At 49.0% G+C, this 142,857-nt stretch overlaps 2 protein-coding genes across 4 annotated transcripts; both read right to left on the bottom strand.

The window, feature by feature from the left end:
- Positions 1-28,228: 28,228 nt before the first annotated feature.
- Positions 28,229-38,885, bottom strand: MRPS23 (mitochondrial ribosomal protein S23). The gene is made up of 5 exons (XM_050764778.1): positions 38,715-38,885; positions 38,008-38,178; positions 29,627-29,704; positions 29,368-29,494; positions 28,229-28,676 (listed from the first exon to the last, which is right to left on the bottom strand). Exons 1-5 carry the CDS (start codon positions 38,756-38,758, stop codon positions 28,524-28,526), a joined length of 573 nt encoding a protein of 190 aa, XP_050620735.1. The 5' UTR covers positions 38,759-38,885; the 3' UTR covers positions 28,229-28,523.
- An 11,701-nt stretch (positions 38,886-50,586) lies between these two features.
- Positions 50,587-74,808, bottom strand: CUEDC1 (CUE domain containing 1). Of its 3 annotated transcripts, none has more exons than XM_050764710.1 (10): positions 74,151-74,808; positions 68,892-69,019; positions 62,845-62,971; positions 61,919-62,111; positions 60,532-60,615; positions 58,364-58,435; positions 57,392-57,485; positions 56,583-56,660; positions 55,716-55,786; positions 50,587-52,310 (listed from the first exon to the last, which is right to left on the bottom strand). In XM_050764710.1, exons 1-10 carry the CDS (start codon positions 74,490-74,492, stop codon positions 52,060-52,062), a joined length of 1,440 nt encoding a protein of 479 aa, XP_050620667.1. In that variant the 5' UTR covers positions 74,493-74,808; the 3' UTR covers positions 50,587-52,059. The 3 variants fall into 3 exon arrangements, with proteins under 3 accessions (XP_050620667.1, XP_050620668.1, XP_050620669.1); XM_050764711.1 differs by having other exon boundaries at positions 50,587-52,237; positions 74,151-74,806; XM_050764712.1 differs by having other exon boundaries at positions 52,212-52,310; positions 56,602-56,660; positions 74,151-74,805.
- Positions 74,809-142,857: the final 68,049 nt, after the last annotated feature.

Here is a 142,857-nt window from a genome sequence, read left to right as displayed (position 1 = left end):
CACACGTGATGATAAAGAGGAGCTTAGGGGCTACTTGGTGCTAGGCATGTACAGGAAGTAGTAGAAGAAGTGAGAAGTCCGCTCAGTCTGCAGATGCCCCGCCTTCCCTGGCCCCTGGTCACAGCTGATTGGGACAGGGGTGAACAGCTGACCCAAAGTGGGCCAATCAAATTCTTCCTCTGGAAACTTTGCGGGTGAGCCACTGAGCTATTTCTACAAAACGGTCATACACGTACAGATTGATGTATAAGCACTTCCCAATATTATAATATACATACAGGACATGCACATATAAAGGCTGCAACTCAACTGTCAAAAACTTGACCTAAACGGGATATTCTAGGTATTGATTGTGTATTCAAGTTTTAATATATTTACTGATGAATTCCCAAACCATTCCATAAAAGATTTGAGGTGGCTTTTGAAAAACTCAAGTAAGAATAATTCTGTTTGCTGTTTTTAAAGTTTAAAAGGGGTTTCTATATAGATAAGAAGGATAGTTGTTGAGGTCTCTCTTTTTTTTTCTTTTTTTCTTTTTTTGACAGACTCTTGCTGTCACCTGGGCTGCAGTGCAGTGGCGTGCAATCGTAGCTCACTACAGCCTCGAATTCCTGGACTCAAGTGATCCTCCCACCTCAGGCTCCCAAGTAGCTGGGACTATGGATGCGCACCACCACACCTGGTTAACTTTTGTATTTTTTTGTAGAGACAGGGTTTCACCATGTTGCCCAGGCTGGTCTCGAATTCCTAGGTTCAAACAATGCACCTGTCTTGGCCTCCCAAAGTGCTGGGATTGCAGGTGTGAGTCACCTCACCCAGCCTCTCACTTTCGTGCGTACAAATCTCAATTTTTAAAAAACAAAGAAATGCAAAAATAGATTATATATTTAGTAATCTAAAGTGTTTAAAATAAAAACTCATACTCCTCAATCCTACTCCCCAATGATGATCACTAACATCAAGTTGGTGTGTATCCTCTGAGCCTTTCTTCTCTGCCTGAGCCATCCTTTAAATGTGAAAATGGCCCCAAGGTTATTTACAGGTACAATGTTAGGGTATATGGGATTTGCTTCACATTAATCCATGGGTAAAGGAGGCAATGAATGGGATGGAAAAATAATAGCCAAGAGCTTAAAATTGTTGCAACCAGCCAGGCGCGGTGGCTCACGCCTGTAATCCCTGCACTTTAGGAGGCCTAAGGTGTGGATCATTTGAGGTCAGCAGTTCAAGACCAGCCTGGCCAACATGGTGAAACTCTGTCTCTACTAAAAATAGTACAAAAATTAGCTGAGCGTGGTGGTATACGCCTGTAATACCAGCTACTCGGGAGGTTGAGGCAGGAGAATTGCTTGAACCTGGGAGGCAGAGGTTGCAGTGAGCCAAGATCGCACCACTACACTCCAGCCTGGGCGACAGAGTGAGGCTCCGTCTCAAAAAAAAAAAAAAAAAAAATATATATATATATATATACATACACACACAAACATGTATATATATTTGCAACCAGGTGATGAGATACGGAGTTTCATATACTATACTCTTTACTTTTAATGTGTTTTTAAAATGCTGCAGGCGGTGGCTCACGTCTATAATCCTTGCACTTTGGGAGGCCGAGGAGGGCAGATTGCTTGAGGTCAGGAGTTCAAGACCAGCCTGAGCAACATGGCAAAACCCCATCTCTACAAAAAATACAAACATTAGCCGGCCGTGTTGGCTCATGCCCGTAGTCCCAGCTACTGGGGTGGCAGAGGCAGAAGAATTGCTTGAACCTGGGAGTGGAAGCTGCAGTGAGCCGGGATCTCACCACTGCATTTCAGCCTGGGTGACAAAATGAGACCTTCTCAAAAAAAAAAAAAAAAAAAAACTACAATACACCAAGTACAGTGGCTCATGCCTATTATCCCAACACTTGGAGGTCAAGGCAGGAGGATCCCTTGAGGTCAGGAATTCAAAACTGACCTGGTCAACATAGTAAGATCCCCGTCTCTACAAAAGAAAAAAAAGAAATTTGAGTTAGCCCGGCATGGTGGTGAGCACCTGTAGTCCCAGCTGCTGAGGAGGCTGAGGTAGGAGGACTGCTTGAGCCCAGGAGTTCAGGGCTGCAGTGAGCCCTGACTACATCACTGAATTCCAGCCTAGCTGACAGAGAGAGACTCTGTCTCAACAAACAAACAAACAAAAACTACAATCGTAGCTTACATTTTTAACTACTGTTTTACCTTTTTTAACTTTTAAAAAATGGAATTTTGCTTTATGTGCCATTCATCAGTTTACTCTTCAAAAAAAACTAACAACTTGTGCACATAGCTCCATGTCTGCACAGCTGTTCTTTCTAATAGTTTTCCATTGTACGGATTTTCTACAACTTATCCAACCTCTGTTACCCTGAAGAATTATTTGCAGTGTTTTTCTATAACAAAGAATGCTAAGTAAACATACTTTAAGCATACATCTCTTTTCTCTTGAAGAAGGTTTCCCTATGATACATTCCTAAAAGCATAATTTCTGGCTCAGTGGGAAAATGTATTTTAAATTTGACTGCAACTGCCAGACTCTTCATCAAAAATGTTATGGCAAGTTTTAGTTTTGTCAGCTATGGATGCCTTTTTATCTGTATCCTTCCAAACACTGAGTACTAGCAATCTGTTTAATTTTGGCTAATTTTGGTAGGGAAACTACATCTTCTTTTGATTTTAGTTGTGTTGTTTTGTATTTTGTTGCTAATTTAGAGTATCATTTCATGCTTTCTATGCCACATGTGTTTCTTCTTCGGTGAATTGCCCGGATGTCACCTGTGTTCATTTATCTATGGTATTTCTTTTTCTCACTGATTTGTAGGACATTTTTGTATATTATGGATGTTACACTTTTATCAGTTACGTATGTTTAAAATATTTTCTTCCACTCTTTAACCTGTCTATGGCATTTTTCACCATACAGAAGTTGTTACTGTTGTTTGTTTGTTTATATAGTTAGGACTGTTGTTCTTTTCCTGCTGTCTTCTGGTTTTAGTGTCATGCTCAAAAAGGACCTATATTTTTTTCTAGCACTTTTATCGTTTTAATTTTTATTTTTAGACCTTTAATCCATTTCGGATTTATTTCAGGTATGGAACCAGAAAATGGGCACAGGAACCAAATTTAAATTTTATCTGAAATTCACAACCTATCCCTAATACTGTTTCTGTAATAAACCATCCTTTTCTCACTGATGTGAAATGCTATTTTTGTCATATATTTAATTATCATATACACACATATTTTTTTCTAGACTCCCTGTTGTACATATTCCCCTGGTCTAATTGCCTATTCCTATACATGTACCATGCTGTTTTCATGGTTGTTGCTTTATAACACATTTGATAGCTAGTATTATATACATAATATTGTATGCTTATATTTCAAAGTTTTATTTTGGCTAATTTTATCCTTCCAGTTAAACTTTATTATCAAATTGTTAAGTTAAAAGTAAAAACTGCAATGAGAAAACTGATTAGAAATGTTTAAGTTGTATATATTAAGTTGGGAAAAGTGGTCCAAGATCCTGAAAGACAAAACTATCCATGGATGCCCACACATACACTGGATGCCATGACCAGAATTCAGTGTGCTCAGGGCCAGTCTAGGAATGATCTAGCCCCACACTCATGTCTTACTTCACTCAGCCTGCTCTGTATTCAACTCCTGTTCTCTCTTCCCATGGGGTTCTGTCTTTGTACATTTGGGCTGCTACAGCAAAATACCTTAGACTGAGTAAATTGTAAACAACAGAAATTTATTGCTCACAGTGCTGGAGGCTGGGAAGTTCACGATTAAGGCACCAGCAGATGCAGTGCCTGGTGGAGGCCCATTCTTCATAGATGGCACCTCTTGCTACATCCTTACACAGCAGAAGGGGCAAACAGGCTCCACCTCTTCTATTTATTTCGATTTTATTTTATTTTATTTTTGAGGCACAGTTTCACTCTTGTCACTCTGGCTGGAGTGCAATGGCATGATCTCAGCTCACTGCAACCTATGCCTCACAGGTTCAAGTGATTCTCCTGCCTCAGCCTTCCGAGTAGCTGGGATTACAGGCACCCGCCACCATGTCTGGCTAATTTTTGTATTTTTTAGTAGAAACAGGGTTTCGCCATGTTGGCCAGACTGGTCTCGAACTCCTGACCACCCACCTCAGCCTTCCAAAGTGCTGGGATGACAGACATGAACCACCACACCCAGCCACTCCACCTCGTTTATAAGGGACTAACGCCATTCATGCTGCCCTCATGACCTAATCACCTCCCAAAGGCCCTATCTCTTAATACCATCACCTCAGGGGTTAGGTTTCAACCTATAAATTTTGGTGAGACACAAACATTCAGAGCATAACAAGCTCTAATTCTAATTCCTACTTGCCTATGAGTTATGTGCCTAGTCTTCAAATCATCTCCTCCTCTCCCAGAATGGCATGGCTGGTCTTCTCTTTTTTGGCCATTGTGTAATCCACCCCCTCACACCGGTGAGACCTGATGCTTCCAGGCTGGTTCTACCCACAGAAGCTGGCCAGTAGGATCAGGATTAGACAATATCTTCAATGCCATAATAACAGAAGGAAATTTCAAAATTTTCTAGCTTAAACTCCTTCCTTTGACTTCATTCCACAACACAAAGATGACCATGGGGCTCAGAAAAATAAAGTCATAGAATAACTGATAGGAAAGGTGTTTTGAATTTTTTGGCAGTAGTGACAGCTGACACCTTTCTCTAGTGTCCACCTTCCCGGTCCCCTGCAGAGAAGTGGAAAGGAAATAGTCTAGGACAGTGCTGTCCAACACATCATTCCACCCGTTCCAGAAAGAGTCTGTCTTCATGGAGACATGAAGTTTCTCCTAGCCAAACTGAACTTCCTATGATTTCCTGCTATTAGTGTCCCACGGGTGTTTGACAGGCCCAGGACTAGGGTGAGGCAAGAGCTGAATCTGCACTCACATAACCCGAGTCTGAGGGACTCGCTACACTTGTTCCTATGTGTCTCACTTGCCTCACCCTAGTCCTACCCCTGGAGTTGGGTTGGGTGTCATGAAAGCTGTGCTCCCCTCCTCAGATCCCCTCTTCACCTGTTCCAGCTCTGGGGACTAAGCTCACAGCTACATCCCTCATTAAGAATTACTCTGGCCACAAGGAACTGCCCTGTCCAATATTATGCCCCTTCCAGGACAGATTATGATCAAGGACTGGCTGAGGCAGGGATGCAAACACCTACTTTTTTGTTTTGTTTTGTTTTGTATCACTTTAGAAGAACTCTAAATAGCCATTCCCCCTCCAGAGCTCCAGAGCCTCAGCTCCCACAATGAATCAAGAAGTATGATGCTTGGTGGGTTTCATCAGGTTCTGGAGGTGCCATAGTCCACACTACGGAATACTACCCTAACCCTGCAGGTAACAAAGAAGGCTGCCAGCATTGAAAGCGACCCAGAGCCGGAAAGGACTCTGCAGCAGGTTCAGGCTGTGATCAGAAAGCCCTGCCTCCTGCACTGTGTTACTCGGCAGACTCTGTGGTACTAAAGGTTCTGTGTTTTTTGTGGAGGAAGAAACACCACATGGAGTTTCTGGTGAGCCCCAATAAGAAATAATATTATAGATGCCTAGAGTTCTGAAGCAGGGCATGCCCTCTGCAAGAAAAACTACACACCCATTGAAAAGTAGCTCCCAGGCCAGGCGCGGTGGCTCATGACTGTAATCCCAGCACTTTGGGAGGCCGAGTCTGGCAGATCACCTGAGGTCAGGAGTTCAAGACCAGCCTGGCCAACATGGTGAAACCCCGTCTCTACTAAGAATACAAAAATTAGCTTGCCGTGGTGGCAGATGCCTGTAATCCCAGCTACTTGGGAGACTGAGGCAGGAGAATCATCTGAGCCCAGGAGGCAGAGCTTGCAGCAAGATCTTGCCACTGCACTCAACCCTGGACAACAGAGTAAGGAGAAAGAAAGAGAGAGAGAAAGAAAAAGAAAGAAAGAAAGAAAGAAAGAAAGAAAGAAAGAAAGAAAGAAAGAAAGAAAGAAAGAAAGAAAGAAAGAAAGAAAGAAAAGAAAGAAAGAAAGAAAGAAAGAAAGAAAGAAAGAAAGAAAGAAAGAAAGAAAGAAAGAAAGAAAGAAAGAAAGAAAGAAGGAAGGAAGGAAGGAAGGAAGGAAGGAAGGAAGGAAGGAAGGAAGGAAGGAAGGAAGGGAAAGAAAAGAGAAAGAAAAAAGAAAGAAAGAAAAGAAAAGAAAGAAAAGAAAGAAAGGAAAGAAAGAAAGAAAGGAAAGAAAGAAAGAAAGAAAGAAAGAAAGAAAGAAAGAAAGAAAGAAAGAAAGAAAGAAAGAAAGAAAGAAAGAAAGAAAGAAAGAAAGAAAGAAAGAAAGAAAGAAAGAAAGAAAGAAGAAGAAAGAAGGAAGGAAGGAAGGAAGGAAGGAAGGAAAGGAAAGAAAGAAAGAAAAAAAAGAAAGAAAGAAAAGAAAAAGAAAGAAAAGAAAAAGAAAGAAAGAAAGAAAGAAAGAAAGAAAGAAAGGAAAGAAAGAAAGAGAAAGAAAGAAAGAAAGAAAGAAAGAAAGAAAGAAAGAAAGAAAGAAAGAAAGAAAGAAAGAAAGAAAGAAAGAGAGAAAGAAAGACAGGAAGGAAGGAAGGAAGGAAGAAAAGAGCCACTCGTCGAAGGGTCGTCTGTCAGAGACACTGCCCACCCAGATCCCTTTTCAGGGCCCACACACCCATCCCCTAGCTACTGAGAATAGGGGCTGCTAATGGCTCAGAGGTTCATCCCTCATTGGGAAATGCGTGACCCAAGGCACATCCCCTCCTGGGGGAGAGCCTTAGTCAATGACTGGCTGATGGGGGATGCAAAGGCCCAGCTCTCCCACAGTAGGACAACTCTGGAGGGCCATCCCAGCTCCAGAGCTCCCTGTAGAATTAACTGAGGTCTCCATGGCCAGCACATTGTGGGGCAGTTTCTCCCTCTGCCCCGTCCTGCCTCCCTTGCCCCCTTACATGTACATCTCCCAAGAACACTCCTAATTAATGTTCTGCATGCAGCTCTCTATCTCAGAGTCTGTTTCCAGGGAACCCAACCTCAGGCATCTCCCAAACTCAGGCTGAGATACTGGGAAACACAAATGATACTGACTCAGTCCCCTGACTCAAGGGACCCAAACCGTTACACAGTGATCTGCCAATCAACAGTTGAGCCTTTGACTGGTCTTCAGATTGGTTGTTTCCAACCTGTACCCTCTCACTGAGATTCAAGGAAATTACCCAAAAGAAAAAGAATCCCGCCTATACCACACTTCAATGGTCATGTCCATTCATGTGCCCTCCTTCCCCACTTGAAACCAAATAACTGAAAAAACTTTAAATAGTAATAGCGAAGCCTTCAGCAAGGCAAGGACAAACCCAGGGACCTCTGCTAGGAAACATGACTAAGCTTGTCCTTCTGAATGAAAGAGGAAGGGCTATTAGCATTGATGAGGTCCACAGGGAATTCAGTGTTATACAGGAATAGTTTTTGTAAATGACAGAGAAAAATGTAGAAAACAGGCTGATAGACTGACAGACAACCCAATTTTTAATCTGGACATCTTCAATAAATTCTGTAATACAGGATTATCAATCTTATCTCACCTGGATTTCTACCCTTCACAAGGAGATGGCCTTGATTTTAGAGGCCAGAATAAGTGCCTTCTTTTTCAAAAGGCTCACTGTCAATGTCCAAGTTGAGCAGCCCTGAGTCAGTCCTCAGGAACCAAATTTCATCAACTTTTTATGGTAAGAGAGTTTTTGTGACTAGTTACACATAGGCAATCACTCTCTTTACATAAAACTTTCCTGGATTTGAAGTGCAAGCAAAATGCAAATGCCACTTTCATCTGGATGCAGTAATGCTTCTCCAAGAAACTAAAGTCACAGTGGCAAGTTTCACGTTGGCAGAATGCCGAATTCTTAACATCCAGAATCTCTTTTGACTCCTTACAACTCCGAGAAGCAGGGGCAATGCTCTTATTATCTCCATATTGCAGATAACCAAACTGAAGCTCTCAGAAGTTAAATAACTTGCCCAAGATTCAAAAATGTGTCAGAGCTGGACCCCAACCTGGTGTGTCTGATGTGGAGCCTGTGTTCTTAAACTATGACGTTATACTCCAATATCCTAAGTATTTTTGGCCATGTCATCTATACATCATAACATCACATCCACTTACGTTTCATACTTCAACACTTATATATCAAATTGAATATTTTCTACAATGATTTAAAATTTTCAGGTTGTATTTCCTCCCTGCTTTTTGGGGAATGGGAGTATAGTATATTGTCCATTGTATTTTCTCAAGACTTTTTAGTCAATTTATTGAAAGGTATTTCTTACTTCCATATTAATAATAAAATGCGAATTCTAATTTTTTTTTTATTTTTTTGAGATGGAGTCTAACTTTGTCGCCCAGGCTGGAGTGCAGTGATCTGGGCTCACTGCAACCTCCACCTCCCAGGTTCAAGTGATTCTCCTGCCTCAGCTTCCCAAGTAGCTGGGAACGGGTTTTCACCATGTTGCCCAGACTGGTCTCAAACCCCTGACCTCAACTGATCCGCCCCCCTTGGCCTCCCAAAGTGCTGGGATTACAGGCATGAGACACCACACCCAGCTTCAAATTCTAATTTTTTAGAGTCACAAGTAAAAGCCAAAAGGAAGTTCTATGTTTGACCTTCTTTGTTAAAAATAAATATACTGAGGACAGGACAATGTCTTCTGTAGTTTGCCTAATACTGAGCCAAGTGAGATTTTCATATTAAATTTTGCTGTTCAGTCTGGGCACGGAGGCTCACGCCTGTAATCTCAGCACTTTGGGAGGCCGAGGTGGGTAGATCACTTGAGGTCAGGAGTTCGAGACAAGCCTGGCCAACATGGTAAAACCCAGTCTCTATTAAAAATACAAAAATCAGCTGGGCGTGGTAGTGGGTGCCTGTAATTCCAGCTACGCAGGAGGCTGAGGTAGGAGAATCGTTTGAACCCAGGAGGCAGAGGTTGCAGTGAGCCAAGATCATGCCACAGCACTCCAGTCTGAGCGACAGAGTAAGATTCCGTCTCAAAAATAAAAATAAATAAATAAATAAATAAATAAATAAATAAATAAATAAATTTTCTTTCCAGAATTTTATTCTGCCTTGGGGAGGTAGAGTGGGAGGTAAGAACAAGATTGTTAGTGACATATTTGTCCCATAACAAATTAAAAAAATTTGTTTGTTCTCTGGAGATATATACAAGTTTATCTTTTATTTATTTAACCATAATAAGCAAGAAAAGTCACCTATTGTCTGTAGTTCGATAATCTCAATAGCTTACATCTTTATAGATCTGCTTCTATTCTATCTGGTTTCCTTGCGTACCTGGTTATCTTTGACAATATTCTAGTATTTTAAACATTATGTATAGGAATAACATGAGGCCTCTGGGTGTAGATATACCCAGAGATGATCTGCTTCTTTAACGTGTTGGGGTCATATCAGTTTGGGACCACCTTAAGCCAAATCCAAGGCCTGAGATTTCCTGGACCTGGACAATCTGAGTAATTGGAACCTGAGTTATGATTCTTCAAGAGGGCTGCTCCACTTCTAGCCACCCTCCCCGTTGGTAAGTCCCAGTGTACTGTAGGAGGGCCGCCTCTCCTTGGCTGGCTCCTGGCTTCCATTTCCAGCCAGGTTGCAGCCCATCCTGGGAAGTTCCCCACAAAGGACCAGCAAATACCTGCCGGGCAAAAACAGCTTTGGTGCTCCTTCACCTCTCTGGTTCCTATTCTCTCTCTTCCCTCTCTTCCCTGTTGCCCTAGTCATTTCTTTCCTTTTTTTTTTTTTTTTTTTTTTTTTTTTTTGAGACGGAGTCACGGAGTCTCCCTCTGTCGCCCAGGCTGGAGTGCAGTGGCGCGATCTCGGCTCACTGCAAGCTCCGCCTCCCAGGTTCACGCCATTCTCCTGCCTCAGCCTCCCGAGTAGCTGGGACTACAGGCGCCCGCCATCACGCCCGGCTAATTTTTTTATTTTTATTATTTTTTTTATTTTTAGTAGAGATGGGGTTTCACCGTGTTAGCCAGGATGGTCTCGATCCCCTGACCTCATGATCTGTCTGCCTCGGCCTCCCAAAGTGCTGGGATTACAGGCGTGAGCCACCGCGCCCCGCCTGACCTAGTCATTTCTATCTTGTCAGCAATTTCATACTACTGAAGATTTCTAAATAATAGTTTATGTAGCTTTGTTATTTGTCTTCAGTGGGAGAGTTGGTCCACATAGTTTAGCCTACCATTGCTAGGAAGTCTCACCCTATAGGCTTCTCAAGAAATAACCAACTTAGGCCAAACTGGGGACCCTACTAATAGGTGTTAAGAAAGACCTAAAGTTGATGTATGTATTTTAAAACAAAATAATTGAGTTTTCACAAACACATCTTTCTGCTTACTGAGGCCTGTAGTTCCAGAAGCACTGGTTTAGGGTCTTCAAAGGAACGGGGGCATTGGGGGTGGGAAGGGAAGTGCACACGAATCACCCACAGCCTCAGGTGCACCGGCTCTGTTACTGAGCAGTTGTACAACCTTGGCCAATAAGGCCAGCTCTTGGCTGGTTTTCTCATCTGGAAAATGGGAATAATAAAAATCATAGGCCAGGCACGGTGGCTCACAACCTGTAATCCCAGGACTTTAGAGGCCAAGGTGGGCAGATCACCTGAGGTCAGGAGTTCGAGACCAGCCTGGCCAACATGGTGAAACTCTGTCTCTACTAAAAATACAAAATACAAAAATTAGCCGGGTGTGGTGGCAGGTGCCTGTAATCCCAGCTACTCTGGAGGCTAAGGCAGGAAAATCGCTTGAACCTGGGAGGCAGAGGTTGCGGTGAGCCGAAATTGCACCACCACACTCCAGTCTGGGCAACAGAGAGAGACTGTTTCAAAAAAAAAAAAAGAAAAAAATCATGATGCCTGTCTCACAATGTTGTCATGTGGATTGAATGAAATTAAATGATACATGCAAAGCCTTTAGCTCAACGTTTAGCACAACAACACCTGTTAAGTGTTGGAAAAACATGTATTATTATTATCCCTAAGGTGCTGATGGCCTGAGACACACACTCACCAGACCATCCCCTCTCCCCCGCAGATGCTCGCAGTCTTAGTTCAGTAGTTGGAAACCACTGCCTTAGTTAATGATGATTTGAATAAATCACTGGATTCCAATGGTCCAGTTGCTAAAGACATTATTCTGAAGGCCTGAAAGGCAGGTCTCCTGAGTTTTATCTCCCTTAACTCATTCTGTGACCTACAAATTGAAAGGAGGACAATAATTCAGATGGGGAAAGGGCCTGGAGATCCCCCCGGATAAAAGGTCCCCCTGCAGCCACGTGGCAAGTTGTGCTGTTATGATAAAGCGGAAGGCTGTTTGAAAATAATCAAAAATTCCCTCAGGAAGCCCAATTATATTTTTACATCAAGAATCAAAATGCTGGTGCCGCAGACTTCAGCCTATCATTCACAAACCTTTTATCCTGTAATTAAGCCAGATCTGCTGCTGGGCTAATTCTTCCCTGAATGACACCACCCTTTGAGCCAGCCCGTATGTCGGTAGAAGACTTCACTCTGATGATCTATTACACCAATACATCACCGCGGTGAGCTGCCTCCTTAATGATTTATCCATAACACATCATCAGAGTGAGGCACACTCATAATATATTGCTCAATAAGTCTGCAGTGGCCAAGGGAGAAAGCCACGACCAGTGGCCGAGTCTGTGCCCTTACACGGCTGGTGTCAGAGCACAGGATCCACGCTGGGCTCTCCCCTCCTAAACAAATGTTTGTATAGGTGGGAGGGCTCTCATGCCAATAGGCTTTTAAAACATGAAGAACCATGACCTTCAGAAAGCACCATAAATCCAGAGCAGAAAGGCCCCTCAGTGTGTAGTGGGGCTTACTCTTCTAAGCCTGTCATTTCTAAGCATTTTAAGCTCCTACTCAGTAGAAGGCCAGGACCACTGCGACGCACACCCCCAGAGGGTGCCATTCACATTGTAGTCTGCACAAATGGTGCCCCCTGGAATTGTGCAATGTGCGGCCTGAGTCACCCCACATGGCAGCCCTGTAGGAAGACCTATGGTTAAAAGCATAGACTCTGGCATCATTCTGCCTTGTTTGAATCAAAATTCCTGGAATAACAGTCCTATTTCATGGAGTTGCTGTGAGATTAAATAAGGTAATGTTTGTAGAGCACTTATCATGTAATAAACACGCAGCAAATGTTAGCCTCTTCTAATAGCTACCTTCACAATGCTGAGTGCCAGGAAGCCTTTAGGTCCAGGCCTAGGGTAGCAGGCTGCCCCTAGAGATTGTGTTCTTCATTCTGGGGGATGCTGTCTAATTTTTATGTATTTATATGCTGCTTCATTCAAAAGAAAAAAGGGGGAGAGTAGATAAAAAGGTGCTTATGGGGCCAGGTGCGATGGCTCACGCCTGTAATCCCAGCACTTTGGGAGGCTGAGGCAGCCGAATCACGAGGTCAGGAGATCGAGACCATCCTGGCCAACATGGTAAAACCCTGTCTCTTCTAAAAATACAAAAATTAGCTGGGCATGCTTGCATATGCCTGTAATCCCAGCTACTTGGGAGGCTGAGGCAGGAGAATCGCTTGAACCCAGGAGTCAGAGGTTGCAGTGAGCCGATATCCCGCTGCTGTACTCCAGCCTGGCAACAGAGCGAGACTCGGTCTCAAAAAAAAAAAAAAAAAAAAAAAAAAAAAAAAAAAAAAAAAAAAAAAGGTGCTTATGGAAATACATAATAGGATGAATATAAAGAATGGGGACATCTGGGAAAAGGGGGAGAAAGATCAAATGAAGTTTAAGCGAAAGTAATGTACAAAAACAATGCCAAGAATCAGTAAGAGTAGGGTGACGGGCACACCCATTCCCTCCAGTGGGAGCAAGTCGGTGCAGCCACTCTGGAGCGCAACTTGGCATCACCCAGAAAGGGAAAGATGAGCTCTACCGCCCAGCAATTTCACTCCCAATGGCATACCCTGGCTCACAGGGACTCTTCCCTGCACACATGTACAAAGAAACAGGGATAATCATGTTCCCTGCAACATCCTAGGGACAGCAAAAATAAAAATAAAAATAAACAACTTGGCCGGGCGCGGTGGCTCACGCCTGTAATCCCAGCACTTTGGGAGGCTGAGGTGAGTGCATCACGAGGTCAGGAGATCGAGACCATCCTGGCCAACACGGTGAAACCCCGTCTCTACTAAAAAAAAAAAACACAAAAAATTAGCCGGGCGTGGTGGCGGGCGCCTGTAGTCCCAGCTACTCGGGAGGTTGAGGCAGGAGAATGGCATAACCCGGAAGGCGGAGCTTGCAGTGAGCCGAGATCGCACCACTGCACTCCAGCCTGGGCGACGAAGCAAGACTCCGTCTAAAAAAAAAAAAAAATTAAAATAAATAAATAAATAAACAACTTAAACCTCCACCAAGACGAAAATAAATATATAACAATAATAACCAACTCTCTTTTTAAAAAATCAGGTTTTTTTTTTTGAGACAGGGTCTCAGCTCTGTCGCCCAGTCTGGAGTGCGGTGACACAGTCATAACTCACTGCAGTTCAAGGGATGTTCCCAAGTAGCTGGGACTACAGGTGTCCACCACCAAGCCAGGCTAATCGTTTTGTTGTTGTTGTTTTTATTTATTTATTTATATTTTTATTTATTTATTTTTTTAAGACAGAGTTTGGCTCTTGTTGCCCAGGCTGGAGTGCAGTGGCGCAATCTCGGCTCACCAAAACCTCCACCTCCTGGGTTCAAGTGATTCTCCTGCCTCAGCCTCCCGTGTAGCTAGGATTACAGGCATGCGCCACTATACCAGCCTAATTTTTGTATTTTTAGTAGAGACGAGGTTTCGCCATGTTAGCCAGGCTGGTCTCAAACTCCTGACCTCAGGTGATCCTCCCGCCTTGGCCTCCCAAAGTGCTGGGATTACAGGTGTGAGACACCATGCTCAGCCAAAAATTACTTCTAATGTTTATTTTTTAATTATGAACTCTTTTTAATTTATTTACATAGTGTTTTCATTCTACTACATACATAAAAATAGAAGCTACAGGTGAATTAAGTTTATTAATGTGGTCTTAAAACATCTTCCTGTTCAGTCTGACATGTATGAATCCCTTTCGGACTCCATGTCATTGATGTCTGCGCTTTTCTACATACCTTCCTGTTCTGTTCTATGAAGGACATTAGTGATATGGCATTTCTTAAAAGAATGTTCCATTAGTGCTTATGAGACCAAGTCTTACACTACATACTGGGAATATTTTAAATGCTTTTCACCTATTGAATCATTTATTTTCACCTCTGTTAGACAGGTGGTATCATCAGCCCCATTTTACAGATGAAGAAACAGACACAAGAAGAGGAGGTTAAGTCATGTGCCCAAGTCACAGAACTAGTAAGTGGCAGGGCTGGGGTTTGAACCAAGGCAGCCTGGCCCCAGAGCCGTACTCTTAAACCCTACGTATTCATACACTAGTCTTAGAATAGACTACTATACAGCAGTGAAAATGAATTAACTAGAGTTACATGTGGCAAAACAGGTGAGTTTCTAAAGAAAACTCTTGAGTAAAAAGATCAAACTACAGAGGGATACAGGCAGTATAAAGCCACTTTTATAATATTTTAAAATGTGTAAAACAATATTGTATGTTTGTTATAGATGCATATGTTTGTAGAAAAAAAATATTATTTTTTAAGTGGGAAAAGTCCAGGAAAACATCCACCACAAGAGTAGGGATAAGAAGAAAGAGATCAGGAATGGATACAAGAGGCTCATGTCTTAACCTGGGTGATGGGTACATGGATATTTGTTGTATAGTCTCTGTAATTTTTGAATGCCTGAAGTATTTCATAATAATCAAAAACAGTGCCATCTCCTATTCCAGAGCTGCATGTAACTGTAAATTAAGCTCTGAATTTCCCCACAGCCAAAGCTAAGAGGGAAACTAAGACACCAAATTTGCCACGACCACAGAAGCAAACCACCCCAGTTGTTCAAAAGCAGCACAGTTTTTGTTTTTCTTAAGCTAAAACGTGAAAGATATTTCTCCCATGGGCCTTCATAGAGGAAAAAATGGGCAATAACATTCCTACAGAAAAAAACAAAAGTCTGCCTCATACAACCATTTCCTAGCATCCCTCGATGCATTGTAATGGCTTAATGCCAAAGCAGCGTTCGGAAGAAGCGGCTCAGCCGGGCGAGGTGGCTCAGACCTGTAATCCCAGCACTTTGGGAGGTCAAGGCAGGAGGATCGCTTGAGCCTAGGAGTTCAAGACCAGGCTGGGCAACAAAGAAAGACCCTGTCTACAGACACACACACAAAAAAAAAAATTGAAAAATGAGACAGGGTCTCATACACCTGTAGTCCCAGCTATTCAGGAGGCTAAGGCAGGAGGATAGCTTGAGCCTGGGAAGTTGAGGCTACAGTGAGCTTTGATCACGCCCCTGCACTCAAGCCTGGGTGACACAGCGAGACCCTGTTTCCAAAATAAAAAATAAAAATAATTAAATTTTAAAAAAGAAGAAGCTGCTCTATAAGGGGAACTGTCTTTATTGCCAGCTTCTGGGATATTTCCAGAGAGAACAGACCTTCGTGAGAAAGAGGGAAGCAGGCCGACTTGGCCACGGTAGCCTGTGGACTGACACAGCCTTAACTCTGGGAAGGACCCTCCTTCAGACTCCTGCTCAGGGGCCTGGGACCCGTAGCTGCAGACAAGTCATCAGGATATCCTACAGTCCTGGGATCTGAAAGCATTCACCCTTTGTTTAGTTCTTCTCGTGATCACTCAGAAATCTTGGACCCTGAGTCCATCCAGCGGTCTGTTGAAACCGTTGGCTCTTACCTTCATCTTACAAAGGAGGGAGCCAGCTAGGCGCCGTGGTTCACACCTGTAATCCCAGCACTTTGGGAGGCCAAGGCAGGCAGATCAGCTGAGGTTGGGAGTTCGAGACCAGCCTGACCAACCCATCTCTACTAAATATACAAAATTAGCCAGGCTTGGTGGCACATGCCTATTATCCCAGCTATGTGGGAGGCTGAGGCAGGAGAATCGCTTGAACCCAGGAGGCGGAGGTTCCAGTGAGCTGGGATCGTGCCATTGCACTCCAGACTGGGCAACAAAAGTGAAACTCTGTCTCAAACAAAAAAAAAAAAGCTGATTATTTAGAGATGTAAAGGTACCCACCAGACGCACTAAAAACAGAAATGGTTAAAACTAGTTGGCCCCAAGAACAGGCCTGGGGTCGGAGGGGTGGATAGCCTGTTCAGAAAATTGTGGAGAAATCTGAAAATGGACTGAGTATGAGGAAATCTTCAAAAACTGGCTGTTCAATACCATGTTGTTGGGTTTGATAATGGTATGGTATTGATACAAGAAAGGGTCTTATTTTCCAGAGAAGTAGGCTGAAGCCTTGGGTGAGAGAGGTTTTGCGGGAACTTGCTTTAAAATACCTTAGAAAAGCTGGAAGCTATCGCTCATGCTTGTAATCCCAGCACTTTGGGAAGCCAAACTGGAGGGATTGCTTGAGTCCGGGAGTTCGAGACCAGCCTGAACAACCTGGTGAGATCCTGTCTCTACAAAAAATCAAAAAATGAGGCGGGCAGATCCCTTGAGCCCAGGAGGTTGAGGCTGCAATGAGCCATGATTGCACCACTTGTACTCTCGCCTGAGTGATACAGCAAAACCCTGACTCAAAAAAACAAACAAAAAATAACAAAAAACACTTCAGAAAAAATATAGATGAGCAAAAATAGCAAAATATTAATAATGGCTTAGTCTACATGATAAACATATGGAGGATCTTTATATGATTCTTTTTTTTTTTTTTTGAGATGGAGTCTTGCTCTGTCACCCAGGCTGGAGTGCAGAGGTGCAATCTCAGCTCACTGCAACCTCCACCTCCCAGGTTCAAGCAATTCTCTTGTCTCAGCCTCCCGAGTAGGTGGGATTACAGGTGTACGCTGCCATGCCTGGCTAACTTTTTGTATTTTAGTAGAGACGGGGTTTCACCATATTGCCCAGGCTGGTCTCGAACTCCTGAGCTCAGGCAGTCCACCTGCCTCGGCCTCCCAAAGTGCTGGGATTACAGGTGTGAGCCACCACACCCAGCCAATTCTCTCTACTTTTATGAATGCTTCCATAATCAAATTTTTAAAATGTGCTTGTTTTGTTTTGGTTTGGTTTGGTTTGAGACAGGGTCTTGCTCTGTCCCTTAGCCTGGGGTGCAGTGGCATGATCACAGATCGAGGTTTCACTGAAACCTCAAACTCCTGGGCTCAGGGGATCCTCCCACTTCAGCCTCTGGAGTATCTGGAACTACAGGCACACACTACCACACATGCCTGGCTAATTTTTAAAAAATTTTTTTGTAGAAATGGGGTCTCACTATGATACCCAGGCTAGTCCTGAACGCCTGGCCTCAAGTGATCTGCCTACCTTGGTATCCCAAAGTGTTGGGATTACATGTGTGAGTCACCGTGCCCAGTCTGAAAAGATTTTAAATAAGTATTCAATAAATCTTGGAAGGTGCTGATTCTATTCATCTTGGAGCTCCGCTTGGACCTATGGACCCAAAGAACAGGACTTCAGGGATCCTGTAGCTCAACCCCCTCATCTTACCAATGGCTAAAAAGGTTTGAAAGACTTACCAAAGTCATACAGCCAACAAGTGGATGAGCTGGGGCCAGGCTGGGGTCTCCAGGAGCCTTACCCAGTGTCCTGTCTACAGTCTCACGTCTGCCTCATTTTTGGACAAAAGGAGCTATTTTTAAATGTCAATAAGCAACCGGAGTACGCTCAGATCTTTTTTTCTTAAGGCAGACATTGCCCATGGGTCACTGGGATCTCATACGTAAAAAACAAACCCTGACTATACCCTGAAAGTTTTATTCTCTTCAACATAACAGTGAGGTATATTCAAGTTCTTTAGATCTTAGAGGCACTCCTTTGGGGGTTGGCAAAGCATGTGTCAGTCGAGCAATAAACATCTGTCATCTAGAGCTCATTAATATTAATTACAAGTGGCCAGTGGCTCAGGGGACCTCAGTCCTGCAGATGAGATTTTCCTAAATTTGACCTTCTTAGACTTCACAGGTGTTTAAAGTGGTTCTTTTAAGAAGCCAGTCTATGGCTGGGCACAGTGGCTTACACCTGTAATCCCAGAAGTTTGGGAGGCCAAGGAGGGTGGATCACTTGAGGTCAGGAGTTCGAGACCAGCCTGGCCAACACGGTGAAACCCCCATCTCTACTAAAAATACAAAAATTAGTTGGGTGTGATGGCACATGCCTGTAGTCCCAGCTACTTGGAAGGCTGAGGCAGGAGAATCATGTGAGCCCAGGAGGCGGAGGTTGCAGTGAGCCAAGATCACGCCACTGCAGTCCAGCCTGGGCTGCTACAGAGCAAGGCTCCATCTCAAAAAAAAAAAAAAAAAAAAAAAAAAAAAAAAGCCCGGGGGCAGTGGCTTACGCCTGTAACCCCAGCACTTTAGGAGACCGAGGCTGGCGGATCAACTGAGGTCGGGAGTTCGAGACCAGCCTGACCAACATGGTGAAACCCTGTCTCTACTAAAAATACAAAAATTAGCTGGTGTGGTGGTGGATGCCTGTAATCCCAGCTACTGGGGAGGCTGAGGCTGGAGAATCACTTGAACCCAGGAGGCGGAGGTTGGAGTGACTGGAGATCGCACCACTGCACTCCATCCTGGGTGACAAGATTGAAACTCCGTCTAAAAAAATTAAAATTTAAATCTAAATTAAAAAAAAAAAAAAAAGCCAGTCTAGGCCCATTTCAATAATCAAAAGGGAAGAAATAAACAGTCCCAAGTATCAGAGGTTAGGTTGCCCAATAAGCCAGAAGGGGCCTGGTCAGAATGCTACAGGACTGTGGGACACTCTGGTGCCTTCTGTCTGCCTGGAGCTTGGGTTGCCAGACCCTCCTCCTTATCTGGCCCATCTCCCACGGCGCTTTTGTCTTCTCTCACATACAAAAGTAGGAAAGTTGGGGATGGGGCAAAGTTGCCAAAGACAGGCTTTACCTCTTATATTTAAATTGGAATTTTTCTGGGATTAAGCCCACTACCTCTTGTTCTAACCTTGGGGGCCCTAGAAGAGTGGATAGGCAGAGAAACCAGATGTGGCTCAGGCACACTCACCGAGGTGACCTGGATCCCGGGCACTGAGCCTTCCCTTTTCCCATCTGAAAATGGAGCCCCTGCCCATGCTATGGGAGTCAGCCTGTGGCTGCTGGCAGTAGTGGCAAAGCCAGCCTATTGTCCCTGACGTCACACTCAAGGGGGCTGGAAGCCTTGAGGAGCCAGTCAAGTGACATCTGTACCAGCCTGGTTCTCAGAGGGAAGCCAGACCCGAGAAGGCAATGGGCTCCGGGAGGGCAGAGGAGGTCACCTGAGCTGCAGAGAAGGGGCAGGGCCATTTCACCCCACTGGGCGGGAGCCAGTGGGGGCTGATGATAAAGCTCAGGACCTCCTTGTATGCACTGAATGTTCCAGAGATAACCCTGAGCACACCTAGGGTTTCCACCGAGCAACTGGGAGAGGAGAGGCTTTGCAGAACAATCCTGCATTTCCTGCAGAATTTTCTAGGAGGCAGAGACTAGAAAGCTGAACTTTTCCACTAGTTGTCCCTCATCCTGCCACACTCCCTCTCCAGAGGCCCTCATCTTGGAATCCACACTGCTTCTGGGTTGAAGGCCAGTAGCATCACCACCCGCCCCACAGCCATGTTCTTCTTTTCTGAATTGTTATTTTGTGTAACAGTAGAAGGCCATAGAGTTTACAAAGTTCTGCACGGCCAGCATCTTGTTTGGGTTTTGCACCCCAAAACATACTTGATGCTAATATTATTTTCCCCGTGTCAAAAACAGGGAAATCATTCATTTGTTCACTTGACAAATGTACTTCCAAAAATCTATTAGGTTCCAGATTCTCTCCTGGGGCTGGATGTGGCTCAAAATGGTCAAGTGATTTCTCCAAAGCCATGGCCACAAAGCACTGGTTTGAACCCAGTCCTTTTGACTGAGAGAGGAAAAAGGTCAGAGCCCTTCCCCTGTAACCCACCTGGGTGGCACCCTTAGCTCTGTGCTCCTCTGGCCTCACAACCCAGGTAATCCAAGGCAGAGGGGCTCACCATACACCTGCAGACCACCAGAGCAAAATAGAGTGGGAGGGTATGAGACAGTAGGAAGGGCAAGAAGGTCATGGATAGATCTTTCTGGTCCTCCAGGCCTCACCCCCACCCTGCCCATCATTTCTGCCCTGGCACCCACTGCCTCCCCCTGTCCTTCATAGGGAGAAGCTCCAGAAAGAGTTTCAGAAACTCCTCCCTAATTGCTGACTAGCCCCACATCCCCAAAACAACATCTCTGACGTTGGACCCATTTTCCCTGGCCAGGCCTCTAGGTAGTGACCCTCTGGCTTTCCTCCATAATCTGGGGCAAAGAGGGTGGAGGAAGAAAGCAGAAAAGTGTGCATGAAAGGAAGGCAGTCGGGGGGAGTGCAGCGGGGCAGCAAGGAGGCAGAAAAGGGCCGGGCATGGTGGCTCAGGCCTGTAATCCCAGCATTTTGGGAGGCCAAGGTGGGAGAGTCACTTGAGGCCAGGAATTTGAGACCAGCCTGAGCGACATAGGATAGAGACCCTATCTCTACAAAAAAAATTAAAAATTAAAAATTAGCTTGGCATAGTGGCATGAATCTGTAGCCCTAGCTACTTGGGAGGCTGAGGCAGGAGGACCGCTTGAGCCCAGGAGGTTCAGGCTGAAGTGAGCTATGATTGCACCACTGCACCCCAGGCTGAGTGACAGAGCGAGACTTTGTCCCTATTTTTTAAAAAAGGAAGCAGGAAAGAAGAAACAGAACGAGTGTCATTGAGTGTCATTTAAAATGCTAGTTTCCACACACACGCTTGCCCACGCGCATACACAATCCAAGAAGTTACTAAATAAATGCACATTTTCCAGTGAAACCTACCAGCATGGGATAAGTTCCAAAAGTGGATAGTTCCCAAGATGTTCTCTAGTTTCTTCCTTTGTTGTTGGTGGTGGTGTTTTTTTAATTTGATTCATTTACTTGGTGCTAGAAGTTTGGAAGGAGATAACTACTGGGGGTGAGGGACACAGAAAGCTGTGTTTAGACGAGTGGCTGGTGAAAGGGGACACAATACCCCTTCTTGTTTCTTCTCCGTGTTAACCTAGCACATGTTAATCCCTCCCCGCCCAAGACAGTGGCTGAAAGCCTTCTAGGCATTGACAGCAAAGACAGTACTCTGCAAGAACTTTGTTCACGTTCTCATTCAGTCCTCACAGCAACTCAGTGAGGTAGACGTTATTACCCTTGTTTTACAGATAAGGAAATTGAGGTTCAGACTGTTTACTAACTCCCCTAATGTCACCAGACAAAGCAACAGATCAGGGTTTCAAATCCAGGTCTGTTCTCCAAGGCCTGGGTTTTTTCCGCTGCTCCGCCTCCCTGCCTGCACTGTTCTCTCTCCCGCTGTCCTCCACAGCCAATTCGCAGATGTGTCATTGACTGGAGAAGGTTAGGAAACATTGCTCTGGGCAGAGTCTCCAGGGGCTCAGCGCAGTAAGCTCCTTCTTCTCCAGCTCCTATTATGGTACAAACAGTGCCGCTGTCCCCGGCAGGCCTTTGTCATTTGTCCCGTGGCCTGTCCCCTCCATCTCTACCCCATCCCAATAGCACCCCAGGACCTCAGCTTCCTAAATTTCAGCCAGAACATTATTTTACAAGGACACTCGTCAACCTTGAAAGGCAAGGTACCCCGAGGCAAGGAAATGACATGACTGTAGTTGAACAGCATGAGAGTGCAGCGCCATCTAGTGGTGCTGAAACCAACAGGTCCCAGGCGGTGACATTTTCAAACAATCAATATCTCATTATTAACCATAATCACAACCTGATGTTTACTTTTAGAGAAATGTTCAGCAGCAAGGGCACGTGCACTTTTCTGCATGTTTCAGAGGCCTGCGATCCTAAATGCCACAATGACTATTCAACAGTGTCCTGCCCATGAGCAAACAGGAGAGATTGATTGTATATCTTTTTCATCCAAGCTGCTCACCAAAAACAAAGCTCAGTTGAAGCCACTGACCTTTCACTAACTGCTGGAAGGAAAATGCTTGATAAATAATAAATAGACCACTATTGGATCTTGCTTAGAACTATCTTTTAATTAAAAGAACTGAGCAGCTAGAAGGTCAGGTGACTGACATTTATTTCAGTTGCAGTCCAGGAAAAGCGTTTGTTGAGGGTAAAATGATACTTGAAATGCATTTTCGTTGTCAGCCAGTATTCCCCAGAAACCCCATCTGTAATCTGCATGGATGGAGGGTGGTGGTGGTGGTGGTGGTGGCTGGCAGTGGCAACATTTTGTAGGGAACGTAACACTTAACTTCCTGCCTCCTCTGCCTTCCCCTAGCAACCTTTTCTTTTTTGTGCTGCAGCAATAACCACTTGTCTGGTTCAGCATCACCACAGAAACTGCTTCAGGGCTGGGCTCATCCAATCAGGGACCCGCCTGCCACATTGAGCGCTACCCTAGGAGTGACATGAAAGCCATTTCCTGTCTTTTCCACAGGAGGGCAGGTGCCCTTCCTCTGCCAGCCAAGGTGACCTCGACCAAGTTGCTCACTGAACCTGCTCAGCCATCCCTCATCTTACCCAGCATGGTCAAAGGCTCAGAACGCATGACTAACTTAGCCCGAGTCAGGCTCCCACCTTTCGGCTGTTCTGGAATTGAGCTCAGGAACATAGAGACCAGGAAGAAAACAGCCTCGGCCTTCCCCATCCCCTCCTCCACTCGCCTTTGCTTGCCCCTAGCTCCAGTCTTCCGGCTGAGGCTGTGCCAGTTTGCGTTGACTATCAGCACCACATCGTGTTCTCTGCCCTAACTCCCATGTACTCAGGAAAACTGCCAGCCCATTCTGAGTCAGGCTTGGTCGCAGATGAAAACTGAGGATGGATGAGGCCCAACTCCGGTGTGCCACGTCTGGATTCCCCGGAGCAGAGGCAGGCACCAGTGCCAGCCTCAGAGAAAATCTTACTGTCCCACTTGAGTGGCTTTGCTTAAAAAAAGAAATCTGCTGAAGGTTTTTAAGTGGCACACCATCATTTATTTACAGAGAAAGGTATCACTTTAACAAAATCAGGAATCCTTCGGGGGGCAGATTATTCTGTAATACCACTTTCATTATCAGAGAACTCTCGATACAAAGTGTTCTACAAAACTACAAGAAGAATCGGGCTAGCCTTTTAAGGACACCATCAAAAATCAGGCCTACCCAATAAAAGCAAAGACAGAGCTCTATAAAATTTGGTGAATCCGGGACCACTTCAATAAGTCTGGACATGTAAGTGATGGAAGATGTGGGATGTGAATTTCTCTTGCTAGCTTTCTCATCCCTCTTATTCTATCACTTAAAGCATTTACCTGCCAGCCCCCCACATCCTGGGTCTCTCTCCACTACCCTTGGAAAGCTCGTTTATTCTCCTGGCTCCAAATCTTACCCCTGTAGACACCTATCCCTTATCTCTGTCTGCCACTTACATGGTACCATCACCTTCAACTTAGTTGGTTGAGAATTGAAGCTCTCTCCCCGGAGAGCACCAGTTCCATGTCACCAACTGGGTGTTAGTGATGCTGCTAAGTTTTCTAATTACTCAGGTTTGTGACCTTGGACTTGCTGCCTCCTTTTTGGTCCCTCTGACATGTCTCCTCTTTCCTCCTTCGGCTGCCCACTCCTCCATCCCATTCTTTATATCACTCCTAGGCAAACCTTTCTTTGACCTGACACTGCTTTCACTACATTCTTTCCCTGCTCAAACCTCCCCATACCCAACTGGCTCCTCCAGGTAGTTGTCAAGGCCACCGTGCTCTTATCTCATCCTCTCTGTTCAAATGGGCTTTTCCACCACTGCTCAAAATAGCAATAAAACCACCTGCCACACATTACAAATGAGCTTTGCACTCAATATCTCAATTAATCCTCACAGCACTAACTGGAAGCCAAAAAGGCAAACAGTGTCCATATTTTACAGGCTGAAATACTGTGACAGGCACAGGGTCACACAGTAAAAACTGCCTAGAGTATCTAGATCTAGAACCCAAATCTTCTTGTCTGGTGCAAACTTCGCTGTAACCTGGATATATGCCTTCCTCGCGCCTTGGATTCAGCAAACCCGTAGGAGGGTCTGCTCCTGAAAGGCTGTTTAACGTTTCAATGGGTTAAAAGAATAAGAATTTCTGCCCTCCTGACTGGGCGCGCTGGCTCACACCTGTAATCCCAGCACTTTGGGAGGCCGAGGCGAGCTGATCATGAGGTCAGGAGATTGAGACCATCTGGCTAACACGGTGAAACCCCGTCTCTACTAAAAATACAAAAAATTGGCCGGGCGTGGTAGTGGGCGCCTGTAGTCCCAGCTACTCGGGAGGCCAAGGCAGGAGAATGGCGTGAACTCAGGAGGCAGAGCTTGCAGTGAGGTGAGATCGCACCACTGCCCTCCAACCTGGGTGACAAAGCGAGACTCCATCTCAAAAAAAAAAAAAAAAAAAAAAAAAAAGGAATGTCTGCCCTCTTTTATACTACTTTTTTTTTTTTTTTTTTTTTTTTTATTTTTCGAGAAGGCGTCTCCTCTGTTGCCCAGGCTGGGGTGCTGTAGCATGATCTCAGCTCACTGTAATCTCCGCCTCCTGGGTTCAAGCGATTCTCCTGCCTCAGCCTGCCAAGTAGCTGGGATTACAGGTGCCTGCCACCACACCTGGCTAATTTTTGTATTTTTAGTAGAGACAGGGTTTCATCATGTTGCCCAGGCTGGTCTCAAACTCCTGACCTCAGGTGATCTGCCCATTTTGGCTTCCCAAAGTGCTAGGATTACAGGCATGAGCCACCACACCCACCCTATACTCTTAATAGGTAGAGAATCATTACTACTTGAATGAAGGCCACAGTAAATGAGGCAGGAGTACAAACAGTAGACCAGGTAGACCAACAGCAGTGAAGCACCTTATGAATACAATCTGTAGGGGGTTCAGTAAGGGACTTGATATTATGTAGTTTCTGAGCACAGACACCATTTGAAAAGGGCACGGAAGGTTCAATTCCTACAGACCATGGTGGAAGGGACAGTGTTCCTGGCCAAAGAAACTGCATGTACATGTCCATCCCACTGCCTTTCCAGGGTCTCATGCAGTATTCCTAGACAAATCCAGAACTGATTCCTTGCCCCTGAACCTCTACTGTACTTTTATATCAGAGTTTAAAAGGATTCCTGTTCATCTTGCTGTTTCACAAGTCACTCCTGTGGTCCCAACTCGATTTTAAGCTTTTGTTGTTGTTGTTGTTGTTGTTTTTGAGACAGGGTCTTGCTCTGTCGCCCAAGCTGGAGTGCAGTGGCACGATTTCAGCTCAACTGCAGTTTCTGCCTCCTGGGTTCCAGCAATTCTCCTACCTCAGCCTCCTAGGTAGCTGGTATTATAGGCACACGCCACCACGCCCAGCTAATTTTTTTGTATTTTTAGGAAAGATGGGGTTTCACTATGTTGGCCAGGCTGGTCTCAAACTCCTGACCTCAGGTGATCCGCCCGCCTTGGCCTCCCAAAGTGCTGGGATTACAGGCATGAGCCACGGAGCCCGGCCTGATTTTAAGCTCTTTAAAGCCAAGAATGCAGTCATGCTTCCATTCTCTCCAAAACGTGATGGGGATCTGATGATGGCTTTTGCCCAAACTGTGGGAATAGTTCTGAGTTTCCAGAGTAAGCTTCACACCTTTCACTATGTTTTGATCACTGAGACTCAACCTAAAGAAGTCAATGAGTGACAGCAGCTTTTTTCCCCATCCAGAAATTTGCTATACAGGGATGGTCTTTCCCTTCTGGTCCAGAGTCCCAGTCTGGTTTAACAAGATCAGAATGTGTAGGGAAATGCATTCTCATACATTGCTATGAGAGTCTAGTTAAGCACAATTTCTATGGACGAAGATTTGCAAACTCAAAATGATCTACTCCTTGATCCAGCATCCCGTAACTCTAGCAGCCCATTTGCAACACAGTAAAACAAAGAACACTTTCTTCAGTCAGGCACTGATTAAATCACAGTGGATCTCTGAGACATATTAACTAGAAAAGCAAGGTACAGAACAGTATGCATAGTGTCCCATCCATGCCCAAAATATTTCTGGAAGAACACACAAGGAAATGGTGACAGTGGTGGCCTCAGGGAAGGGAAAAAGGGTGGCTGGTGAACAGGGGTGGTAGACTAGCTTTTTACTGTTAAGTTTTGAACCATGTGCATGTATAATTTTTTTAAAGAATTATGCAACAAATAACTTCTTTAAAAGTCTTCAGCCCCAGTACAGTGGCTCAGGCCTGTAATCCCAGCACTTCGGGAGGCTGAGGCAGGAGGATCGCTTGAGGCCAGGAGTTTGAGATCAGGCCAGCCTGGGCAACATAGCAAGATTCCATCTCTACAAAAAAAAAAAAAAAAAAAGGTTAAAGAGCCAGGCATGGTGGCACATGCCTGTAGTCCTAGCTATTCGGGAGGTGAGCCAGGATGGCTTCGGCCCAGGAGTTTAAGACTGCAGCGGCATATGCGCCACTGCACCCAGCCTGGGTGACCCAGTGAGACCCCCATCTCCTAAAATTTTAAAAAAATGTAAGGCCAGGCATGGTGGCTCACGCCTGTAATCCCAGCATTTTGGGAGGTTGAGACGGGTGGATCACTTGAGGCCAGCAGTTTGAGATCAGCCTGGGCAACATGGTAAAACCTGTCTCTACTAAACATACAAAAATTAGCCAGGCTTCATGGCATACACCTGTAATCCCAGCTACTCGGGAGGCTGAGGCAGGAGAACTGCTCGAACCCAGGAGGCAGAGGTTGCAGTGAGCCAAGATGGCTCCACTGTACTCCAGCCTGGGAAACAGAGTGATACTCCATCGCTTAAAAAAAAAAAAAAAAAAAAATTAAAAATCTACAAGAGGAGGAAAACAAACAAAAATGGGACATCAACCCAGACATGAAGGAAAAAAATTTTTTTAAGTCTTCATCATTGTGGCAAAAAAAACCCTGCCCTTAAAAACCCAGAAACCTAAGGTTTAAAGAGATGAGTGACCCCTCAATTCTTTGTTCCTCTGAGAACAGACTGTGTCTTTCATCTGCTTTTTAAGTCCTCTTCCCAAGGTCTGGCCCGATGTTTGGTCTCAATGGTTGTGTAATGTCTTTGAATGGATGAAATTTACTTCCCTACCAAAAAGCAAAGCATTCTCCAAATGCAAGCAATTGTGAAACAGTGATAAAGGTCGAGGGGGAAGCAGCACGGCTGAGAGCTGCTTTTGCCTCATGTATTCATTCACCTGCATAACTGAGCACCCACGTGCATGGATGTGTACCATGTCCAGACTGTGAGATGTGGACCTGCCTCACAGCGTACCAGGAGAGACGGGACCACACACAAAGAACCACTGGATAGAAAAGCTACATGAGTTTTAAAATAGGGAATTTCTGAAGCAGCTTACTACTGACAGCTGAAAACCACTGGCTTGACCACATATACAAAGGCTGCAATCTCAGAGGGATATTTCATGTATTTAGTAAAACCTAGGGAAATGAGGAAGGCAGGGCAGTTGATAAAGACTTGTAGGTACACCTTGGCCCCAGGGAGGCAGGTGGATGCTGGTGGAGAGCATCACCTAAATTAGCTGCCTCCTTTCTTGGCAATCCTGTTATCTACACCATATGAATCCAGTCTTTAGCTGGATATAACCATTCATTCACTTATTCATTCAGCAAGTATTTACTGAACAGCCTAGTCTGTGCAGACCTATGTTAACTGTCTCCAGCACACTCAATCCATGACATTAAAGTTACAGTTTTGGCCTTTGTGCATTAGCAATGACAGGTCCCCACTCTTACCACAAAGTGCAAGTCAGCTTGGCCTCTCAAGTGGAAAGATAATCATTCTATAGCAAGAAGTACAAAGATTCTCTGCAGACAAAACCAGTTAGCCAAGGGATCACACCATGTGTACATGTAGAAGTTTGATGGATCAGAAGAAATATGTACCAGGGAATCAAATGTAGCCAGCCCACATACTAACAAACATCAAAGCAAGCCTAGTCAGGCTGAGTCCCATTTGAACAATCTTTATAAAGGTTTCTTCATGTTATTTACAATTCAAAGTAAATTTACTTTATAAGCAGCTAGGGAATTCTTTATTTAGTAATGTCCTAACATAAAAGTTCGCATAACTGCTTCTGTCAAACTATGATACCGAGCTTTATGACAACCCAGAAATAACTAAGAGAAGGCAAACATAACACCTTAGAGATCAGGAAACATTTACACAGTTCAACTGTTTAAAAATAGCTCAACATTCAGCCAGTGAGTAGCGTGAATGCCAGCATACACAGTATACAGGTCCTTCAGGGAGGCGAGAGACCTTTCAACTGGTCTGCAGGTGCCTCCAAATGCTGGTCCTGTGGAACTTCTTTCTGAGTCTCGTTCTCTTCCACCGCAGTCTGTGGTCTGACACTCAAGTGTTCGGATTTCCAGGAATCGTGACTACCTTCATGTTGCTTAAAAGACCAGATGTAAGTATCACACAGGTGTTATATTTTCACTCAATTAATTGACTAAAGATATATAACTAGGCATATTCTATCACTGAGTGAAAAATTTAGCACTAATATCTCAGATCCAATTCTACTATAACAAATAGTAAACATGATTTTAAAAGGTCTATAGAACCACAATTTCAAAAGCCCTAATGACGACTCACTTGTTTCAAGTAGCACTCATTACCACAAAATTCTAGTATATTCAGTGTAACAGTATTTGACCTGGAGTTTAAGAACATAAGCCAAGGTTAGGGAAAGAAAACCAAGTCTCTCTTTAACTTCCATCAGATTGGCAACTCTGGTCAACCCTCTGCATCTGCAGGTTCTACATATGCAGATTCAACAAACCACAGATCAAAAATATTTTAGCAGTAAATAAATAAAAAAAAAAACAATAAAAAAATATAAATTTTTAAAAATAGAGTATAACTACTTACATAGCATTTACATTGTGTTATGTAAGTGATTTAGATATGATTAAAGTATATGGGAGGATATGTGTAGGTTATATGCAAAACCTACAGCACTTTATAAAAGGGATTTGAGCATCCGTGAATTTTGGTATCCGCAGGGGCCCTAGTACCAAACCCCTGTGCATACTGAGGGACAACTATAAACCCAGTAACAATTTTAACAATGAACTACTCACAGTCCTTGCTTCGCCAACTCGTCTTAAAATGACACCTTCTGCCAATAAAGCCTTCCCTGTTTCCACAAATAACTTCTCTTCATCTGTTTCTCCAAGTTTCTGCAGCTCAGTGTACTTCTCCACAAACCTGTAATTCCAAGCAGTCACATTTTAGGTCTGTTTGTAAGCGTTGTTAAGACACGCTGTTACACAGTATCAAATGGATAATGAAATCCTTAAAAAATAATATGAATAGCCTAGGACTTATAAAATGGCTTACCGTTGACAGGTAGACTTGTAGTTTGGATTGAACAGATCAAAAGCTCTTTGACCAGACCCATACACTGAATAAAACTTCCTAGAAAATGCAAACAACATAATATAAATCTCTGATTATAGACTGTGAATGAGAATGGAATAAAAGAAATAAATAAGTGCTAGTTCCTGAAGAGTTAAGTACAGTACAACCCACAAAGCCTAAGCTGAACAGTTTTGTTTTTTTAGATAAGTAATGCACACATGCACATGGTAAATACATCAAATAGCACAAAAGGGTAGCCAGTGAAAAGTAACACTCCCTCCCATTTCTGCACCCCAGCCCCCCAGTTCCCTTCCCAGGAAGCAATACTAACCAATTTCTTGTATATCCATCCAGAAATATTCCACTAATATACTAGCACATATGCACTATCATTCCCTGTCCCCAGCCACATTTTTAACCCAAAGAATAGTAAACCTTGCTCTACATCTTGCCTTTTTAAAAACTGAGGTATGGCTATGCACAGTGGCTCATGCCTATAATCCCAGCAGTTTGGGAGGCTGAGGCAGGCAGATTACTTGAGACCAGGAGTTCAACATGGTGAAACTCCATCTCTACTAAAAATACAAAGAAATTAGCAGGCATGGTGGCATATGCCTGTAGTCACAGCTACTTGGGAGGGTTAGGTGGGAGAATCGCTTGAATCCAGGAGGCGGAGGTTGCAGTAAGTGGAGATCGCACCACTGCACTCCAGCCTGGGCGACAGAACAAGACTCTGTCGCAAAAAATAATAACAAAATAAAAATAAATAATAAAAACTGAGATAAAATTCACACATCATAAAATTAACTTCCCCCCCTCCACCCAAAGAGACAGGGTCTCACTGTGTCACCCAGGCAGGTAGCAGTGCTGTGATCATAGCTCACTGCAGCCTCAAACTCCTGGGCTCAAGCAATCCTCCTGCCTCAGCCTCCTGAGTAGCTGGAACTACAGGTTCGCAGCACCACCATGCCTGGCTAAGTTTTAAATTTTTTTGTAGAGATACAGTCTCACTATGTTGCCCAGGCTGGTCTTGAACTGCTAGCCTCAAGAGATCCTCTCACCTTGGCTTCCAAAAATCCTGGGCTTACAGGTATGAGCCACTGTCCCTAGCCCAAATTTAACATTTTTCAGTGTGCAATTAAGTGACATGTAGAAAACTCACAAAGCTGTGCAACTAACACCTCTATCTAGTTCCAAAACACTGTCATCTCCCCCAAAGGAGGCACTGTATCTGAGCAGTCACTCCCCATTTCTCCTCCCTACATCTTGCCTTATCAGTGCATGGAGATTGTTTCCAGTCCTTTGCTACTCTAAACCGTGCTGCAATCATTATCTCTATTTATAATTTTAGCGCACCACGTAAATAAGTCTGTGGCATAAATTCACAAATGTGGTATTACTGGATCAAGGTACATGCCTTTGTAATTAAGCCTTCCAAATTGCCAAAATGCTTTCCAAAGTGGCCGCACCAATTTACATTCACATCGGTAATACATGAGTGTCTATCTCCGCACACCCTGACCAAATGACATTCTCCAGCTGAGCATAGAGGCTCATACATATAATCCCACCTGCTTGGGAAGCTGAGGCAGGAGGATCTTTTGAGGCCAGAAGCTCACCACCAGCTTGGGCAATATGGTGAGACCTGAGACCCTGTCTCAAAAAGAAAAAGAAACAAAACAAAACAAAACAAAAAAATATATACACACACACACATAAGCCAGGTGCAGTGGCTCACACCTGTAATCCCAGTGAAAAAATATATATATATTTAGACCAGGTGTGGTGACTGATGCCTGTAATTCCAGCACTTTGGGAAGCCAAGGCAGGAGGATCACTTGAGGCCAGGAGTTCAAGACCAGCCTGAGCAATATAGTGGGACCCCATCTCTACAAAAAAATTAAAAATTAGCCAGGAATGGTGGCATACACCTGTAGTCCCAGCTACTCAGGAGGCTGAGGTGGGAGGATCACTTGAGACCAGGAGGTCAAGGCTGCAGTGAGCCATGATAGGCGCCACTGCATCCCACCCTGGGTGAGATCCTGTCTCAAAAACAAACAAAAAAAAAATACACAAACACACACACACACACATACACACATACACACGCACACACGTTCTCCAACTTTTTGATCTTAGCCAACCTGACAGGTAAGAAACCAGAACTCTTTATAGTTTTAATTTGCTTTTCTTTTGAAAGAGACTGGACATCTTTTCGAGTTTAAGAGCAAACTGAATTTCCTTTACTGTGAACTGTCCAAGTTCTTTGTCCACTTTTTGATTTGATGGCTGCTATGGACTAAATGTGTCCCACCAAAATTAGTATGTTGAAATCCTAATCCCCAATGTGATGATATTTAGAGAGGGAGACTTTTGGAGATAATCAGGTCATGGTAATCAGCCCTCATGATGCGATGAGTGCCCCGATAAGAGATAGGAGAGCTTGGTTCCACTCTCTGCTCCTCTCAATGTGAGGAATCAGGAAGACAGTCCTACCCAGAACCTGACCCTACTGGCACCCTGATCTCAGATTTCCCAGCATCTGGAACTATGAGAAAGAAATTTCGTTTGTTTATAAGCCACCTGGTCTAGGGTAATTTGTTATAGCAGCCCAAACTATGACAGTGGTCTCTTTCTTAATGATTTCTAAGCAAACTTTGTAGCCACATACATAGAAAATTAGTCCTTTGTCATATTGCAAAAGTCTATTGCAAAGATCTTTCCCAGTTTGTTGGCTGTCTTTTGATTTTGCTTATGGTACTTTTTTATACAGAAAATTTTAATATTTTCTTTTTTTTTTTTTTTTTGAGAGGGAGTCTCGCTCTGTCGCCCAGGCTGGAGTGCAGTGGCTGGATCTCAGCTCACTGCAAGCTCCGCCTCCCAGGTTTACACCATTCTCCTGCCTCAGCCTCCCGAGTAGCTGGGACTACAGGCGCCCGCCACCTCGCCCAGCTAGTTTTTTGTATTTTTTAGTAGAGACAGGATTTCACCGTGTTAGCCAGGATGGTCTCGATCTCCTGACCTTGTGATCCGCTCGTGTCGGCCTCCCAAAGTGCTGGGATTACAGGCTTGAGCCACTGCGCCTGGCCAATATTTTCTTTTATGGCTTCGGAGTTTTATATCATGCTTAAAAAGACCTTTATCACTCAGATGATTTTTTAATTCTCCTATGTTTTCTTCCAGTACTGTTATGATCTCACTTTTTACACTTAGGTTTTAATACATCTTTTTGTTTTATTTATTTTGTTGTAAGTGCCTTCTTTTTTTTTTTTTTTTTTTTTTTAGAGATGGGGTCTTGCCATGTTGCCAGGCTGTTCTGAGTGCAGTGGCTATTCACAGGTACAATCATAGTGTACTACAACCTTGAACTCCTAGACTCCAATGGTCCTCCTTCCTCAGCCTCCCAAGTAGCTGGAACTACTGGCATGTACAACCACTCTATAAGCTTTTTTAAATATCAAAAACACCAAAAAAAAAAAAAAAAGAGGGCCACAAAGAGCTTCAATAAATTATATAAATACAAGATAATATTTTGGCATTAATAGAAATAATTTTTATATGTTCTGACAATAGTAAAAAATTTAAGAATAAAAAAAGAATTTAAAGAAATAATATTTAACAGGCTGGGCATGGTGGCTCATGCCTGTAATCCCAGCACTTTGGGAGGCCGAGGTGGGTGGATCACTAGAGGTCAAGAGTTTAAGACCAGCCTGGCCAACATGGTGAAACCCCGTCTCCCTAAAAATACAAAAAAAAAAAAAAAAAAATTAGCCAGGCGTGGTGACACATGCTTTTAATTCCAGCTACTCGGGAGGCCGAGGAGGAGAATCGCTTGAACCTGGGAGGTGAAGGTTGCAGTGAGCTGAGATTGAGCCACTGCACTCCAGTCTGGGAGAGAGAGAGAGCGCAACACTCTGTTGCAAAAAAAAAAAAAAAAAAAAAAAAAAAAAAAAAAAAAGGTAGTATTTAACAAGAGGGACCAGTAAACTATTCCACATTCTCCAATCATTTATCACCCAGTTCCAATGTTATCTACAGCAGAAGCACAAATGATTTTTTTTTAATTTTTTTTTTATTTCTTTATTTTTGAGACGGAGTCTCACTCTGTCGCCCAGGCTGGAGTGCAGTGGTGCAAACTCGGCTCACTGCAACCTCCGCCTCCTGGGTTAAAGCGATCCTCCCACTTCAGCCTCCAGATTAGCTGGGACTACACGTGCACGCCACCACGCCTGGCTGATTTTTGCATTTTTAGTAGAGATGGGGTTTCACCATGTTGCCCAGGCTGCTTTCGAACTCCTGACCTGAAGTGATCCACCCGCCTCAGCCTCCTAAAGTGCCGGGATTATACCTGAGAGCAAAGCACAAATGATTTTAATGTATCAATGAACCACAAAGTGCATGCAATGGGTCTGAGAAGAAAGGTGCTGAAAAAGCATTTAATCTCCTTAAAGATCTCATGTCCTATGCCGAAAATTTCCAAGTAGAGCAAGAACATACTTGTTCTACTACCTTAAAAGAGTGCTGGGGTTAGGGGTCCCAGGGGGAAGCCTGGGCTCCAATTCAGAACATAATGACCTTATAAATTCCATTTTCTAGCATCCTGAAATAACAGTAAGAATAATGGATGTGTATTATCAAAGTCAATTAGGCACATTCATTGGTCTAAATATTTAAGAGAAAAAGGAACTAGACAAATTCTAGGTACTAAAAGCTAACTAACATCAGTATTCAAGGGGAGGGGCTTTGTCACTAAACTCCTAGTGAGAGATTTACCACTTATTTAGATCTCAGATAAATGTATAGGGATGCTAAATGTGGCCATAGAAGTGGTTTCTAGCCTACTGTTGCTGAAATTGTTTCAGAAAACTAATAAAACTCTGATGGCCATTCTCCAAACAGTCCCAATTCTGGCCCTCCACCATTCCTCTCCAAGGAATTTTCTTGCATTTCTCTCTACCAGCCTCATAGTTCATCTGTTCATTAATCCATTAGCTTCTTCATTCAAGAGACAATTAATAAGCAACTTACATGCCACACATTGGGCTAGGCACTGAAGTTACAGGAATGAATGTGACAATGCCTGGCCCATGACAGTGCTTAATGAATGTTTGTTACTGAATAAAGACAGGGCATTTGTAATGTAGAGCTATTAAAGACAAGCTAAGGCCACAACAGGGGCAGTATGAACAAAGCTCTCAGGGCATACAAAAGGGGAAACATGAAAACTGACTGGCAGCAGAAAAGTAGTCCCAAAAAAGTTGTGACATCTATTTTCTTTTTTTTTTTAGTACGAAAAAAATAGAGAACTTTAAAGATATTTTTAAGAATGTTGCTAGGAGGCCGGGCAGGGTGGCTCATACCTGTAATCCCAACACTTTAGGAAGCCGACGCGGGCGGATCACAAGGTCAGGAGTTCGAGACCAGCCTGACCAACATGGTAAAACCCCATCTCTACTAAAAATACAAAAATTAACCAGGCGTGGTGGCGTGCACTTGTAATTCCAGCTACTTAGGAGGCTGAGGCAGGAGAACTGCTTGGACCCGGGAGGTGGAGGTTGAGCCAAAATTACACCACTGCACTCCAGCCTGGGTGATAGAGCGAGACTCCATCTCAAAAACAACAACAACAACAACAACAACAACAACAAAGAATGTTGCTAGGAAACCATTAGAAGCACATTTTCTGTGACTAAGTTTTGGGAAAAGGAGAGTGAAGGAGGAAAGAAGATTAAAGAATGAATATTTCTACTAGTTTCAACCCCTCATTTGCACTTTGAAAGATAACTCAGAAAAAGAGAGTTGAGTTTACTGAAAAAGACTTTCCCAAACCCGCTAAGCCTAAAGGCAATGAAGCCAGCAAAAAGAAAAAGTGGGTAGATTTGAATACATAAAATACTTCAGTGCCTAGCACAATGTTTAGCACAATGCTTAACACATAGAAGGCACCAAAAAAATTAGTGGAATGAAATAACCAGCTTCTATAAATTAAACAAGCATTATTAATAACAAATAACATATAAATAAATGTCTGGAGTGTATGTCAAAGACTTAGTATCTTCAATTCAATAAAGAATTCTTACTGATCAAGAATAACAATTATTAAAATAGGTAAAGAAGACAGATATTTCAAAAATAAATTCAAATGGCCAATAATCATCAAAGTAGAGAAACTTGTCAAAGAAACAGAAATTAAAATCTCTAGACACAATTACTGGTTTTCTTTTCCCAAGACAGAGTCTTGCTCTGTCGCCCAGGCTGGAGTGCAGTGGCATCATCTCAGCTCACTGCAACCTCCGCCACCCAGGTTCAAGCTATTCTCCTGCCTCAGCCTCCCAAGCAGCTGGGATTACATGCCCGGGCCACCACACCCAGCTAATTTTTTAATTTTTAGTAGAGACGGGGTTTCATCATGTTGGCCAGGTTGGTTTCGAACTCCTGATCTCGTGATCCGCCTGCCTGGGCTTCCCAAAGTGCTGGGGTTATTATTTTAAAACCACCTAGATCAGCCAGGTGCAGTGGCTCATGCCTATAATCCCAGCACTTTGGGAGGCCAAGGCAGGCGGATCATGAGGTCAGGAGATCGAGACCATCCTGGCTAACACGGTGAAACACCGTCTCTACTAAAAATACACAAATTAGCCAGGCGTGGTGGCAGTCGCCTATAGTCCCAGCTACTCGGGAGGCTGAGGCAGGAGAATGGCGTGAACCCGGAAGGCAGAGCTTACAGTGAGCCAAGATCGTGCCACTGCACGCCAGCCTGGGAGACAGAGTGAGACTCCGATTCAAAAAAAAAAAAAAAAAAAAAACTACCTAGATCAGGATCCTGTCTCTTTTGGAGACAGGGTCTCCCTCTGTTGCCCAGGCTGGAGTGCAGTGGTGCAATCTCAGCTCACTGCAACCTCCACCTTCTAGGTTCAAGCAATTCTCCCACCTCAGCCTCCAGAGTAGCTGGGACTACAGGCACCCACCACCATGCCCGGCTAATTTTTGGTATTTTAGTCAAGACAGGGTTTCACCATGTTGCCCAAAGTGGTCTCGAACTCCTGAACTCAGGCAATCTGCCCGCCTCAGCCTCCCAAAGTGCTAGGATTACAGGCATGGGCCTACCATACCTGGCTCAGAAAAAAAAAAATCTTAAATAATCATTACCAATACTGACAAGGATAAAGTAAGAACTCTCAGAAACTGCTAATCAGAGTGTAAACTAAGACAACTCCTTTTTTTTTTTTTTCGGTAGAGACAAGTCCTGCTATGTTGCTCAGGCTGGTCTCAAACTCCTGGGCACAAGCTATCCTCGCCTACGCCTCCCAGAGCACTGGGATTACAGGCACAAGCTACCACATTCAGCCTGTGATTTCTTCTTTATGCTTTCCTCGTGTATCTAAATTTTCTACAAGTAGCATGTGTTGCTTTTAGAACAAAAGAGGAAATACTCTTGCCACTGAGCTTAAGAAAAAAAGAGAAAACGGATGCTAAAAAAAATAAACAAAGAACACATGATTTTCCTTTAAATTCCTAGTGATTTGTCTCACTCTGTCGCCGAGGCTGGAGTGCAGTGGTGCAATCTCGGCTCACTGCAACCTCCACCTCCCAGGTTCAAGCAATTCTCCTGTCTCAGCCTCCCGAGTAGCTGGGACTACAGGCACCCACCACCATGCCCGGCTAATTTTTGTATTTTTAGTAGAGACGGGGTTTCACCATATTGGTCTGATTCGTCTCGAACTCCTGACCTCAGGTGATCCGCCCGCCTTGGCCTCCCAAAGTGTTGGGATTACAGGTGTGAAACACCACGCCCGGCCTCTCTTAGACTTTTAAGCATCCTTTCATCTGAGTGGCTTCAAAGATCCGGACTACTAGATCCATAGACCACGTTCCTCCTATCTCTACTCCTGGAGAAGGCAGGCATAATGATCACCATAAGCTTGGAGTCAGAGATGTGATTCTCAGATCTGCCACCCTCCTATGTATTTAGTAATTAATAGAAGTTAGCTAATTTCCCGGAGCTTCGCAGTCTCCTTGAATAAAACGGAAACAATACTTCCTTGTAAGTTAGAGTAAGGCCTTTACAGAATGAGATAATGCTTGCAAAGAGCTTAGTACAGTTCCTGGCCCAAAGCAGATGCCCAGAAACAGGCAGCTATAATTGCAATGATCTTTCAGTTGCTGGGCTCCAGATTCCAGTTTTCAGAACTTCAGTTTCACTATGGGGAAGGGGTGCTGACTCCCTAATTTGGCTAGATAAGTCTTCTCCACAGGGCAAGCCCCTGACTCAATTTCATATTTGAATTCCCAGACTGCTACCGAAACCTCCCCTTCTTAAGTTCTGTTGTCTCCTGTCCACTACAGGGCTGAGCACTCACGCTCTAATCTGATCCTCGTGGTACCAGATGTCCTGGATGGAAGCTTTGGCTTTGCCATATCGCAATCGGGGTCTTTGGAAGACGGGCTCCCTCAGCGGGGGAAAGGCGTTATATATGTCCAACCACAGAGGTTTCTCCTTCAGCACCCCGGCCCGAATCAGGTTCCGAGTCCTTAGAGAGGGAACAGAACGAAACTGGGTCATTTGCAGTAGCCTGCCAAAGCCCCTTAATCAGTCTAGCACAGCTTGGGACATTAAAGGTATTACGCGGTTTGCAACACAGATAGGGGGAGGACTGCTCCCCACCTACAGGGAAGGTCTGTCCACATCCCAAACCAAACTAACAACGCTCAGGGGTTAAATCCCTCTATCTTCTTTTGTGCGTCCCACCCACGTTCCGTCACGGAAAAATTCAAGAGCGGTCTAGTCAGGCCCATCGGGCTCTTCCTCCCTTCCTCTTCCCAGAGACCTCCACTCGGGGAGAGGCGGCTGCAATAATCTTTAACATGACACATAAACGCAAGGAGAGGCATCCTCAGGCACAACTATTCGAAGCCAGAAGAAAACATGGGAGTCTCACCCAGCTCAGCCCCCGCACCCTGCAGAACGCCTCGCCCTGCTCAGGTCCGCCCCAAGGAAGAGCGTGACCAGCTGAGAACCCCAGCCTGGGGGAAGCACCCTCAGCCCACCGCGGCTCGGAGCACACACCGCGAGAAGACGCTCCCTACGGTTTCCAGCCGGCTGCCTGCCATGATCTGCGCCTGGGATCAAGCGTGACTAGCTGCTACCGGAACCGGAAGCGGCTGCTCCAGATAAAGGGGGCATAAGTTGCTGGCCGAGCCGAGGATCACTGTGCTTTCACCACAGCCCCTGCGGGAGAGCGGCGCAGGCAGAAGCAAGTGATAGGCCGAACGGGCGCGCTCCGAGGTTACTTGCCAGTTTCAGGCAGGAGCACTCGATAGCAGAGCCAAAAGGGAGGGAGCGAGCCAAAGCCGGACAGAAATAATAAATGACCGAGCTGGGGGAGGGATTCATTATGGTGGTTGCTTTACTCTCTGTCGCCTTGTTGAGCCAACTCCTCTGAAAAGGTGGAGCCACGCGGAGGAGAAGTAGTGGGGCAGAGTGGGGGTGAGGCGCAGCCTACGGTCCTGGGGAAGCCAACAAAGGCCGAGATTTGAGGTCACCAGCTCTAGGCCCACGCTGAGCCTAATGTTGTTCAGAGTCACAGACTACGCAGAAGAAAACGAAGGCCGGAGAGGGGCCGTCACTTGCCCAGCGTCGTGCTAGATTTCGGGCCTCCGCCTCTGGCTGTGTAGTGCTCCCACTAAGCCCCTCGTCCCCGGAGTGCCACCTGCATCCACGCTAACTGGGATGCTGGCTGCAACTCGTGTTTCCCGCGGCCGGCGTCGCGGGCTACCTCCTCCTTGGAACTCGAAAAGTGAAAGTGTCCGGAACAAACAAACGCCGAGAAGGAAACGAAAAAATCTGCAGAAAGTCATCTCTCAGTGTTAAACTGTAAAAAAATATAAACTGTGTGTAGCGTATACCCTTTGACCCAGTAATCATATTTCGGGGAAAGAATCTCGTAGAAATTAAAACATCAATTCATGAGGATGTTTGCTTAAGGATCATCGTTGCAGCATTGTTTGTAGTGGGAAAAAAAATCTATCAGATGAGAAATGGCTGGAAAATTATTGTTCATACTTTCTTTGAAACCCTATGCAGCTATTAAAATGAATGAGCTAGATCCATATGTATTTACCTAGGTTAACGTACATGACATGTTTAAATGAAAGACGAAGTGGCAAAGAAACATGTTTAATGGAATCTCAACGTGTTAGGAAAAATAAAAGAAAAAGAAACACCTCTATATATGTTTGTGTTTGAGGATAGAAATTCTGCAGAAGGACACCCAAGGCTGTGAACATGGGGTATCTTGGAGTGAAATTGCAGGCAGGGAAGGGAGAATTTTTTCTTCCTTTATACGTGCTTCAGAGTGTGACTTGTAAAGAGATGGTATTCATATTTGAACTTTTAATCCAATGAATGTTTTGAATCACACACAATGTCTCCTGGGAACCTAGTCAAGTCATGCTAGAGTCCTCCCACTCAGAGGCTGGTGAGGGGGAAGAAGGGACTGTTTGATGAGTACTTACTACTTGTGTGTGTTATCTTACTGAATCCACATACCTTCCCATAAGGTAGCTATTAACATCCTCATTATAGATGAGAAAGCAAGGCCTCAGGAAGTTAAACTTGTCTGATAAGCAACTGATAGAGCCAGCCTGTGGGGGCGGGGCAGACAGGGCCCTTTCCAGGACCTCACACTGCTGCCTAAGCTATGCCTAAAGCTGGAGGCTGGTAGGCTCAAGAGCCCAGCAGAAGGCCGCTCCCCCGCCCCCCTCCCCACAACACACACACACACACACACACAGAGCAGGAATCCAGTGATTTGAGGCCCAGGGCTAACCTGTAGTGGATTTCACTGCTGCCTCCAGATCCTCTGTAACAGAGAAGAGACAGCACAGCTCTGGCCCCAGGCCAAGTGTAAAGGCTGTAGTCTCCCAGCCCTCAGGAGGTCTAAAAGGCCATGCTCTGGGGAGAGTAAACATGCTCCCAGCTAAATATAGTCTTCCCAGGCCTCCTAACAACTTTCTAATTCTGTCCCAGCCAGCACTATCTGCCAGCCCAGATTACAGGCACACTTCTCTTCTCCCACCAGGAACTGCTACTGTAGGTTAGTGCAGTCACTGCAGCTAAAGAGTTAAAGGGTTTATTCTAAGAACAAGGAGGGGGAACAAAGACACAAACCCTCAATAGGGGAAGAACTGCAAGGCAGAAATGTTCTCTCTAATCTTGGGGTGGTCCCTTCCTCTTCCAATCCTTTGAAGTTTGCCTTTCCAGCCTGCTTCTATGACTGAGAGCAGAATATTGGTGGGCAGACTGTAGGTACTTTTGGGATAACAGCCTTCTGAGGCTGCACAAGAAGTACACACCCAAGAAGCATTCATTCATAATACAGGAGGGAGTTGTTGGGCAGCAGGGAGCAGGCAGAATGGACATCTGAGACTGTCTTCTAGAGTAGGGACCACAGCCACCCAAGGCTGTGAGGGGCTGGGGCACTTACACCATGCACTACCATGCTGCAGGAGGTACCAAGGAACCTCAAGTGTCTCATTCAGTCGTTCAACCACCTGCTGCCATACGTAATGTCCTGATAATTTTACAGATAAGGAAGTGGTGCTTGTAAACTCTCACAAAGGCCACGTTCCTTCCACTACAACACCACTCAGCCTCATATTAATCCCACTGTTTCATTGTAGATGTGCCCACTAATTGCATCACTCTGGGCAAGCTACGTAACTTTTCAATCCTCTGTTTCTCCAACAGTTAAAATGTGGAGCTGGGCTCAGTGGCTCGTGCTTGTAATCCCAACATTTTGGGAGGCCAATGTGGGAGGATTGCTTAAACCAGGAGTTCAAAACCAGCCTGGGCAAAATTAGCCAGGTGTGGTGGTGCATGCCTGTAGTCCCAGCTACTCAGGGGACTGAGGTGGGAGGATGGCTTGAGCCCAGGAGTTCAAGGTTGCAGTGAGCCATGATCACACCACTGCACTCCAGCCTGGTCAACAGAACTGAGACCCTGTCTCAAAAATAGTAATAATAATAATATGGATGGCAGTGTCAACTATCTTCGTGGCTTGTGGCAAAAGTAAAAGAGATCATTCATGTAAAGCACTATTCACAGCACCTGGGACATAGTGAGTGCCTGTGAGCAGCGACACGCCTGGTGACTGTAATGGCATCGCTATTGCTGTTGTGCTGTGTCATCCACCCATTGCCACCTGGACTGCAGCATTTTGATAATATTTCATAGATTGCCTTACTATTTTACTTTCTTGTTAGATGATCCATTCATTCCAGAAGCATGTAAACACCTCCTTGACTATTCTGAGTCTTAGAGAATCCAACTGTCCAGTAGGGAAAACAGAGGCAAATACATACATATTAAGTTATGTGCTGAATAGCTTGTTGATTGTATGAAGTTTGCTAGGCCTGCCCTAACACCACTTGCACACAGAGTGGGTGGCTTACACACAAATTTTCTCCCTGTTCTGGAGACCAGAAGTCCAAGATCAAGGTGTCTGCAAGTTTAGTTTATTGTGCACATGGCTAGTTTCTCCTTGCCTTGGAGACAGCTTTCTTCTCCCGCGTCTTCACATGGTCTTTCTTCTTTGTGGGAAGGTTTTGTCCTAATCTCTTCTTATGAGGACACCAGTCTTATTGGATTAGGGCCCACCCTACTGACTTCATTTTTAACTTAATTACCTCTTCAAAGACTACCTCCTATTATAGTCACATTCTGAGGTACTGAGAGTTAGGACCTCAACGTACGATTTTCAGGGAGACACAACTCAGCCCCTAACATTGATCGGTAAGTGCTGAATAGTTCCCATTTGCCCAAGCGGTTCCACACCCACTCTCTGCTGTCCTTCGCCCTGCTCTGCGCCTCAGGAGGCTGGCTTCTGTGGCCTGCATCCACCAGCTCCTTGCCCTCTGCTTCTGGTTGGATTCCAGTTGGTACTGCCAACTGGCTCCCTCCTGGAACATAAAGTTCTAGAACACAAAATCACAGCTCTCTCACCAGGTTCCAGCCACTGTCCCTCTCCTGCCCCTTCAAGCCTAGACATAGTTGGCAAGCTATGCCCCTCTGTTATTAACCATGGGGTCTAGGCCATCCCTTGTGGCTTCCCATCACTCTGCCTGCATCTTTGTGACAATGCCCTTATTTAAATAGTGCGTGGAGGTCAGGCGTGGTGGCTCATGCCTGTAATCCCAGTACTTTGGGAGGCCGAGGCGGGTGGATCACTTGAGGTCAGGAGTTTGAGACCAGCGTGGCCAACATGGCGAAACCCCGTCTCTACTAAAAATAAAAAATAATAATAAATAAATAAATAAATAAAATTAGGCGGGTGTCATGGCACACGCCTGTAATCCCAGCTACTTGGGAGGCTGAGGCAGGAGAATCACTTGAACCCAGGAAGCGGAGGTTGCAGTGAGCTAAGATTGCACCACTGCACTCCACCCTGGGTAACACAGCAAGACTCCATCTCAAAAATAAATAAATAAATAGTGTGGGAATTTGTCAGACAAAATGAGGAAGAGCATCATCCCCAATAGTGGAACAGCTTTGTGAAACTCCCAGCATATTGATGAAATCATGAATGCTGCTACTCATCTATGGCAGACAGCTAAAATCAGGGAGCAATTAGCTTTAAAGGGAGAAAAGCAATACAGTATATTCAATACGCGGTTTAAGAATTATATCAGGCCAGCTGTGGAGGATCATGTCTGTAATCCCAGCACTTTAGGAGGCCGAGGTGGGAGGATCACTTGAGGCCAGGAGTTTGAGACCAGCCTGGCCAACATAGCGAGACCTTGTCTCTACAAAAAAAAAAAAAAAAGGAAAAGAAAAGAAAAGAAAGAAAAAAATTAGCCAGTGCAGTGGCACAAGCTGGTAGTGCTAGCTACTCATGAGGCTGAGAGAGGAGAATTGCTTGAGCCTAGGCGTTCGAGGCTGCAGTGAACTATGATTGTGCCACTGCACCCCAGCCTAGGTGACAAAGTGAGAACTTTAAGAGAGAGAGAGAGAGAGAGGATTATATCAGGATCAGTTACAAATAAATAGATCAATAAATAATTATAGGCTTCATGAGTCTGAGGACCAGGAGGATGAAGGGCAGGGAGGGCTATTAAAGGAGGAGGCAGCCAGACGCGGTGGCTCAAGCCTGTAATCCCAGCACTTTGGAAGGCTGGGGTGGGTGGATCACTTGAGGTCAGGAGTTCGAGACCAGCCTGGCCAACATCATGTAAACCCCGTCTCTACTACAAATACAAAAAGTTAGCCAGGCATGGTGGTGGGCGCCTACAATCCTAGCTACTTGGGAGGCTGAGCCAAGAGAATTGCTTGAACCTGGGAGGTGGAGGTTACAGTGAACTGAGATCGCGCCCCTGCATTCCAGTCGGGGTGATAGAGCAAGACTCCATCTCAAAAAAAAAAAAAAAAAAAAAGGAGGCAGAGTGCCTTCTCTTTGCTTCCGGCTGCGGGGCTTGTGCCCCTATTCTGAGAGTTCCCCTTCAGACCCCATTCCTAGGCTTCAAGGAACTGTCAAGTTCAGGTGGGAAAGCTTTTGGCCCCCAGCACACAGTCAGTAAGATCACGTGAGTGCCCAGACCTGCTCCCTCCCTCCCTATGCTTATCTCTTTGAGGGCTCTGTATGTGTTGGAAGTCTGTTTACCTGTCTGAGTCTGGCTACAGGGGCCTTTTTGAGGGCAGGAACTAGGACTTTTAGCTCTGCCTCCCCACACCAGGCCTGGTGCTTGGCCCACAGCTCTTACTTAGAGTTTTCTAGTGAACCTCATGGATAAATAAAGCCAAATTAGGACAAATGAGGATGCTGTCATCTCCGCCTTCCTTTCACTGCCTGTCCACACCCAGCCCTCCCTCCCTCCCTCCCAAGCCCAGCTTTCCTTTGAGGCCTTCCCCAGATACACAGATAGGGAGAGAGCTGTGGATGAACGGAAATAATCCCCTACCTCACCATTCACTGCACATCATGAGCATTTCCGGTCTGACTGTCCTGTGTGCCTCACTGACAGGTAGTTCTCTTTTACAGTCCCCTGGGCCTCAGCTTCATTTGTAAAGTGGGGATAATGATAGCACCTAGCAGAGGATTTGTAGTGAGGCACCAGTGGGTTCATACCTGCTAAGTGCTTAAAACAGTATCCGGTGTATGGTAACTACTCAATAAATATGAGTGATGGTAATTTCTGACTACGCTTAAGAGCAACAATGTTCTTGAATTAAATCTCACCTGAGACTGGCTGCCATGACTCACGCCTGTAATCCAGCACTTTGGGAGGCCGAGGTGGGAGGATCAATTGAGTCCAGGAGTTTGAGAGCAGCCTGAGCAATACAGAGAGACCTTGTCTCTATTAAAAATCAAAAAATTAGCCAGGCATAGTAGTAGGAGCCTGTGGTCCCAGCTCCTCGGGAGGCTAAGGTGGGAGGATCACTTGAGCCCCAGAAGTCAAGGCTGCAGTGAGCTATGATTGTGGCACTGCACTCCAGCCTGGGTGACAGAGCTGAGACTCTCTCAAAAAAAAAAAAAAAAAAAAAAGAAAAGAAAAGAAAATAACTCACCTAACAACATACAAGCTATTTTCCTTTCCTCTTTCCTTTCCTTTTTTTTTCAGATGGAATCTTGCTCTGTCACCCAAGCTGGAGTGCAGCGGCACAATCTCGGCTCACTGCAACCTCCACCTCCTGGGTTCAAGTGATTCTCCTGCCTCAACCTCTTGAGTAGCTGGGATTACAGGCGTGCGCCACCACGCCCAGCTAATTTTTGTATTTTTAGTAGAGACCAGGTTTCACCATGTTGGCCAGGCTGGTCTCGAATTCCTGACCTCAGATGATCCACCCACCTTGACCTCCCAAAGTGCTAGGATTTACAGGTGTAAGCCATCGTGCCCCGGCCTACAAACTATTTTCATTTAGCTACCCACTCTTTTCTTCACCAAACCTGGGCTTGCCTCCAGGAAGAATCCAGTTCAGGAAGAGAAATAAGAACTTTACGCCCTGGGGGGCCTATGTCACTGTGACCAGGGGAAAAGGGGCCAGCTTGGCCTGGAGCAAGAAGCTGGCCTTTTATTGTTGGAATTCAAAGCCAGTTGGAATCACTCTGTGGGGTTTTGCAGCCCACCAAACCCCTTGAAGGCATACATTTCAGGGCCAATGTGGGCCCTTCTCTTCCTGGGGAAGTCACAGCAACTCAGTCTTTAATATGCACATGAATTTGCTGCAGATCTTGGAAAATGCAGTGTGACTCAGTAGGTCTAGGTCTGCATTTCTAGCAACCTTCCAGGTTGATGCCAATGCTGCAAATCTGCAGTTGGGATAACCAACCCACCCAAGTATGCCCACGACTTTCCCAGTTTTGGCACTGAAAGTTCTGCATCCAGGGAAACTAGGACAGTTGGTCGCTGTATCCATAGACCACATTTTGAATGGCAAGGTCAGAGCAAAGAAGCACGTGCTGTTTGTACTGAGCTTCACAATTCCTCCTACTGGAGTCCCTGGAATAATCCTCTTGTCCTGATAAAGAATTGTGACCCTTTACTCTCTGGAAAGGACACCTGACTCCAAGCCTCAGCTCTTCAGGGTAGATGCTGGTTTTGTGGGTCCTGAAGCTTATCTAATCTTAGTGGCTCTCTTAAGAAAAAATCTGGCCGGGTGCGGTGGCTCAAGCCTGTAATCCCAGCACTTTGGGAGGCCAAGACGGGCGGATCACGAGGTCAGGAGATCGAGACCACCTGGCTAACACGGTGAAACCCCGTCTCTACTAAAAAATACAAAAAACTAGCCGGGCGAGGTGGCAGGCACCTGTAGTCCCAGCTACTCGGGAGGCTGAGGCAGGAGAATGGTGTAAACCCGGGAGGCGGAGCTTGCAGTGAGCTGAGATCCGGCCACTGCACTCCAGCCTGGGCGACAGAGCGAGACTCTGTCTCAAAAAAAAAAAAGAAAAAAAAAGAAAAAATCTGGCCAGGCGCGGTGGCTCACAGCCTATAATCCCAGCACTTTGGGAGGCCGAGGTGAGTGGATCACCTGAGGTCAGGAGTTCGAGACCAGCCTGGCCAACATGGGGAAATCCCGTCTCTACTAAAAATACAAAAATTTAGCCAGGCGGGTGGCAGGGGGCCTGTAATTCCAGCTACTCAGGACGCTGAGGCAGGAGAATCGCTTGAACCCGGAAGGCAGGGGTTGCAGTGAGCTGAGATCATGCCATTGCACTCCAGCCTGGGCAATAAGAGTGAAACTCCATCTCAAAAAAAAAAAAAAAAAAAAAAAAAAAAGAAAAGAAAAAGAAAATATCTTTGTTTTGCAAATTTTACAAAACATATGACCATGTGAACAGAGTAAATTTCCCTCTGTCTCTTTGGCCTAAGGTCAAACAGGTGGTCACATCTTCCTTCTGGGAAAATCGTTCTGGGTGTCTCAGTGGCCAGTGACTGCCACTTCTGCAAGATGACCACCAGGTGGCAGTCGATTCACACAGCCCCTTTCACATGCCCGCCCTCTCCCACCTGGCCACCTCCAGAAATTTCCAACTCTTCCTCCAGCCGGTGCAGCCCATTAATCCAACAAATTAATCTATGCTGTGATAATGGGCATAAGGAGTTCATGTGCTTCTCTCTCAATAGCATATTTGCCATTTAATGGAAATGCTAAGAGATTTTTTTTTAAACTAGATAAAGAATGCTAATGGAGGCGTTCCAGGCACTCTGTTGGATCACGGATCACTGTGGTGACGTTTTTGAGCAAGTGGGCCCTTTCTGTGCTCCACAGATTGCATCTGTGCAGGGGTGCTGCATCTTAACCCCATCCCCCTGCATCCCAACCCGACCCCGCCATGCTTAGTGTTTAGGTATCATCTCGGGAGCTCAGCTGCCTGGGTTCATATGCAGGTCCTACCACCTCTTACTGAGGGTAGATGTTGAGCAAGGCCTTTCACATCTCTGTGTGAAACACAAGTAGTAATACTGATTTCATATAATTGTTGTGAAGGATTCGGTGAAATAATGCATGTAAAGTACCCTAGGAGAGTGTCTGGCACACAATAAACACTCGATAAAGAGCTACCATCTTCATCATACCATACCTTGCCTGCCTCCTTCATTCTTCAGAGCAAATTCTCCTGTTTTCCCCCCAGACCCTATCTCCAACCAGTTGCTTCAAGAAAACAGAGGGAGGGTTGAGACCCCAGCCTGGTAATAACCAGGCCAATTCTTGTGGGCACAGCATTTTCCAGACCCATGATCGCCTTTCAAGTTGGGGTTGATCCCTGAGGACATCAAAGCATCATCAAGATGGGGAAGGGGCCCTGGCTGGACCAGACTTCAGATAGTCCAGCTCTGCATTTTTGCAGAGGATAAATCTGCAGATATCACCTTGTGGATACCAGGAGCTCAGCACTTGCAGATGAGCAAGCAGCGTGAGGGTAGGTGGCTAAGGCAGTCATCTGGTCCAGCCTGTCCCTATCCCCGGACCCATAGCCATCTTTAACCAGGAGTCAGGGGCTCCGGCAGAGGCTTCATCTCCTGCACTCCTTGGTAGACCTGGTAAGCATTCTCCCTCTCTTTCTCTCTCTGATTATCGTCATCTCCAGTGTCATCTACACTAACAGGCAAAATGGTGTAAGGGTCTCAAACTTGCTGCATATTAGAAGCACCTGGGATTTTACAATCTGATTCTCAGGCTAAATCCCAAACCAATTAAATCAGAATTTCTGGGAATGAGACCCACACATCAGAAATGATTCTAATGTACAGCAAGTTTGAGGACCAGTGTTCTAGAGCAGTGTTTCTCTAGCTTTAATGTGCATAGAAGTCACCTGAAGAGCTTGTTAAAATGCAAATTCTGATCCAGTAAGGCTGGGGCAGAGCCTGAGATTCTGTTTCTAATAAGCTCCCAAGTAATAAAGAATGTTGCTGGTCTGTAGACCAAGCTGTGAGTAGTCAGATTGTGGAGCTGTGGTTCTTAAACTTAAGCATGTATCAGAATGATCCGAAGGGCTTGTTAAAATGCACGCCTGTTTCAGATTCAGATCTGGAATGGGGCCTGATAATATGCATTCCTAACAAGCTCCCAGGGGATGGTGGGTGCAGAGGAGGCAACACAAGTTTTGGAGTCAGGCAGCTCTCGGCCTCATTTTCTGGCCTCATGACATTCTAGCTCTGTGATCTTGGATAAGTTACTTAATGTCTCTGAACTGTAATTATACTATCTGTAAAGTGATCATTACTGGGCAAGATCAAATGGGCTAATATAAAACACCTAACAGATTGCCAAGTGGGCTGGTCCTCAAACTTGATGGCAAATCTAATTACCTTGGGAGCTTTAAAAAAACAAAAAACAAAAAAACCCATAGTTGATTTAATTGGTCTAGGGTACTGAACATCAGGATTTTTTTTCTTTAATAGAGATGAGGTCTTGCTCTGTCACCCAGGCTGGAGTGCGGTGGCTCAATTATAGCTCACTGTAACGTCAGATTCCTGACCTCAAACAATCCTCCCACTTTGGCCTCCCAAAGTGCTGGGATTACAGGCATGAATGAACCACAAGGGCTGGCCAGGATCTATTTTTTTTTAATTGAGACAGGGTCTTGCTCTGTCACCCAGCCTGGAATATAGTGGCATGATCACAGCTCACTGCGGCCTCGACCTCCTGGGCTCAAGCGATCCTCCCACCTCAGCCTCCCGTGTAGCTGGGATTACATGTGTGTACCACCAACCCAGCTTTTTTTTTTTTTTGTAGAGATGTGGGGGTTTGCGGGGGTGGGTCTCACTTTGTTGCCCGGGTTGGTCTTGAATTCCTGGGCTCAAGCGATCCTGCTGCCTCAACCTGTCAAAGTGCTGGGATTATAAGTGTGGCCACCGAGCCTGGTCTTGGCCAGGATTTTTTTTAAAGCTACTCAAGTAATTCTGTACAGCCCGTGCTGGGTACTGGCCTGGTACCATGATTCCCAAACTGTGGTGCACATCAGAATACAGGTTGCTGGGCTGCACCCCCAGAGTTTCCGACTCAGTAGGTCTCGGAATTGGCATTTGGAACAGCTTCCCAGGCAATGAATATGATGCAGAGAACCAGGGTTAGAGGATAATCCTGGTTTGCTCAGGACAGCTCGTGTGGAGCATCACCCTGTCCCAGGTGTGCCACTTTACAAGCCCCCTGGGTCTGACTGGGGATGGGGCCAGACCCTGATGGGTGGGGAGGCCCCCGCAGGGAGTGCAGGAAGCACATGAGTTGTCAGGGAAGAGAAAGGGTGAGGTCACTGAGCTGAAACATGGCATCAGGGGCAAGAGAGGCAGCCTTGGCAATGGTGACCCAGAGCCCAAGAGCAAGACGTGTGGTTGGAAGCCCTAGAAGGCCGTTGGCTCAACACAAGGAAAAACTTCGACCTTGAGAACTGCCCTGTCTGGAAACGGCACCAGCTTCCTCTTCTGGCAGCGAGGGCCCTGTCCCTGTGGCGGAGGATGGGGGGTAGTCCAGCTGAGCTGGAGAGGAGGAGGAAGGAGAGATGTGTCAACTGGGCGATCTCTGAGTTCCCTTTGAAGTCTGCAATTGCACTTCCCTGCAGCCTCCAGTCTGCCTTTAATCCAGAAGCTGTTTGTTTAGGGAGGTGGCCGTCTGGAGCTTTCGCAACAGATTGGCTTTCCCCATAGGGGTGTTTCCCTTGCCTATCAGCAAGCGGTTTACTGTCCTGGGCCAAACAGGAAGGCGACAGCGCTAGACATAGCCGGTCCGCAAGGATGCGGTGCAGCGGTGCAGCGGTGCAGCGGTGCCGCAGGTGTCACCTCGAGAGTGCAGTCGGAGAGCGCTGCGGGTGAATGGGCGAGGCAAGGCAGGGGTACCCTAGGAATGCGACGCGGGGCTCCAGGGGGACAAACCCTGCCCCAGGCGGGGAGGGAGGAGGGAGCAGGAGGATCCAGCCCACGCCGCTGGCCACATCAGAGCACCAAGAGAACACCAACTCTTTATTACAGGAATTCCTATGAAACAGCTCCAAGAAAAAACCCACACATAGGAGGAAAAAAAATAACAAGCAACACTCACAGACGTGGGGCTGGGGCTTCCCCCGCAGTGCGCCCGTCCTGGCGCGGGGAAGGCTCAGAGACCCGTCGGGAACTCGAGCTGGGGACCCGAGGCACTCCTCGGAGACCTTCCCCTCCCTCCAGGACCTCAGGCCTGGCGCGAGGAGCAGTGGAGGGGGCGGCCGCTCCTCGGCAGGGCCCCCGAGCCAGCGTCCCGGCCCCGTGCGCGTTTCCAAACTTGGTCACGCTCGGCGGCGGCGGCGGCGCGTCCCGGCCCTCCCCAGAGAGGGGAAATTCGGCGTCGGGAGTCCGGGCAGGGTGGGTGGGACGAGGTGCAATCGCCGGCTCGCCTTCGCTACGCCCTTGTGATCTTGGGGTCACTGAGGCCACCAGGGCCGCGCCAAGGATCGGATCCCACTCCCAACCTCCCGAAGCCGCGCCGAAGCCTCGTGCCTGCCCAGGCTTCCCGGCTCTCCAGAAGGTCTGCGCGCTCCCATGTCCAGGGCGGGGCCACGGGCTGGGCAGCCTCCCTCCCCGTGGCAGTGGTGGGTGCCGTGTAAGCCTTCCTAGAATCAGCGTTCTCCTCCTCAGATCACCCGCCCGTCTCAGGGGCACCCAGCAAGCCCTTCTGCCCTAGGCGCTCCCACCCAGGCTGGCGGCCTTTCCACCTTGCTCTTCAGCCCTGCTACCTGCTCAAAGGGGTCACTCCAGGGCCCACTGCTGTCCACCCTCGGACAGCTGGGCTTCCAGTCCAGCTGGGGAGTCAGAGCCCCTGTGAGCCCCCACTGTGGTGTGACTCCAGAACTGGCTTTTGTCTGCTGCCAAATTAAAGACCCTGCCACCCTGGGGTGGCCACCCTCCCCACCCCTGCTGTGTGATGGGGAGCTGCTGGGAGTGAGCCCATCCCCAACAGCAGCAGCCTGATGAGGCCAGATGGGGCAGTCAGGAGATGCTCTCTGCAGCAGCCCATAGCACCTCAGAGTGCCTGGGGGACTGGCCGGGGACCTCCCACCCAGGCTAGGTGCAGGGCTTGTGTGCTGGGCCAGCAGCCCTGGGGGAAGGCTGAGATATGGGAGGCCCTGGAAGGGAGGGACCCAAGTGCCTGGAGGGAGCTGAGGAAGGGGACAGGGGGTCAGGCAGAGTCTGTGACAGGACAGATAGGGAACGGAGGGAGGCAGGGACTCCACCTCCTGGCCAAAGAGCCTCTGGTGGGGTCATCTTGCCCTTTTCCATATTCCAATTTTTATCTGCTTTCTGGATTTTTTTTTTTTCAAGGGAGGTTGGTTCCTGCATTTCCACTCATTGACCATAGGAACGCCTGGCTACAAAAGGAGCTGTAATTGGCTGCTGCCTCTAGGGGCCCCAGGTCCTTCCTCCAATTGCAAGGCAGCAACTCGGAAGTTCTAAGTCCCATGGAAAGTGGCAGTGGTTGGGCTGGACTGTGGCTGGAGGATCACTGGGCCTCGGTTCTCAAGCACCATCTGTCCGGCTGCAGCTGGGCCCTTCAGCTGGGGGCCAGTGTTGCTTTCCAGCTGCCCCCACCGGTTCAGATCATCTCTGGCAAGGAAGAGCTGCTGGCATCTGGCAGGGGGAAAAAGGGGATGGGAGGAGTCTTTTTCAAAGGAGCCCAATGGTCTTTCCTGGTCACTGGTTCCTGGAGAGACAGTTTTGGGAGAAGTTACCAAAGACCTAAGCCCTCCCCTTTCTCCAGGGACTCGAGGTCAACTGTAGAACTCTGCCTGGGTCATCCCCACCATTCGAATTCCTAGAACCATTCCAGCTTGCGGAGCTGCAGGGACTCTGGCAGCAGGAGATGGAGCGGAGGAATGGAATCCTGGGGGGAAGCAGCTATAGGGGAGGGCTTCAAGGTGGGAGGGTACCTGGCCCATTCTAATATGTCATAGCTCAAGAGAGCTAGGCCACAGAGATCTGTAGGTGGAAAAAAGTAAACTGGGGGCAGAACCTGGTAGGCCTCAGACACCAAGCTGAAGAGATCCTAAGACTTTACTCAGAAGACTCATTCAGGCTGGGCACGGTGGCTCACGTCTGTAATCTCAGCACTTTGGGAGGCCAAGGCAGACGGATCATGAGGTCGGGGGTTCAAGACCAGCCTGACCAGCATGGTGAAACCCCGTCTCTACTAAAAATACAAAAATTAGCCGGGCGTGGTAGTGGGTGCCTGTAATCCCAGCTACTCAGGAGGCTGAGGCAGGAGAATGGCTTGAACTTGGGAGGGGGAGGTTGCAGGGAGCAGAGATTGCGTCACTACACTCCAGCCTGGGCAACATAGCAAGACTCCATCCCTCCCAAAAAAAAAAATAGAAAAAAAAAAGGTTTATTCAAAGAGCATAGGAGAAATGGAACTAAAGTGGGGTTTTGGTGGTGGGATAATCAGAGTAGTTAGGGGCAGTGAAGAGAACAGGGCTGTGACCTAGGTGATGAGCATCTATCAGGGTGGTAATAGAAGGAATAGAAAAGAGAATGAAAGGGGGCAGTCAGCAGGAGAGACTGAGTTGCCACCCAAGACTGAAAAGAAAATCTTGGGTGCAGCTGGGGACACAAAGCAGCTCTGGAAGCCTAACTGCGATGGAGATTCAGATGTAGGAGCCAGATGCACAGAAGTGTTGCTGGTGCTATAAAAGAGGGCGGAGGCACTGCCAGAGTGGGCAGTGAGAAGACTTCAAAGAGGGTCAAGGGCAGAGCAACAAGGAGAGCCAGTCAGAGGAAGGAGAACCAGGCTTCGCGGGGTCACAGGAGCCAAGGGAGGGCAGTTTCGGGAAAGATCAGGGGAGTGTGTGTGGAAGAGCACCAGAAGAATGCAGAATAGGCTAAGGCCCTGAGCTGCTGGGTAACCTCCGAGTCAATCTGGATGATGGGAGGGGCTGTTAGCCTGTAGAGGATGAAGGATAGCAAGGGAGACTCAAAGACCCCTGGTATTTAAGGGGAGGAGGAAGAGGATGTCAACTTGTCGAACGAGCTGGAAAGGGACAAGCTGGAAGTCCTAGGACAGAAATAAATGATGAGGCCGGGTGCAGTGGCTCACACCTGTAATCCTAGCACTTTGGGAGGTCCAGGTGGGCGGATCACCTGGGGTCAGATGTTCGAAACCAGCCTGGCCAACATGGCGAAAATCCTTCTCTACTAAAAATACAAAAACAAATTAGCCAGGCACGATAGTGGGTGCCTATAATCCCAGCTATCCAGGAGGCTGAGGCAGGAGAATTGCTTGAACCTTAGAGGCGGAGGTTGCAATGAGCTGAGACTGCGCCACTGCACTCCAGCCTGGGCAACAGAGTGAGACTCTGTCTCAAAATAAATAAATAAATAACCGGGCATGGTGGCTCACTCCTGTAATCCCAGCACTTCGGGAGGCCGAGGTGGGCAGATTAGGAGGTCAGGAGACCAAGACCATCCTGGCTAACATGGTGAAACCCCGTCTCTACTAAAAAAATACAAAATATTAGCCGGGCATGGTGGTGGGCGCCTGTAGTCCCAGCTACTCAGGAGGCTGAGGCAGGAGAATGGCGTGAACCCGGGAGGCGGAGCTTGCAGTGAGCCAAGACTGCGCCGCTGCACTCCAGCCAGGGCCACAGAAGGAGACTCCATCTCAAAATAAATGAATGAATGAATGAATGAATGAGTGAATGAATGAATGAATGAATGATGAGCAAGGTTCTGATGTAGGCGTGGTTTGGACAGGACCTGTTTTCCCTGGGGACCAGTAGGAAGGAGGACGACGTGGAGACAGTAGCAGCGTGGGGTGACAGTGGGGGCGTTTCCCTGGCAGGCTCTATCTGGGCATTCCAGGACAGTGGGAAGTGGGCTGCGGCTCTGTGTTTGAGGAAAGCCTGAGGGGAATGGAAGGGGCTGCAGTGCCTGGTAGATGTGGTAGGGAGTCAGGTGGAACAGGTATGGGGGCCAGCTGCCCAGGCAGAGGGGAGAGGACACTTGTATTTACTTGTTCCTGGTTTCCCTCCATTGTGACTATCTTGAGGCAGGCGAGTATTTCTCCACGGTCTGCCACAGGGCCATGCCTGCCACGCCATCAACTCAAGAAAGCCTTGTAGATGCTGCCCACTGGGACCAGACCAGTGGCTGGGGAAGGCCGGGCAGCTTCCCCTCTCCCATGGGAAGGGGGGGCTGGAAGAGGGACAGCTGTCCTGGCCAAGTCCTGGAGGAGGCCTTGGCATTTTCTCTTTCTCCCCAAGAGGGTGCGCAGGAAGAGAGGAGGAGGAGTGGCTTGGAGGCCCAGGGCTTCAGCCAGAAACCGCTGCCTCAGGAGGGGTCTCCTCATCCTGGTGTGGCAGATCGCAGCCCTCCCAACCCGAGCAGGGGGCTGGAAAGAGCTCTGTGTGTGCATAGCCGGGTTGAGACCACCTCAGTTTTTCTTTTGTTTCTTTTTGTTGTTGTTGTTGTTGTTTTGAGATGAAGTTTCACTCTTGTCACCCAGGCTGGCATGCAATGGCGCGATCTCGGGGCTCACTGCAACCTCCGCCTCCCAGATTCAAGTGATTCTCCTGCCTCAGCCTCCCAAGTAGCTGGGATTACAGGTGCGTGCCACCACGCCAGGCTAACTTTTGTATTTTTTAGCAAAGACAGGGTTTCACCATACTGGCCAGGCTGGTCTCGAACTCCTGACCTCAGGTGATCCACCCACCTCGGCCTCCCAAAGTGCTGGGATTACAGGCATGAGACACCGTGCCCAGCCAGTTTTTCTTAAATTGTCCTCTCAGTGTGCTGTGTGTGTCCTGGACTGTCTTCTCAACTGGACTGTAAACTCTTCAAGGTCAAAGCTGATTTTGTTTTCCTGTTCTCAGCATCTGTCATAGGCAGGTGTGCTTATCTTTTGTCAAATGAATAAATAACCAAAAAAGACATGCAATGGACTAGTTCCCACTCCCGTGTCCCTGCCGCAACTATGAGGGAAGACACGTGGGGCCTGTACTACCCAGTTGCCTGAACCCAGCGCCTCTGGACACCTGGGAGGACACAAGGGGTGCACAGTGTGGGGGGCCCTGGCCTTGGGCAGTCCCTGGGTAGCTATGGCTCCAGGCCTTACCTTTTACTGTCCTTCTCGCAGGCCTTCCTCCACCTTGGGTGCCTCCTGACGCCTTCCCCGGAAGTCTTCGTCTGAAAAGGAGAGGGAAGCTACCTCATTCTCTACCCCGCAGGGCCTCGCTCAGCCACGGCCCCAGACTGGCCAAGACAGCTGACCCGACTCTCTCTGCCCCCTTCATTTGGGGCCCATGAAGATTCCCCCCAGGTGGATGATGCATGGGTCCAGGGAGAGAGGCAGCAGGACACTCAGGTGCTGGCCAGGGTCCACCACTGAGCTCTGAGACCTTGGACAAGTTCTCCCCTCGTCTTTGAGCCTCAATTTCCTCATCTATAAAAGGGATGGAAAAGCTGGACTATCTAGATGACCTCCAAGGCCCTTCCGGTCCTTGTTTCTGGATGCCTCCCAACCCTCGAATGTGGCATGAGGATTAAGGATCCGCTGCGGGCCCAGTAGGGTCTGAGGCAGTCTTCTGGCCCATGTGGCCTTTGGAAGGGACTGGGTGAAAGTTGAGAAGCCTCTGGGCCCACAGACGGAAGCTGCCCAGTGCTTGGTTCTTGGTTCAGACAGGCCGAGGGTCCCCCAAGGGGGTAGGCCTGTCTGCCACTTCACAGCCAAGAGAATATTCCCCAGAAACAGTACCTGGCACTTCATGCTACAGGTACACATCTAGATGGAAGTAGGGGAGGGTCCCCTTTCGGGGGTTGCAGGAAGGGAGAGGCGATGTCGACCAAGTCGGGGGGATCCATTTCTTTGGGTCACCTGCCCACCAACCCGCAGTGTCTCCTCCAAGGGACAGGGTGGGTGCTCCCATGAAACACCCAGGAACTCCGCTGGGAGATCACCGATCATAGAGAAGTTGGAGCTTACGACTCCCCTCCAGCCTCACCACACGCATGGCCCTCCACATCATCCAGGAGGTTGGCTGTTGACGCGGCAGCCCCCAGCCTGCCAGACCATTCAGGAAAACCATCCCAGGGATGAGAGGACACTGCCCTAGTCCCCCCAGTCCCACCCACTCTCTGCCCCACCCCTCAAGGCTCCGGAGGTATCTGACACAGCCACCTGACCCCCCACACCCCTAGTACTGTCCCCCGGGCTCCTTTTCCTGAGGTCAGTGGTGTGGCCAGGCCCTGACACTCTCACCCCGCTTACATCTCTGGGGATGGAGAAAAAGCTTCCTCCCTGTTTCCCTCTGGCTGCTGAGTCTCTGCTATCCTAGGCCCTGTTTGAGAAGCATGAATAGGAGTTCGGGTAAAAATGTGCAAAGCCGTATTTCTACTCGAGGAAGGCAGGGCCAACATGCTTGGAGTGAGGAGGACTCGTGCACTAGTTCAACTAGAGAAATGAGGGGAAGGTTTGATTTTGACGGAAGAACCACTTTTTCTCCCAAGAAGTACATGACCTCAGACCAAAAAAAGTTATAGGACAACTTCTGGGCCTACAGAAGGGAGATAGGAGCTGCTACCCTAGTCCTTAGGTCTGGTCCCTTGTTGGCAACGAGAGATGGGCAGTGGACTGGTGGCCAAGCTCATGGAGGGAAGGGGAGGAGGAAGGGAAGGCCACAGAGCCTCGTCCCACTCCCAGGGGAGGGCACAGCTGCAGGGAGTTCAGCAGGGGTCTTGCTCCGTAGCCCTTGGCTTCCACCACCCCCACCAGTGCCAGGCTGGAAAGGATACGACTGATGCTTCAACAAGTGTTTCCTCTTTGACTTCCTCATTTTGGTCTTCTCTGAGAAGGCTCGAGCAAGTTCAAACAGCTTCCTCCGGGTGGCTGGGGGCAGAGAGACCTGTGAGTCATTCTCTTGGCAGCCAGCACACCAGATGGCCTCCTCCCAGGTATGGGCAAGGCCAGGGGAGGACCCAGACCCCTTGGAGTGGGAGCAGGGGGCAGGCAAGGGTGGGAGCTGGGGAGAGAGAGGTGACAGGAATCACAGATCCCTGAGGATACCACCCCAGGAGTGAGAGGCTGCATCCTGGGTCAGCCTGCAGGGGCAGCACAGGACACCCTGAGCCAGGCCCAGGGACTGCAGGCGGCTCAAGATCCAAGTATTCCCTCCCCAGCTGCAACACACTGCAACGCATCTTGGCTCGCTTTCCCACCGCCACCGCCTTCCCGCCCCTCCCCTAGCCACCTCCAAAGTTGGTTCTGGGATTTCCATGACTAATCCGAGATTTTCCCTGAAATGGAGCCTGAGGGGATCGAAGCCTCATTCACACATGGCTGTGGGTCTATGTGGCGGGGAGGTGAGGGGGAGGGAAGGGGGCATTCAAGGCTGCTAGGACTTTGTGGAAAGAGGTCCTCCACCCCCACAGAGGCTTAGCAAGGGCCTCTCTGTGCAGTCAGCTCCGGCCAAGCCTCCTCAAGTCACAGAGAATGTGAACATGAGGACTGTGGTGAGGGCATGTGCGGCACGTTATTTTTCTGTAGACATCTGGCTCAAGAGGATTTAAAACTTAATTTGTTTCTAGACTCAGCTGTAGAGGGAAGTGACGTAGGAAGGCTGAAGGAGCCAGCCTGTGATGAAAATGTCACTGGTTCACCAAGAGTCAGCTGCATTACACATTCTGGAGGGCTCCCTTACTCCTGGGAGGCCACAGGGCCTGTCTCAGAAAAGCTGGGGAGAGAAGCGGGGCCTGAGCGGGACTCACATTTTCCCATGTGTTTCAGCTTGTCCCTGAATAAGGCATCTTCAGACACAGCGGGGTTGGCGTCACCAGTTCCTGGAAGGAGACACCTGCTGAAGGCCGGCCAGTGTGGCCAGCCATGGCCGCTGTCCCAGCCATACCCACCCATCTGAGGACAAATGCAAAGAGCGAGCAGGATTCTTCCCTGACCAGAAGGGAGTTTAAAGCAAGGAGGATGTGGAGTTCCAAGAGCTCCTCTTTCCCCTTGTGGACTTTGTTTCCTCCTCTGTAAAAATGGGGAGGGTTTAGTGGTCTACTGTGTGTGCGGAGAGCCGGCTTGTGTCTGCTCCCAACTGTTCACGCTCTGACCAACTCCATGTTTCATGACATCACCGTGGTAGCTTGGGAGTATTTCCACCATGGAGGTCACCAAGCACTACATATCAGGCTCCTGCTGCACCCAGAGTTGGCTGTGAAACATTCACCAGCACACAAGGGGCCTCCTGCACCCCAACATTCATGTGACGGTCAAATGAGGTGCTGGTTCAGAGCCGGCATTCACCTGTAGCAAGTCCCTTGTCCTTCCTGCCAGGGTAAGCCCATCCACTGCTCCCTCCCAGCCACAGGGTTTCTGGCTATTAGACAATGAGTACAAACAGAATGGGACTAGTCCTGGAGTCAGAACCCTGCTGGCCACGCGGTCTCCTGGGCTCGCTCGGTATCCGCTTGGGTCTTTTGCTGCCTTTCTGAAACCCCTGCTCTCTGTCCCGCAACGTGGTTAATCCCCAGTCACCTTGCCTGCTAAGTCCCCTTTGAGTCATTCTGATCCATCTCAGCAGCCCTGGTATCTCTAGTTAATTCAGGATCAAGGACAAGAGGCTCCTGCTTAAAACTCTCAGCTGCACATCTGCTGAGGCCTAAGCACCCAGCCTGCTGCTTATGAGTCAGTTCCACAGGATTTTCTCCCTTCAAGCTGGGGTCAGCTCAGCTCCCCATCCCTCTGCTCCTCCACCCCCAACTCCACTGCATGATGCAAGGTCTATTCCAGGCAAGAGCCCTTCTCCGAGGCGGGCGGCTTGTGTACGCGTGGGGCAGGAGGCACTGACTGACGAGGGGCCACTGTTCACACACAGGCACCAGGTCATCATTCCCAGCTGTGGCTCAACCTAGTAGTCTGTGCATCCCAGGAGCACTGCTACCCCTCACCCCCATCCAACCCTCCTTCAGCCATTAGAGCTTCTGAGCAGAAGAGCCTGGCCCTCTTTACCAGCAATTCTTACTTCCCACCACCTTGTACACAAAGCTAGAAATTCCTCTTCCTCCAACACCTAGGGCAGGGCCCAACAGATGGGAGATATTCTCCAGCTACGTCATGAATGAATGAGTCAACTCCCCAGATTAATCCTGCCCTCCTTTTCTTCCATGCATTTGCTAAAATCAATAAGTCCTCAGCTTTGCTAGTTTGTTCTACCTGTTTTCTGGGCATTTCTCCTTACAAGACCATAAACTTCCTCAGGAAACAGACCAAGAGTTATCAGTCTCTGAGTCCCACCATAAGGCAGTTTGGAGTCCTTTTCTTTTCTTTCTTTTTTTTTTTTTTTTTGGAGATAGGGTCTCACTCTGTCACCCAAGCTGGAGTGCAGTGGCATAATCACAGCTCACTGCAGCCTCAACCTCCTGGGCTCAAGTGATCCTCCCACCTCAGCCTCCTGAGTAGCTGGGACTACAAGCACATGCCAATATGCCCAGCTAATTTTTGGTACTTTTTTGGTAGAGACAGGGGGACTTACTTTGTTGCCCAAGCTGGTCTTGAACTCCTGGACTCAAGCAATCCATCTGCCTCGGCCTCTCAAAGTGTTGGGATTACAGGTGTGAGCCACTGCACCTGGCCATGTGTCCTTGACTAGCCTATACTCAAGGCATAGGTTGAGAGTTCAGCCAGCCTATGTTATTTGATCACAAATGGGGGCTCAGAAGCCCAGCAGTGGCTGGATTGGAAAGACCCCAGAGCAGCTAAATGGAGTGGATATGGAGGTGGGGGGAGAAGCGGCCCCACCAGCCTGCTGAGGAGGCCCACACCCCCTCCTACAATCTGTTTTTTCACCCTACTCCCAAACTCCAAATATGCAAAGCAAAGTTGGGTATGAGCCCCCCCATGCCTCTAGGTTTTCTTCCCCAGAAGGCAAAGTTACCTGGGACAGGAGACGGAAAGCCAAAGTCGTTTCCGACAGCCACGCTGCTGGATTTAGATTTCTGGGATTCGTATTTCAATCGATCTGGAAAAGGACCACATTCATAGGTCAGGGAGGTTAGCTCCTGGGCTCCCAGGGACAGGCTGGGCTGGGATACGGTAGTTTGCTAGAGGCTAAGTCCCCAGAATCGCACATGAGCACACACGGGCACCCAAAATATGAGTGCACACAACATCTACCAGCTCTCAAAGAACCAGCAGTAAGAGAAACTACTGCCTGACAGCCATCTCAAATGTCAGAATTAAAAGACTCGGAGAGATTGTAGAGTCCAGACTCTCTCATTTAAAAGGAAAGGCTTGGCCAGGGGTGGTGGCTCACGCCTGTAATTGCAGCACTTTGGGAGGCTAAGGTGGGCAGACCACCTGAGGTCAGGAGTTCGAGACCAGCCTGGCCAACATGGTGAAACCCCATCTCTACCAAAAGTACAAAAATCAGCCAGGTGCAGTGGTGTGTGCCTATAATCCCACCTACTTGAAAGGCTGAGGCAGGAGAAACACTTGAACCTGGGAGGCGGAGATTGCAGTGAGCCGAGATTGAGCCACTGCATTTCAACCTGGGCGACAAGAGGGAGACTCTGTCTCAAAAAAATAAATAAATAAATAATAAACGGAAAGGCCTTGAGCCTTCCAGCACCTTTGCTGCAGAGCTGGGGCTAACCTTGGGCCTCAGCCCAGCCTTCTCCCTGCACAACTTGCTCCTCCCTCACCAACACACCATCAGTTACACACACAAGCTCTCACGCTGTGGCCATCACAGGGACAGAGCTCCACTGCCCTCTCATTTCCTCTATCCCAAACGCACTCCCACCCTGCAGGGGAAAGGTAGCCAGGCTGGGGAGCAGGGTCTCCAACCCAGAGACAACCCAAATACCTGCAAAGTTCCAGAGCCCCTGCTCTAAGGTCTTCCACTCAAGAGCCTCCCCAACCCTGGCGTTCACGAACCCAGTCATTCTGTTCCCGGAGCTCCAGACACATCACGCCTGCCTTGGGGCTGGGGCTCTGTGAGGAGGGGCAGTGCTCTTCTCCCTGCTGCCCTGTGCCAAGGCCAGTTCCTGGCACAGAGCAGGTGTGCAAAGGGAAGAAGGCCTAAGAGTGCACACCCTTCTTCCTCTGAGTCCCAAGGGAGAAAGGGGTGGGTTAGTGACCCAGGTCCCCATAGGCAGAATTCTGAGGCTCCCACGGGATAACTTGGTGGGAGTCAAGGCTCAGTAGGACAGAAAGCACCTGGCCCCTCAGCCCCCAGCTCAGTGCTTTCCTGAGCCCCAAGGCTAAAGCCAGCATCACCTCCCTTCTTCAGCCAGGGAGAAGTGGCTGCAGGCACTGCCCACCTCTCTCCAGGGCAAGGAGGAAGTCGCGGTTTCGTTGCAGCTCCTTCATGAACTCCTCGTTCTGTAGGAAAAGCGCGATCCTCTCATCCTCCAGGTACTGCTTCCAGCGGCTCTCCTGGTCTCGGGGCCCTGGCCCAGTCATGGCAGGCGGACCTCCGTCTCCGCTCCCAGGCTTGGGGCCCCCAGCATTACCCTGAGGAGGGAGGCGAGCATGTTGAACGTGTACACACAAGGGTACATGTTGCACAAACATCCACATCCCTCTGGTTGCACACACGCCCTGTCCAAGATCCTCTAGCCCTCACCTGAGGCTCACACCTCCTAATGGAACCTAGTGGCAAGCCAAAATCCAACGGACAGGTCAGAGCCCTCACTGCAGGGGACACAGCTGTAGCCTAAAAACTATTTTTCCTCCACGCCACGGACCACCTCATACCTTCATCTACAACCTGAACAGTCCTGAAAAGAAATCTGCAAACTGTGGAACAGCCTATACGTGGATTCCCAAACTCAACCCTCTCCCGGCACCAGCAGCCTCAGGGTGGACCTGCCCCGCTGTGGGGCACCTTGGAGCATGCCAACATCTATCGAGAAGCTGCCTCTGGCCCTTTCCCGAGGGAGGAAGGGGGGTGCTCTGGCCCTCCACCATTGGCCACCCCATGCCCGCCTCTCTCCAGCCTGAGGTGACTGCTGCAGCAGACAGCCTCCTTAGGCTGCCACCTTCCCTGGATAGAACAGGAAACCTCCAGACCCAGGCAGGAAGTGAGGCTTTCAGTTCAGCATTCCTTCCCTACGAACCCAGGGCAACAGAAATAGCTCAGCCTGGGTTTAAACATCAGGAAGTAAAACTGGCTGGCACAAATTGTGTGGGCAAAGAGAGATGCTGGACAGGCAGGTGGGAGTGGAAGGCGGGGGCGGCCCGTTACCTGTATGCTGTCCAGCTGCTGGGGGAGGATGCGGAGAAAGTCATCCGGGAGGTTGCCCAGTAGTGGTGGGTTCCAGTTCCGATAGCGTCTCTGGCTTGTAGGGGCTGCAGAGCTCAGCACGTCGATACTAGGGGATGGGAGGTGACAGGGAAGAGGGAGTCATTAAGCCCAACCCCAGGTCTCCTGGCCCCATCACACCAGGTCCTCAGGCAGGTCAGATCCTGCTCAGAGATTCCCATGGCCTCCACTGCCCCCAGAACAAAGGCCCGTCACTTTGTGTCATCACTGGAGATGTCTCCACCGGCCTCAGCGAACTCCCCAGCCATTCATGCTGTCCAGTCACATGCCCGCCCAGGTCTCTAGACCTTCGGCGCTGTCTGTCCATGGTGCACATGTGGAACTCTGTGGATTTAGCTATAGATGTTTACAAATGTGCCCTAAAGACAGCAGGGATTGTATCCTTTCATGCTTCTATGCTAGCACCTACACAGTGCCAGGCTCACGGTGCTGAGTGACAGGTATGGTCCAAAGGAACAGACACATAAGCCACCAACAGCACAGCCTGCTGCATGTTGGTTTGCTGAAGAGGGGGCATATGGGGACGCCAGGATCCGTACAGAGGGTAAAGCAGATCCAAGCTCCAGTTCTGGCTCAACCACCAGCCGGCGGGGTAGTCTTAGGTGGGCCCCTGTTCCCCTCTCGGGTTCGGTTTCCTTAGCTAGAAACTGCTGCCCAGGTACTGGGGAGCCCCTCAGGAGGCCATGTCCTGAGCAGTGTTCTGAAAAGTGCGTGGAGAGGTGAGTGTGGAAGGGATCTCGCTCTCAGGGTGCTCTGGGACCACTCTTTCCAGGCCTGGTGTGTGTGTGGCAGGAGCTCCGTGCCATGGCAGAGCCAACAGCTGGGCAAGGCAGTAGAGGAAGAGGGGGTGGCACACACACCCTCCCTGACCCCCAGGCTCCCGCCCTACCGCCCTGGGCCTGAGGGCAGCTCGGAGCCCAGCCAGGAGCTCCCCACAGCTCCATGGCAGCCTGCAGCGTGGCAACCGCAGGACACGTGTTCCGCTGAGTCAGGGAAACGGCACACTGAGAAGGCAGCCGAGGGCCGGGCGGTGGGGGCCGCTCTCGCTCTCTCGGGCCTGGCTTTGATTTGGTCTCCAGCTCTAGGAATCCCGCCCGCCCCCTCACTGGAGGGGAGCTTTTCCGGGCTGCAGCTGACTATGGAAATAACTTCCTTTCCTTTTCTATTTTGGGCGGGTGGCCGGCGGCGGGGGCGAGGGGAAGGGGCGGGGGCGGCAGCAGACGGGATAACCAGCTGCTAAGTGCCTGGTGGGAGCTCAGCTCTTGCAGACTGGAGCCAAGGGAACCCCAGCACGCCTCGTCCACCCTCTGGCTGCACAGACACAAGGGGAGAGGGAATGGTCTGGAGAGGAGCTTGCATCACAACCCGGGACTCCCATTCCTAGGCCAAATTTTTTCTACATCACTGCCACCTTCTGCCACTGTTGGAGGCTTCATTTTTCTCCAAAGGCCAGAGATGGGGAGTGAGGAAGCCCCATCTCTCAGGGACTCCCAGACCACCCCAGGCTACAGCAGGGAGGGACCCTCGCCAGGGGTATTACCCGTTCTTGGGGTCTCAGGGTCTTCATCTGGGACACGGGTGCCCACCCCCAACTTAACCACACCTCGGAGCCACCCAGGAAAGCAGCGGAGGGAGAACCTCAGAAGGTGCATCTGGACTCCTCTAGCCATGAGGACTCCAAGTGCAGAAGGGGACAAGGTGGAGGAGGCCCCTGTTCTCAGCTGAGTTTCCTTGCTGCTGGGCCTGTGGTCCTGAAGGAAGGCCAGGCCCAGCCCCCTCCTGGCCCCTTGCCTGGCACTGGTAGAGATGAGGTCAGCCCACAGCTGCATGAGCCAGGGGGCCCTGAGCACAGGCAGCCCAGGCAACTCCATTGTGGTCGGAAAGGAATGTCAGAAATGAGCTGAGACGCAAATAAAAAAAAAACTTCCAAGGCTGTAATTTTAACGGAAAAACAGCAGGCGGCCTGTGTGGATGGGTCCCCTGGGTTTCAGAGACCGTCTTTCTTTCAGACAGATGGAGGGAAGGACAGGCTGGGGGAGGGGAAGGAGAGAGGCGGGAGGATTTCCCAGCCCAGAGTCTCTGACTCTGGACCCCAAAACTACAACTTCAAGCCCCATCGGACCCCTAGGTTTACCCATGGAACATCAGACCTGATGGAAAGGGATTTCAGAGACAGGCCTTCCAGGTAAAATTTTTGGTAAAAACTGGACATTGAAGTCCAGAGGTGGTTCAAGCTATGTCCCAGGACACACACATCATCCAGGCAAAACCTGGACCCAGGGATCGTGACATTTGAAGCATGCTCCCGGGGGGTGGCCCTGCCTCTCTTGCCCTAGCAGGCCAATGCCCACGCTCCCAAACTCTGCTCCATCTGCAGGTTCTCGGCACCCCAGTGACTGGAGGTAGCAGAAGGGGGCCAGGCCATTCCCCCACTCAAATTTGATCTCCCTCAGCAGCCAGAGGAAGAATCCTAAAACAGGAGCCTGATTGTGTCACTCTCCAGGTTAAGGCCCTTGAATGGCTCCCCGGCTGGCTGCAAGAGAACATGGAAGCTCCCTGGAAGGCCACAGGGCCCTTGATCTGCTTACCTCTCCAGCCTTACCCACCGGTAGATACTTCCAGGAGGCCCCCAGATGGGCCCTCTTTCCTGCCTCCAGGCCTCTGCACATGCTCCTTCTTTGCCTGAGCGCCTCCCTGTCCTCTGCTTCTCCACATTACTGCCAATGTGACCTTCAGGTCACAGCCTGGATATCAGTTTCTCCCGGCAGCCTTCCCTGCCCCTGTGTCTTGGGCTTCCCTAGACCCTGATCTCCTTGGCAGTGTGTGGGGAAACAGGCAGCACCGTATTCACCTCCACATCACACACATGGCTCAGCACATGGTTCACACACATGGTTCAGGAGTCCTGTCCTCACCACCTCATCACACACATGGCTCAGCACCTGCATACACAGCAGGCAATTCAGTCAATGCTGGAAATGAATGTCTTGGATAGAGGGACTGGACAAGGCACTGGAGATGGTCTAGAGGCCCAGGTCTAGCAGAGCCATCCTGGGGCAAAGGGACCCGTGGCTCTACTGAACACTGGCCTCTGGGGGAAGCCTCGCCTCTGGTCTCAATGTTCAATGTTAGAGCTAAACTCAGAGGCCAGCCAGTGTAGCTGGGGGACAGGAGGGAGCAGTAAACCATGATTATAGATCTGGTCTATAACTGGGACTGTGCTAAGTGCTCCACACACATCTCATTCAGTCCTCCTCAGTGCTAACATGGAAATTACTATTCCCATTTCAGGGGAGGCAAACAAAGCTCAGAGAGGTCAAGCAATGAGCCAAAGGCCACATTGCAAAGGTGCCTGGAGAATTCTAAGCTAGGCAGGTGAAGGAAGGGGTGGGGAAAACAGACTGCTTCTGTCTGACTCCACTAGTCAAGTTCTCCTCAGTGCATCCACTCCCAACCCAGCAAAGCCTTCATTTCCTGAGTCAGGCTCCAGAACCTCAAGCAAGAGCAGTAACTTGTCGAAAGCCCACAGGGTCTCCTGAGCCTTGGTCTAGTGCTGAGGTTACCTTGCCCCCAAGTGGGACTCCTATCACTGAACTGCACCACCCTGCCCTCCCCCGCCCCCACAGCAGGCTGAACACCCAGCCAGAGTAGGGAGGGAGGATGTGGCGTGGATATCCATACCACATTTATACTGGGATTTTCAGCCAAGCCTGATGGTATGCCCTGTAGTCCCAGCTATTCGGGAGGCTGAGGCGGGAGGACCGCTAGAGGCCAGGAGTTCAAATTCACCATGGGCAACATAGTGAGACCCTGTTTCTATTTAAAGAAAAAAAACTCCTTTCTCTTATGGCCTCAGTTTTCCCTTCTGAAAAATAGGTGGAACCACTCTGCCTAGTAGAAACTGAACTTTTTGCAAAAGTATCTTGGAATATTTAAAAAAAAAAAAAAAAGGTGGGGGTCGGGGCAGTTCCAATGGCTTACATCTGTAATCCCAGCACTTTGGGAGACCGAGGTGGGCGAATCACCTGAGATCAGGAGTTCGAGACCAGCCTGGCAACATGGTGAAACCCCTTCTACTAAAAATACAAAAGTTAGCCAGGCATGGTGGTACACATCTGTAATCACAGCTACTCAGGAGGCTGAGGCAGGAGAATCACTTGAACCTGGGAGGCGGAGGTTGCAGTGAGCAGAGATCATGCCAATGCACTCCAGCCTGGATGATAGAGTGAGACACCGACTCAAAAAAACAAAAAGTCAAAGAAAGGAAAATCATTTAGCCCGGGGCTCTGTGATCCATCCCAGGCTGCAAGTCCTGCCTATGTCTCACCCAGACCCACTCACTCACTCCCCACCTCCCACTCCAGTACAGCCTGCCAGCTCCTGGTACCATTCGTGATAAAGATCCCAGCTCTGTTCCTGTCCCTGACTCAAAACACTTCCCTCCCTCCTCCCTCAGTAACTTTCTAGGACTGACTCTATGAGCTCCCTAAGCTGCAATCACAGAGATTTTTCTCATTCGGGAGGTGACAGGACACAGCAGTGAAGAGTGATTAGCTTTAAGTCAGAATGACCTGGATTCAAACTCCAGCTCTTAGTCTTGGGGAAGTTATGGAATCTCTCAAGGCTCAGTTTCCTCGTCCATAAATAGGGGTGATGACAACAGTGCCCGCCTCTGCGTTAAATGTAATGGTGTAGGTAAAGAACCTGCTCTGCTTCTGGCATTGGAAGGGTGCTTAGTCAATGCTAGCTATACTTGTGTGATAACAGAGTTCACCACTGCTCTAGGGCTGTTCTGGGGAGAAGGGAAGATCCAACTGGGGCAGGTGCCCTGTCCCATCATCTCCGCACCCCCTCACCACTCCAGGCCTGAGCCATTCTAAGAAACAGCAGCTCTAGGGCAAAGAGGCCACACCCCAGCTCCGGCAGCCCCAGCACAAACGTGGAGCCCAGAAAAACAAGCACCCCAGAGACCCGGGGGACCTTGTTGGCAACTAGCTTGCTTATTTATTTATTTATTTATGATTTATTTATTTATTTATTTATTGAGACAGAGTCTCACTCTGATGCCCAGGCTGGAGTGCAGTGGCGCCATCTTGGCTCACTGCAACCTCTGCCTCCTGGGTTCAAGCAGTTCTCCTGCCTCAGCCTCCCAAGTAGATGGAATTATAGGCGTACGCCACCACCCCCGGCTAATCTTTGCATTTTTAGTAGAGATGGGGTTTCACCATGTTGCTCAGGCTGGTCTTGAACTCCTGACCTCAAGTGATCCACCTATCTTGGCTTCCCAAAGTGCTGGGATTACAGACGTAAGCCACTGTGCCCAGCCTAGCTTCATTTTAAGCTTCCAAATTACAGTCTCTAACCTGGAAGAAGTTTCCAGGGACCTTGCAGTCTACCTCCCTGCCTCCAGTTATCAAACTACCTTAATGAAAGAGACTTGCTCTCACTGCTTAAAAATCCCCACAACATCCCTAGCCCAAGGATGGCAGCTAGCCATTCCATCAATTACTGATGACTGGCTGGGAATGCTGTGTTCTGTGTTGAGGAGGATCTGAGGCTCTGTCTTGACTCAGCAGGAAAGAGCACAGTGATGAATCAGTCATGTTTGCTGTGGGCTTGGGAGGGGAAGTGTCAGTACACATTCCCTGTTTGTCATTCCTACTCTGGCATCTCCCTTGACTATAAGCTCCCAGAAAGCAGAGGCTGAGCTTTACTTAACTCTGTGTCCCATATGGTACGAGACACACCGCCTAGCCTACAGTAGGAATTTAGGAAATGTTTGCGCTTGCAATCCTTACCTTTTGCAAGTTCTCCTTGGTATCTAGCTAAAATGTCTCTTGCTGCAGTAGAAGCCTGTTCTTGGAGAATATACTGAGGGGTCCAGCCAAGTTTCCTGTTGTTTGTACACAGCCCCAGCCACTGATCCTCTTCCCTACCACCCTGTGCTCTGAGACATGACAGATTCTCACCGGGGAGGCGGAGTCGGGGGAGCCAGAGGGTAGGGCCGGTCGAACACGTGCATGTGGTAGGCTGGTGGGGAGTACACAGGCGGTGGCTCTTCATCCGAGCTATCGGGTTCCAAAGTCCTTTCCAAGATCTAAATCAGAGGCAACAGAGAGAGAAATATTAATCATCCCTCCTTGAATTTAAATACCATTTAGACAAAATCAAGTGTGGGAGGGCAGGTATAATAAAGGAACTCTGTGTGTTGCTAGTGGGAGTGTAAATCGATACAATCACCACTTTAGGAAACTGCCTTTTTGAAAAAGCTAAACATAGCTACCTCTGACCCTCTAGTTCTGGCACACTCCACAGACATCAAAGTATATGTCCCCAAAAGAATGTTCACAGCAGCATTCTCCCTCCATGTGCAGTTCAAACACAGGCAGAAACAAACACACAGTGGTAAGGGTCAGGGCGATGTGCCCTCTGTGGGGCGGGTAAGGGCGGGAATGGACACCAGGGGCACTCCAGGTTCTGGGGATGATGGCTCTTGAGCTGGTGCTGATAATGTGTTTTATTCACGCTGTGAAACTCCACTGAGCTGCATGCGTGTGACTCATGTGCTCCTGTACCCACGCTATTCTTTGATGATAACATCATTCATACCCTCTCTCAAAGTACCTCCACGTCTCTGATGTCACCTTAACCTCGAACAACCTGGTGCTGTAGGATATGGCTCATTACCCCATTTGACACAGAAGGAAACTCAGGCCTAGGCTAAGTGACATGGCAAAAGCCACATGCTTTTTAGAATAGATCTTCAACTTGGACCACAAGGATCCCTCCCTCAGGCACACTGGCTGCACACTCAGGTTGGACTCTCAGGGCGGAGAGTAGCAAGGGGAGTGCCTGGGATGCCTGCTGTCCTTCCCAAGCTCTTGTCTTCTCCAGGAGCCAAGAAGAGGGCCAGGGAGAGGCCAAGGACTGGGCAAAGTCTGGGGTCCTGCTCCACTGACCAACTTAGATTCTTCCCCAGAGACCCAGAGAGGAGTTTGGGGCAGCTAAACACATGGCTACCTCTGACTCTCCAGTTCTGGCACACTCCACAGACATCAAAGTATATGTTCTCCTGCCTCAGCCTCCCAAGTAGATGGAATTACAGGCGTGCACCATCACCCCTGGCTAATCTTTGTATTTTCAGTAGGGCGGGGTTTCACCATGTTGACCAGGCTGGTCTTGAACTCCTGACCTCAAGTAATCCACCACAGGAGGCGGCCCCTGACTGGGAGATCCTTCACCACACAGCCCAACCTGGCCTACACCTTCACCTCCCGCTCACTCCCCACAACTCTGTTCCCATCTCCTCCAAGATCAAAGAACATGGGAGGAGCTCAGAGAGGCTGTGACTCTCAGGTGCCCCAGAGCCCCCAGAGCCCCCAGACCTCGAGTGAGTTTGCAGAAGTCACCATAATCACGCTGCCTGTATAAGCCTGGGCTGGGCCAGGCTGCACTGGTACAGCTCTGCCCTGAGACCAGCCACGCCCAGCACACACAGCCTCCCAGGGGCACCTGGTGGGTAGGGAGGTGAGCCTGTGCGTGTGAGCACACCTACACACACATACCCACACACACGCACACATGCACACACATGCACACGTGCTCTCTGCAGTGCTCTGCGCATACACAGCTAGCTCAACCCAAGGAGGCCTCGCGCCCTGGAATGCACTAACGTTCTTTCCTTTGAGGCCGAAAGTATTTAAACAGATGCTTTTGCAGGAAAGGAAGAATGTAGCACTTGGCAGGCCACTGCTCTGCTTACCCTAAATTTCCACAAGAAAGGAAAAAAGAGAACACTGTAAGCGCTGCTCCTGTTCCCTGGCGAATCTTTGGTGCCTGGCACAGGACAGTGGCCCTGCAAGTACCTGGCTCATTCAGAGAACTTGCTGCTGCTGTCCCCCAGCCCCGACACCCTGTTTCCCAGACCCCTCTGCTCTGAGGGATAGGGCTCTGGGCTGCGGCCTTGAGGCTAGCAGTGGTGGGTCTGGGTGGCTGGCCTGGGCTATTCCCACTGATGTGGGTCGGAGTGAGGTGGCTGAGGAGGGGAGGAGAGCTTAGTAGAAACTGTCCCCTAAAGGAAGCTGCTTGGGGTTTCCTCTGACTGTGGCCAGCAGCAGTCAGCCCCCTAGACTCAGGGCAATCAGGCCTCCCCAGCCACACCAGGAGGGCCCCCAACACAGCTCCTCCGTGCAGCCTCCCAGGGCAGCAAGCCCAGACAGACGTTCATCAGAGCCTCCTGGAGAGGACTTGGGAAACACAGAGAAGGCAGATGGCCGGCCAGGCAAGCTCCAGAATGCAGGGCCTGAGTCCCAAGGAGAGTAACCCCAGCAGCGCTGCTGGTCTCCCTGGCCTCTCCCTCCCACTGCCACCAGCCACAAAGAGGTTGTTCTTCTGGCTCTAAAGGTGCTGAAGTTTTGGGCTTTTCAGCCTCCTGGCTTAACTCATTGTGGGTGATGGATGCCTGCCAGGTGCTCCAGGGGGGCAGGGTGTAGGCCATTTATCTGACAGGAGATATTTCTCCATGGCAAGGATACCCCTCGGGCCAGCCCACCATCCATCAGCCCCCAGAAAGGTTTTTTTTTCCATTCAGCAGTTATTGTCATTCCAGCTGTGGCTCATAAATTTTCCGAAGCACTTTCCGCTGGCTCAGGAGCTGCCTGCCTATGGGCCCAGGCAGAGTTCCAAAGGTGGGGGGTTGGGGAGACTGCCAAGGGAGGGGAGGGGGCTCAATTTGGAAAGCAAGATTCTTAGAAAAACAGAAGTGCACATACAGCAAGGGCCTACTTAGCGGGTGGTGAAGCCTTGCAGAGGTTTATAGGGCTATGGGGGCCTTGGACAAAGGAGGAAATACTACCCTACCTGCCAGACTGTCAGGGCAAATCAGACTGCAGAAAGGGTCAGAGCTTGCAGAGAGCTTTCTTTCCAGTTCACACTTAGAGCGTATACAGTTGACTCTCGAATAACTTGAGTTTGAACTGCATGGGTGCCCTTACAGGCAGATTTTCTTCCACCTCCACCACCCCTGAGACAGCAGGACCAACCCCTCCTCTCCTCTCACTCCTCCTCAGCCCACTCAATGTGAGACGATGAGGATGAAGCCCTTTACGATGATCTACTTCTACTTAATGAATAGAAAATATATTTTGTCTTGCTTATGATTTTCTTAACATTTTCTTTTCTCTAGCTTACTTTATTGTAGGAATACAGTATATGATACATATGACATACAAAATATATGTTAATCAACTGTTTCTGTTAACAGTAAGACTTGAGGTCAACAATAGGCTATTAGTAGTCAATTTCTGGGAAAATCAAAAGTTATATTAAAAAGTGAATTTTTGACTGTATGGGGGGATTCACTGCCCCTAACAGCTGCATTGTTCAATGGTCAATTGTATCTGCAGACACACACATACACACGCACACTCTCACTCTCTCTCTCCTTCTTTCTACAAAGAGGATCCATATTTTCCCATACTCCTTCCACCACCTACTCCAAGTAGATCAAAGGAGTGGTCTCCCAAGGAGAGAGACAATGGAAAACTGTACAAAGACAGCAGCAGCATTTATTCATTCAACAAACACTCCCCAAGCGCTTGCTATGTGCCTGGATCGTCCTGGGTGCTGCAGATGACACAGGTATAAGCCAGATGTCTTTGCCAACAGAGCTTCTCCACCCCCAGGAGAAGTCCTAGCAGCACACACTAAGGAGGAAACGCAAGGAGACTTCGCCTTGCAGGATGACTGATGGAGAACAGGGACGAGGGTAATAATAACGCCACAGCACAAAGTTTGTGAGGATTAGAAGAGACGACACATCGGGACGGGTGCGGCGGCTCATGCCTGTAATCCCAACACGTTGGAAGGCCAAGGCGGGCAGATCACCTGAGGTCAGGAGTTCAAGACCAGCCTGGCCAACATGGTGAAACCCTGTCTCTACTAAAACTACAAAATTAGCCGAGTGTGGTGGCACATGCCTGTAGTCCCAGCTACTCAGGAGGCTGAGGCAGGAGAATCACTTGAACCTGGGAGATGGAGGTTGCAGTGAGCTGAGATCGCACCATTGTACTCCAGCCTGGGTGACAGAGGAAGACTCTGTCCCCCGCCACCCAAAAAAAAAAAGTAGAGATGATACATCTAAAGCACTTAGGATGATGCCTGGCATGGGTCGGGACTCAATAAAGAGTGGAGTTAAATCCCACCTGATCTGGGTCCTGGTCTTGTCCATGGCTGCAAGTCCCAGATGGCCCTGTGGACAGCACCCCTCTGATTAACAGGCTCTGTGTGCCTCACCCTTCTGCACCAAGCACCTCAGGCTCTGCTGATACTAGGAGGCCAGATGTCCACTGAACTCGGGTGGGACTGGGAGGGACTCACTACCTCCAGCAGATGGGTACTGATGCAGTACGCAGGTCCCCTCTCTCCAGTCACCTCCCTGGAGAGACTGCTTGGCTATGGCTCACTACTGCTTCCATCAGGCCACACAGTCAGAGGGATTTAACTGGCAAGTCTGATTCCTCACTACCTTTCCATGGCTATGCTCCCAGGATACAGCCACACTCTTTTTTCTCAGCATCAGGGCTTTGTCAACCTCACTGATCTCCTCTCACTCTAGGACCCTGACAGATGGTCCTGCTGCCAGTTCCCTAGCCAGTCAGACACTATTTCACCTCCCAGCCTCTGCACAAGCTGTTCCCTTTGCCTACACACCCTTCCCCCGGCTTCACTCTTCCTTTGGGTCTCCGCTTAGGGTTTGGGCTTAGCCATCGCTTCCTCTGGGAAGCCACCCCTTTCTGCTGCTTCCACGTCTCCATCGAGCACTTACTCTGGCTGTCAGTACGGGACTCCCGCTCCTAGTCCACACTGGACTCTGAGCTCCAGGACGGCAGAAACCTGGTCTAACTTGGCCACTAGCGAACTCTAGGCCTGGAAGTGGAGTTCAGTATGTTGGGGTGGGGCCCAGGCACCTGCATTTGTAACAAGCACCTTGATTGTGATGCCTCCTGACTCAGGGTCTAGTGCCACGTCTCACACACCACTGAGTGGGTGCTCAGTGTTTGTTGAATGACTGCATGATTTCTGCCCATAAAATAAGGTCACTGACGACGGATGGTACTTTTCCCTAGGGGAAGTAAGGCTGCTTGCTAATTAGAACCTAGACAGCGGAGTAACCCAGGTCTTCTTAGAGGTTCCAACGGTGGTTGGAATTACCTGGGCCGCGCCCCTACCTCCGGAGGGATGCTGTCCTCCGAGTCGGAGCTGTCCTCATAGACACCGCCGCCACCGCCGCCGCCACCGCCCTCCAAGTTCATCTGCAGCAGCTGGTCGATGGTGGCGTCCACAGCACCGCTGTTGGCGCGCAGCACGCATTCGATGATGTCGTAATCCATGTTGGGGAACATGGTCTTGAAGTCATCCATGGCCTGGTTGAACTCCAGGCGGCGCACCTGGCGGGCCGGCCGGCTGTTGTTGAGCTCCTGGGGGGAGGCCGCGCCTCCCCCGCCCCCGCGCGCCCCGGCTGTGCCACCCCCGCCGCTGCCGCTGCTGCTCCGGCGGAACAGGCTGGTCATTTTGCGGAGCCGCTTGGAGAAAATGTTTCTAGCCGGCAGCAAAGCCCCTTCCCCGGGGTCTTTCCGCGGTCAGCCGCTTGCTTGCTCTGCGGCCTCGGGCAGCTCACTCCAGCGCCTCCTCCGCCCCGGGTGGCCAGGCAGGAATGGGCTGCCGAGGGCTCCGGGTTAGGAGACTACGGGCGCGCGGGGCCCCAGGCGGCCCTCGGAGAGTGGTCCTCGCGGGGCGGTGGCATGCGGGACCGGGCCGTGCTGGGGCTGGGCGGCCGGTCATCCACACCCCCGGGGCATCCTGGCACCAGCTTCACGGATGGTCCCACCTGAAACCGAGGGAAATGGAGTCAGGGCCGAGACTAGCAAAACATGAGCTCAGGCCAAGGGCTATTAAGAAATGAGGGCAGGGAGGCGCGACCCCTACCATGCTCAAGGGAGACTTGCTTCTTCCTCCTGCTTTCTCCCCAGCTTCAATAATGAAATCCCTGCAGTTCTTTACTAGCACAGGACAGCTATCAGTTAGCAAGAGCTTCCTCCGACCCAGGTACCATCCTAAGCGTTCTATGGGGGCCAACTCATGACAGTACTGTAAGGTAGGTACTAGTATCCCCATGCTGCAGATGGAAAAAGTGAGGTATAGATGCTGAGTTAGTGGAGGAGTCAGGATTTGAATCTGGGACATATGGCCCCCAAGCCACTGGTCTCTACCATTACACTTACTGCCAAGGACCCCTGAAGAGCTGACTGAGGCAGGAGGGGCTCTTAAAGATGTCCTGCCTCTCTGATCTCTAGTTCCTGTTCTCATCTTCTCACATCACTGCCCCAACATCGTGGTCCCACCACCAGGGCAGGCATCTTGTGCAGAGCTCCACCAAACCCCAGGGACAGCAGTGATGAGAAACGGGACCCTCCAGTGTCACCGGGAGCTTCTGGCCTGAGAGAGGAAACAGAGCTCCATCCTTGCAGAGCCTCGGGCTGTTGGGGAGGCCCATTTCCCACTCTTGGTAAACTCATGTCAGGCTCTAAAACTCAGTCCGCTCCCCTGAGAAGCACCAGCCCAACAGAGAGATGCAGAGAGATGCAAGGCCATTGTCAACTCCTGGAATTCATTATCCTCACCCCAATGTCAGGCCGACATGTTTTATTTATATCACAGACATGTTTGTTCTTGTGGAACACTCAGTGTCCCTAAATATTTTTTAAAATCCCAGAAGTTTTTTCTCAAAGTTGTCTTGAGAAACCATATACATCATAAATTCTGTTATTATCCCCACCACGCCCAGTTCCCCTGCCCCAGCCAATGTGTGTCCCTCAGCCCCCAGGGTCAGCACAGTGTCCTGACAACATGTATGGGTGGAACTGAATAGCAAGCACAATGAGGGACCTAAATCTGCCACAGAAAACTGCCTGGCCCACTCAAACCTACGCATGTAAACCACCGCCAAGGTTGCATTTCTGTTAGCACAGACCACTGGGAAGGGAGTGTGCCTAAAAACACCACCTCTGACTTTTTCATGCCTACTCCAAGCCTTACAGTAATTTCATTAATTGTAGAAAAGTGGCAGATTTTAAGAGACCATTCCATCAAATAATATTCTTGAGTTTGATGAAACAGGTGCAAACCTGTTTTCACTTTTCTAGGACTTGGAGTCACAATCTTAACAGCTAATATAGAAATGTTCCTTTTTTTTTTTTTTTTTTTTTTTTTTTTTTTTTAGTCTCCCTTTGTTGCCCAGGCTGGACTGCAGTGGTGCAATCTTGGTTCATTGCAACCTCTGCCTCCCAGGTTCAAGAAATTCTCCTGTCTCAAACTCTCAAGTAGCTAGGACTACAAGTGCACGCCACCACACCCAGCCTTTTGTGTGTATGTGTGTGTGTGTGTGTGTGTGTGTGTATTTTTAATAGAGATGGGGTTTTGCCATGTTGGTCAGGCTGTTCTCAAACTCCTGACCTGAGGTGATCTGCCCACCTTGGTCTCCCAAAGTGCTGGGATTACAGGCCTCAACGCCTGGCCAAGATGTTTTTGTAAGCACATCAAAACCCTGAGAAAACCTGCTCACACTCCGGTGTGTCTACATCTCAATTTTTCATTTTTTCTTTTTTTTTGAGATGGAGTCTGGCTCCAGCCCAGGCCGGAGTGCAGTGGCGCCATCTTGGCTCACCGCAACCTCCACCTTCAAGGTTCAACCAATTCTCCCACCTCAGCCTCCTGAGTAGCTGGGACTACAGGCATGTGCCACCACGCCTGGGGCTAATTTTTGTATTTTTAATGGAGATGGGGTTTCACCATGTTGGCCACGCTGGTCTCAACCTCCTGGCCTCAAGTGATCCACCTGCCTCGGCCTCCCAAAGTGCTGGGATTACAGGCATGAGCCACTGCGCCTGGCATTATTTTTTCTTTGCATATACCACCATAAATGAATTTATTTTACTAATGTAATCAAACCATAAACTCTATGCAACTAGTGTTTTCCACATAAGATATTGTGGCCATCTTCCCATGTCAGAATATGTAGGGCTACGCCATCATTTTTAGTGTCTGAATAGTATTCTGTTGACTGAGTGAAGCATGATTTATTATCTAACTCCCTCTATCCCATCTCTTCCCACATGAGCAAGTCAGAGCCCAGAGGGGCCAAAGCCATTTCACAAGGAGACACCTCAAATGATCAGTCCAAGAGAGTTTTGCTGTGAGAAGGAACACAGGAAGGTAGCCAAGTATGACATGGTTTCCCATAGCTGGCTTTAGACACCCCAACACCCCCACACCCACATCTCCTACAGAAGAGTATGCAGCTTCGCCTCAGCCAAAATGCCCTCCGAGGCAGGGCTCCACCCTGACAACCGCCTTTGTCCTGGGCTCTGGGGACCTGCCCTCAAGTCTCTAACACAGACTTCAGGGCCAGGAGGCCCCAGAAGCTGATGCCTTGGGCTACTGTCTGCTGCCCTAGTGTCATCACACACAGGGGTCAGTGACTTGTGTCAGGCCTTCTGGAGTAAAGCCATCAATCATCTCCCTGCCCCTCCGGTAATTTACTAAGAGAGATGGAGGGACCCGGCTCTCACTCTGCCAAAGGCAATCTCTCAGAGAAAGATGACCTGGGCCATCCCCAGGGGAGGAAGAAGGAAGATGGCAAGACCTACATTGTCCCCATTAGCAGCCCTCTGGACAGCTCCCTCGGGTTCTGGGCCTCTCTGAGTGTTGAGAAGCTCCAGAAGCCACTTATAGGAAGCACGCACCGGTTCAGACAGGGCTGCAGGTCCCCCTCTGCACTCCCCAGCTGTGGGGCCTCAGGCAAGTCTCCCATCCTCTCCATGGCCCTATGTCCTCATCTCGATGCACCCCTTAGGGGGTTTCAATGGGAATGAAATAAGATAATCCTCAGCACACTGCCTAGAAGGTGGCATTCGAGTTATCACTGCCCCAGGAGGCTGGTAGAGAGCCAGGAGCAGTGGGTAAACTGGCCAAGCTGCCCCCGCAGGGGGATGGGGTAGGGAAATTCTAGGGGAGTTTTCCTCAGCACCTGGATGTCAGTCCCTGGAACTCTTTCAGGCCTCTGGAAGGAAATATCGATCCTCACGGCCCCGGGGGAGGCTGGGCTGGCCTGGGCAACTGGAGACACAGCAGCTCATGCAGCCGCTTCCATTTGGCCCAGGTGCAAAGCATTGAAAGCATCCTTGTGGGGACCACAAAATGTAAAGGACTGACAACTCCAGCCCAGGCCCACACCCCGCCTCACATTACAGGTGAAGAGCCTGAGACCCAAGTCTAGGAGGGAGTTGCCTGAGGACACACAGTGAGTAAAGGCAAAGTCTAGACTTTTCTATTAAAGGGTGGTTCTGTAGATGAGGAGAGTGGCTCAGAAACAGTAATGGGAAACATTTTGATTTACAGAAGCACCATTTCCACAAGACTTTATAAGGTCTGAGACTCCCAGGCTGCCTATAGAACCAGGTGGACTATAGAGGTTCCCAATTCTCAGAGCACTTTCCCTTTCTCCCCCTGGCTAAGTTCAGGGCAGAGTCTGAGGCCCTGGCTGTGGTGTGCCTGGGAGCAGGCTCAGAGTTGTCCCTGCCAGGCTGCCTTTTGTAACTAGCACTGCTCAAATGAAAAGCAGTTTAAAATACCTGAAAGGATTGAGGCAAGTAGGCGACAGGTTTATGAGCTTTTGCCACGTGCTTTCACATTTAATCTTTACTACAACTCCATGAGACAGGTGTTGCTGCCTCCATTTCATAGCTGTGGGAACCACTTCAGAGAGGTTAGGTAAACTGCCCAAAGTCACACAGCCAGTACGTGGAGAAGCCAGAATTAGGAACCCACTTCCTAAGAGGCAAAAAATGCCAAGTAAGGCTCACAGGGCTATGAGCCAAGGAGCATAAGAAATTCAGCCATGTGTGCCCCAGGTTCAGGAGACTGGGCATAGCCCAGAGGACACTTCGGCAGAGGAAACATGACCCAGACAGCATGGTAGCAAGGTCTCTTGGCTCTGCTCCAGAGCTGGATCTGTGACCTTGGAGAAACCATACCACCTCTCAGAACCCCAGCTGCTGAGCACTGGTAGGGAAACAAAGGGAGATAACCCCTGACTGGCTTCTGAAAAAGGAAGCAAACAACCCACTGGGCTTATCAGACCTCTTGGAAGCTGACTCAGAGGCTCCCCTGAACTCATGGTTGTGGATGACCTGGGGCCTGGGAAGCAGAAACCCCACACCTGTCCTCCTCCAGGTCCCAGGGAGCCAGGATCAGAGTGGCTCTCCACCTCCCCTGTAAAGGAATCCAGGCCTGGCAGGGGCGGCAAACAGCCAACCTCCTCTCCTAGCATGAGCACGCAGCCAAGGCCTGAGTCACTCCCGGCTTGGCCCACGGAGGTGGGCAAGCTGCCCCAGTGCAGTTCATCTGGCCTTGCCCAAGGTCATCCCAGCCAGCCTCCTGCCTGGCGCATCAAGGCCAGCGACGGTCTGCATGGGGGCTGTGAGAGCTGGGGAGCCAGAGCCCTGGGTGCACTTTCTGACCTTAGTAAGGCTGTGTGACTTGGGGAAATTGTTTCATTTCTTTGAACCTCAGCTCCCTCATTTGTAGACATAGGGATAGCACCTCCTTGGAAGGAGTATTAATAGAACGTACATGGGTACCTGGAGCATAATAAGCACCCAATGAGACAGGCTGCTGTGGCTTCGGGCACAGGCCTGGGACCTTTTCCCGGGGTAGACTCACTCCCTGAGCAATCTCATCCAGCCCCATGCCTTGGAATACCATGTGCATACTGAACACTGGCTCTCATGTGCTCCAGCCTCTCCTGTGGGCACTCCCCTCAACCCCACACTCATACAACCTTCCTGCTGCCTCCACTTGGACACCCAACAGCAGCTCCAATGACATGGATCCATCCGACCTGGGATTCCCTCCAACCCCAACCTGTTCCTCCCCTGCCTTCTCCATCTCTGTTAATGGCAACTCTCCCTGGCTTCGGCCAAAACCTTTGGAGCCATCTTGGAGCGCTCTCATTCTCTTACACTCTGTGTCCAATCTATGGCAAAGCCTGTCTTCCCCGTCTTCCAAATGATTTCTGAATCTGGCCACTCCTCACCACCTCCACAGCTACCACGCCCTCCCTAGCTCCCTGCCTCCCACTTGCCAGCCTAGAGACCCCTCATCGCAGGGGTCATGCCCTTCCTCTGCTCCACACCTCCCAGTGGTTCCCATGTTCCCAGAATACCCAGAGTTTTACTGTGGCCAACCCACATGGTCCTGCCCATGACACCTTTTGACCTTGCTGTCAAATATGCATGCACACATACGGAGAGAGCCTCACTCTCGGCAGTTACCTGGATCATTGCTAGTCCACCAATGAGCCAGGCACACTCCCACCCAGGGGCCTCTGAACTTACTTTTTCCACCACCTGCTATGTTCTGCTCCCACATATCTACACAGCTCCCTTCCTTCTGGTCCCTACTCAACCATCACCTTGAGTGGGGACCAAAGAGGCAAGTCCACCCCCCAACATCCCAGTGTTCCTAACCCTTTAGGCTTACCTGTCCTGTTCATGAAACAGACCACCATGGATATTATACATTTGTCACTGATATCTTCTCCATTAGAATGTAAGCTCCATGAGGGCAGGGGCTTTGCCATACTCACTGTGGTATCCCCAGTGCCCGAATCGGTGCCTGGCATGGTCAATAGGTATTTATGAGGCGAATGAGTAAAGAAGGGAAGGAAAGATGGAGGAGTGCAGTAACTGTGCATTTCCCTCCCTTCCCTTCCTCCTCTGGCTCACAGCAATGGTGGGCGGGGGGCTTTTCAGTTTCCAAAGCCCTCTCTCCCCCACATACTCATTTACTCCTCACAACAAACCTATAAGATATATAAGGAAATGTGTTATTATCTCACTTCAGAGACAAGGGGTCTGAGGCCAAGGCAGCCCAGTGACATGGACACAAGGCTGATGGCAGGCTGCCCCTTTCCAAGCCAATGCCAGCACCGGGGGCAGGAGGTCAACCCCCTCCTAGATCTGACTTGACCTTCCATTCTGCCCCCCAAGAGGATCAGGGCCCAACCCTGAAAGGTGGGAGTTAGAACAGGAAGCCACAGGTCCCAACGGCCAGCACCTTCCTGTGCCCCACCCAGAGGTCACTCTTCTGGAAGGAGGGTAGGACTCCTCAGACCAGCTCTGTCTCTGCACACCCCAGCCTCCCTCCTCTGAAAATCACCAAGGAGCAGACCCTGCGTCCATCTGTGATTGTCGTGATGCCTACCTGCAGAGGGATTTGCTTCTTGCCTAAGATCTGGGCCCAGCCCAGTGGCACTGCCAAACCAGGCCACTAGGTGGTGTCCCAGAGCTCAGGCCTGGGCAGCTCCCAGGGAAAGGGCCAGAGTGGCTTTTCTCTCAGAACCCAAGAATGTGCCCCACCCCCACACTTGGACTGACTAAAAGGGAGAAGAACCACCCAATTGCCTCAGGGGTCTTAGTACCCAAGACCTGCAGAGTTGTCAAATCGTTTAGTCCTAGGTGGGAGATCTGTGGCACATGTGCCACCACCTTCTAGCCCTCGTCCTTGGCAGACATCACTAATCCATCCAGGTATTACTGTCCTACAGTACCCACACAACCTCAGAACCCTCTGCAACACGGCCTCTGCGCAAGCCACGACCAAGTGATTAGAATTGGCATGCAAGACAACCCACTTGCCAGCGCTCTCATTTCCCGTATGGGGAGATGCAGCCCAGGCTCACTGTCTCATTAGGAATCCAGGCTGCAAAAGCCAGTGGGGCCAGAATGAGGTCATATGACCCTGGGAGGCTTGTGTAACCATGGTTGAGTCCTGCGGAAACCTCAAGTGGGTAATGGCAGAGGCTGCTGGGCTGGGGCAGCTGCATCCTCGGCCAATTGTCACCTCAGAGCGGGTGGAGTGCAGGGAAATCTGCCTGAGCTTCTTGGCTTCAGAGCCGAAGAGGCCCCAAAAGGGGGTGAAAGGAAGGGGAGAGGAGAGCAAGAGACAGATAGAGGCTCTCAGGGTGTGTGTGTGTGTGTGTGTGTGTGTGTGTGTGTGTGTGTGTGTGTCAGGCAGCCCTGACAGAGACGCCTTGTCCTCCTGCCCCTGCACAGGCTTGTTTTCTTCCCAAGCTATTAATGTCGCTGCAGCTTCAAAAGCCGGGTGACCTTTAAACGCTGAGCCTCCTGCTCCTGCCCAAGGCTCGGAAAAGGCTTAATGGAAACTCGACCCAAATGGCCACAGCTGCTGGGGCTGCCACAAAGCCAGCCTCATTCCCGAGGCCCCCAGAGCTGCTGGGCAGCCACACCTGTGCCCGCCCCCAGGCAGCCAGGAAGGGCAAAGAGGACCCTCGGGCACAGCCATTGGAGAAAAGAGACTGCTGGACCTTAGGGGAGGAGGAGGAGGGCAGGGGAGACAGACAATGCTGTCATGCGCTGCTGTGTGACCTTGGGTACTTCTCTGGACCACTGATCTCTTCTACATCTGTAAAACATGAGAATTTGGCAGTGTGGTGGCTCATGCCTGTAATCCCAGCACTTTGGGAGGCCAAGGCAGGTGAATCAGGAGATCAGGAGTTCAAGACCAGCCTGGCCAAAATGGTGAAACACCATCTCTACTAAAAATACAAAAATTAGCCAGGCATGGTGCTGGGCACCTGTGATTCCAGCTACTTGGGAGGCTGAGGCAGAGAACTGCTTGAACCCAGGAGGTGGAGGTTGCAGTGAGCCAAGATCATGCCACTGCACTCTAGCCTGGGTGACAGAGCAAGACTTCGTCTCAAAAACAAAACAAAACAAAACAAAACCATGAGGATTTGATGAAAGGACTCGTCAAGCTCTTTGCCCGCAAGAAGCCCCACTGTCACCCAGAGAAACAGGACACCTGGTTTCTATGCCCACCCAGCAGGGCTGCCGGCAGGGGTGAGGCTAGGGGCAGCCCCTGCCTTCCAAAGGCTACCCCATGAGCTGTGCAGGCTGGGCATGGCATGACGCCTTGGCCACCCCCACCCCTATCACTTAGATCTGTATGGGTGGGGCCTTCCTTTAAAATTTGTTTTTAACCTTTAAAAATCAGAAGAAAGGCCTGGCTTGGTGGCTTATGCCTGTCATCCCAGCACTTTGAGAGGCCAAGGTGGGCAGATCATCTGAGGTCAGGAGTTCGAGACCAGCCTGGCCAACATGGTAAAACCCCGTCTCTACTGAAAATACAAAAATTAGCCTGGTGTGGTGGTGCGCACCTGTAATCCCAGCTACTTGGGAGGCTGAGGCACAAGAATCACTTGAACCAGGAGGCGGAGGGTGCAGTGAGCCAAGGTCACACCACTGTACTCCATCCTGGGCAACAGAGTGAGACTCTGTCCCAAAAAAAAAAAAAAAAAAAAAAAAAAAAAAAAAGATTAAAAAAAGACCTTTTCTTTTCTAATTTTTCTCTCTCCTGCCTCAACACTTGTGGCCATGTCTGTAGCCAATGGGAGATGTGGGGCAGGGACGAGGGCAAGAGGTTCCAGAGGAGGTGAATGAGGTCCCTCATGGACAAATTGGTCCCAGAGCCTCAGTCCTAAGGATATCATCATTCATCTCTGCTCCTGAGGCCCAAATATCAGGCGTGGCTGCCACAAAAGGCACCATCAAGAAGCCAACACTGCCTTCCAGTGAAAAAGATCCAAGATGAGGCTCCTCAGCAGAGAAACATGTCATTTGTTTGGTTCATCTTAGCAAGATAATGGTCATAACAGTCATAATGAGAATAGATAACACTTATTGCCTGCTTCCTTATATGCTAGCCACGACTCGAAGTGCCTTATTGCATGTTAACTCTCTTCATCCTCTCTACAGCTCTATGAGGTGCATATTACTACTGCTGTTTCCACTTTATAGTAGAAAAATGAGGCATAGAAGAGTTGAGTAACTTGTTCAAGGTCACACAGCTAAGCGGCCAAGCTGAAATTTGAACCCAGAGGGTCCGATTCCAGATTTCACGCTCTGTATCCACTGGGCTTGATCACCATTCCATACTCCCTAGAGCCAAGCACAGAGCTGGGCACACAGCAAGAACCCAATAACTGGGAGTTAAATTGAATTCTAAAGGGCAGGGCTGCCCCTGGAGAGGCTGGGGGTGCCTGGGTGCCGCTGGAGGTATAAGGGATGGTGCTTATGTCCAGGAAGCAAGGGAGAAGACAACACTGTGGCAGTTTCCTCACAAACACTTTTTCCCACCCTACTGAAGTTGTCAAGTTGCCTGAGCAACCAACTGTTTTCCACCACAACCTGGGCTGGCTGGGGACTATCTCCACAACAGTCCCTCTCTCCATAAACAAAAGCCACCAGCTCAGCCAAGATATTCGACTCAGGTGCCTGGGAGGAGATCAAACCTCAGTGGATGAGGGGGGTTACTGTCCCCCCTGCTCCCCCAGCAGGTGCCACAGCTCTAGGGGACCCCACTGGGCTGGCAGGAACATGTGCGTTCATGCTACCAAGTCAAAGGGCCCATGCTGGAGGAAGGAGGCCACCAGTAACTCAGGTGCACGGCCAAGGAAGCTGGGCTGGCTCCAGGCATGAGCTCATACTGGACCAGGCCCAGCTTCTTGGGAAAAGGGGTCAGCTGCTCCTCCCTGGGCTTCTCCTATAGGCAGTCAGGCTGAAGCCCTCCAACAGGCTGAGTTCTGAGATCTGGACAGCAGCAGGAGACACCTCTGGGCCCCCAGGATAGGCAGCAATCAATGCCCCACAATTTAGCATCTGAACATGCCCAGGTAATCCAGGCCAAGGAACCCATGATTAGAAAGGAGCGCTCGGGATGGGCAGAGGAGGGTCCTACAAACAGAACTCCCAACCCCTGCCCCTACCCTCCACACTAAGGCACACTTTGCACCTACCTACTGATTCAGGAATTCCACTTCTATGAAATTTACCTACAGATGATATGTTTGCAACTGTGTATGTGCATAAGGATATTCCTTGTAAGTGTAACAGCAGAAGACTGGAAACACTCTACAAGTCTACCCAGTAGCAGGCTGATGAAAATATGATACATTATCAGCATCCTCCTCTCTATATATAATGCTATTCAATAACAAACAAAAATGAGGGATTTCAATATGTCTCCTTAGCCCAAGACCTAAGGGAACAATGCAAGGTGCCAAACAATGAGTATAGTCACTCTACTATAGTGCATTATGGGGGGTGTGTGTGTGTGTGTGTGTGTGTGTGTGTGTATGAACTCTGAAAGGATTCACAAGAAACTTACATGTTTCCCCTGGGGAGAACTGGGTCATAAGAGATAGATCAGGGAAACTTTTCCACTATAGATTCCTGTATACCTTTAAAATTTTGATTGATACTCATTTATTAATTTAAAAATAAAATATGCAAATAATCCATTATTATTGGATTACTGAGAACATTAATAGCATTGCCAGTGATTTTTATATCTTTTGCTTTTTTTTTTTTGATATGGAGTCTCTCTCTGTCATCCAGGCTGGAGTGCAGTGGCGTGATCTCAGCTCACTGCAACCTCTGCCTCCCAGGTTCAAGTGATTCTCCTGCCTCAGCCTCCAGAGTAACTGAGACTACAGGCACGTGCCACCATGCCAAACTAATTTTTTGTATTTTTAGTAAAGATGGGGTTTCATCATGTTGGCCAGGCTAGTCTCGAACTCCTGATCTCAGATGATCCGCCTGCCTAGGCCTCCCAAAGTGCTGGGATTACAGGTGTGAGCCACCATACCCAGCCATGTCTTTTGCATATTCTATTATCTACAACAGACATAAGTTACTATTTAATAATAATTACAGCAAACATCTGTGAGCACTTGCTAGGTGCATGTATTTTCTATACACTTGGCATGCATTATCTCATCGAATCCCCACAGTACAGCAATGAATGCATCCACTCCACAGAAAAGAAAACTAAGGCTCAGAGAGATTAAATAACTTACACAAGGTCACACAGTCAGTGGCAGAGCCAGATTTGGAATCCAAACAGTCTGGCCCCGGAGTCCACGATCTGCTTAACTTCCAACCTATAGTGTCTCTAATTAAAAGTTTTTCTAGAATGTCTTTACTCTCTAATTAAAACAAAATTTTTAAAAGCCTGAATTATGGCCAGGTGCAGTAGCTCACACACCTGTAACCCCAGCACTTTGGGAAGCTGAGGCAGGTGGATCACGAGGTCAGGAGTTCGAGACCAGCCTGGCCAATGTTGTGAAACCCCATCTCTACTAAAAATACAAAAAATTAGCTGGGTGTGGTGGCAGGGTCCTGTAATCCCAGCTACTTGGGAGGCTGAAGCAGGAGAATCACTCAAATCCAGGAGGCAGAGGTTGCAATGAGCCGAGATTGCACCACTGCACTCCAGCCTGGGCGACAGTGCAAGACTAGGTCTAAAAAAAAAAAAAAAAAACTGAATTATGGTAGAAAAAATCTTAAGGAAGCAAACCCCAGAGGCTCCAGGGCTTTAAACCTTTTCAATCCTAAGAATCCCAACCCAATCCTTCCTGCTCTAATCATTTAGGCAGGCTTTCTCCAGTCACCGCACCCCCGTGGGGCACCCTCCAACCTTGGTCAGGGACCCACCTGCCTCCTGCTGGGGATGCAGGGAAGGAATGAGGGTTGAGTGGGCAAAGTGCTGGCTCATAGCATAGCTGTTTCAGAGGTAGAACCATGGTGTGGAGGGACTGTTGGGGCACAGCAGGGCTGGGGGTCTGGCCAGGAAACTCCTGGTGGAGGGGAAACCACAAGTTGATGTTTACTGGTGCTATGTCTGGGGTAGGAAGCCATGGAGCTGAGTGGTGAGGAGTGGGGCTTTAGCCTGAGTGGTCAGGAGTTGGGCAGTCCTCTGTTTACCTCCTGATCCTGCAGCTTACTGGGCAAGCAGGATTGCTCTGAGCATATTTCCTTATCTGTAATATGGGGATACCTATACTATCTCAGATGGAGCTCCTGCAGGGGATTCACTGTGGTGGCATGCACAGCACCCCACAAGGGAAGCTGTCAGTCAGGGGCAGCTGTTAGTAAGACCCTAGGAGCACGGGCCATAGCATCCCAAGGCCATATAGTTCCAAGGGGCTGAGTCTCGAGTCTGGCCCAGACGTCTGGCCTGGGAATATGACCTTGAACCCAGCCCTGAAGGGAGCGAATGTGCAGTGTAAAGACCTCCCTACTCAGGGACCTCTACGACCTCAGGCTGGGAGAGCTCAGGGACCCTAAGGGAAGAGCAGGGAGCTGGGCCAGCAGCCAATACCCTGCCCTCCAGCTAAGCTTCCAAGGGTAGGAGAAGTGATTGGAATAATGCAGGGTGCCCACTCCTACCCAGGGGAAGGAGGTGGCTTGGAACTGCCCCCCAGGGGAGGGGCTCCATGGGCCCTGGGCAGCAGGAGCACAGGCAGAGTGGCCCTCTCAGAAATGCCTTCTCTGGCAGCTGAGGAATGCAGGCCCAGGGCAGAGGAACAGAAGCTGGGAGGGAGGGGTGGCCGGCCCAGGGCTGAGCTTCAGAAGAGCAGGCAGCAGCAGCTGCGGCTGGGAGGCCACCCGCCTCAGGCAGCCGGGGCACCACCAGAAATTCCACCCAGAGTGAGACGGGCCCAGCCCAGACAGCAGATGGGATAGTTTAGAGCCACTTACTGCTGGGCCAACTACACCCCCCAACCACAGACTGCTCCCTCCGCCCGGCCTCGGCCCCTGCTCTGCCTGTGTAGCAGCAGAGCTCCCCTTGGACAGTCAGGAGTGCCCAGATGCCAGCTGCCTAGGTCCCCTCTCCGGCCCATCCGCACACCCACGTGCCCACACATATACTCTGGAGCTGCCACGGTTAGGGAGGCAGGAGAAACCTCATTTTCTCACTTCCAGATGGTGCATGTTGCCAAAGGTCACAGAGCCCAGTGGCTGCAGCACTGGGATTCGAACCCAGATCGTGAGACTCCTGGCCAGTGCTCTCTCCTTGTATGGGCACATACAGCAACACATGCCAGCACACAGCTCACATGCCTGCATGTGCTCACAGGCTCCCACTCATTGCCACACACACCAGCTCACTCAACCCCATTCACTTGCACAGTGCCACATGCTCCTCCCAGGCCCTCGCAGCCATAGGACACAGACACCGCTTTAGGATTTTTCTTGAACCATCCCACGCAGCCCAGGCACTCAATGTACTACTCCCCTCTTCGCCCAACTCTGAAGCTAAAATTACAGTCACTCTTCTATACGCACTCACTAGTGTGCACTGACAGCACCCTCAGCCCTCCCACAGCCCACCCTCCAAGCCACCCCCTTCATTAAGCCGATAGCAGGGCCAGATGAGGCCTTGGGATCCCTCTCTTCCCCCATCTGCACCCAGAATGGATTTTACAGCATTGGTAAGGTCAGGCTGACCTGACTGGCAGCAAAACTGGCCAGAACCAGGAAGTGGCACACCCTGGCCAAGACACCAGCTTCCTGGTTCCCTGCAGGCCCAGCTCCTAGAAGGCAGCGCAGGGAAGGACTTCAGGCCAGCTGGGGCTGGTAGCCTCGGCCCCAAATCTAACAATCAGGGGAAGGGAACAAGAGCTCTTAGAGGTCCCATAACCAGCCTCCTTTGCCTCCCGAGGGCCTCAATCTCTACTTCTAGAAAACGGAGAGAAACAGTCCCTGTTTGGTCTGATCATTGAAATCTTCCAGGGATATATAGGTGGGGGCTGGCGGAGTAGGTCAGGACCAGAGAAAGGTGCAAACTGGGATGAGTCCTCTGCAGAAACAGCCTGCTGCATCCTAGTCCCCCAGGGATGGAAGGGTCTGTACACTTTCTTTAGCTACAGAACCAGAACCCCTTTCTTCAAATGAAACCCTCAGCAGAAGTCCATTATGTAAAGGCATTAAACAGAAACCTGCCCTCATCCACCCCCAGCAATTATGCATAATCAGAGAAGCTGCCATTTAGCGAGTGCTAGGCAAAGTGCTTCTCATGCATCACATCGTTTAATCCTCGTAACAATGTAGGTTATTACCCTCCACCATCATCATGACCATTTTATAGATAGATACACCGAGTCGTGTGTGACCTAGAGATTGTCCAGGACTGCGCCACATTTAAATTGCATGTACATGTCAAGTCTCCTGACATACCAGTTACTTGCAATGCATTTTAAAGCCTGGGTTTAATCCCTCATGCTCCCATCTCTCAAGTTGTTTGCATCTCTGCCTGTTCCGCTCACTGCTACTGATGAGGCTTCAGGAAATGCAATGAGCTTTTCCATCAGTCTAAGAAGTCAAATGCTCTTTGCACTATAGCAGTGTATCTCAGAGGGTGGTGGCGACCACCTTCCTCAGACTCCCCATATTCTCTAACCCACTATTAAATCAGAATCTCTGAGGACATGGCCTGGGGATTTGCTTTCTAACAAGCTCCCTGGGTCATTCCCATGCACAGGAAAGTGTGAGGACCACTCTCTTGCAAGGTGATGCAGTTCAGGACCTGGATGCCAGTTTTGGTCCCATCACTAATTAGCCAAGTGACCTCGGACAAATCATTTTACCTCCTGGGCCTCCAGGTTTCCATCTGGAAAATGGGAGGGTAGGACTAAATAATCTCCAAGACTCCTTTCACCTCCAACATCCTCTGTGTCCACTCTAGGTTCCCAGCTGGTCCACAGGTATATAAACTGAGTTTCACAGACTGCTCGGTCCCTATAGCAGCCAGCACACACTGTAGATACTCATGACAAAAAGTTCCTGTCTGGTTGACTTAAGGAAACCTGCAAAAATACCTTACCTCTGGCTCTAGGCCCTAAACAGATGACTTCTGGATCATCCATGCCACCTATCCCTCCCCTGAATATTTATTTTCTTCATTCCAGCCCCAGCCGTGAGCCAACCAGGACTCTGTAAACATTGAGTGTGCACACCTGGGCTTAGTCAACAGTCATCAAACAAAGGCACTGCCAAATCACCTCACAAGCCCAAACTTGCACCTACTCTGTTTGTCACAGGGAAGCAGCCACCTGAGAGGTGTGAATGGTGTGCTCCCCCTCTCCCAGCACAGAATGGGCATGAGGGACTGGGCTGTATAGAGGATGTAGCCGAAATGGCCCCAGCCTACAAATGGGTTACAAGTTTAATCAGACTTAAGGGATGTGAGAAAACAGCATGAAAAGCAGCCAGCAGTTGCTAGAATCTTCCAGAAGCAGCTAGACATTTCTCAGTCCCTTGGCTCCTTTGATGATCATCATTAAAACATGATGCATTGGCCAGGCGTGGTGGCTCACACCTGTAATCCCAGCACTTTGGGAGGCAGAGGCGGGCTAACCCCCCGACGTCAGGAGTTCAAGATCAGCCTGGCCAACACAGTGAAACACAGTGAAACCCCATCTCTAAAAATACAAAAATTAACCACGCATGGTGGCAGGCACCTGTAATCCCAGCTACTCGGGAGGCTGAGGCAGGAGAATTGCTTGAACCCGGGAGGCAGAGGTTGCAGGGAGGCAGCGGTTGCAGTGAGCTGAGATCACACCACTGCACTCCAGCCTGGGCAACAGAGCAAGACTCCGTCTCAAAAAGAAGACCATGATGCATTCAGGTAGGGCTTGAACACTGCTTGCTGGTGGCAAACATATGACTGCCTCATTCTTCAAGGTCTGTGGATCCCTAACAGTAGAGTTGTGGGGATTATCAGACCCACAGCCTGGACACGGGGTGAATTGAGATTCATGCTACCTTTGTGTATGGTGAACCTGTGTGCATGTGCAAAATAACTAAAGAGGAAGGATGAACAGGAAAGGCAAGGATGAAAACCCAGCTTCCACAGGGGAAGCATCTGTGAACTGTAGCCAGGATCTGCTGATCCTAGCCATTTGAGAATTCCAAGAGAGATCATCCTCTCACTCTGACCACACTGACTATCCACAATGATTGTGCTTTATGTGTGCACAGCACTCAACAGCTTACGATGCTGCGGGAAAGTCCCCAAACCCTTTGCATTCAGCCAGGCTCCAGGCTGGGTACAAACCCTATAGCAGAGAGCTGGCCTGGGTGCCATGCCATCCTCACAACAATCCTATGAAGCAGGGACTGTTATTTTGCAGAGGAGGGGATTGAGGTACAGAGGAGTTAAATACCTTGCCCCAAGCCTCGCAGCCAGGAGTAACCAGGTCAGGATTCCACCCCAGAGCCCACACTCCAACCCCTCACCACGCTGTCACCCCACTTACAATAATGAACCTCTGCGCCTCTGCATGGGACAAAGAGGGAAACTGAGTCTTCCAGGAGACCTGGGCACATGTGAGGCCATCCTGGCAATGATCCCACCTCCAGCCATCCAGGAGCAGGAGCGAAGCCGCTGCATTGAGTGTGTAGGTGCAGCGGGCCAGCCAGGCAGCAGGGAGGTAAAAAAGCAACGGGGCACCTCAGCTCTGAGCTGGGCAGGTGAGGCACCACCACATGCTTCCTCTGCCACAGCAGTCCCAGGCCAGGAGGGCACCTTGCCAGGCTCCACTGCCACCCACAGCATGGCCTCCCTGTCCTGGTCTGGGCTCTCATCGAGTTGTATTTCCATGGCAGCCACAACGGGCAGCAGCCAGGGTGAGTCAGGCCAGGCAAGAGGAAGTGACCACACTTGAAAATTATTAACATGCAGGGCTGAGCTTGAGGCCTTTGTTCTTGAGCAAAGACTGTAGCATTTCACTTTCAGGAAGGAGCTAGGAGGGTGGGGCAGGCTCAGAATTGCACAATCAAAGCACAGGCTCAAACACAGACAGGTCCCAGGTGGAAGTCAGCTTAGACAGGCCACCTGCAGAAAAGTGCAGGCCAACCCACGGCCCCATATAGCAGGTCCACAGAGAAAGTACAGGCCAACTCATCTCCACTGTCTTTTAAATCAGAGACTGGGCACAGTAGATGAAAACCTATATAATCTCAGCGCTTTGGGAGGCTGAGGTGAGAGGACCACTTGAGGCCAGGAGCTTGAGACCAGCTTGAGCACCTTTCTCTATACAAAAGGAAAAATTAGCCAGGCATGGTGGTGCGCACCTGTAGTCCCGGCTATTCAGGAGGGTGAGATGGGAGGAGTACTTGAGCCCAGGGTTCAAGGCTACAGTGAGGTATGATGGCTCCACTGCACTCCAGCCTGGGTAACAGAGAGAGACCCTGTTTCAAAAACAGAAATCAGAAAGGATTTCCAACAGGCATAAAAATCAGGGTTTTGTGGTCAAAGGTGTTCCAAGTCAAGGAGACCAAGTGAAGGAGACACAAGGCTGGCCACAGAGGGAAGGATGGGACTCCGCGCAGCCAGACCCCAGTGGGAGCCCTGTGTCTGGGAGAGATGAAAGACACCCCCTCGCCCCAGCTGGCAGGGGGCAGCCCCAGCTCTACGAAGGCTGCCTTCCTACACCCCCTTGCCAAAAGATGGCACCTGTCCTCCAACCATGCAGGTGTCCCGGCCCCCCAACCCCACCGCATCTCCTAGGCGAGGGAAACACCCATAACTGTCCTCACGGGCACCCAGCAACCCTGAAACACTGTGTCTCGGGCAACTTTTCAGAGCTGCAGCTGTTCCCTTAAAAAGTCACACGTCAGCCACCAGGAGTGGTGGGAAAGGCTGAATTCTGGAGAAGAGGGATGAAGGCTGGGGAAGTGGGAGGGAAGGAAGGGAATATGGTCACCAGAGGAAAAAGTCAGTCAACAAGGAAAAATCTGATTCTAAAAACATAATGCAAACAACAAAAAAAGAGGCTTTGAGCAAGCCTCATAAGCCCTGGGGCCCAGGCCTGTCCTTCGTTCCCGGGGAATGGGCCCTTGCTTCCTGTCCCATTTCACAGGGGTCATCAAGAGGCTAAGATTTCACTCTGCTCCCCTCCTGCACTTCATGAGAGCTTAACCTTGAGGCCTTCGAGGAAATTAGGAGAAACAAGAACCCTGTCCTTTGGCAATTACAAAGTAAATGGCCCTAGGGGCCCGGCATGGCGGTGGATCTCGCTACCGTGGCAGGGGGGCGGTGGGGGGCGACCTCATTCCCACCCTTCCTCAGCTCTGCAGGGTGGCTGCAGCAGAGGTGGCTTGTTTAGGGAAGCTGCCTGCTCCGTCCGTGCTGGGACCACAGGGGCAGGCCACCCACCAGGTCCAACTCACCCCCTCACCAAAGCGGCTCTTTTTGTAAAGGGCTTTTGGGGACAGGAAGCAATAAACAGAGTCAAGCGGCCAAGATGCAGGGGCTGATTATGCAGTGTATGGAATTTCCAGGCCTCTTTGTACTCTCCCACCAGCTGCCCGGGGCTCTGCAGAAAAACGTGCTGGAGAAAGCCCGGCTGGTCCCTGGCTTTACAGGTGGCCTTTTGCCAGGCCTAACTGGGCCTTCCTGAGTGAGCGAGGGGGCTGTACGCCTCGAGGGCCCTACAAGTCACCACGAAGAACAGTGCCACCCGGTACCACTAGAGACCAGCAGGCTAATGGCGACGGCTTCTCTCTCTCTGACTGACACACACACACACACACACACACACACACACACACACACACACTCTTCAGCCTGCTGCTCAACTCTCCACCCAGCTCTAAGTCACTCCGGTATTCCCAGAGGGGAGGGGATGCCTGGCTGCGCTGCCTGCATGCTGAGGCCAGGTGGGTGGCCCTCCTTCACAAGGAAGCTCACAGCTCAGCTCAGTTTAGCTGCACTGGGGGTGGCAAGCAACTCGGGAAAGACTGAGGCTGGTGGGGAAGGTGGCTCTGGGCTGGAGGGCCTCCCCAGTGTGTGCTCAGCTCACATTCCCCAAACAGGCTGTGATCTGGTGAAAGGTAGGCCCAAATGTGCAAAGCCATAAATGCAGATCTAAAATGGGGAACCACCCACTTGTCTCTCAATACCCTATATGCAGTAAACAACACAGGGCATGACCACATGCAGCCGACACCTTCCAGTGCCAAATAGGATCGCATGAAATAAACTAAGTGGCCAGGCCATGTGTACGCTATACCATTTTTGTTCAAATGTCTGGATGTCCATGTGTATACTTGGGTACACACAGGAAGACGTCTGGGTGGATATGCACCAAATCTCAGGCAGCAGTTACCTAAGAGGAAGGGTTGCATGGGGGCAACTTCTCTTTGCTTCATGTACCTCTGCAACCTTTGGTGTTCTTACAAGAAATATGCATTATTTCTGCAGTCTAAAATAAGATATTAAACAAAATAAAGTTCATTGTTGGTGGTAATGTGAAATGGCACAGCCACTGTGAAAAAGATAGTGAAACACAGTGAAAAACCACAGTTTGGTGGTTCCTCAGTTAAACACAGAATTACCATATGCTCCAGTGATTCCATTCATGGGTATATACCCCAACGAATTGGAAACAGGACTCAAATAGGTCATTGTACACCAATGTTCATAGTGGCGTTATTCACAATAGTCCACAGCTAGAAACAACCCAACTGTCCATAAATAGATAAATGGATAAATAAAATGTACTCTACATACTTAGAACAATGGAATATTACTCAGCCACAAAAAGGAATGAAATGCTGACATAGGCTACAATGTGGATGAACCTTGAAAACATTATACTAAGTGACAGAAGCCAGACATAAAAGTACAAATATTGTATAATTCCACTTATATAAGGAACCTACAATAGGTAAATTCATGGAGACAGAAAGTAGAATAGAGGTTTCCAAGGACTGAGGGAAGGGGGAGAATTGGGGAGTTATTATTTAATGGGCATAGAGTTTCTGTTTGGGATGATAAACAAGTTCTGGAAATGGATAGTGGCGATGGTGGCACAATAATGTGAATGTACTAAATGCCACTGAATAATACGCTTAAAAATGGTTACATGGTAAGTTTTACATTTAGTATGTTTTACTACCAAGAGAGAAAGACAAATAAGGCACCAGGTTGTAGAAGACACTATGAGTCAGGCCGGGTGCAGTGGCTCATGCCTGTAATCCCAGAACTTTGGGAGGCCAAGGCGGGTGGATCACCTGAGGTAGGGAGTTCTGAGACCAGCCTGGCCAACATAGTGAAACCTCATCTCTACTAAAAATATAAAAATTAGTCAGGCATGATGGCGGGTGCCTGTAATCCTAGCTACTCAGGAGGCTGAGGCAGGAGAATCGCTTGAACCCAGGAGATGGAGGTTGCAATGAGCCGAGATTGTGCCATTGCACTTCAGCCTGGGCAACAAGAATGAAACTCCGTCTCAAAAAAAAAAAAAAAAAAAAAAAAAGACAACATCATGAATCACCATCACCAGGCAGAAGAGGGCACTACTTGGGCTATTTAGAGAGAGGGCAGCCAGCACACAGGAAATCCTGGCCTGCACAGAGGGCCTCTGTCCCCATCTGCATGGAGTGGGCTGGAAGACAATGACACCCCTGTTGATGAGGGCTGTTCAGATGGCCTGCAGAGTCACGCATGCCACAAGGCTGGGGGAGACGGCACTGCAGGGATACTTTCCAGACATTTGAAATCCTTGGGTTATGATACGCTAGGAAACAGTTATTTTAAAAGGTTAGTGTGCTAGAAAACAAAGCATGCATCAGGGAACCTTGGACAAGAGGGGACTAGGGAAGAGAGATGCTGGAGGAAGCGGGCAGGAGAGGCTGGGAAAAGAGCATCAGTGGACAGTCTGTCCTAGAGGGCCCTCAGCCAGGCTGGATCATTCACTCCACAGACAAGAGCACGCTCCCAGGTTCAGGGTAGTGGGAAAGTGGGGGTAAGGGATAAGAGGACCCTATTTACATCTGGTAAATACCTCTGTACATCTGCAGTATCCCCACAAATCTTGTTCAAAAATACATAATGGGCCGGGCACAGTGGCTTATGCCTGTAATCCCAGAACTTTGGGAGGCCAAGACAGGCAGATCACTTGAGGTCAGGAGTTCGATACCAGCCTGGCCAACATGGCTAAACCCTGTCTCTACTAAAAATACAAAAATTAGCTGGGTGTGGTGGCAGGCACCTGTAATCCCAGCTACTCAGGAGGCTGAAGCAGGAAAATTGCTTGAACCCTGGAGGTGAAGCTTGCAGTGAGCTGAGATCATGCCACTGTACTCCAGCCTGGGCAACAGAGTGAGACTCTGTCTCAAAATAAATAAATAAATAAATAAATATATATATATATGGTACCTATCTAAAATGAGAATGAAAAAGTTGCCAGTGCACCCCACCCCCCTATTCTTGCAGAAGGCCCAAATTCCTGTGATTTGAGGCCAAGCCATAGGATCCAGAATAGGGAATAAGAAGAAAACTACCAGGGTGAGCTGAACACCATTGTGACTGGACCTTGTTCACACACGCGTGCCCACTGGCCAGCCACCAGGCATCAGGTTCTTTTTGAGATGAAATCTTGCTCTATTTCCCAGGCTGGAGTGCAGTGACGTGATCTCAGCTCACTGCAACCTCCACCTCCCAGGTTCAAGTGATTCTTCTGCCTCAGCCTCCTGAGCAGCTGGGACTACAGGTGCTCGCCACCACACCTGGCAAATTTTTGCATATTTGGTAGAGACGAGATTTTGCCATGTTGGCCAGGCTGGTCTCGAACTCCTGACCTCAGGTGATCCACCTGCCTAGGCCTCCCAAAGTACTGAGATTACAGGTGTGAGCCACCACACCTGGCCATCAGGTTCCTCTTGAAGGAGAGAAGCACAGAGGAGCTTGGGCACACCCAAGTAGGACCCCGCATGCTGAGAACTGTGATGCCAAGACAGGTTTCCCAGGGGCATGGTTTCCTGAGGTTTAGCCACTTATCTCCAATCACGCAAGGACTAAGAGAAGCCTTGCGTGGAGCACATTTGTGGTCAGCGGCAGCTCTGCCTCACTTGAGATAAGGATATTTAAAGAGTAGATTTTTAAACAAAAGGATGTTGTATCCAGGGGCTCTCTGAAACATGCCAGGTATTATTTGTCTCTACATGTATGCATTTGTGTATGTACACCCATTAGAAAGAAGACAGGCAGTTTTGAAAGATCATAATGTGACTGGGTGTGGTGGCTCATGCCTGTAATCCCAGCACTTTGGGAGGCCGAGGCGGGCGGATCACAAGGTCAGGAGATCAAGACCAACCTGGCTAACACGGTGAAACCCTGTCTCTACTAGAAATAGAAAAAATCAACTGGGCGTGGTGGCGGGCACCTCTAGTTCCAGCTACTCAGGAGGCTGAGGCAAGAGAATCCCTTGAACCCAGGAGGCAGAAGTTGCAGTGAGCTGAGATGGTGCCACCTCACTCCAGCCTGGGTGACAGAGTGAGACTCTGTCTCAGAAAAAAAAAGAAAGATCATAATTTAGCCACTATGGCTGTCTCAGAGACCTACTTCTTCTAGAACTTACTGTCTAATAAGGTAGCCGCTGGTCATGTGTGACAATAAAAATTTTAATTTTAATTAAAATTAATTAAAATGTATTTACTAATTTTTTTTTTTTTTTGAGAAGAAATCTCATTCTGTTATGGCGAGATGGGTTTTCACCATGTTGGCCAGGCTGGTCTCAAACTCCTGACCTCAATCCGCCTGCCTCAGCCTCCCAAAGTGCTGGGATTAAAGGCGTGAGCCACCGCGCCTGGCCTGAAATTAAATAAAATGTAAAATGCAGTTCTTTGGTCATCCCATCACATTTCAAGTGTTCATCAGCCATTATGGTTAATGGCCATGATATTGAACAGGACGTATTTTAGAACATAAGCCCTGATTCACTGTAACTGGAAGGGCGTTATTATGACTTTCTGGGGGAGATCAAGGACTATGGATGGTCAATCCCCGGCAGAGGAGCCCTCCATATCTCCTGGGCAGACACGGCTGGGGTGAGCTCTGTGTCCTCTCATCACTGAGTCCTCAGCCTCATCCAAGATCAAAGCACTGGCTGTTTCCTGTGAAACTTGACACCCAGGCAGAGAGAAGCAGGGGTCCAGCTGGGAGCCTAAATTCTGATGTCCACACTAGCAGGGCCCAGGCCTCCAAGGACCAGGCTCAGAAAGGCTCTCCGAGTTTGCCTCACCAGGGAGAAGGATGTCTTAGCATCCCTAGGCTCCTCCCCTGTTCCCTGTCCTGGGTGTGCAAATGCAAAACTGCTTTCTTGGGCTTCTCCAGAGCAATGGGAAGGAGTTAGAGAAAAAGGGCAGCTGAGGCGGGGATATATATATGTGTGAGGGTAGAGAGCAGGTAAGTGCACATTAAAGAGAACCCAATGGTCAGGCTAAGGAAATAACCGAAAGAGGTTCTAGCAACACAATGACTGGGTGTTTGATTCTGGTTTGGTTTTGTTTTGTTTGAGATGAGGTGTCTCTCTTCTGTTGCCCAGGCTGGAGTGCACTTGCAGGACCATAGCTCACTGCAGCCTCAAACTCCTGGGCTCAGGCAATCCTCCTGCCTCAGCCTCTCGAGTAGCTGGGATCTCAGGCACAGGCCACCATGCCTAGCTCCCTCCATCCCTTTCTTTTCCTTACAATTTCTGTGTTAAAGAACACAGGCCATTCAATGTTAGCCTTCCCCACAGACTGGAGTTCATGGAGTAAGTTTTTTTTTTTTTTTTTTTTTTCTTGCTAAACTTCAGTGACCTCCTCTGCTCAACCCATGGGGATCCTGTGACAATAAAAATAAAAAATACACCTGAAAGCACATAGGGAAATGCTTATGGTAGTTTAAGCAAAGAACACAAGATGCAAATAAGCACAGAATGCAAATTGACATATATATGTTATGTTTTCAACTACAGAAAAAAAATGCATAGAGAAAAGGATCAAAAAGATCTATGCCTAGGGTGGGGCACAATGGTTCACACCTGTAATCCCAGCACTTTAGGAGGCTGGGGCAGGAGGATCACTTGAGCCCAGGTGTCTGAGACCACCATGGGCAACATGGTGAGATCCTGTCTCTTATAAAAAGGAAAGCAGGCCGGGTGCAGTGACTCACGCCTGTAATCCCAGCACTTTGGGATGCCAAGGTGGGCAGATCACGAGGTCAGGAGATGGAGATCATCCTGGCTAACACGATGAATCCCTATCTCTACTAAAAATACAAAAAAACTAGCTGGGCATGGTGGCAGGCGCCTGTAGTCCCACCTACTCGGGAGGCTGAGGCAGCAGAATGGTGTGAACCCGGGAGGTGGAGCTTGCAGTGAGCTGAGATCACCCCACTGCACTCCAGCCTGGGCGACAGAGCAAGACTCTGTCTCAAAAAAAAAAAAAAAAAAAAAAAAAAAAAAAAAAAAAAAAAAAAAAAAAAGGAAAGCAAAGGGAAAGGGAAAGAAAGGAAAGGAAAAAGAGAAAAGAAAAAAGAAAAGAAATATGCCAAATATATCAATAACTGTCCTGGATGGTGAAATTTTGGGAGCACCCCCTTTTTCTTCCTTTATTTTTCCACAATTGGCATATCATAATGTGATCATGAGGTGACAAGTTCTCTTTAAAACATTTCAAAGAAGAGTGCCCTTAAAGTATGGCATGAGATCCAGTGTATCACCAGGCCTTCACAGTACCCCGTGGCTTTGCTCTGTTACCATGGCTACCACCAATCCAGCTGAGACCCTCAGCCTCCCAAACCTGCTTCCCTGATGCCTTCAAGCTCCTCTTGCCATCTCCCTCCCATTTTCTCTCTACGCCACCAACGGAAGAGCAGGCCAGGTCCCTTCCAAACTTCTCGGTCTGTTATGTAAAGATCACATCCAGGCCGGGCGCGGTGGCTCACGTCTGTAATCCCAACACTTTAGGAGGCCGAGGTGGGCAGATCACGAAGTCAGGAGATCGAGACCATCCTGGCTGACACGGTGAAATGCCGTCTCTACTAAAAATACAAAAAATTAGCCGGGCATGGTGGCAGGTGCCTGTAGTCCCAGCTACTTGGGAGGCTGAGGCAGAAGAATGGCGTGAACCCGGGAGGCAAAGCTTGCAGTGAGCTGAAATCGCGCCACTGCACTCCAGCCTGAGAGACAGCGAGACTCTGTCTCAAACAAACAAACAAACAAACAAACAAAAAAACACAAAAAATCACATCCCTCCCTCTGCATCAGCAGTCCTCATGCTCAGTGAGCATCACTGTCACCTGGAGGGCTGGTTACACACACATCGCTGGCCTCTACCCCCAGAGTTCCTGATTCCCTGGGTCTGGGGTGAGGTCCAAGAATCTGCTATCTAACAAGCTGTTAGGTGATGCTGACGCCACTGGTCTAGGGACCACACCTGTTCTCCCTAAACAAGCCCTGTCCATCCTTCAAGACCTCACTCAAGTTCTCCTGTCCCATGAGGCAATCTCTGAGAACTTCAGCCAATATTGATCTCTCTCCGCCCTCCCAGAACACCTGTTCCTCTTAAGGGTGGTTTGGTAAATGGGGAGAGCACTTAGTGGCCATAATCAGGGGCAGTGTAGCACTTCAACACCTGCTGTCTTGTGTGGCTGGCTATCCTTCATCCTATCAGTTCTCTTTCTTTTTCTTTCCTTTTTTTTTTTTTTTTTTTTTTTTTTTTGAGACAGGGTCTTGCTCTGTCGCCCAGGCTGGAGTGCAGTGGTAGATCTCGGCTCACTGCAAGCTCCGCCTCCCGGGTTCAAGCAATTCTCCTGCCTCAACGTCCAGAATAGCTGGGATTACAAGCGCGCACCACCACACCTGGCTAATTTTTGTATTTTCAGTAGAGACGAGATTTCACCATGTTGGCCAGGCCTGATTCAACTGATCTCCTGACCTCAAGTGATCTGCCCTCCTCGGCCTCCCAAAGTGCTGGGATGACAGGCATGAGCCACCGTGCCCGCCCCTATCAGCTCTTAAGGGCAGACTGGGACAGACATTTCTTTAGTGACTCCTCATTACCCAGGAGGCATTCCTCATGTCCCAGGTGAACTGAATCTGTCTCATTCTCAGGCACCCCAGTGACATTCACAGACTTCTAATTATTCACTCGCTCATTCACTGGCAGTCCAAAAAAACACTTACTGAGCACCTACTGTATGTCAGGATATGCAAAATAAAAACCTCTTTTCTTCACAGAGGCCAAGAATTACAATAGCATGAGTGGCAGCAGAAGCCTACAGAAGGTGCTCTGTGAGGATCCCTCCCAAATGCAGTCCAACGCCCCCACCCCTGGCCCTGGAGACCGCTACACACACACAACCTTGGCCCCAGTTGCAGGTGCTGGTGCCTGCCAACAAGCACACACAGTTGCAGTCACACCCTCATGTAACCATGGTGAGGATTTGGCTGCCATCATAGGCTCTATTGTTCCCCAGCTAAGCCACCCTGGACTCAGGGACAGGATTTATGGGCAGACATTGTTAGGAGAACAGATGTTCGGGCAGGCGGGCCTGGGACCCGCTGGAGGGAGTCAAGAAGACACTACCTCCTAATTAATAGGCGGTAAATGTCGGAGGAACAGACTCCTGTTCCATTTCTTCAAACATCTGGGGTTCCGGACACTTACGCCCTCTGCCAGGCGAGACATTTGGAGCAGGCTGAAGAGATCATAGATTCTGGAAGGTAGATGTTGGTTTCTCTGTGATCTTGGACAACTTTTTACTTCTTTGTGCCTCAGTTTCACTATGTACTAATATTTACTACTCAAAAAAAGATAGTAAAGCCAAAACACACACACACACACACACACACACACGACAACAGACACGTTTAGAAGAATAAAGGCCTCCCTGGCGCACTGATTCTCAACTGGATGGGTGCATCAGAATCTCCGGGGAGCCTTTTACTTTCTTGCTTTTTTCAGAGACAGGGTCTCACTCTGTCACCTAAGCTGTATGTAGTGCAGTGGTGTGGTCATAGCTTATGGTAGCCTTGACCTCCTGGGCTCAAAAGCGATCCTCCCACCTCAGCCTCCAGAGTAGCTAGGACTACAGGCACACACCACCAGGTCCAGCTGCTAACTTTAAACAATTTTTTTGTAGAAACTGGGTGTCTCCAGGCACGGTGGCTCACACCTGTAATCCCAGCACTTTGGGAGGCCGAGGTGGGCAGACTACCTGAGGTCAGGGGTTCGAGACCAGCCTGGCCAACATGGTAAAACCCCGTCTCTACTAAAAATACAAAAAATTTAGCTGGGTGTGGTGGCAGGTGCCTGTAATCCCAGCTACTTGGGAGGCTGAGGCAGGAGAATCACTTGAACCCGGGAGGTGGAGGTTGCAGTGAGCCGAGATTATGCCACTGCACTCCAGCCTGGACGACAAGAACAAGACTCCATCTCAAAAAAAAAAAAAAAAAAAGATAAAAGAAACTGGGTCTCACTGTGTTGCCCAGACTGATCTTCATCTCCCGGGTTCAAGTACTCCTGCCTCAGCCTCCCAAAGTACTAGGATTACAGGCATGAACCACTGTGCCAGCCTCTGGGAAGCTTTTCAAAGAAAAAGCCCCAGGTGTCTTTGTCAATTCTACTGAATCAGAATTTCCTGAGGTGCACCCAAATGCCATCCCCAAGACCTCAAGCAAGTCAAAGAGGAGTGCAGGGAGGAGCAGAGGCTGCAGGAGCTGTAAAGCAGGGACAGGGCCCAGGGACTCTGGGGAGGAGAGGTCAACATTAAAGAACCCCTCCTTTCTGCCTCCCATCCAGGGATTTCTAGAGAGGAAATACCATCCTCCTTATCTGAACTGACCAGTCCTCCAGGGACCTACTGATTCATCCAATGCATGGCTGAGTCCTGGGCCACTCTTCCTGCTGGCCACCACTGGCCAGCACCCCACCCCAGCATATTTCCCTGGCCCTGGGTTCTAACTCCTTGGTCCCAGAAGCCTCACCCTGGCCAACTGCAACTCTCTATTTCAAGGATTCAGGTTGTAGATCTCCTCCTTCAGAAAGTCCTCTCACATGCTCTTCTTGGCTCACTCCCACGTGGCTTTAGCCTGTTGAACCCTCTCTCTCCTCCAGCATCAATGTGGCAGCACGAGTCACATGTTCTCACGATTGCCACTGTGCCCGTTGGTGGCCCCAACAGATGGTGCCCACCTGGAAGGCGGGATTTTTTGGATCTCATTCAGTTCTCGGTCCCCAACACCTTGCTCAGTGCCCAGCATAGAGCAGGCAAGGAATATGTCTACTTATGCTGATCAGAAGAAAGGGAGAGGAGGAGATTTTAAATCAAACAGTTCTCCTAGGCACATTTTCCATAAAATTATAGCAAATACTTATATTAGCATGTCCTGTGTGCCAGAGAGAGAAGCCTGAGACACAGGGGGTCAATAGTCCACAGGGTATCTCTGCTTCAAAGAGAAAAAGAGTTATACCTTGGGGGGTCAGGAGGAGCTACCTCTAAAGTCCTTGCTCCCTGTGCCTTAGAGGTCACAGTGACTCTATAACTTCACCCTTTGGATAAAGCAGAGGTTCAGGTTGCTGTGTACAGGGACAGGAGCAATTTATCTCTGCAGGAAGTCTCTCTTAGTGAGGTACCAGGGATCCTGTTGCATCCATTTGGGAGGGTCTGGGAGTCAGCAGTCCCAACTGGGAGCTCCTGGAGCTCGATTTAGAAAAGGGACAGTTTAATGCTATCTGGGGCCTTAGCATGAAAGGGCTTTTCTTTCCCATGTCCAGACTCCCAGGGGAGAGAGAAGGCTTCCAAGTCTCCTAGCCTGATGGTTTGAGAGAAGCAGAGGGGTGTGGCCTGCACCTGCCCCACCTGGCCTCTCTGGGTCCAGGATCAGGCCAGGCAGGAGGAGGCCCACTAATCCTGGGTGCATTACTCAAGGGAGACTGTGAAGAAAAGCAGGAACTCTGAGTGGCATTAAAGTAGGCAGGAAATAAAATGTATTCAGAGTCAGCTAGCGTAACTGAAAATGAACCATATGCCAGGCACTTGGCAAGGTGCGTCCCCACAGTCTTGATTTAATTTTCACACCAACCCAACGAGGCAGCTACTATTCTCCTTGTTTTACCAACAGGAAACTCAGGCATTGTTCTGCTGGAAGGAGAGAAGGTCAGGAGGCAACCCTCAAAACCTGGGGGTGTTTGGCCAAGGCCAAGTAGAGATTTAAGGGTCTTCAAGTAAAGCATTAAGGATTCTTACTCTTCATTTGCTATCTTTCTTAAAGACAGAACAAAATAAAATAGGATTTAGGTTGGATTCCAAGAAAAACTTCCTGACTGTAAAGAGGTATTAGAAAGTTCATTTCCTAGGACAGATCCCTGAAAGATGTAACCACATTAAATGCCCATTCTGCAGGCAGGAGACTGGACAATTTGACATTTACCACCACAGGCATGCTCAGGGGTCCCCTCAGGTGACTGGGCTCTATCTCCCATCTCAAGTGAGGCTTGTGGACAATGCAAAATCTAAAGTCAAACACATCCTTTGCTAAATTTAACAAGGAGATAGGCATAGAGTTCAGATATTAAAATGAAGTCTTCTTTTAATGAATGGGCAGGGTTTGGAGTTTGCCAGTGTCATCAATGAGGTTACTGTGGCTACATTAAAGTTAGCACATGAGTGTTGGATGATGCAGTTTATCAAACCAGCAGGGACTGAGCAACAACTCAGGCAGAAAACTGGCGCCTGGCCTTAGGGAGCCCTGTCCTGCCTGGGCACCCTCGCCCACGTGCCACAGCTAAAATGCTGGTAGGACCTTGGGGACTCAAGGCAGGGCTGCCACTGCCCCCGGCTGTTTGGGCCAACACTTGAGCTCTGGCCTGGAACAGAAGGCTCCCTAATAGGTTGTTATGAGCCTGGGAAGGCGGAACAAGCTGGGCAGGGAGGAGGGGCCTCGGGAGGCTGTCTAAAGACACGCTCCCAAGCCGAAGGTTTCATTTCCTGCCAAGCAACTCGCCGGTTTGCATCAAACACAGAATTTACTATTCACCATAGAACGACCATATGAAAAAAACTTTGCAGAGTTTACCCAGATGTAGGTTTTCCTTAAGGTAAAAGAGGAGTCATGTTACCGAAGCCTCATCTTCTCACGAGTTCAAAACCTCTCCACCCTCTCAGGAGAAACCAAGGCCCGGAAAGGTTAAAGGCCTCGCCCTCAAGGTCCCACCAAAGAATCCGAGCTGGTGCCAGCTCTCCGACTCCTACCCAGCAACCCGCCGCAGGTGGCCAGCAGCTGCCTCTGAGAACGCAGAAGGCCGAGGGGGGCTGAGAGTGTTTATAAATCACAGCACTCTTGCTCCATCCCGATGGCCTTGTGATGCCTGAGGCATGAAGGCAGGCCAGGACAGGAGCCATGCAGCAGGGTCTCCCACCCCAGGCCCTCCAGGCCCCCAAAAGGCTTCCTATCAGGCCCTGCACTGCCCCCTCCTCCGGCTTTGATCTCAAAGAGGGGAGGGGTTGGAGAGTCCAGAGAAGTCCCCACTTGGCATCGATTTGCCCAAAGCAAAGGCAACACAAAGGCTGCACCTGTTTCCATGGAGATGCGACGGGGAAGCAAGGGAACAAAACAGGGAGAAACACAAACCCGTCACCACCTTCCAAGCCAGTGTGATCGATGCTGGCGGACCAGAGCCCTGACAGGAAGACAGCGGAAGGATGAAAGGTAATCAGTGGATCTAGAAGCCACACTGGGAGCCCTTTCAGGCCACAGAGAGGAGGCCAGCAGCCTCCCCCACCCCCAGCCGCAAACTCGCCTGGGCGCCACTCTCGAGAACCAGTCCAAGCAAAAAGTCCCGGACGGAAATCCACAGCGAGCACTTACTTTACAAAAGGATTCCTTGCTTGACTAAGGGATTCCTCCAAGCAGCAAAATCCCACCTGGAGTGCACTGTCTGTTTTGTTTCAGTATTCACTTCTCTGAACAGGAGGAGGAGGGGGCCAAGGGAGTAACTTCCAGGGGAAAGTTTGTGAGAAGAGATGAGGGGATGGAGGGGTAGGGACTGGACTCTGTTCATAAAACATCTCCTAGGAGAGGCCCACAAGAAAATGGAGACGTGGCAGCTTTAGAAGAGAAAGGTGAGCAGGCTGAGTGCCTGAGGCCCATCCAATAGGGAGGATATGGGAACATGAACAGCAGAGAAGGCTGGGTGGCAACAAGTGTCCCACTAGGTCCCTGAGGTTGCCACCAGGGCACACAGGCGCTCTCAAAGCCACCGGGCTATGAGGAAATGTGGGGTCAGCCTAATCTCCCCCAGGGTGATGAGAAGGCCAGTGGCTTGATGCCTCCCCGTGAAGGCTGGAGGAAGATGCCAACAGGAGGCCCAGCAGATGGCCGGGGCTCAGAGGCTGTCATAAGGGCCTCTTGACTGGCACTCACCGTTCATCAGGTGACACATACTAAGTGCCACTTAGCACATGTGGTCATCCTGGGACAAAGAGGCAAGGCCACGCACCAACACAGCCCTGCCGTTGGAGAGTCTCAACCAGGCCTTCACTCCACTGAGTCTCTTCCTGACTATAATTCTTACAGGGAACAAAACCAAGGATAACAATAACATTTACTGAGCATGCCGTGTGGGCCTGACGCTAACACTTGTCTCATTGATCCTCTCAACCTCCCATGAGAGAGAGGCCTTTCTTTTCACCATTGACTGATGTGGAGACAGGCACAGAGAGGTAAATAACTCGCCCAAGGTCACACAGCGAGTAACTGGCAAAGCTAGGATTCAAAAATAGGTCTGCCCAACTTCAGAGCCTGTGAACAGCAGGCTCAACACCTGCCACATTAGCCTCATTTAACAGGTGGAGACAGTGAGGCTGAGAGAAGGCAGGTGACATGCACTGAGGCAGAGGCTGAACTCTGAAGACCAGTTCTCCTGACCCACCCCAAGGCTTTTTTGCCTTGTGAGGCCTCCTCTAGGAATGCCAGCTGGCTTTCTTGGTGGTGTATGTGGACTTCTCTGTGTAGTCACTTTCCTGTTCTGGATCTCAGTTTACCCCCTGCAACAAGGTGGCATCATTAAGAGTGTGAGCCCCTGCTGTCTCACGGAGAGGAGCTGAGAAGAAACATGGGGTGTGCATTCAAGGTATTACCAGCGAGCTGGTAGGAGAAGCAGGCTCAGTCACAAAGATCCACAAGCTCTGTAATGTCCACAGAGCAAAACCCTAGGTAGCATCTCCAGGCCGCTACTCAACAGTCTTCCCACCAGAGTACATATGCAAAACCCTCAGGGAACCTGGGGACTTCCCAGGGGTATTCAGACATGGATGCCTTCCAGCGAATCAACTTCTAAAAGCTCCACTTCCTGTGTTTCTTCCTAAAACTGATCAGCTGGGAACCCTCTGTGTCTGCCAGTTCTCTCTTCACCAGGGCCCTCGTAAACTCTTCCCAAAAGAAAGGCCTACCCCCAGCCATCCCAGCCTCACCCTGGTATCCTGCCCTGTGTTATAGAAGAGACGACGGAAGAATGCAGCCCTCGTGGGAGGAGTTCCAGGAGGACAAAGAACTTCCTTAAGACGTTGAGAAGGGGGCCTTATCTATCTTACCTACCCATCTGTTTATTTTAGGATTAGAATTAGGAAGCTGACACAGGGACACCTGTTTAACCTGTTTAATAAATATTTGAATTAAAAAGAGGAGTCAGAGTTTTTCCGACACAAAGTATGATTTGGCTGGCTGGTCTAACCACAAGATCCAGCCTGGGCAATTAGGAATTATGGTGGACGTTTTCCACAACTGCCTGGGCTGGGTTTGCCGTTCTAAGGCTTTGACAAAAATAAATTTGAAGCAAGTATATGGCATACAATAGGCCTGGAAATACATTCCACTTAAAGTTATGATAAAACATTTTATATGTAAATTTTTATTTTTATTTTTTTGAGACGGAGTCTCGCTCTGTCACCCAGGCTGGAGTGCAGTAGTGTGATCTCGGCTCACTGCAGCCTCCACCTCCCGGGATGAAACGATTCTCCTGCCTCAGCCTCCCCAGTAGCTAGGATTACAGGCGTCCACCACCGCGCCTGGCTAATTTTTGTATTTTAGTAGAGATAGGGTTTCTCCATGTTGGCCAGGCTGCTCTTGAACTCCTGACCCCAAATGATCCTCCTGCTCTGGCCTCCCAAACTGCTGAGATTACAGGCGTGAGCCACTGCATCCAGCAAATATATGTCAATTTTTTTTTCTTAATTAATTTTTATTTTGTGAAACAGAGTTCTGCTCTTGTCACCCAGGCTGGAGTGCAATGGCGTGATCTCGGCTCACTGCAACCTCCGCCTCCCAGGTTCAAGCAATTCTCCTGCCTTAGCCTCCCAAGTAGCTGGGATTATAGGCATGTACCACCACGCCCAGCTAATTTTTGTATTTTTAGTAGAGAGAAGGTTTCACCACGTGGGCCAAGCTGGTCTTGAACTCGTGATTTCAAGTGATCTTCCCTCCCTGGCCTCCCAAAGTGCTGGGATTAAGGCGTGTGCCCAGCAATATATGCCAATTTTTTAATATATGAGGGGATACACAGTTGTTCAAAATTCTTTTGAGGTGTAGGAGTGAAAGAAGTTTGAAGCCTGTGGCTTTCCTTCCCTGGAGCCATGATCAAAGGCTTAAGCTCCCATACCAACAGACCCACTAAGCCATATACATAGTAAGTTCTCAAGAGAAGGTAGCTGCAGTGTATACAACAAGCACTAGACCTGAAATCTGGGTATAACTTTATTTCTGCCACTTCTTAGCTGTGTGGCTCAGAAGGTTAAGTCATCCATCTTCCTTAAGCCTCAGTTTCTCCCTAAGTACATGGAGATAATACCATACAAGGTATATTCAAAATCCTGATGACGAGGACATTAAATGAACAAGAGAAAGGGCATCAGCACAAACAGCCCCCAGTAATAGCCAACCAGCAGGCGTTTTCTGTTTGGCTTGGACAACTTGGTATTTGTCTCTAGACAATATTAATAACTAACATTTATCGAGCGCTCACTACGTGCCAGGCACTGGACTAAGTGCTTCACAGGCCCTGGCTCATTTTGTTTTCACAACAACCCTGCAGGAAAGGTACCATTCTTACTCCTGATCCACAGGCATGGAAAGCTTAAAGACTTGCTCAACTCACTCAGCCAGCAATTAAGGGCCCAGTAGGTCTTTTTGATTCCAGTGACTGTGCTCTAAAAACCCTCCCTACTCAAAGTGCAGCCTGAGACCAGCAGCATCAACAGAGACTGGTACCTTATGAGCAACGCAGGATCCCAGGAGCTACTCCAAACATGCTGAATCGGTATCTGCATTTTAGCAAAATCTATGAGGGATTCATATGCACATCCAAGTTTTAGAATCATCACTGCTCTAAATCTCTAGTCTGGCTGATTTTACCATCCTGGTTTTATCTTGCTGAAGGTAATGTAATGTTTGCTTTCTCCATGCACACACACATACACAGCTGGCAATTAAAGCAAGCAAGATGGTCAGGGATTATAATAATCCATCAGCAACACATGCAAAATGCATTTTTAAAAAAGGGCTAAGAGGATCCACATCAAACTGTCATCAGTGGTTACCTCTGAGAAATGGGATGCGATGGGGGGATTAGGAGGAGCCAAAGGCGGCTTTTTATTATCTAAATTTTCTTTTCTTTTCTCTTTTTTTTTTTTTTTTTTTTTTTTTTTTGATATGGAGTCTTGCTCTGTCACCCAGGTTGGAGTGTAGTGGTGCGATCTCGGCTCATTGCAAACTCCACCTCCCAGGTTTGAGTGATTCTCCTGCCTCAGCCTCCCTTAGTAGCTGGAATTACAGAAGCCCACCACCACCATGCAAAGTTAACTTTTGTATGTTTAGTAGAGAACAGGGTTTTGCCGTGTTGGCCAGGTCGTTCTTGAACTCCTGACCTCAGGTGATCTGCCCACCTCAGCCTCCCAAAGTGTTGGGATTACAGGCGTGAGCCACTATGCCCAGCTGAAATGTTTAATAAACAGGGTATAGTTGTAAATAGGTTATATAATTTAAAAGGAAAGCATGTTTTAAAATACATGTACAGATCACTGGGAATTAGCTGTATTTTATGAGCTCCGTCTATCCAAGGTTATTGTCAGCTATCCAGCCTCAGACTGTGGAAAGCCAAGGTAGGGAGTTAGTAGGGAGGTACTGGTGGAACAAAAGGAGCGCTGTGCTTGGAGCTGGAAGACTCCACTCCAGGCTCTGCCCCTGATTTGCTGTGCGATCGTGAGGCTCTCCTTCATGGGCCTGTGTTTCCTCTGCTATAAAATGGGGGGAATCCCCTTCCCCTTTTAGGGACCTACAGTGCAGTGAAAGGCATAAAAGTTCCTCGTGAACTGCAAGGTGCTTGGCAATGCAAGGGCCAAGTGTTTTCTTGAAAAGAAAAGAGACGAAAAAAAAAAAGCAGTGAAACATTCACCCGCACTCATTCCATTCCCCAAATACAGATATCCCATGACTTTATAAGGAAGATATACAGAGTAACCTGGATTTAGATTCCGTGGGAGCCTCAGGCTGATTTTCAAATCCTTATTCGAACTTAGAAGTTAGGCTTGGACGTGGTTCAAAACATGAAAAGAAAGGGCTATTTCTCAATGTCTGGCCCATTTGCTTTGTGCTTCTCTCCCGGTTTCTCTGCAGGCTCATGAGTCTGGGGAGCTTCTGTCCCAGTGTTCTGTGTGCTTCCTGTCTGGGCACAGTGGCTGCCCTCTCCTTTGCTTTCATGGCTTTCTACCAGCACCTGTCTCCAGTGCTGCCTCTCAGTTGCTCTTAGAGCAAAAGACTTGGGGTCTGTGGTTCGGCTCAGTTCTCACCGCTGCCTCTGTTTTCTACTTTTTATCTTAGAAGTCAGACTTGGCCAGGCGCAGTGGCTCACACCTGTAATCCCAGCACTTTAGGAGGCCAAGATGGGCATATCACTTGAGGTCAGGAGTTCAAAACCAGCCTGGCCAACGTGGTGAAACCAGTCTCTACTAAAGATACAGAAATTAGCCAGGCGTGGTGGCATGTGCCTGTAGTTCCAGCTATTCGGGAGGCTGAGGCAGGCAAATCACTTGAACCCAGGAGGTGGAGGTTGCAGTGAGCGAGATCGTACCACTGCACTACAGCCTGGGGGATAGAGAGACTCCGTCTCAAAAAAACAAAAAGAAATCAGATCTGCAGAAAGAGCAGCAAATGCTACCCCTCGCTCATCTGGAGGGTGTGGAGTTTGAATATGGAGGGATAAAGTGACTTGCTCAAACTCATACAGCCGGCTTAAAACAAACAGAGTTGGGTGGGGTTCGCTGGCCCCAAAGTCCAGGCTTCTTTATCCTTGCTTCCTCTGTGACCTTTGGAAATAACCTCCTTTCCTTAAGACTTATCTATCATTCATTTGCAACTTGTCTGTCACTGACCTCACCCCTCTGTTCATTCTAGGAGACATGAATCCGGGGATTAAAAGTTGCTGTGCTTTTCCTCAAACAGAACAATCCTAAAACCACATAGTCTGAAAGTATCATTGAAACTGACCCAGAAGAGAATCCCCAGCCAGATTTTCCATGGAGAACCAGACCTGTCTAAACCAGTATGAGCTTTCATTACGGTAAAGTAATGGCAAAAGAAGCCTCAGGGCAGACAATTCCAGACTCACTATTTCAGTGGCCTTAGGTGACTTGATTCACTTCTCTGAGCCTCCAGTTTTCTCATATGCAAGACAGGAAGAGTGCTACCACTTTTCAGTTTAAAAGGAAGATTACAAATAAGGATAAAGCTCTTCATACATAGTAAGAGCTCAATAAACAGCAACTATTACCATCATGATCACTGTCATTCCAGACCATCCATCCCAAAGACAGGGGTCTAAATCAGTTCTCCAATCCAGCTGCACATTAGAATCACCTAGGGAATTTCTCCCTCTCCCTCTCTCTTTTTTTTTTTTTTTTTAATAGGGTCTTGCTCTGTTGCCCAGGCTGGAGTGCAGTGGCACGAACATAGCTCACTGCAGCCTTGACTCAAGCGATTTTCCCACCTCATTTTTTGAATTTTTGTAGAGACAGGGTCTTGCCATGTTGCCCAGGCTGGTCTCAAACTCCTGAGCTCAAGCAATCCATCCACCTCGGCCTCTGCTGAGGTGCTAGGATTACAGGCATGAGCCTCGGCATCTGGCTGTGAATTTTATTTTTTGTTTACCAATTTCCAGCTAGCTCCCAGGTGATGCCAATGCCACTGGTCCATGGCACCCAAGACTCAACATCTTGGGCAGATGCCTGGAAAGGCTGTATGAATCTTCATCCCTGGACAGTCTCAAAGGCCACCTCTGTCCAGCCAGGCTAGATTGCACTACCTCCTGGAAGCAGACAGTCAACTATATGATTGGGGCACGAAGACTCAGAACCAAAGCTTGACCCCAGGTGACTCTCTCTCTCTCTTTGGTTTCCTGTCGGCTTTTTGGGTTCTACCAAGAGCTGCAGACAAGTGTGGCCACAAAGATGCACTAGCAAATTAATCATGGTGCCACACCCTGCCTTCACGTAGAGTTACCGTCTCAAGATCATCCAAGGGAGAGTCAGAAGACAAGGGGCCTGGTCATTTTCACTCAGATAAGCAGGGTATAGGAGAGCATGGCCTGCCTTGGCTGGATGTCCCAGCCAGAAGGAGCTGAAACAACGGCCACTCTGGTCAACCAGACTCCTCTGATCAGCCAACCAAGAAAGCTTCCCACCAGGAGATGGCAAAGTAAAGGTACAGTTGATGGGCTCCCGTGAAACAAGAGCTGGTGGGGAGCTGGGTGGCAGGCCCCTCTGGCTTTGAGGTTGGTGCATTTTGTGACCCTGAATATCAACAAAACAATACTGACTGGACACCTACTATGTGCCAGACAATGTTACATAAATATTTTCATCTGATAATCACATCAACTTTGCAAGGCGGGCACCATCATCTTCATTGTACACCTGAGGAAACAGGCTCGATAGATAAGTAACAATGGAACTTACACAGGACAGAGCCAGAAATGAAACTCAAGCCTGTCCAATACTTCCTACTTCTACTTTTTTTTTGAGATGAGGTCTTGCTGTGTTGCTCAGGCTGGGCTCCTGGGCTCAATCAATCCTCCTGCCTCAGCCTCCCAAGTATCTGGTACTACAGGCATACACCACTGTGCTCCAATTCTTCCTGCTGCTGCTGCTGCTTCTTTTTTTTTTTTTAATTTTTTTTTTTGAGACAGCATCTTGCTCTGTTGCCAGGCTGGAGTGCAGTGGCATGATCTCAGCTCACTGCAACCTCTGCCTCCCAGGTTCAAGTGATTTTTATGCCTCAGCCTCCCGAGTAGCTGGGACTACAGGCGGACGCCACCATGCCCAGCTAACTTTTGTATTTTTAGTAGAGACAAGGTTTCACCATGTTGGCCAGGATGGTCTTGATCTCTTGACCTCATGATCCGCCCGCCTCGGCCTCCCAAAGTGCTAGGATTATAGGCATGAGCCACTGTGCCTGGCCTCTTCCTGCTTGTTTACGTTGCTGCTCAAAACTCTTAAAAATCTCTGCGACTCATTTTACTCTTTCATTTGGGGCAGAGAAGAAAGGGGAAAGTGTGTAAATCAATAGAACTGGAAGTGGTGTCTATCCCATGTGTTGCGTGGCTAAGCAAGGCACCCAGCCCCAGGCCCAGGGCTGGAAATGAGACTCTATGAATGACCGAGAGCCAACCTGAGCCTGGGTCCCATCACCCCACTCCTGTATAAGCCACAAGAAGCTTCCTGAAGCTGTCGAAGGGCGCGCAAATGAGCATCCCACTTCTATGGAGCCGAGGGCTAAAGAGGCCATGCTAGAAGCCGCTGTCCCATCAAGGCCCCAGACCTGTACCACAGCCAGGTCCCTCCTGCTAGCACTTTGGCAAGCAGGGGCCTTGGCAGAGGCCCCAACTCTGGATTAATATTACACCAAGAGAACCCAAACAAATGGCTCCTGACTTTCACGCTCCATAAAGTTCTGAGGCTTAAAATAAAGATGAGTTTGGAGGGGAGGGGGTGTCAACAATAGTCAGCAATGGTACAGCCACAGGATGAAACACTGTACAGCCACTTAAAAGAGTGTCTTAAAACCACACCGTTCCATTAAAAATTCTCATTATGTAGTGTTACACCAAAAAGCTAGATTCAAAGGTATGTAAATCAGTAAGATCACAACTAGTTTTTAAAACCTGTGCACATTAAAAAAAAAAAAAAAAAAAAAAAAAAAAAAAGAACAGAGGGAAATACAACCAAATGTTTTCAGCAGTAGTATTGAAATTATCAGAATGATCGATTTTACTGGAAATTAAACATTTTCCAGTTTTCCTTTAACGAGCACGTAAACTACCCAGAGGGCAAGGGGAACACATTCTGACTAAAATCCGTGTGTCTGAGAAGTCAGGATGAAGAGCTGCTGGGATGGCATAAACCCCTCCAGGCAGCCCACAGCAATGAGATGGGACAGGCACAGCTGTAATCTGGAGGCCCTCAGGGCTCTGCTGTGGTCACACCTAAACAAGCAAGCCAGTGGGTTACCCTTCCCCAGGGGCAGAAATTCTCCAGGGAACATAACCAAAAGCCCGTTAGCCCTTAGAGTACTCTAAAGGAGTTTGGCAAAGACGCTGCAGTGAAACACAGCCTGCTCAGGTGCTCTGCCCCAGGCAAAAAGACAGAAGACAGCTGCCACTGCAGGGTCCAGTGTCCCTTAGAGACCCCCAGCCAATGAGGATCCCTGCCAGCGCTGCCACCCCCAAGCATGAGGATATAAAAGAGATAAGCTTCACCATCTGGGGCGCAGGAACCTCCTGGGAATGCCTGCCTGAATGAGGGAGAATGGCAGGTCCCCAAGCCATGTGCAAATGTGAAGGAGGAAGAGGGTCAAAAGAGAAGGAGCTGCAGCAGCTGTCTCTAAAAGAACACTAATTACAGGGCCGTCCTGCCTTAGCCAGGCCTGGTACTGCCAGCAAAGATGCTCTCAAGCTCAACGTTCACCTGGCCACCTGTCCTGGGCTGCCTGTCCTCGACTGCCTGTTCTCTGCCGCCTGTGGTTGGCCCAGAGGTGGCAAGGGTGGTCTGGCTGGGACTGCAGGCCTGATGGCTCCCCAAGCTGGGTGGGGAGGCCCCAAGCCCAGCTTACTGGGATGTCCTCATCCTAGGGTCAGGGGCCCTGTGCCAGGAGACCCTGGAACGTGGGGATAACTAGAGAACTTCCTTCTCTGGAAATGTTAGAGACCCACCAACACTGGAATGGAAAAAAGTGAAGTATTCACCCCTTGAAGTTGCGGGAGGGGCACAGTCAAGTGCAGAGGTGAAAAATGCCCGTTCTCCAGGGGTCCCTCACCTGCCACTCATAGCAAGGAGCTCGAGTTCACCATCACCAAAGGTGCCTCTGCATGGCCTCCTGTTGCTGGCATTTTGCTGAGACACTGGAGAGGACCCAAAGAGGCCCACACCAAGCCAAAAGGTGGGCAGGAGGAAAGAGCACTGGCCTAGCAGTCAGACTAGCCAGATCTTGTCCCCATTCAAGCCCCTTCACCCCCTGAAATAGGTGTGATACCCATCCTAGACACTACATCAAAACATTTACAGATCGGTGAGAAATGTATGAGATGGGACTTCTAAAAACAACCAAATTCTGGCCAGGTGCAGTGACTCACACCTGTGTAATGCCAGCGATTTGGGAGGCTGAGGTGAGTGGATCACTTGAGGCCAAGAGTTCAAGACCGGCCTGGACAATATAGCAAGACCCTGTCTCTATTTACAAATTTTAAAATAAAAAATAAATGTAAAGCTGTTAAAATCTAAACAAATGGAAAGTGTGATTAAGATGCATGGGAAGTCATTATAAAGTGAAGGCAATTTGCTTCTCTTTCAGGACAATATGCAAATTAGAGGCAAAAAAAATAAATAAATAACTGCATTGTTTTTCTTTTCAGACCACTCATGTACCCACTGTAAAACAGAGTTATGGGGCTGCTTCTGGAACATAGGAAATGGGGCTCAGCGGCTGGTGCCACACCAGGCCTCTTGGACCAAAGCGGGAAAGGAATGACTCAGAGAGGGAAAGGAAGAGACAAAACCAATGAAACAGGAGGAAAAGTAGGGAGGTTGGAACCCGGCATCTCTGGGAAAGAGGCCCAGATGAAAGGGAGGCGCAGCTGGGGGAAACAGGCCGGCAATTGTTCACAGGGATGGCCGGCCCTGCTGCTTTGTGTGTTAATGTAATTAAGGGCTTGGTGGGGGCCGATGTTGAGAGTCCTTTAACTCCCTGCCATTCTCACAGAATGCCTGGGACACAGAGTGGGGCTGTTATGGATGGTGCCAATGGGTTTCTGGGCAGCTCAGTTAAAAGGGCATTCAGGGGCAGGCGGGCCTGGGCAGCAGGAGGTGAAGCCCTCATTCCAGGGTGCCTGAGAGGCACTTCCTCCTCCTCCCCACTGCCCCCGGGAGTCTCCCAAAGCCCTGCCACTGCCCTGACCCCAGTTAACACTCCTGGTAATTGCTGGGGCTGCTGCAGAAAGCCCAGAGAGGGGGAAAAAAAAAAAAAAATGCCAGCGTTAATTAGAGAGAAAAAAAGTCTGCTTCTCCAGTGTTCACTGAGGCTTCCCTCCTGCCCACACCCTCTGGGTTGGGGCATCCAGTTTCAAGGAAGCTCCCAAGGCAGGGCTCTCCATGCCTAAAGCCAAAATCAACGACAGCACATGGAAATTACTGAACAGGAGCAGCTGGGTCTAGCAGGCTTCTAGGAGCCTTGCTCCAAAGCTCCCAACCCCTCATATTTCCAAGAGGTATGTCTAGGGGTCTGCCCCCCAACCCCACTCATCCAAAGAAAGCCTCACATTAACCTACAGCCCAATAACCTGTTGCTCTGCAACAAAGACAGTACAAGTTCTTGCTACCAACATGAGACTCCTCCGGATGGCAATGGACATTCTGTAGGCAAAACAATTCATGCAATGTAAGCCTTTAAAAATACTGTCCCATCTCACCTCACAACTACCCTGTGAGGTAGGTACTATTCTTTCCTCCACTTTACAGATGGGGAAACTGAGGCTTAGAGAGGATAAATAGCTGTACCTAAGGTCAACAAGCCCACAAGTAGCAGAGGAGGGATTCAAACCCTGGCATCCTGACTCCAAAGCCTGTGTATGTAACCCCTATTCTATGCCACGGGGCACTCAGATAGTCACTGGGCAGTAGAAATATGCCTTGTGAAGCTTACAGCCTGGCACAAGGTTCTTAGCAAAGGCTCTGTGAGGTTTCTGTGAGGTCTACGGAACCCCTCATCCCCAAAATCGAATGCACAATTTAATGTGTTTGTGTGTGCCTATGCTTTTTGGGAGGGTGTCAAAGTTCTCTTTAGATTATCCGTGGAATCTGGGACCAGACAAAAGCTTAAGAACCTAGGACCAATAAGGTAGCAACACTCCGATGCCTTGTGAAGTCCATTCTAGAACACAGATCTTCCGATTTGAGTCCTCTACTTTTTCAGGCCACCTCTTTGCTATCAAGTAATAGCGAAGAGGGCAACTTGAGTTTCTCCAGAAATGGAGAATAGACCGGCATTCAAGAATTAGAGTCACCTGGCACTGGCAGTCCACCCAGCCTGACTGGGAGAGAGTATCCAGGATATATACTCGGGGTGGGGAGCGGGAGGGAAAGGGTTAACAGTCAGGTCCTGCGGGATTAAAAGATTTCCTACACTGTGTTTATGACTTCTTTCCATCACTTAAAAACAAGTTTCAACATTGTCCCAATTCTGATCCTGGGTTTTAGTTGGATCCACACTGAGAAAAATAATTCATTACGGCAGCCCCAAACTATCAGAAATTAGCAGGCGGGGAAAAAAGTTTCCATTCCATACTAATTTGCTACAGTTTTAAAGGCCACCGTCTGTCTAAAAACAAGGGTGTTCCTTAACTGAGGCCATTGTCCTCATTTCCAGATGCTCCAAGACAGCAAACAATGACAATGATGCTGCTGCCAACATTTGACACCCAATATTATCAAGCCCAAATTCTGTGTGCTGGGCTCTTAATGATAAGCTTTACCCAAACTTATCTCATTTAATCCTCACTCCAGTCCTATGAGGCAGGGGCATTATCATCTCCAGTTCAGAGATGACAAAATTAAGCCCCAGAGAGGTTAAACAGCTGCCCAAGAACACACCGCAAGTCAGTGACATTGCCAGGATTCAAACCTGATCTATCTGACCCGAAAGACAGGGCTCTAGACCAGGGCCCCTAAAAGTATGTCCACAGACCACCTGCAAACTGTTAAGTTGTGGGTCCTTACCAAATAAGTACAGAAAAAGAAAGGAAGGAAGGATTTTAAAACGTTTATAGCAATCTGACATTAGTACAATATCCAAGCATGTGATCTGTGGACTTCCCTCTTAGAACAGGGTATAGACCAGTCTGGATGTTCTCAGACTGGCTCAGACTGGTCATGCTCATCGGTCCCTGAACTAAGGAATAGAACACGTTGTCCTTCACCTCAGATACTTTGAGAAGCACTGTTTTAAAGCACTGCAAAGACGGGGCATAGAAGACACTCAAACAAGGTTCAGCACGTCCCCAGCTGTCCCTGCAGCATCCAAAGTCTTGTAGCCCAGCACTTCTCAGACTTACTTTCTTTCTCTCTCTCTTTCTTTCTTTCCTTTCTTTTCTTTTCTTTTCTCTTTTCTTTCTTTCTTCTTTCTCTTTCTTTCTCTCTCTCTCTCTTTCTTTCTTTATTGAGATGGAGTTTTGCTCTTGTTGCCCAGGCTGGAGCGCAGTGGCACAATCTCAGCTCACTGCAATCTCCACCTCCTGGGTTCAAGCGATTCTCCTGCCTCAGCCTCCCGAGTAGCTGGGATTACAGGCAGGTGCCACCACGCCCAGCAAATTTTTTTTGTATTTAGTAGAGACAGGGTTTCACCATGTTTGTGGGGCTGGTATCGAACTCCTGGCCTCAGGTGATCCACCGCCTTGGCCTCCCAAAGTGCTGGGATTATAGGTGTAAGCCACTGCGCCTGGTCACTTCTCAGACTGTCATGTGCACACGAACACTGGGGACCTTCTTAAAATGTAGATAGATTCAGGAAGTTCAAGGTGGGGCCCGCAATTCTCCATTTCTAACCAGGTGATGTCAGCGCTGCTAGTCTGGGGACCTGACTTTGGGTAGCAAGTCTCCAATTGCACAAGCAGACCGGAGCCAACGAGGCTGATGCTGCGAACTTCACCTGGCAAACAAGTCGGACTCCAGCAAAGGCTCACCAGTTAGCACCGGCTGTGAGGAGGCCAGAAGGTAGCCCTTACAAACACCTTTCCCCAACTCCAGGCTGCGTCTGGGATGACCAGGGGCCCTTTTATCCTGAGTCAGAAACCAAAGCCCTTTCAGTCCCAGGGGTTTAACAGAAGGCAGAGAAAAGCAGCTCAGAAGCCTTTGCAAACATTGTGAGGAACGCTACCCACAACCACAGCCAAAAGGAGGGAGCATTTTGAGAAAACTGTGCCCACTTCTTTGCTTCTGCTCAAGCCAGACTGAAGCTGGGTCTCAGACAGTGATGGCCTGGGAAAATCACACATGTGTTTGGACAGCACTTTCTACTTCCTAAGAAGAAGAAGATATCCACATCTATTGCGAGAGCTGAGAAATCTAATTAAAAGCTGGAAGCCACAGAGGAAGGGATGTGCTGTGGTCAACACGGGAGGGCAGAAATGACCCGTCTGTGACCACTCCTGTAGCCAGAAAGAGCCACCAACAGACCAACTCCAAAGGGGGAACGGTCCCCACTTCCTGCAGGTAACCTTCCCATGACCTGCTCTACTCCCTGGAAATTCTTGACACTAAAAACCTTCGTTAGTGCCAACCTCAGTCTCTCCTAGTTCCATTTCTGGTACAAGGACTGAAGGACTTATTAAAGGGGCTGGCCGGGTGCGGTGGCTTATGTCTGTAATCCCAGCACTTTAGGAAGCCGAGATAGGCAGATTACTTGAGCTCAGGAATTTGAGACCAGCCTGGGCAACATGGCAAAACCATGTCTCTACAAAAAATACAAAAATTAGCTGGAGGTGGTGGCACACACCTATAATCTCAGCTACTTGGGGGCTGAAGTGTGGGATCGCCTGAGCCTGGGAAGTCAAGGCTGCAGTGAGCTGTGTTCACACTCCAGCCTGGGTGACTAAGCAAGATCCTGTTTAAAAAAGAAAAGAAACAAAAAAAGCGGGAGAGGTGCAATTCGCAGGAAAAACCCCAGATCTCCCATTCATTCAGGGCAGTCGCTCATTCATTCAAAAACACTGATGAAGCCACTGCCACATGCCGTGCACTGTCAGGAAGCGGGCATAGAGGCACAGGCTGGGGCCTTCTCCTTACCCTCCTCTAAAGAAGTGGGGAATAAGCAATAAACGGGTCATGAGGCTGTTAACTAAGTCAAAGGGCACTGCTGTTCTGGCAGTGGCGGAGGGGTTGGGGGGGCGGGGCGGGGGGAAGTGAGTTGCTGGGCAGAAGCTCTCACATATGCATAGACTCAGGGAAAGCCTGCCCCAGGGTGGGACTGGGTATTGAAGTTGATGGTGGCTGACAGATCTCCTTCACTTTACTCACAGAGGGCCAAGAAAGGCCTGAGGGTTAGTAACACACAAAGGCAGTCAGAGGGGCTTCATGTCCTGACCAAAGGTGTCTCAACAAGACACAATCGCGAATCCAGGGAGGATCCAGCTGAAAAGCCTCCTCTGGATTGCAGAGGACCCCCATGAAACCACGAGCCTCTTTCTCCTTTGCAAATATCAAATCGTATTCTCCTACCTCCAAACCCTGCCATGTGCTGCTTCCCTACACAATACCCCCAACCCTGCTCCTCTCACCCAGTTGTGTCCTTCCCTCTTTCAGAATTCTGCTTAAAACGTATCTCTAGGCTGGGAGCGGTGACTCATGCCTGTAATCCCAGCACTTTGGCAGGCCAAGGCAGGTGCATTGCCTGAGGTTAGGAGTTCGAGACCAGCCTGGCCAACGTGGTGAAATCCTGTCTCCACTAAACACACACACACACACACACACACACAAATAGTTGGGTGTTGTAGTGCATGCCTGTAATCCCAGCTACTCGGGAGGCTGAGGCACGAGAATCTCTTGAACCCGGGAGGTGGAGGTTGCAGTGAGCCAAGATCGCGCGACAGCACTCCAGCCTGGGCAACAAAGTGACACTGTGTCTGGGGAAAAAAAAAAAAAAGGCCAGGCACAGTGGCTCACGCCTGTAACCCCAGCACTTCAGGAGACCGAGATGGCTGGATCACGAGGTCAGGAGATTGAGACCATCCTGGCTAACACGGTGAAACCCCATCTCTACTAAAAATACAAAAAAAATTAGCTGGGCATGGTGGTGGGCACCTGTAGTCCCAGCTACTCAGGAGGCTGAGGCAGGAGAATGGTGTGAACCCGGGAGGCGGAGCTTGCAGTGAGCCGAGATCACAGCACTACACTCCAGCCTGGGCGACAGCGAGACTCTGTCTGAAAAAAAACAAAAAAGTCTGTTGGGAGGCCAAGGTGGGCAGATCATTTGAGGTCAGGATTCCAGACCAGCCTGGCCAACATGGTGAAACCCCATCTCTACTAAAAATACAAAAATTAGCTGGGCGTGGTGGTGAGCTCCTGTAATCCCAGCTACTTGGGAGGCTGAGCCAGGAGAATCGCTTGAACCCAGGAGGCAGAGGTTGCAGTGAGTCGAGATTGTGCCACTGCACTCTGGCCTGGGCAACAAGAGCGAAACTCTGTTATTTAAAACAAACAAACAAACAAACAATAAAAAAAACAAAGTCTGGTCCAGGCGCTAGAGCAAGGGTTCTCAACCTTAGGCACAACTGACATTTGGGGCTAGAGAGTAATAGAGAGTAAGGGGCTGTCCTGTATACTGCAAGATGTTTAGCAGCATGCCTGGCCTCTACCCACAAATGCCAATAGTAACATCACCCCCTGTTGTAACACTGACAATGTCTCCTTGGGGGCAAAATCATCCCCACTTGTGAACCACCGCACTAGATAGATGGTTCTCAACCCTGGCTGCCCAACAGAAACACCTGGGCAACGTATAAAACTTACCGATGCCTGGGCCCCACCCAGCACTAGCAGAATCAGACAGCCTCACGGGCAGCAAGGTGGAGAACCACTGAACAGAGCTGCTCTGGACATTTTGGACCTCTTAGCCAGTCTAAGATTCTACAAGTAAACAACGTCTGTAACTTTACATAGCTTTGATGTTCTAATGTGTTGGTCGGTCCCTCCATTAGACCAAATCTCTCCAGAAGCAGGAACCATATCTTGTTTTTCCCTGCCTCCACAAAGCTGTCTGCAGTGCCTCTTATTTTATACCAATCAAAAAAGCTGGGCAAGTTCATGAGCCCCCCTCCACCCCAACCTCAGATGAAGAAGCCACTTTCATCTCTCCTAGTTCAACAGCATATGACAAGGGAGAATTTGCAAAGGGAGGAAGGGACAGAAGAGATGGGAATCCATGAGGACCCAGCCACCTGATCTGGCCTTCCAGCTGTGGGGAAAGCTTGCTGAGCTGCCGGGATGCTGGGCTAGGTATACTCATACTTCCTGAGCCCCACCTCTCCTGGCCAGACTGGAAGGCATGAGGCTGGGATCTTCAGCAGTAAACTCCCATCTACCAGATCGGATGCTGCATTCCCCAGGCCGACAGTGACTCGAGAACAAATGAACGCAGGCCCAGAACAGCTCTATTTGGAGCCTGACTTATGGGCTGGGATCTTTATCCCCACACCTCCTTCAAGAATCCCTAAGAGCATCCGGGGACCTGGCTGAGAGAGGCCAACCCAATGTTAACAAATGTAGTCATGTCTGCCTCCTGCTCCTCTCCCCATCCTGCTCACCACCTCTTCAGACAAGGCAAAGAGGAATGCAGTGTCAAGAAAGAATATTTAAAGCCAAGGTTGGAGGACTGCTTGAGCCCAGGAGTTTGAGACCAGCCTGGGCTGGGCAACATAGCGAGACCTCTTCTCTACAATATAAAAATAAAGGTCAGGTGCGGTGGCTCACACCTGTAATCCCAACACTTTGGAAGGCTGAGGCGGGCAGATCATGAGGTCAGGAGTTCAAGACCAGCCTGGCTAGTATGGTGAAACTCCATCTCTACTAAAAATACAAAAATTATCTGGGTGTGGTGGCGCGTGCCTATAGTCCCAGCTACTCAGGAGGCTGAGGCAGGAGAATGGCTTGAACCCAGGAGTTGGAGCTTGCAGTGAGCCGAGATCACGCCACTGCATTCCAGGCTGGGAAACAGAGCGAGACTCCGTCTCAAAAAATAAATAAATAAAAATAAAAATAGCCGGGCATGGTGGTGCACACCCGTAGTCTCAGCTACTTGGGAGGCTGAGGCAGGCGTATTGCTTGAGCCCAGGAATTCCAGGTTATAGTGAGTCATTATTGTGACACTGTACTCCAGCCTGGGCAATATAGCAAGACCCTGTCTCTCTTAAAAAAAAAATGAAAGAAAGACAATATTTGGATATGAACCCCTATCTTTTTTAAGAAGTGGAAGTGCATTTGTCATCTCATTTTTTAACAGATACATAGAGAATACCTTAGGGGGCAGACATGCCATCCTTCCCGATTATTTTTTTGAGACAGAATCTCACTCTGTTGTCCAGGCTGGCACGCAGTGGCGCGATCTCGGCTCACTGCAGCCTCCGCCTCCCAGATTCACACAATTCTTCTGCCTCAGCCTCCCGAGTAGCTGGGATTACAGGCATGCCCCACTATGCCTGGCTAATTTTTGTATTTTTAGTAGAGACAGGGTTTCGTCATGTTGGCCAGGCTGGTCTCAAACTCCTGAGCTCAGGTAATCCACCTGCCTCAGCCTCCCAAAGTGCTGGGATTATAGGCATGAGCCACTGCGCCCAGCCCATTCCCGATTTTTATACTTGGGTTAAGCTTACAGACAAAATGATGGGGATAGAAACCAGGGACCAAGCTCCCCAAGACAGCAAAGGCTATTCAAGTATATCCGCGATCGGCTTTCTTACTAAAACTCACTGGCTAATACACAAGAATGCAAATTGCCAATGTGTTTACCTTACATTTAATGAATGGTTTAGCATTTTCTCTGAGATTTTACTTATTTGATATTCCATGCCAACAGGATGAGCAATCCTTAAAGATCTGCTTCAGGCGGCCCCGGCTAGTTTGCTGAAATCAGTGTAGAGCAGTGAAGCCTTCCATCCTGAGTGACCAGCGTGACAGTGATTTTTTTTTTTAAGCTTCCCTCCCTTCCATTAGACACACACACACACACACACACACACCCTGTTGCCTAGAGACTGGACACATTCCTGGTGCTTACTCTTCTTTTCATTCTCCAGAAGCAGGAGCTTTAGAAACTGGGGCCTCCAGGAAATATGCCTGGGGCCGGGGTGATGGGGGTCCAGGAGTGACATTTCCTCACAGTCAGGCCCGCCCCATCCCCGCTGCCCTCCCTTTCCTCCCGAGGTTTGAAAAGCCCCAGCAGGCTGGAACTGAAAGGCTTCCACAGGGAACAAAACAAGGCCCCCTTTGAAAGCCTGTGTTTACCCCGGGTGCAGCCAGGGGTTGCCATGGCCACGGTCCACCTTGGCGGGCCAGGCCTGCCTGGAGCAGCTTCAGCGCCTGGCCGTCCCACCCCAACTCCTTCCTAGGGGACCCTACTGGCACCCCTCTCCCAGGCCCCCTTGACTGCTGGAAGCATGGATTTTCATCAAGTCCCCCAAGCTGAAAACATAATCCTGGAGAGATGGAAAGAGGATTAAGTCTCCCTCTGGGGCTCCTGAGAGAAAGACCAGGGGACTTGACCAGCCCTGCCCACATCCACCTCCGCTGCTGCTGTCCTGTCTCCTGGGCCAGTGACCCACCCGCTGCTAATGAGAATGACTTATTTATGTCATTCATTATCGCTATATCCTGGAGCCAAGCAGCATCAGGGGAGGCCAGACCGGGGGTGGGGCAAAGAGGAAAGCAGGGGTCTCTCCTCTCAGCCTCAACCTGAACCTGTCAGGCCCTGTAGGCTGCGGGAAACCACAGGGGCCTTGTGACCCAAGGACAGAGGCAGCTGAGGACACAGCGGGACAGTGTGGACTCCCAGGGCCCCAGAGAGCACAAGCCTGGCCAGGGAAGCTCAGCCCTCCCCGGCTCCACATTCCTCCTTTGGCCCTTCCCCAGGAGAAGCCAGAGGGAGCAGAGGCTCTAAATAATTCAGCCCTCAAATTGCTCTGTGGTCAGAGCTTCTTCATTTATTTTTTCACTCTCCAGGCTCCACAGTTTCGCAATGGAAGCACTTTAATCCCAGCCCTCACAACCAGGTGCCTCTCAAGCCCCCGGCCCAGGATGGCAGAGAAGGAGGCACCCAACTTCTAGGACTCTGCAGACTCGTCCCTATGGTTCAACACATCTTGAGGCCTCAGGGACAGTGGCTGGTACGCAGATGGGCAGTGGGAGGAGAGGAGGCAGTACTGGCTCCAGGGCTGTTTCCACAGAGCATGGCACTACTGCGCTGGCAGAACTGGATTAATAGAAAGACCTGAGCCACAACCTGGGTGAGGCTCAGACCCACCTCTGTCAGCAGCTCCACTCTCCTGCCCACTGCCACTCCAGCTTCCTGTCTATCCTTTCTCAGGGCTTCTTCCTGCACCCCCAGCCCATCCTGCCGCCACACAGCCCTCCGTGTTTATTCACACTCTTTTTTTTTTTTTTTTTTTTTTTTTTTTGAGACGGAGTCTCGCTCTGTCACCAAGCTGGAGTGCAGTGGCGTGATCTCGGCTCACTGCAACCTCCGCCTCCTGGGTTCAAGTGATTCTCCTGCCTCAGCCTCCCAAGTACCTGGGACTATAGGCACGTGCCACCACGCCCAGCTAATTTTTGTATTTTTAGTAGAGACGGGGTTTCACCACATTGGCCAGGATGGTCTCCATCTTTTGACCTTGTGATCCGCCCACCTCAGCCTCTCAAAGTGCTGTGATTACAGGCGTGAGCCACTGCGTCCGGGCCTCATTCATACTCTTAAAGGGCCTGGGCACCCTGCCATGGGTCCCTGGAATCAGCCTGGCCTCAGCTTCTATTAATAATATTAGTTAATATTTGATTGCACATTCATTTCATGTAATCCTCACAATAACCACACAAAGCAGGTACTATGAATATCCTCATTTCACAAATGAGGAAACTGAAACTCAGGGAGGTTTAGAAATCTGCCCAGAGACCTGGTGCAGTAGCTCACACCTGTCATCCCAACACTTTGGGAAGCCGAGGTGGGAGGATCGCTGGAGTCCAGGAGTTCAAGATCAGCCTGGGCAACATGGTGAAATCCCATCTCTACAAAAAAATTCAAACATTAGTGAGGTGTGGCAGCATGCACCTGTAGTCCCAGCTACTCAGGAGGCTGAAGTAGAAGGATGCTTGAACCTGGGAGGTCTAGGTTGCTGTAAGCGAGATTGTGCCACTGCACTCCAGCCTGGGTGACAAAGTGAGACCCTGTCTCAAAAACACAGAAAAGAAAAGAAATCTGCCTAGAAGCTGGGCACAGTGGCTCACTCCTGTAATCTCAACACTTTAGGAGGTTGGTAGGATCACTTGAGCCTAGGAGTTCAAGACCAGCCTGGGCAACATAGCAAGACCCTGTCTCTACAAATAATTTTTAAAATTAGCCAGGCATGGTGGTGAGTGCCTGTAGTCCCAGCTACTCAGGGAAGCTGAGGTGGGAAAATCCCTTGAGCCCAGGGGATCCAGGCTGCAGTGAGCTGCGGTGGTGCTACTGCACTCCAGCTGGGAAGACAGAGAGACACCCTGTCTCAAGAAAAACTAAAAAATAAATCTAAAAATCTGCCTCGGTAGGAAATAAGCATGAGAAGCCAAAAAATAAAATAAAATAATTGTAATAAAAAAATTTGTTATAATCTGCCTAGATCACACAGAAAGTGAAGAATAAGACTCAAAGCCAGCTGCCTAATCCCAGTCTTCAGGCCTTAACCCCCATGCTATATGGACACAGGCTGCACACACAGGATCCTCAAGCCCAGAGAGATGAGGTAACTTGCTCACAGGCACACAGCCAGTTGAGACAGTCTGGGGACATGGACTTTGGTCTAGGGACCAAAGTGCCATATCCGGACTAACATCCTTTCTCCATTACACAGTTTCAAGTGTAGAAGCATCTGTACTTACACAGGTGATAAATACACATTTACTCTCTGGTTTATGATGTCATGGCCTAACACCCTATAAACCTAGCTTAACCCCAGCAATGCCCTGTGCTGGCCCTGGCCCTGACCACTCCCTCCCATCCCTGCTCCATGGCCTTCCAACAAACAGCTCACCTGCCTCCACCAAGACTTTTAAATTCTCCCTCACAGAGTTATAATCCTTCCCATGCACCTTCAGGGCAGTGCAATCGCCATGATTCCTAATGAGAGACCTGGCACCACCATACCAGAGCACATGTATGCAATACCTGACGGTTCTCGGTGTTCTTACAGACATTACCCAGCCAGCTCAGCAACCTTGAACCAGCTAAGCACGGACGACAGCTTTTTATTTTGTTTTTAAATTTTATTTATTATTATTTATTTATTTTAAGACAGAGTTTCGCTCTTGCTGCCCAGGCTGGAATGCAATGGTGCGATCTCAGCTCAGCACAACCTCCGCCTCCGGGGTTCAAACAATTCTCCTGCCTCAGCCTCCTGAGTAGCTGGGATTACAGGCATGCACCACCACGCCCAGCTATTTTTATATTTTTAGTAGAGATGGGGTTTCTCCATGTTGGTCGGGCTGGTCTCGAACTCCTGACCTCAGGTGATCTGCCCGCCTCAGCCTCCCAAAATGCTGGGATTACAGACATGAGCCACCGTGCCTGGGCTTTTTTTTTTTTTTTTTTTTTTTTTTAAGGGGGAGTCTCGCTCTGTCACCCAAGCAGGAGTGCAGTGGCATGACCTTGGCTCACTGCAACCTCCACCTTCTGGGTTCAAGCGATTCTCCTGTCTCAGCCTCCAGAACAGCTGGGACTACAGGAGTGTGTCACCATGCCTGGCTAATTTTTGTATTTTAGTAGAGACAGGCTTTCACCTTGTTGGCTAGGCTGGTCTTGAACTCCTGACCTCAAGTGATCTGCCCGCCTTGGCCCCTTAAAGTGCTAGAATTGCAGGCGTGAGCCACCATGCCCTGTCTAGCTTTTTATTTTTTTGAGACAAGATCTCAGTCTGGGTGAAGACTAGAGTGCAGTGGAGCAATCCCAGCTCACCGCAGCCTTGAACTCCTAGGCTCAGGTGATTCTCCCACCTCAGCCTCCCAAGTAGCTGGGACTACATGCACACACCACCATGCCTGCCCAGCTAATTTTTCAAATTATGTGTAGAGATGGGGTCTCACTATGTTGCCCAGGCTGGTCTCGAACTCCTGACCTCAAGTGATCCTCCCGCCTTGGTCCCACAGAGTGCTGAGATTACAGGCGAACCATTTCGCCTGCCCTGAACAGCTTTTGGAGGTGTCTGACCAGCTCATATCCCTCCTGTGAGGACCGCCGCCACTCCCATTCACAGGGGAAAGCTCCTACCCCATGGTGCTGTGTGATCATGCCCTCCTGGTCCCAGCTGACTGGCCCAGTGGTAGACAGCTGATCCACACGAGCCCATCAGACTCCTCAGGATTTCACATCAAGGTTCAGATGCTATTCAGTCTCTGAGGGTTACTGGAAAGCGGACAGGTGTATTTGGGAACTGAGGGGCCACACCACCTGGTGCATGTCCACAGCAGCAGCGGCGTCCTGCAGGTGCACCATGCAGACTCACTGAGAACAGCTGCGCCAGCCACCCCCACCACCCCCACACACACCCCCAGCACTTGGGAGACCAGGCACTTCCTCCTTTGAGTCTTCAATTCCCCCATGGCTTCAAATAGCTCAAGCTGGTTTCTGTGACTTGCCTTCAGTAGAGTCTGAACTGAGAGACAAGCTGGCATTACTATCCTCCCTGTACAGATGAGGAAAGAGGCTCTAGAGGTGACTAAATGAACGTCATATAGTCAACATGTAATAAAGGAACCGTTAAAAACCCTGCCATGTGACTCTCCTTCAGTGCCATCCCATGCCTCCTTCCCTGGATTAAAGGGAGTGGCAGGTATTCCCTTTCTGTCAGTGTTAAAAAAAAAAATGGTGTCACACCTGTAATCCCAGCTCTCAGGGAGGCAGAGGCGGGAGGATAGCTTGAGCCCAGGAGTTCGCGACCTGCCTGGGTAACATAGTGAGACCCCGTTCTCCACAAAAAGGAAAAAAAAAAATGGTGGCACAGTAAGCCATTCAGCCAGAGGCACTCCAATGGACTGAAGCTGGAAACAGGAAATTCAAAATCCTCTTCTTTAGAACTGCAAAGACAGCTCTTCTCTCCTCTGCATTTCCCAGCCTTCCTTGCAGTGAGGTCAGCCCCACATGACCAGCTCTGGGCAATGTGAATGGAAGTAACAGGTGTCAGTTTCCTCCATCTCTCTCCTCCCCTCCCACACTAGCCTTGAAGGCCCTATATTCCAGATGATGTGGCTACAGATGGAGGTGGACTGCCCGACCCACAAGACTTTCCAGGAGCAAAAAATAAACCTAGATGGTGTCAAGCCCCTGGGATGTCAGGATTTGATTATTCCTGCAGCATAATCCAGCCTCTCCTGACTGAAGCACAGGAATTTTTCAGCCTGGGCCCTTCAGCAGGATGCTGCATTCATTTGTTTAACATTCATCTGTTTAACAAATATTTCTGGAGCGCCAGTGCCAGGTGCTGTCATGGGTATAATCAAGGGCACAGTCGTTTTTTAAACAATACAATAGCTACCCTTAAGAAGCACCCTATCTGGTGACTCATAAGCCCCACTTGGGACTAAAAGAAACAGTTCTACAGGTGCAAAGCAGAACTCCCACGCAGCCCCTGGCTAACCTGAGCCCCACAGAAGCTAAGCTGCCAGGAGGCAAAGACAGCTTGTCGTAGTGACTCCAGGAGGGTGGCAGCCAAGAGTGAGTTCACACCAGGCTTTCACACCCAAGGCTCTACCAACTCTACAAGTGCTTCCCCTGCTCTGGGCACATACAGAGGGGAGCGGGCATCAAGGAGGAGTCGTCAAGAGAGCAGGTGGCTGATGGAAAACAGAAGCAGCAAAAGACACCGCTCATCTTCCCCACCCTCCTCTGCAGCAGAAATGTCTCCTCTGGGAATCATGTCCCTGTTTCATTTTAACTGGAAAAGTCCCCCATGATTGAGTTTTTCTCCCCCTACCCCACATAGCTGAGGACTGAGCAGAGAAGTCATTACTCTGTCAGGAACTGGTGTCTGGGTATAGTCTCCTTTCTTTACGCCAAAAGCTAGATAATAAGTTAGGTAGACAGGGTTGCCATATACAGCTATGCAGGCTGTTCACTACAACGCACCCATCCAAAGGGGCAAATGGAGCTGGAATCCAGCCTACACTCTGCTTACCAAGTTGTGCGCCCTAGAGGAAGGGCACCTTCTTCTAATTCACCCAAAGGTGTCTGCTGTATGCCACAGAAGAACTGGAGCCAGGGCTTCTCCACAACAGCAAAGGGAAGTTACTATACTAACCTCTCTACTTTTGTAGATTTTTGACATTTGTCACAGTAAAAGGTTAAAACCAAAACCAAATAAACACCCCACCAAGTGAGTGGGTGTGTTACTTGGCCAGGTTACTTAACCCTCAGCCTCAGTTCCCACATCCAAAAAGACAATAATCCCTGGCTCCTAGGGTCAGCATAAGGACTAAATTAAATTACATAAGTAGCATGTTTGACATGGAGCAAGTCCTCTTACAAATGGGAAGTATTAACAGTAGCCACTGCTGATGGCTGGGGCCAGGAAGGAGAACGAGGTGAATGGGGACAGAGGGACATTGTCTAAAAAAGCAAGCCTTTGGGAAATGTGTGCCGAGAAGTCAGAGTCCGAAAATACGACCACCCTATTCATGTTCCTAAATTGAGTTTGGGGGGCAGGGCTGGTCTGAAGGAGTTCTCATGCAACCCCTTCTTCGTTGGCAGCCTTTACACTTCCCTGGGGACCCCAGGCTCAGCTCAGAATCCAAATTAAGGTCAGTGATCCACAGAAAGGCCACAAAGAGTGGCTTAGAAAAGGATGTGCTCCCAGCCTCCCAGCAAACTCAGAGAAGGGCCAGGCAGCTGGGAGGTGGGGCTGGCTGGCCTGGGAGTGCTCACATCTGAGTCCTAAAAGAGAACAGGACTTTTCCTAAGATGTTCCAGGAGGTCAGCCATTAGCACAGAGAAGACACCTGCCACCTCCATGGGGTGCGAATGGTCCACTCACATCCCCATAGGTCAAAAACTATTTTTGAATTGTCTAATTTTTTCCTTTTTTTTTTTTTTTGAGGGGGTGAGTTGGTTTGATTTGGTTTTTGAGACAGAGTCTTGCTCTGTCACCCAGGCTGGAGTGCAATGGTGCAATCTTGGCTCACTGCAACCTCCACCTCCTGGGTTCAAGTGATTCTCCTGCCTCAGCCTCCCAAGTAGCTGGGACTACAAGCATGCACCACCACACCCAGCTAATATTTGTATTTTTACTAGAGATGGGCTTTCACCATATTGGCCAGGCTCATCTTGAACTCCTGACCTCAGGTGATCCACCCGCCTCAGCCTCCCAAAGTGCTGGTATTACTGGCATGAGCCACCGCACCCGGCCAAATTGTCTAGGTTTATGAGATGAATTTTTATGTTAACGTCTTCAAAATGATCACTACTATACGTGAATTTTACCAGTAGTCTATTTTTGACATGCCTCCCTATTCATTTCCCTTCAAGGCCTTAGGTTCCAGAGCCTCACAAGTATGAGAGGGCTGACGGTGACAGTGGCAGTGACCAGAAGTTGGGTGCCCTTCCCAAAGCCCCTGGAGGGAACTCACCACTGGCACGAACTGCCAGGGCCCTGGGTGTCAGCCTAGTGCCCGCCCCAGGAGACTAACGTGGAAGGCTTCTGGCTTCAGTCAAATGCCATCTCACTCATTTGCCTCTCCTTTCTTTCTTTTCCAGAATTAAAGCTATTAGGATGATTCATTCTCTTATTAAATCAGCTCATGAGAAAAAGGGAAGTCACCAGAGTTCCCATACCTCTCTCCGCCAAACATAAGCCACCCCATGGCCCATTCCCCAAATGCACTTAATAGAAATGCTACCACAAGGAAGAAATTCCACTAAGAACCCCACCCTTCACCTTTCCTTTCATATCTCAAGAATTCACCATCCATGGCAGTTTTCTAAGTTTCTAAGGCTGCCAGGGAGGAGAGGTGAGTTGGAATTTAAAGATAAGTTCCCAAATAAAATGGGATAGGAGGGGCAAGAGTCGCATGGCTCTTAAATCCACATACATGCAACCCTCAAAGCAGAAAGTAAAAATCCATCCAAAAAAAATCCTTCTCTGTCTCTGCCAGATCTCCTCAGCTCTGCCCCACACTTAGAAACAGCTGTTTCCCCAGAACTCCAAAAAAAAACTCTCATATGCTCCATTCCTCATTCTTTCCAACCCTGTGATCTGTACACTTAATCTACCTCTAGGCTCAGTTTATCCCTCCCTGGGATTGTCAAATAAGAACAGTAACAGTCAAATAATAAGAATCCTAACACTACAAAGTTATAAAGCACTTTTGTAAATACATCTATGGACTCAGCCTCCTGGCTTTGGAGCTCACATCCTGCCTCCTCAGCTAACCAGCAGTGTGATCTTATGCAAGTTAACTTAACCTCTCTGTGCCTAGGTCTCCTCCTGCATAAAGTGATGATACTACCCTCTCATCTAGGATTGATTACATAAATTAATATTCCCAAGATGCTTAGAAAGCTTACTGGCATGCAGTAAGCATGCAATAAATGTTAGCTATTATTATTATTTATTTTTTTGAGACGGAGTTTCGCTCTTGTTGCACAGGCTGGAGTGCAACAGTGCAATCTCGGCTCACTGCAATCTCCGCCTACCAGATTCAAGTGATTCTCCTGCCTCAGCCTCCCGAGTAGCTGGGATTATAGGCATGCACCACCATGCCCGGTTAATTTTGTATTTTTAGTATAAACGGGTTTCTCCATGTTGGTCACGCTGGTCTCGAATTTCCAACCTCAGGTGATCCGCCCGCCTTGGCCTCCCAAAGTGCTGGGATTACAGGCATGAGCTACCATGCCCAGCCTATTATTTATTTATTCATTTATTTATTTATTATTATTATTTTTTTTTTTTTTGAGACAGACTCTCACTCTGTCACCCAGGCTGGAGTGCAGTGGTATGATCTCATTGCCACCTCTGCCTCCCGGGTTCAAGTGATTCTCCCGCTTCAGCCTCCCGAGTAGCTGGGATCACGGGCGCCCACCACCACGCCCGGCTAATTTTTGTAATTTTAGTAGAGACGGGTTTTCACCATGTTGGCCAGGCTGGTCTCAAACTCCTGACCTCAGGCGATCCAGCTGCCTTGGCCTCCCAAAGTGCTGGGATTACAGGCGTGAGCCACTGCGCCCGGCCATTAGCTATTATTAGACTATCGCGAGAATCCTGTGCCACAGAGATTATTCTTACCAGCTCTATTTAACATATGTAGTCAATAGCCATGTGTTGTTGTGGAGTATAATAATAGATTGGCCTCAAGAAAACTACAAATAAAGAAGCTAAGTGACCTGCTCAGAATGACACAGCCCACACACAGCAGAGCTAAGACTGGAACTCCAGTCGTCAACTCCAATTTGCACACTCACACATTTCACACTTTAACACACTGTCTCCTTCAGGCACGGAAATTTGAGAAGTCCCACGGATCAGCATCAAAACCAGATTCCAATTCCATAATCTCTAGAGAGTGACAATATCTCCAGGAAGTATTTCAGGATTCACCAAACAAAATTCATTTCCATTCGTCTTCATATTCCAAGAAAACACACCAAAGCTGCCTTAGGGAGAGGGTGACACCCCGTCAGAGGTGTCAAGGACCATGCAAGGCCAGCGGTCACACTGGCCTCAACAATGTTTCAGACAAAAATGGCTCCCTTGGGAGGCTCCGAGGCTGTCAGCGATTTGCCAAAGGTCAGGACAGATCATTTGGGAACGGATTTGTGTAGGCATGGCCTGAGACACATGGACTTCTGCCAAGCCCATATATTTTTTCAAAACATCTGCACTGTCTTCACCCTTGATAAATAGCAGCCAGGCTACAGAAATATTTCCCTTACACACAAAAGCCCGCTTTGCCACCACAACTCATTGAAATGGATGTTTCCAACTTGAGAAGAACTCTTCAATGAAAACATCTAAAAACACCCCAATCTCCCAGCAGAGGCAACAAATCTGGCATTCAGGAAACCTTTAAACACGAGTGAATAATATTTGTGGAAACAAATTATTTGGTAGACATATGCCCTCATGCCCAAAGTCTAACTACATCTAATAAATAGGTTAGGCCGGGCGCGGTGGCTCACGCCTGTAATCCCAGCACTTTGGGAGGCCGAGGCGGGCGGATCACAAGGTCAGGAGATCGAGACCATCCTGGCTAACACTGTGAAACCCCGTCTCTACTAAAAATGCAAAAAATTAGCCGGGCGAGGCGGCGGGCGCCTGTAGTCCCAGCTACTCGGGAGGCTGAGGCAGGAGAATGGCGTGAACCCGGGAGGCGGAGCTTGCAGTGAGCCGAGATCGCGCCACTGCACTCCAGCCTGGGCGACTAAGCGAGACTCTGTCTCAAAAAATAAATAAATAAATAAATAAATAAATAAATAGGTTAAGCCCGTTTCTTCTAGCTCTATTATGAACATTCATTAGAAGACATCTGCATAAACATTTTCGTAAAGGTCTTCTCATATTTCAAGATTGTGATGAAATCTTATGGTCATGCTGAAAAGAATTGGAATAAAAAGAATTTAACATTGTAGCCCTGGCTTTACCGCTAAGTAGCTGTGTGATTTCACAAAATGAAAATAATAACAATAACAGTAGCAGCTAACATTTAATGAGGACTTACAATATGCAAAACACTGTGCTAGGGGCTTAACAAGTATTTGGTACTAATTAACAACCATTATGTAATATTTTGGCCATGCATGGTGGCTCACACCTATAATCCCAGCACGTTGGGAGGCTGAGGCGGGCAGATCAGTTGAGGTCAGGAGTTCAAGACCAGCCTGGCCAACATGGTGAAACCCTGTCTCTACTAAAAATACAAAAATTAGCTGAGCTTGTCATGGTAGTGGGTGCCTGTAATCCCAGCTACTCAGGAGGCTGAGACAGGAGAATTACTTGAACCCGGGGAGTGGAAGCTGTGGGTGAAAGAGCAAGACTCCATCTCAAAAATTAAAAAAAAACAAAAAACAAAAAAACCACCAACCAAGAAACCATTTGGTAATATTATCACTCCCACTGTGTCTATCAGGAAACTAAGACTCAGAGAGATTGAGTAACTTGCCCCAAGAACGCAGCAGCAACTAGCAGAGGCTGGGATGAAGCACAGGCATTCTGATTCAGTATTCTTAATTACATACCATCGGTCTTTTCAAAGCACTTAACGACCCAGAACCTCAGATTCCTCCAGAAGGCAACCAAGCAAGCAGTCTTCAGAATCCTTTCCGGCTGTAAAATTCAGTGATTCTCTCTTTTCAAAATCAAATGAATGTATAACTTTGAGAAATAAAATGTAATGATGCTCTAGTACTGCTAAGAGGGAAGGAACCATCTGTGTATGCCTCACCCAGAACCAGTCAGGGGAGGAAAACTGCTGATTTTCTAGGGTAATGATGCCCTGTGAACCAACCAGACTGGCCTCAAGCCGTCTCAGGAAAAATGACAACTTGAAGTTCTTAGAGAATCCACCAACATGCAACGGTCTGCAAGTTCACAACTATCAGTTCTCAAACTTTAATTTGACTTTTTTTTTTGTTTTGAGGAAACTCATATGCAAGAAAATGCTGCACCGTAGAGGCTGATCTTAAGGATGCCAGTACAAGATGTATGTTGACTCTGTGGCATGCTTACACTTGCTTTCCTCTCAGGGGTACACCGGCTCAGGGAAAATCCACCCAGCCCAGGCAATCTGTTTTAAGACTTCCCTAGCCCGAGGCTCAGTGGTCCTATATGGGTGGGGGTTTTGTCCTTTGCACATCTGATACTTCATACACTCCCTCCTCCTCATCATCACGGGCCCGGTCTCTGGACACACGAACACACAAGTGCTGCCTTCCCAAATTCCATCTCAGACGCATCTTCTTCCTCTCTCTGCTCGGCACAGGACTTCCCTGTTCACGTAGCTTGCCATCGGCTGACACAGCCAACGCTGAAACTCCCCCAGTTGACCCTCCCTGGAGCTCACTAGCTCTCTCCCAGCTGTGGGTACAGCCTGAAACCGAAACTAATCTCAGACCAGAGCAAAGTGAAATCATTTCAGGAGCCTGATCACCCTACATGACCACAGACAGGCTTCCCCTTAACAGAGCTCCAAATCCAGCTTGCTGGTCACCAGGAAAAAAAAAAAAAAAAAAAAAAAAAAAACGCTTTGCAGTGCCCTCCTAACACCAAATACTTTCTTAATGAATAGGGAATCATGGGATTCAAGGAGGAAGCAAAAGTTCTTGCCATCATGTTTGCTGCTGCTACTTCTTATTTGCACAAGTCTATTTCAGTTCACCCCATGAGCTAAAGTTCACCACCCGGTATTATTTTTAAACTCATTGTCCAGCATCCGTTCATATTTGGTTCACTCTTAATCAGATTATCTTCCAAGAGGAAGCTCTGTTCTCTTCTGAGATCCCTGTAACCATCATGCTCTAATGTGGCTGAGACTGTTATACTATATGTTTTTCCTAAATTTGAAAAATGAAGGCTTTTACTTTTGTGCTTGGGCCAGGCACGGTGGCTCACACCTGTATCCCAGTACTTTGGGAGGCTAAGGCGGGCAGATCTCTTGAGCTCAGGAATTCGAGACTAGCCAGGGCAACATGTTAAAACCCCGTCTTTACTAAGAACAAAAAAATTAGCTGTGTGTGGCGGTGTATGTCTATAATCCCAGCTACTCAGGAGGCTGAGACACAAGAATCATTTGAACCTGGGAGGCAGAGGTTGCAGTGAGCTGAGATCACACCACACTGTACCCCAGCCTGGGTGAAAGAGCGAGACCCTGTCTCATAAATATATAAATAATAAAAAATAAAAACACTTTTGCGCTTGAAACAATAAAAAAGAAAAAAGAAAAAGCCATTATGACTGAACATAATGTCAGGTCTTGATGATCCTTCAAAGAAGTATAAATATTGAGAAGGATCCTAACCCGTGTTTTCTCTTCTTACCCTTGCCCCCAGCATACTTGTGGGCACCTTTCTTTATGACTGGGCAGTATTATGAAAAAAGCCTAATGTCAGCTTAAGTAAAACAGAATAAGAAGGGTTAAGTGCACTGGTCCAACAAGGGCATGGTATGGTCAAAGAGAGATTAAGTCTTGGATTATCTGTTATTTACTCATTCATCCAACAAAGTTTACTGAGGGCCCCATATATATGTCTAAAACTCTTCTAGGTGCATCTAGGAGATAACCCACTAGCTCCAACTGAGAGTGCCACTCTCAGAAACACGGTGTATATGGGGGCTGATGCTTTCTGTATTCCAATACCAAGACAAATGCTCCACTACTTCCAGGTTTCCTGAGCTCTCCTCACAAGGCTTGGACTCCATCCCGTAGAGCTGTAGGTCCCTCCCAGTGAGCACCCCCGCTGACGCTGACCGGGAACACTGCAGGCAAGGGTCCCAGCTGTTGGGCAGACTCTGTTTGTGCCTTGGCTCACTCATTAATGGATGAGCTGCTCAGTGTTATCAGGCATTCTTCAATCACTGCAACAGTCAAAGGAGAGGTTAGGCCAGATTTAAGTAATCTTCTAGCTCAAAAATTCCGGCTCCTTTTATCCTCCGATCACCAAGTTGACATGGACCTCTAGGGGCCTCTACTTCATCTTCCTGTCTCCAGACGAAACCTCTTAAACCACAAAGACAAATGAAACTTGTTCCCATTTCTGAAGACCTTCAGGGGAGGCCATTCCCCTCTCTGCCTATGAGTCACTTTTCTTACATCTCACATCCTATCTGGAATGTCTTCCTCATACCTTACTTGAATCCTCCCTCCGTAGTTTAAATTCATTTGCCTCTGGTTCTGTTTCTAAGTGCAGAGAGACAAGAATCACTGCGTTCTGAGCAACGACTCTTAAGAGACTTTTATGTCTTCTTCACCATGTTCACTGCAGGCATTACAAGAGGTGGCAGTGTTTCTCAGCTATTAAAAACCACAAAGGCATCAGGAAAGCTGACCACACTGCCCAGTTCCTGCCTCACCCTGGCAATGGTGCTACGGAACCCAGAAAACCTGACCCTTCTCTGAAACCCACACGCTGGCCACTTAGCTCTACTCAGAGTTCACCAAGGGGGAGAACAATGTGCTCCCATGCCAGATCAAAAGCCCAGGAGGCAGCAGCCACTTTATCTTGTCCTCACTCAGCTCAAACGGCCCCTCCTCCAGGAAGCCTTCCCTGCCCTAACTCCTCTTCTGGCTGGCAAAGTGCCCCCTTCCTCAGTGCTTTGTCTTATCGCAGCACTTGCCACAGCAACTGAAATTCCAGGCTAACATGTTTGTCTCTCTTACTAGACAGGTGGCATCTTGAAGGCAGGGCCCACGGCTTGGTGATCTTTGTGCTCCAGGATGGGCCCCAGCAGAGTATCTGGCACTTGGCCTGTGGTTCTTAGCAGACTCTGTTAACCTGAACCCTCCAGGCATGTTCCAGTGATGGCTGGACATGGCACTGGCAGCCCTTCAAGCAGGACACAAACCCCACAACCCCCTATCTCCACCCTCCCCAACCACGACCACCCCATGAGCTCAGTAGGGGTCTCTCTGACATTTTTTTTTTTTTTTTTTTTTTTGAGGCAGGGTCTGGCTCTGACACCCAGGCTGGAGTGCAGTGGTGCAATTTCAGCTCACTGCAACCTCGGCCTCCCAAGCTCAAGCGATCTTCCCACCTCGGCCTCCTGAGTAGCTGGGACTACAGACGCATGCCACCACACCCAGCTAATTTTTGTAGAGATGAGGTTTCACCATGTTGCCCAGGCTGGTTTAGAACTCCTGAGCTCAAGCGATCTACCAGCCTCAGTCTCTCAAAGTCCATGCTAGGATTACAGGCATGAACTACCACACCCAGCTCTCTCTGACAGTTTCTCTAAGGGTGTGGGCCTGCAGCCAGACTTCCTGAATTCAAGTCCTGGGTCAGCCACTTTCTAGCCATGTGATCTTGGGCAAGTTATTTAAACTCTTGATGTCTCTTATGTCTCTATTTCTTCACCTGAAAAATTGGTATAATATCTCATAGGTCCTGCGAGGATTAAACGAGCTGATCCATGTGAAGCACTTGGAAAGGGTCCGACCCCCTGTGAGTGCCGCAATGGTTATTTCCCAAGCCTATTCCTTCACAGAAACCCTTGGCCCCCACAGCTTCCACCTTTTTTTTTTTTTTTTTTTTTTTTTTTTTTGAGATGGAGTCTCACTCTGTCACCCAGGCTGGAGTGCAATGGTGCAATCTTGGCTCACTGCAACCTCCACCTCCTGGGTTCAAGCGATTCTCCTGCCTCAGCCTCCCAAGTAGCTGGGACTACAGGCACCTGCCGCCACACCTGGATAATTTTTTGCACTTTAATAGAGATGGGGGTTTCACCGTGTTGCCCAGGCTGGTCTTGAACTAACTCCTCAGTTCGGGTAATCCTCCTGCCTTGGCCTCCTAAAGTGCTAGGATCACAGATGTGAGCCACTGTGCCCAGCGTCTTTTTTTCTTTTTTTTTGAGACGGAGTCTTGCTCTGTTGCCCAGGCTGGAGTGCAATGGCGTGATCTCGGCTCACTGCAAGCTCCACCTCCTGGGTTCAAGCGATTCTCCTGCCTCAGCCTCCTGGGTAGCTGGGATTACAGGCACCCACCACCACGCCCAGCTAATTTTTGTATTTTTTTTTTTTTTTTGAGATGGAATCTCGCTCTGTCGCCCAGGCTGGAGTGCAGTGGCCGGGTCTCAGCTCACTGCAAGCTCCGCCTCCCGGGTTTACGCCATTCTCCTGCCTCAGCCTCCCGAGTAGCTAGGACTACAGGCGCCTGCCACCTCGCTCGGCTAGTTTTTTGTATTTTTAGTAGAGACAGGGTTTCATCATGTTGGCCAGGCTGGTCTGGAACTCCTGACCTCAGGTGATCCACCCACCTCGGCCTCCCAAAGTGCTGGGATTACAGGCGTGAGCCACCACGCCCTGCCAGCTTGCACTCTTGACTGTCTATTGGGCCTGCCCCCATCCCCTCACTAGGTTCCCTTCCTCCAGGGAACTCTGCCCTGTTCTTCTGGACCAATGTTAGCATTAACTTTATGCCATTCAACCCTCCTCACTGGTTATGCCTCCTTACCCCTGCCCCCAGCTTTTGGGGCAAATTTTCCAAAGAAAAGGGAGAAGAGTTGGTTCCACAGCAGGGCTACAGATGCTGAGTCATTCTGCCCCCAAATATGCTTAGCTGTCACCCATGACATTTCAGTCTCCCCACCCCCGCCTCCAGTGTGCGGCCCTCTCTGCTCATCATTCAAGCGCCTCACCCCAACCCCTCCCACTCTTCCAAAAACCATCCTCAGCCCCTACAGTTTTTACCAAAGATTTCCTTAATAATGAGCCTCAGAATTTGTGTACCCCTGTGCAGAAATGATAATAATAATAATAGCTTCAATGTAATGAACACTTCCTCTTTGTCTGGCATACACGTGAGATCTCTTTTAACTCTTTCTAAATATAGGAAACTCAGGCACTTGCAAAGTCTTAGAGTAAGATGGAGAGCTGGGATTCTACCTGGGGATGCCTAACTTCAGATCTTACACTCTAAACAACTAAGCTATGATGAAAATGTGCAAAAATAACTCAGTTGCTTCCTGGGGGTGGAAGTTAGGCCAATGGAGTTGGAACTTTTTAAATTTATTTTTATTTTTTATTTTTTGAGACAGAGTCTCACTCTGTTGTTCAGGCTGGAGTCCAATGGCACAATCTCAGCTCACTGCAACCTCCGCCTCCCGAGCTCAAGTGATTCTCCTGCCTCAGCCTCCCGAGTAGCTGGGGTTACAGGTACGCACCACCATGCCTGGCTAATTTTTTGTATTTTTAGTAGAGACAGGTTTCACCATGTTGGCCAGGCTGGTCTTGAACTCCTGACCTCGGGTGATCCACCTGCCTCAGCCTCCCAAAGTGCTGGGATTACAGGCAGGAGCCACCATGCCCAGCCTAAACATTTTTATCCTACCAAGAATTCCTCAAAGACCCTTGGTGCTGCCACAGTGGAAATGAAATGGTCACATTTATAAGAAGGGAGTTTATGTTTACAAGGACTGTTATCACATTTATCATTTATGACCTGCTTTAAAGATAAGACATTTAGCTGCATCATCAAGAGTCTGTGATAATGCTCTGACACATCAGAGGTTCTGGGAGCCTGGAAGCCAAGGGGATCAGAGGAGTACTGAGTGAGCCAACACAGCTAGCATCCTGAACTCGCCAACCCATGGTAGCCAGGGCCACAGCATGACTGAGAAGTCATGGCCACTGGGGAAGGTGAATCCTCAGACACTGCAACAAGGATCTTTGCATGCCACCAAGAGACTTCCAATTCTCAAATCAAGGACCACTGGACCACAACCCTTTAGGGTCTCCAATGCCCTTCATTTTATTTTATTTTATTTTGTTTTATTTTATTTATTTATTTATTTAGGAGATGGAGTTTTGCTGTTATCATCCAGGCTGGAGTGCAATGGCACAATTTCGGCTCACTGCAACCTCCGCCTCCCAGGTTCAAGCGATTCTCCTGCCTCAGCCTCCTGCGTAGCTGGGATTACAGGCACACGCCACCACACCCAGCAAATTTTTGTATTTCTAGTAGAGACGGGGTTTCATCATGTTGGCCAGGCTGGTCTGGAACTCCTGACCTCACATGATCCACCCGCCTCAGCCTCCCAAAGTGGTGGGATTACAGGCGTGAGCCACTGCGTCCGGCCTCCAATGCCTTTTATAGCTCTTACTTCCTGTAAGTGCAAGAGCTAGTAAAACGGAAGCACCACCTCCTCCAGCTCACCTTGGATAGTCAGAGGTGACCCCTGTCAGACACCCAGCTTCCTGTGCCCAAGGCTCTAGAATGCTCCTGCCTCTGTTGCTTATTACCAGAGCAAATGTAGGAATCACGAAAGGAAGAATACCAGTGTGAGTGGTGCCATATGCCAAACACTGTGCTCTCTACTTAAACAAAGAAAAATCCCCTACAGGTCTCTGTGGGGAACTTGAGCCTAAGGAAGTCTTCTGAATCCCAAGGTAGAGAAGTCACAAATGGCAGATCCTCCTAAAGCTCTTCCAGATCCCTAGCAAGCGTAGACGCCACAAACACCTATGCAGCAGCCCAGGGCCTAGGGAGCCAAGAAAGGAAAGGCAGGCCAGGCCTCCTCTGGGCTGCACCGGGGATAGTGACAGCAGCCCTCTGGCCCCACGTGCCTTCAAGAGTCCGAAGGGATCTAAGGAACCGACAATACTCAGATCATAGCCTTGGACAATTCTGCCCCAAGACCTCCTTAAGAGGCATCTTTCACACTTAACACTCTCTACTAAAGCACCTCAACCCCATTTCCCCAAGAACAAGCTGGAGCTCACACCCAGCTGAAACACCAGAATATCCACCTCCACCCAAATCCATTTACCTCTAATTCAATGGTCCTAGCCCAGCGCCCAGGGCCTTGCCACCACACAGACAGCAAAATGAGCCCCGGGAAAAGGGCTACCTCATCTCTACCCCCATCCTCTAGCTAGCTGTAGGGAGCTGGGATCCATCCAGACACTCCAGGTCTCCATGGCCACAAGCCCAGAGTTGCATAGGGAGGTCATGAGAAAAGACCTTAGAAGCAGTCTGCTCTTTGAACCTTGGGATTATTCACTGACCAGCCAAAAAGGTGACAACTGTTCCTGATAGCCCAAGTCAGGCCAGTAACTCTAGGGCAGGGGTCTCAATGGAGGTCCTAGTTCCAAGGGGGTATATGAACTGTCTCGTATTGAATACAAGTGTTTCCCTACACACGTGCATTTTGGAGG

Source organism: Macaca thibetana, chromosome 16 (genome assembly GCF_024542745.1).
Source record: "Macaca thibetana thibetana isolate TM-01 chromosome 16, ASM2454274v1, whole genome shotgun sequence".
Lineage (NCBI taxonomy): Eukaryota > Metazoa > Chordata > Mammalia > Primates > Cercopithecidae > Macaca > Macaca thibetana.
Note: the sequence above shows the minus strand (reverse complement) of the source record. Positions and strands in the feature narration are given on the sequence as shown.

What these genes read in the sequence shown, in the direction of transcription:
- MRPS23 (XM_050764778.1), bottom strand. Translation starts at nt 38,758, where the DNA reads ATGGCAGGCAGCCGGCTGGAAACCGTAGGGAGCGTCTTCTCGCG. An exon ending in TACAAGTCTACCTGTCAACG is followed by an intron (nt 29,495 to 29,626) that starts GTAAGCCATTTT and finishes TTGGAATTACAG; the next exon opens with GTTTGTGGAGAAGTACACTG. An exon ending in GAGTTGGCGAAGCAAGGACT is followed by an intron (nt 28,677 to 29,367) that starts GTGAGTAGTTCA and finishes TGGTCTTTTAAG; the next exon opens with CAACATGAAGGTAGTCACGA.
- CUEDC1 (XM_050764710.1), bottom strand. Translation starts at nt 74,492, where the DNA reads ATGACCAGCCTGTTCCGCCGGAGCAGCAGCGGCAGCGGCGGGGGTGGC. An exon ending in AGCAGCTGGACAGCATACAG is followed by an intron (nt 62,112 to 62,844) that starts GTAACGGGCCGC and finishes CTCCCTCCTCAG; the next exon opens with GGTAATGCTGGGGGCCCCAA. An exon ending in GGTGAGGCTGGAGGGGAGTC is followed by an intron (nt 55,787 to 56,582) that starts GTAAGCTCCAAC and finishes TCTCCTTTTCAG; the next exon opens with ACGAAGACTTCCGGGGAAGG.